The 144,179-nt window shown below is 37.8% G+C and overlaps 1 protein-coding gene across 2 annotated transcripts; it reads right to left on the reverse strand.

Moving 5' to 3' along the window:
- Positions 1-422: 422 nt before the first annotated feature.
- On the reverse strand, positions 423-91,505 carry MME (membrane metalloendopeptidase). 2 transcript variants are annotated; one of them, XM_027092809.1, is made up of 23 exons: positions 91,289-91,505; positions 86,165-86,334; positions 85,397-85,432; positions 58,863-59,024; positions 57,833-57,913; positions 57,651-57,746; positions 57,413-57,531; positions 55,368-55,433; positions 47,302-47,436; positions 45,211-45,312; positions 43,405-43,541; positions 43,202-43,295; positions 41,924-42,052; positions 41,056-41,154; positions 38,378-38,458; positions 36,937-37,040; positions 23,961-24,019; positions 18,518-18,637; positions 16,680-16,813; positions 16,272-16,337; positions 13,213-13,308; positions 12,793-12,869; positions 888-2,090 (listed from the first exon to the last, which is right to left on the reverse strand). In XM_027092809.1, the coding sequence occupies exons 2-23, from the start codon at positions 86,322-86,324 to the stop codon at positions 1,991-1,993; spliced, it is 2,253 nt and encodes a 750-aa protein (XP_026948610.1). In that variant the 5' UTR covers positions 86,325-86,334; positions 91,289-91,505; the 3' UTR covers positions 888-1,990. The 2 variants fall into 2 exon arrangements, with proteins under 2 accessions (XP_026948611.1, XP_026948610.1); XM_027092810.1 differs by lacking the exon at positions 12,793-12,869 and having other exon boundaries at positions 423-2,090.
- Between the last annotated feature and the right edge of the window lie 52,674 nt (positions 91,506-144,179).

Raw genomic sequence — 144,179 nt, forward strand, 5'->3', positions numbered from 1 at the left:
TTTTCAATATTTATAATACTTTTAGGAAGGATTTGTGGAAATTAGTCCATTAAAATCTCAAGTACATAAAGATGATAATACACAAGGATGTTCATAATTGCACTACTTGTAACAGCCCCAAACTGGAAACTCCTCAAGTGGATCAACAATGGAAGGGATGAATTGTAGTATAGTCACACACAACAGAACAGTGTTCAGCAATGAGAACAAAGAATCCACAATCACATGCAACAATACAGATGAATCTCACAAACGGAAAGCTGAGTGAAAGAAGCCAGACGCGAAAGAATACATGCTGAACGATTCTCTTTACATAAAAGACAAAAACAGGCAAAACTAATGGATGATATTAGAAGTCAGGACAGTAGTTGTCCTTGGAAGAGTGAAGTGATAGTTGGGAGAAGGGGCTTCTATGGCGCTAGTAATGTTCTGTTTCTCAGAAGTCCTGGTTACAGGGACATGTTCAGTGGGAGAAAGTTCATTGAGCTGTACACTTATGTTTTTAAATTTTGGTATATATGTTATATTTTAATACCATTTTAAAAAAACATGTAAATGGACATTTTTCAAGAGGCAGGAAAACCAACACTCATATTTTGGATGTTCCTTCATTTTCATGCTTTGTTAGGAAAAATAAGGATTTTGGACTCCTTTTGTAAAATATTAATCAAGTAATGAAATGAACTAAACTTGCAAACAGGACAGGAAAACAGAACATAAAAGCCTTGAGAGCTGAGTTGCTATCAGGGACTAGACCTCCCCCTCCCAGAACTCTAGGTGAGTTAGAATTTTAGAAGCAAGTCCATTGGATGTGTAGAAGCCTCTCATTTCTATCCAGAAATGCGCTTTCCAAAGCTAGATGGCTGGCACAATAAGCTTAGTGAGTAATGGGTTCACAGTTTCAATTTATTATCAAAATATTTCCATCAGATGACAAACCTGAAAAGATAAGGAGATGCAGAGCTACATAGATGCAGTTTTGCCCTTTTATCATGGCCACCTTCAGGGACAGATTAATTTTGAAAATCCTGCTTGTAAACCACAACTCTTATGTATCTTTAGACCACTGTCCAATGGCAATTTTTAACCCAAAGTTTGTGCTTAAAGCTTTTCATCAATATGATTTATAAGTTTAAAAAGTCTCAAATCTTCATCTGTACATCACTTTACAGATCTTGGTTCATAACTATTTATCTTGGTCTGAAGCTTCAATATTCAATGATTACCTATAATAACAATTCCTTAGTCATAAGTGTAGTTAATAATTAAATATAAAAATTATTATTTACACATTACTACAAATCTCTTAAAAAGACCAAGTTTTGAGAGAGAGAGAACAAGAAATTGCTTAGAAAATTGCAGGGAGCCTCAAGAATCTCATTATCAGTCAAAGCAGGTACAACAAAAAACAGTTTTAGACACTCATTTTTGCCCTAAGAGTGCTTAAAATACAATGCTCTCAGAATGAGTAACTGATGATTGGCAAAATTAGATTAAAACTACTTTAAGGCCCAAGGCCCCAATATGTATAAGAATTCTTTGGAAGAGTTTTGAAGGAGCATAAATTTTGCAAATAAAATTAAAAATAAGTACATTGGCAACATGTTTTTAACTCTCACGTCACTGCTGTGCTTTTGGTGCCAACGGAATTCTTCCACCTCTTCTTTCTCCCTTTGATTAGAAATGCCGGTCTACATCAAGAGAAAACATCAAACTGGCAGATCATATGAGAAACAGCAATGAATGGCAATATTCTCTTTAGAGATTAAGCATTATTTATACAGTGAGAAGTGATTGATTTGATAGACATTAGACCTCTCCTCCCTCCACATTTTTCCAGAGTAACCTAGCTTCATTTTTATTGCTCTCATCCCTGTGAACTACCTCCACGTAATCAGTGACCTCTCTGGTCCTTTTTCTCTCAGATAGAGTTCCCCATTTCTGTGATGTGGGCAAGTCTAGGCAAGGACTGCACCGCTTCTTCTGAAGATTACCAAACCCTGCATTTCTTTTCTGGATTCATGTACGAGTTCTTGTGGCAATGAAAGGCTTCTGAAAACTCAGGAGAGTTCTGCAAAGTCCCAATAATCCTGTGAAACAAACAAAAGTCACCATCAGCATTTGATACTCACGTCCATACCATGCAGGAGCTCTACAGAATTTTTTTTATGTAGGCCAGCTGTGTAGGTTTGGAACTTTCAGTTTAAAAGGAAATTTAAAAAGAAAACAAACAAAAAAACAACTGGTAGAATGAGCCCTTTCCTTTTCATTAACAGAATGTTTAAATGGAGAGGTAGCAAACTACAGGAGTTAAAAGCAGATTTTGAAGACAGATGGCATGGTTTGAATCCTCGTTATGAGTCGTATTTATTTAGCTTCTCTGTGCCTCAGTTTCCTTTTCAGTAAAATGCATATAATAATATTACCTGCATCTTAGGCTTGGGATGGGGAGTCAATTTATAAACACTCTGTATGTGTTTGTAAGAAAAGTGAATAATTCATATTTGGAATTGCAGTTATTTTAAGAAGAATTTGGTTAAAGAATAAAATTATGATTTCTTACTGTATCTTGAAAGGCCTCACACAATAACTTTCAATATAATAGACTTTAAATAGATATTTGATTTAATAGGGAAGATAACAATTATTTTCTTTTTTCCCAAAAGAACCCCATAGATATCAGAAACTGGATTCAGCCTGAAAGGGTTGGCAACATGTCAATTTCCTCTTAACTCTAACCCCAATAGGCAAAAACAACACTGTCCAGCCCATTACTGGCACCAAGCAGCATTTGAGGGACAGACAGGTCAGTACAGTGATGCAGAGGTGATGTTTTCCCATCAACCCTGAACCAGCTCCTTCCCTTCTCTTCCCACTGGGACCATCCCATCTCAGCCACCTTGGGCTTACTGAGCTCTCCCTACATGGTAGATGTGTGGACATGTATACATCCTAGCGTTTCTCTCCCCTCTGACCCCTTCTCCACACAGCAGTCAGAGTGAGCTTTAAAATTTGAATCAAGTTCAGTCATTCTCTTACTTAAAACCCTCCAGGGGCTTGAAGGATATTCAAACTCCTCTCCACGTCTCCAGCGTCCTTATGGCTCCAGCCTACCTCCCAGGCCTCCTCATGGTCTGTCTCTCCTCCGGTTCCTCATGAAGCTCACTACACAGATTCACTTTTCATTACGCAAACTCGCCAAGCTCTTGCCCTCTTCTGGACCTGCTGTTCCTGCCAACCACACTGCCTGCAAAGTTACTCCCTAGTGCCTACACGGCTAACTCCTTCTCAGCCTTCATGCCGCTGCTTCAACACACCTCCTCAGAGGTCTTCTTGGAATACAGTCCACGTGAGTCTCTCCCACCTGTGCTAGCCTGTCACAGCACTTATCACGATGTGCAATGATTTTTCTCTCCTTCTTTACTTCCCGACATACTCTCTACACTATAATCTCTATGAGGACAAAATACTGTGTATACCTTGTTCCCGGCTGCACCGCCAAAGACCAGCACAGTGCTTTGCTTATTGCAGGACTCCGGAAATAATGAATGAGCCCGTCACCTGGCCATGGTGATTATATGCAGAGAGTAACAGGGCATTACGAAGAAAAATACTGCTCAGTGTTTTTGGTTTATTTGCTACTGTGGACCAACCAGAGAGAGGAAGAAAGCATTTCCTTTCCCTATCTCCATTCCATGTCGAATTTCTAAAAGTTCTCCTTCCTACTGTGTCACCCATCACCACATCAGCTATTTCTCAAACCCCACTATCCTTCAGGGAGGAAAACCTTTTTGGTTGTATGTTTTTGAGGACTCCTAGAGGAGTCTTAAAGATGGAAAGGAATCTCTCTGGTATGAAGGGTTGGGGGTTGAAGTTGGGGAGGGTAGAGCAGAAGAATTTACATCTATTCGTCCACTGGCTGGAGAGGGAGAAGACTGGCCTCCCCAAGACTGAAGAGGGGCCCAGTAAAGGCAGGTTATATGAATGACAAGGACGTGCCTGTCACTGTGAGCAGGGCCCCGAGAGGACTTCTGATAGGATGGTACGTGGCTGTCGAGGAGGCTGAACGTCCAGAGGGGCAGTTCTTGCCTCCCTTGACCGTGACCAATGGAAGGAAATGGAGCCACCCGACTTCAGATAGGGCGATCAGACTGCAAGGATGTCAGCACCCATCGCAGGCTGGGAAAGGAGGTTATTCCCTAATTTCTAGGCTCATGAGATGCCTTTGGATTCCAGTATAACCCTAGAAAGGAGTACACTGAAAATGACTGAAATTAAATTTCTCACCTCTTGGCTTCGGGTGGGAGCCTAGAGTTTGAATTAATTTGATTAATAATAATAATAATATGTCATTTCTTACACCTGAAAGTTCGAACAAGTTCACTTGATACACGGTCAAAGTGATCATATATGTAAGAATATAAAGATTTTAGACGTCGGGGATTTATATTAGTACCTTTAAGGTTCTAGGCTCACAGACTCGGAGTTACAGAGGTGCTTTGATTCATTTAATCTGATCCTCTTCCTACATTAGGAAGCCCTATACACTGGCTGAGGGACAGTATTCTGGTGGTCTGACTGTTCCTCTAGCTGGGGAGCAAGCTCCCTGATGGACAGGGTAAGCATTTGAGGGTCGTTGGCTGAAAGAGCTGCTTTTTCTTTTGTTTTTTACTTTATTAACATTTTTTCAAGGGATTGTTGTCTTAGATATCACCGCATGGAGATAAGTACTTCAGTAAAAATGTCCAAACCCAAGACTTAATTCTACATTTCTCTTAAAAATATTAAAGAAATAAAAAAAACCCACAAACCTTAAAACAAGAAAGTCTTCACAAGACTCCATTGGGATTTAGCCATGCAGCAACACCCAAACTAATGCACACTCAGCCCTCTGTCTCCATTCCAGCTCCTCTCTTTCCATCCAAAAACTTCCATTTAGATAATATGATTCTGAATAATTAGGTCAACAATGTACCAAGGCTTCACTTATTTTCCTAGGACTCTAATTAGTGTTTGGTTGTTTATAACATCAAATCTTTGGATGGATGACATAATCTATTTCAAAATGTGGATACATTATTAAAGTGAATCCCTTCACTAAGAGTGGGATCATAATTCATTTTTAAATGAATTTCATGCTATATGAAAACTACGTAGTTTTTGTGTTGTGTTTATAATAACAGAATATAATAAAAGTTTTTATTGATTATTTCCTAGAGTAAGTTACTTGAAATTTTTACTTTAATATATAAAATATATACTGCTGCTGTTTTATCATACTACTGCTATTTATTCCCATGGCAAATAATCACTTGTATTGAAAATACCTAAGATATGTGGAGCTGAACATCATGTAACCAACAATGAACTTTATATCTGACTACTCCTGCTTGAATTTAACTGTTTTTTTTCTTTTTCATTACTGAATGAGCATTTTACAATTAATGAGTTCTCTGACAATCTTTTGCTACGTCTCTTAAATAAACAACTAGGCTACAAGGTTAACCAGCTTCATTCATGAGTAAACTGTCCAATTTTTATCATTAACTGATGTTCAGGATTCTTTTAAAGTAAGGTCACATTGGTCTACACATGTTCCTCTATAAATTCATGAAGAAATAAATGCCTGAATAGATTCCCAGGTATGGGCTAAAGATTAATAAGTGCTAATAGAAATTCTTCAAGGCCCACCAAAATCCACACCATTTATAAAATGTCAGAAACCAATGCTAATATTTAAGGTAAATGGAGGAAACATCAGTATTTCAAAGAGGGTTTAGCTTAGGCATACTAAATCATAGAATAATAAGGAACAAAATAGCCATATTACTTTAAAATGTCTAAATAAAAGACTAGAAAGAATATTTTTTAAAAGTATTAGATATTAAGCTGTGGAAAACATTTCTAGCATTATTAGTGGCATAGGTTCTATAAAGTGTCCTTTATTCTGACTGGAAGATGATCTCAAGCAATATAGGTATCTAAATTAGCACCATACTATTTAGGTAGCAGACATTGATATCACTTTGTCTATTTGGACTTACTTTAAAAAATTATCAGTGACTTCCCTGGTGGTGCAGTGGATAAGAATCTGCCTGCCAAGGCAGGAGACATGGGTTCGAACCCTAGTCCGGGAAGATCCCACATGCGGCAGAGCAACTAAGCCCGTGCGCCACAACTACTGAGCCTACACTCTAGAGCCCATGAGCCACAGCTACTGAGCCCTCATGACACAACTATGGAAGACCACGTGTGTACAGCTCGTGCTCCGCAACAAGAGAAGCCAGCATGATGAGAAGCCTGCACACCGCAATGAAGAACAGCCCGCGCACCGCAACGAAGAGCAGCCCCCACTCGCCACAACTAGAGAAAGCCTGCACAACTAGAGAAAGCCTGCACGTAGCAACAAAGACCCAACACAGCCAAAAATAAAAATAAATAAATAAATTTATTTATTAAAAAAAATGATCAGACCCTTATATCTTATACAGAAATATTATATCTATACACCATGATCAAGTGGGGTTTATCCCAGGAATGCAAGGATTCTTCAATATATGCAAATCAGTCAGGGATACACCATATTAACAAACTGACGGAGAAAAACCATATGATCATCTCAATAGATGCAGAAAAATCTTTCGACAAAATTCAACACCCATTTATGATAAGAACCCTCCAGAAAGTAGGCATAGAGGGAAATTACCTCAACATAATAAAGGCCGTATATGACAAACCCACAGCCAACATCATTCTCAATGGTGAAAAGCTGAAACCATTTCCACTAAGATCAGGAACAAGACAAGGTTGTCCACTCTCACCACTATTATTCAACATACTTTTGGAAGTTTTAGCCACAGCAATCAGAGAAGAAAAAGAAATAAAAGCAATACAAATCAGTAAAGAAGAAGTTAAGCTGTCACTGCTTGCAGATGACATGATATTATACATAGAGAATCCTAAAGATGCTACCAGAAAACTCCTAGAACTAATCAATGAATTTGGTGAAGTAGCAGGATACAAAATTAATGCACAGAAATCTCTGGCATTCCTATACACTAATGATGAAAAATCTGAAAGAGAAATTAAGGAAACACTCCCATTTACCACTGCAACAAAAAGAATAAAATACCTAGGAATAAGCCTACATAAGGAGACAAAAGACCTGTATGCAGAAAACTATAAGATCCTGATGAAGGAAACTAAAGATGATACAAACAGATGGAGAGATGTGCCATGTTCTTGGATTGGAAGAATCAACACTGTGAAAATGACTATACAATCCAAAGCAATCTACAGATTCAATGCAATCCCTATCAAACTACCAATGGCATTTTTCAGAGAACTAGAACAAAAAATTTCACAACTTGTATGGAAACACAAAGGACCCCAGACAGCCAAAGCAATCTTGAGGAAGAAAAACGGAGCTGGAGGAATCAGGATCCCGGACTTCAGACTATACTACAAAGCTACAGTACTCAAGACAGTATGGTACTGGCACAGAAACAGAAAGATAGATGAAGGAAACAGCATAGAAAGCCCAGAGATAAACCCACGCACTTATGGTCACCTTATTCTTGATAAAGGAGGCAAGACTATACAATGGAGAAAAGACAGTCTCTTCAATAAGTGGTGCTGGGAAAACTGGACAGCTACATGTAAAAGAATGAAATTAGAACACTCCCTAACACCATACACAAAAATAAACTCAAAATGGATTAAAGACCTAAATGTAAGGCCAGACACTATCAAACTCTTAGAGGAAAACATAGGCAGAACACTCTATGACATAAATCACAGCAAGATCCTTTTTGACCCACCTCCTAGAGAAACAGAAATAAAAACAAAAATAAACAAATGGGACCTAATGAAACTTAAAAGCTTTTGCACAGCAAAGGAAACCATAAACAAAATGAAAAGACGACCTACAGAATGGGAGAAAATATTTGCAAATGAAGCAACTGACAGAGATCTAATCTCCAAAACTTACAAGCAGCTCATGCAGCTCAATATCAAAAAAACAAACAACCCAATCCAAAAATGGGTAGAAGACCTAAACAGATATTTCTCCAAAGAAGATATACAGATCGCCAACAAACCCATGAAAGAATGCTCAACATCACTAATCATTAGAGAAATGCAAATCAAAACTACAATGAGGTATCACCTCACACCAGTCAGAATGGCCATCATCAAAAAATCTAGAAACAATAAATGCTAGAGAGGGTGTGGAGAAAAGGGAACCCTCTTGCACTGTTGGTGGGAATGTACATTGATACAGCCACTATGGAGAACAGTATGGAGGTTCCTTAGTAAACTACAAATAGAACTACCATACCACCCAGCAATCCCACTACTGGTCATATGCCCTGAGAAAACCATAATTCAAAAAGAGTCATGTGGGCTGCCCTGGTGATGCAGTGGTTGAGAATCTGCCTGCCAATGCAGGGGACACGGGTTCGAGCCCTGGTCTGGGAAGATCCCACATGCCGCGGAGCAACTGGGCCCGTGAGCCACAACTACTGAGCCTGTGCCTCTGGAGCCTGTGCTCCGCAACAAGAGAGGCCGCGATAGTGAGAGGCCCGCACACTGCGATGAAGAGTGGCCCCTACTTGCCGCAACTAGAGAAAGCCCTCGCACAGAAACGAAGACCCAACACAGCCAAAAATAAATAAATAATTAATTAATTAAGACCACATATTAAAAAAAAAAAGAGTCATGTGCCACAATGTTCATTGCAGCTCTATTTACAATAACCAGGACATGGAAGCAACCTAAGTGTCCATCAACAGATGAATGGTAAAGAAGATGTGGCACATATATACAATGGAATATTACTCAGCCATAAAAAGAAATGAAATTGAGTTATTTGTAGTGAGGTGGATGGACCTAGAGTTTGTCCTACAGAGTGAAGTAAGTCAGAAAGAGAAAAACAAATACTGTATGCTAACACATATATATGGAATTTAAAAAAATGGTTATGAGGAACCTGGGGCCGTAAAGGAATAAAGACACAGATGTAGAGAATGGACTTGAGGACGTGGGGAGGGGGAAGGGAAAGGGTAAGCTGGGATGAAGTGAGAGAGTGGCATGGACATATATACACTACCAAATGTAAAATAGCTAGCTAGTGGGAAGCAGCCGCATAGCACAGGGAGATCAGCTCGGTGCTTTGTGACCACCTAGAGGGGTGGGATAGGGAGGGTGGGAGGGAGACACAAGAGGGAGGAGATATGGGGATATATGTATATGTACAGCTGATTCACTTGTTATAAAGCAGAAACTAACACACCATTGTAAAGCAATTATACTCCAATAAAGATGTTAAAAAAAGAAATATTATATCTGAATAACTTTAGAAACACATTTATAGATCATATAGTAAATATTATCATAACAACCATTCCCTGAAGTGACTGTAGACAGCTAACAGAAGCTGGATTTCCAAAATGAAGTCATTTAAATTTCTAGAATATCATAAGGAAACGGCTTTGCTTTAAATACTAAAGTTTTAGAAGTTTATTTTAAAGTACAAAAAACTTTAGTTAGGAAGAATAAAATAATTATAGCTTAGACCTAACATGGTTTTATAGATTCAGCTTTATATAGTTTTATAGATTCTTTACAGTTATACTTTGCCTTTTGCTTTTGATACTGTGGTTATTTAAGCATAAGGTTACAAAATCGCCCTTTGTTTCAGAAATGTTTCTACAGAAACTACCATGCACAATTTTTCAATAGCAACTCAATGTCTATTAGTTTTTAAGGTTCTTTAAAAAAATGTGTTTTACTTTGTACAGCCAGGAAGCAGCCTGTTTCCAAAACTAAGTGTGACCTCAACCTTTTGCCAAGGAAATCCCTTTACATCCAGAGAAAATAATAATTTCCTTGACAAAAGGTTGGCATTCCATTTACCCTTTTAAAAAATCAACACATACTTCTCTTATTATGAATGAAAAATGGTCAAAGAGGCATCTTTTGGACCAGAACAAAGAAAATAAAAGTTACAAATAATTCTACATGTTTCTAATAAAATACTTTTTTCAATTTAAAATTGGGGGTATAAAACAATTACATATTTACCTACATGATCACTTAACCAGTGATCAGTTACTGACATTTTGAGCTATGCAGACATAAGAAATGAGGGGAAAAAAAAAAAAGCCCTTAACTGTCAGCTAACATGGAATGTTGCAAAATCCATATACTTTATTCATAGGAACTCTTATCCTGTTCGTCTCTCTCTCATGTAAAAGTAATTCAAGTACTAATTTTCAAACACATATATGTAATAGGCACTTCATATATATTAACATTAATCCTCCTAGCAGCTCTCATGATAATTTAATCCTCACTTTATATATCAAGAAATTGAGACCCAGAGGTTAAGGAATAGCTCATAAATGTCAGAGCCATTGATGGAACTCAAGGGTTTCTTACTTCAAAGCTTGCATTCATTTTTTACTATAAAGTATAATGATATGTTTTCTGAGCTAATTGGAATGGAGGAATGGCACAGTTGAATGCAGGCAATACCTTAACAAGAAAGAGAACTAGGGAAGAGACAAACAAATAGAAAAACTCTAATAAAAAAAATAAACTGAAAAGTCAAGAAAATCACCATTAATGGCTCTGTAGGGTAGGAATAAATAACTCCACATGTTATAGCTTCTGAGGCTTTCACTAACTCAATAAACAGTGAAACTATAAGTAATAGTCATAACAGAAGTCTGTGTCATCAAAAAAAGAAAACTTAGGTTTTCTTCAGGATACTGTGTTAATAAGGCAGGAAGTTAGAAAAGTTATTTTAAACAGAGAAATTTTAATCCACGGGTTAAGATAAAAATGTTAATACTCAAGAGACAAATGTTAGCTGTCAAAAATTAATGTGCCACCTCTTGTTCTCTGAGGATGCCAGATGTAGAAGGTACTATATTAATATTATTTAAATCCACCTAGGCTTTTTATGGATATATGTTTTTGTTCATGAGGATATGTAGTGCAGAGCTTTGACAAATTAGATTGTTATGGTCATTTGTGTGAGCTTATCTGTTATCCTCAGATTGTTAGATCTTAACCTCTGAAACTTTAGTAAGGAAAAAGACAACTTTAAAAAATTAAAGCTATTGAATCATTGTTGTACATCAGGAATTAACATGGTGTTGTAAGTCAATTATGCTCAAAAACAAACAAATACACTCAGAGAAAACGCTATCAGATTTGTGGTTACCAGAGGTGGGAGGTGGGGAGGAGGGGAATTGGATAAAGGTAGTCAAAAGGTACAAACTTAAGGTACAAACTTCCAGTTATAAGATAAATAAGTACCAGGGATGTAATATACATGATACATATAATTAACACTGCTGTATGTTATATATGACAGTTAAGAGAGTAAAACCTATGAGTTCTCATTACAAAGAAAAAATGTTTTTTTCATCTAATTTTGTATCTATATGAGATGATGGATGTTCAATAAAGTTATTATGGTAATCACTTCATGATGTATGCAAGTCAAACCCTTATGCTGTACCTCTTAAACTTATACAGTGCTGTATGTTAATTATCTCAATAAAACTGGAAGAAAAATTTTAAAAAGAAAAGAAAAGAAAAATTAAAACTAAAAGTTACAAAACCATAATGACAATTGATCCAGGGACTTTCGTTGCTCATTACCGAAAAAGAAGCTAATTTGTATATCCTAGCAAGACTAAATTTAGCTTGCACTATACATATAATAGGCGTACAATAATCAATTGTTGAGTGAATGAATTTTGAAAAAACTGCTAAGGCAAACACCAAATGATGATGATGATGATACTAGAACAAGCTGAGAAAATTCTTTAATTTTAAATGTGCTATTTTATTGTTTCACAATTGCATGAGTTTTTTCCCCAGGAGTGAATAGTCTGGGCAGTATGTTCATATCTATTTTAGGAAGATCTTTTAAAATTGGCCCATTAGTTTTCTTTTGTTCTCAAACTCTGTTTTCCAACAAACCTACAAAATTTTTAACTGGTTTTTCACACACTCATGCCTGAGAGGTGCTGCTGTTGATCAATGAATCAGTGATGAAGATTTTAGTGCCTGCGGAAGAGGTAGGAATTAGGAATTCAGTCCTAAAATAGATACATGGGGGTCTAGAATTTGACATTCAAATGCTGGTTGCTTGATTCTCTTTCAATCCAGTATTCTCTTAGGTTTTCTGATTTGGGATGGATTTTGGATATCTTAGAACTCAACTCTCCACTCTGCCCAGAATTTTTCTCCAGCATCCCTAGCAGATTGTTCTCTGACTTCTCCTTCATGGTACTCTCTCCTGGAGCTTTGGGGATAACTTTGCTCCGAAGTTATTAGAGGTTGAGACCTCTAATTACTGGAAAGTTTCTCTCTGTGTTGAATGGAAATCTTTCTTTGGAACAGCTACTCATTGGTTCTAGGCCTAAGCCTTTTGCAACCTCTTAGAAATGTCTCTCTAGCTTTAAATAGAGTCACTCTTCTGAGGTGACATCTTTGTTGGAATTCATCAAGCACTGGACCTAGGTCACATATATTCTGAGGATAACAGCAGTCACGGCTATGCTTGTGTAAACATGACATTTATCTTCAAGTGTTCTGTTACTCCTTTCTGAGACCCTCAAAAAGAAAAAAGAAAAAAGAAAAAAAAAAAAGAAGGAAAAAGAAAAGTACTGGATTTCCAAATTTTACAGAATCATCGAGTTAGAAAAAACCCTCCAAATTTGAAATAATGGAGCCAATATTGGAGCACCTCAACAGATATTCATAACCACGCACCTAAAATTGCCTGGACTGTGCACATCTGTTTTAATGGAGTTGACTGCATACTCTGGCCTATAGGTCCCACACCACACCTAGGGACAGAAATAGAAAAAAGAAAGCAGCATACTTAGGTTCCATCAAGGATTATTTGTTTGGGCAATCTGGAGGAAAAGCAAACTTCCTATCGCAAAAGTTAAACTGGAATTCTGCATTCCTCAACCAATTACTCTTCAAATAATGTTCAATAATAGGCAGCCAGGAACATAATTATCATTAATACGGTCTGACGGTCTGTTACACACAATGAAAGTTAGTCAATCAAATGATCTGCCACAATGGATTAAAACGAGAAAACTCAGTATGCAATATCTAACTTACTATGAAATTATAACTCAAGATGATTTTCATATCTATCAATCAAGAAAGATACAATACCTGGGCAAAATTCAAGAAGAACAGTTGTTTGTGATTTAGGTCAAGTCCAGGAAGTAATTTTTCTTCACCATGCTTTTTAACATAATTTTGATAGGCCTAGGCAGTTAATGAAAGAGAAACATGATGTTTATAATTTCTAAATTTATATATAAATCTATGCAAAGATCATGTAACCAAGTAATTAAACTTTTATATCAGAATCACCATAATAATATATTTAGTTATGGCAACCTACAAGTATTTAATGGATTAGAAAGAAAACTAGTATTTACTTACAAATGCTCTGAAAAGAACAAGATTAATGACTAACAGATGATAAAAGCCTAGCATATGTCAGATGATCAGCAAATGTTAGCTGAATGAATGGATGACTTAAATAGTGATGAAAAACTTATCTAAATGTTGTTATATAGATGGGTGAGTCTAGCCAGTTGGAAGAAAAGATTGCCAATGGAGTCTGTAATTGCTGTACTTGGCCTGGGTACTACTCTCAGCAAAAGAGACTCACACCAGACTTCATATGAGTGATTCCTGACAAAAGTCAAGGGAGTCTAGTCTCTTAACAGCCCTTAGAGGCCTAGCACCCTATGATTCTAAGAATAAGGATGTGCAATTATTACGGCCCCCTGAAGACAGGGCAAAATAGATTGAACCTCAGTCACATTAAGAAAAAGGAATTTAGATTACTTGAACATCAGGAAATTTTCTTAATTCTTAAGGATCTATAGACACTATTGAAAAATGTAGTTTTCCTCTACTAAATACACTTAAGAAAAGGATTGACAACAAACTTTCTGAGATGTGTTAGTTTCAGTTTAATACAAAGAAAGGTGATATTAGATACACAGAAGATATATTTCTTTTCTTCTTACTTGCCATCAACATAGATTTATTGAGTCTGTAATGTGCAAAGATGCTGGGGATATGGGAAAGACTTGAGCCTACTCCTCTTAGGGAGCTCATAATCTAGCAGGGAGCATTACAAGTCAAGATTTCATGTATAATAACATATTTGTACAATTGTAATTTGCTTCATGATTATAAATCTGTACTTGTTCTACATGAGGATCTCCATGCAACTACCCTTAACCCAGACTTAGGCTGAAGTTTTACAGCAGTGATTCTCAATCTGGTTGCGTATTAGAATCACCATGGAGGAAGCCCAATGCCTTCCACTTCCAGGCAAGATGGAGTGACAGGGACTGAATTTACCCTCCCACTGAAATGACCAAATGATAGACAAAATATATTAAACAATGGTTTGCATGACACTAGACATCAGGCAAAAAGGAAAGTCATCTCTGGGAGATGGTAAACAAATGGAGGAGCCTTACGATTGCCCCAGCTTTTTGACTTGAGCATTTCCAGGCCACAAAATAGAGCAGGAAACCCCAGTGGGAGCCTGGCAGACTCCTTGAGAGGGTGAGGAGAAGGTGCTGAGAATTCAGGGACACCAAGGAAAGGGTAATGAAGAGGAGAAAGCTGCAGAGAAACAGACTCTCAGAGATCAATGGCCCCTCAGGTATTCAGCTGAGTACCTGAGTATGCATGTGAGCAAACTACCCAAGGCTAGGGAAGAAACTACCGAAAAGGATTAGAGATAAAAACGTCTGGTATCACACAAGACAAGAACGAAAGATTCACACTGTAGGTCCTTGCCTCAGCAGTGAAGAATAATTATCCCTAGACTGAGCACTACCCCAGACATGCCTAACAAATTGTAAAAGCAAGATCTAAAAGGACCAAGCCATTTCTGAGGAATTTAATGGCATCCTAGAATAAAGCTCAAGAATATTTAGAGGAAAACAAAAATATCCACCACCCAAAAAAGGTAAAATGCACAACGTCTGGCATCCAGTAAAAAAATTTCCAAGTATTCAAAGAAGCAGTAATCTACCATCTCCCAGGACTTGGCTGGAACTCATTCTTTTGGAAACTTTGCAGCCAGATTAATTTCCCAAGCCTCACACTTTGATCATCCAGGGTCACTGCCAAGTCACAGGCCCCACCAGTCAACTCTCCTGCATTACTCTGATAATTCCCTCCTCCCCTCCAACCCAAACATCTCGATGGAGAACAAATAACCTTATATCCTCCCCCACTCCAATGAATATTCCATCCATCTTTATGTCAGTAGCCTGACTCTATCCTGTGGACACCTTGTCCCCTGTATCCTCTCAAGTGGACTCTGTTTTTTCTCCCACATGTGGGCCACCTCAGCATTGGGAAAACAACTCAAAATCATGCTCACTCCTTGCTGCTTCCAAGACCATTATTCCTCCACTGTTTTGTGAAAACCCCTACTTTTTCTTGTGCACATAGTATCCATTAGACCATGTTTAATCCTTGTTCAAATCATCAAATCATGGCATATTTTATGGAGGGTGCGAAGCTGGATCTCCAGTACCAAGGGCCAAACACATAGTAAAGCCCTCAGAAAGTATCGTCGAATGTTAAGAATGAAGGGAAGTCCAAATGAGATTCTAAGGGATGCTCCAAGAATACACTCCTCTGAGTCTAACGGTTTACACCATTACAAGGCCCCATGCTGGGACCATATCACTTCAGTCCCTCACTGTCATTGTAATGGACTGTAGTTTAATATTATGCCTGTGGTTTATGTTGATTATTGTTCCCAAATACTGCTTCATCTGCCATGAAACTGAGGGTCATGCTCAGTACATCAATCAATGACTCTGAAATAAACCTTTCTATATACTATCTTTTCTAAAATAACTATTTCAGAGGTTATTTCTTAGAAAAATATCGCCTCCTCTGTGGAACTTGCTTACCTCAATTCTATCATTAAAATATTCTGTGTTTCCTTTTCTCCTTGGCTTCTTCAAAGCTTAGAGACTGGTATTCAGCTCAATCATATCAACTGTATTGTCCCTTCTGGTTAGCATATTTACAATCCCCTTTCTCCTTGTGAATTTTCCATTTTCTTGTCATCCATTTATTGCTTACATTATATGTCTTTTGCAAAAGGCTTTAAATGAGTGATTAAATATGATCAATATACACTCCAATCACTAAAAGGGGAAGAAAGTATTACTCACTCTGTATGCTTGGCCAATACCACCATTATCAGCAATGTTTTCTCCTAGTGTGTTAATTCCATTGAGCTGTTAAAAAAAAAAGACACTTAAAGACCCTTAACTATGTTTGGATTGTTAAGAAAGCATCAATAGGGCTTCCCTGGTGGCGCAGTGGTTGAGAGTCCGCCTGCCAATGCAGAGGACACGGGTTCGTGCCCCGGTCCAGGAAGATCCCACATGCCGCGGAGCAACTAAGCCCGTGAGCCATGGCCGCTGGGCCTGCGTGTCCAGAGCTTGTGCTCCGCAACGGGAGAGGCCGCAACAGTGAGAGGCCCGCGTACCGCAAAAAAAAAAAAAAAAAAAAAAAGAAAGCATCAATAATTCATTTAAGATTGAATATAACTTTTCAAGAGAATGCTGATGACATACATGCTGTCCACCTGCTAGGTCCCAGGAGAAGTTTCCATACTGGTACACCATGCATTGGGATTGGTCTTTAAAATTATTTGCAGACTGTTGAGTCCACCAGTCAACGAGGTCTCCATCCTTGTTAAAGTTTCTGCCTGGAATATATATTTATTTAACTAAAATGGGAACTTATTACAATTGCAATAAGATATCTTTAATTCAAGGTGCAAGGACTGAAATACCAGTATGTGAGAGAACATTAAACTGGACAGATGATGAGATAAACTGTTCTGCTTTCTCAACCAGAATTGATGAAACCCCGGCTGCTGGGACTCTCTTTGCTGATATGCCTCAGTATTAATCCAGGTATGTCACCCACTTGGCTGTTGATGTCTCAGCCAAGGCCATCAGACAAACACTCCTGAAATCATGACTTGCTTCTGTTGGATGGTCTGTTTAATTTGATGTTTTGAGATTGTAAAGATGTCAATATTTCACTCTGGCATTCATTTCATATCTCAAACCCTTCATTAGACATTGCAGACTCATAGTTTTGCTATACTTCAAGGACAAAGAAAAAGTCACCTTTTCTCCTGGAGCTTTTTTGCTAATTTTTTTTTTTTTTTACTTTTTATTTTATATTGGAGTATAGTTGATTAACAGTGTTGTGATAGTTTCAGATGTACAGCAAAGTGATCCAGTTATACATCTATTCTTTTTCAAATTCGTTTCCTATTTAGGTTGTTACATGATATTGAGCAGAATTCCCTGTGCTATACAGTAGGTCCTTGTTGGTTACCCATTTTAATATAGCAGTGTGTACATGTCAATCCCAAACTCCCTAACTATCCCTTCCGCCCAACCCTTCCCTTTGCTAATCTTAACTACATTGATCTTTCCCCTTTTGAGCTTTAGCAGCATTTATATACGTCATATGTTTGATACTTGATTTTATTATCTTTTAAACAGTTATCTATGATGTAGTGAATAAGAAAAGGGATATAAAGACAAGCTACCTGAACCCACATCCTGGTTCCACCAATTTCCAGTTTTGTAATTTTGAGCAAGTCTTATGTGCATCTATATTTTTCTGTTTGAAAAATGGAAATAGTATTAATACCTACCTGTGAAGTTTGTTGTGTAGTTTGAGTTAACAGAAGCTTAGTTAAGTCCTTCCTGTCTCCTTTTCTTCCTCTGTCTCTCTAAAGTTGGATTAAGGCTTCATTATTTTCCCTCTACTGTTCTCTTGTTATTTTCTTTCCACTTGTGAATCGATCTTTGTTATAACTTCAACTATTACCTCTTTACATATTTTACATCCTTACTTCTATTCCTCTCAAATTTCATTTCTAAAACTATTTTGCATTTTGGGCAGCATGTAAACATTTAATTGCCTACTGTTTTCAAGGCCCTGAACTAGGTAGTAGGTGCAAGATGCAGCAAAAAATATGTCTCTGACCACAAGCAGTTAAAAGTCCTGTGGGCACCTTACTTTCTGAGTTTACATCTGATTTTTAAGACGTGGACTCTGCCCTCTAAAAGTCTAGAGAGATAAGACATAAACAATCATGAAATAAGACCAAACATTATCATTGGTGTTGACAAATATCACAGTGTTTTCTCCATGTGAATATTTCTTTTATTCTGTCAGAGTAAAAAGCACACATTGCTAACCTCACTATTAGAAAATTCTGATCTTCTTAAGCAACAATTTAAAAGGAACACTAAAAGTGTGGTGATTATTAGACCAATGATATGCTGATGAATAAATGTGTTTTTGTACTGATAAATTATAATAACTCTTAATGAGGTTTACTAGGGTATATCTCAGCCAAAGAAAAGCATCAATTGCACTTTACCATTGTCATCGAAGCCATGGGTGATTTCGTGTCCTATGACCATGCCGATGCCCCCATAGTTCAATGAGTTAGACTGCTGGGCGCTGAAGAACGGGGGCTGCAGAATGCCAGCTGGGAAGACTATGAAGAAGGAAGACAGTTAAGACTACTTGTGGTTTTATTCTGTGATGACAGGCCTGGGGTTGGCTTCTTGCCTGCTAAGCTGTTTTCCAGTATGTCAGTTTCACTTAATTGTGTACAAAAATCTTCTGTGATAGAAACAAATGCAGGTCTTTTATTGTTGATGACAGTAAAGAGTTCATCCCAGAGTGGCACCACATCTGTGATTTATAATCATAATTGACTTTGTAACATCTATTAAGATTGTTTCCCCACTGTAAGGAGTTTAGAGCGAAGGAAAATTATCATCTTCATGCAGAAGGTCTTTTCCCCAACTGCAAATATTTGGGAGAAATAGTTACTTAATAATGGAAGTATTACTTCTAATGTGTCTAACATTTTATCCATCTACAATAGCTTAGTAAATAAACAGAGCCACTCAATCGAAAGTATCCCCCAATTACACCACCCTTATTTATTTTCATCAAGGCATGTATGACTATTTATGGTTGTTTGGTCCTTCTTTTTCTTGTCTGTCCCCATGGCACCTCAAATAGCTCATTGAGAGCGCAGATTTGTTAGTACATACATGTGTTTGTTTGTTTTTGAGTCCATTTGAATTCTCAGTTCATTATCTCCAGCACCTAAAACTGGATGGTGCCTGGAACATAACAGGTGCTCAGGAAATGTGTTGAATAAATGAATAATCAATGATGATGAATGAATGAATGAATTTCCTACGGTATCCTAAAGACTTTGCAAATAAATAAACTGTAATTTTTATGTCTACCCTGACATCTGTCTTACCTTGCTAACTTTCTACACTTAGGTGTCTCACACTATTTAAATTTCATGTGTCAGACATCAAACTCATCATTTTCCCTTCGAAGCCATCACTCTGACTTTATTATTTCTGCTAATAGCATGTGAAGGGTCTCAGTCACCCAAACTGAACATTTTTCTGTCTATCTTCGATGTCTCCTTTCTTTTATGAAGTCTCATATGATCTATTTAGGAAAAGATCAGGTCATGTACCTTCTTTCCAGTAGCATCTCTTCTGTTTATCTCCTCCTATCAGTCCTACTGCCACCTTCCTAGTTCACACTCTCATTCCTTGCCTCAAGAACTTAATTTCCTAATCGGTCTTCTTACTTCCAGTCTCACCCTACTATAATCTATCCTAAATCCAACCTATCTTGTCTGCCAATAAAAGTGCCACTGTAGTCATTATTTCTCCTCTGCTAGAACACCTCTGATGGCTTATCATTGCCATGATAGACAATCTGATAATCTAATTAGATACAGCCTCTTCTTACTGGCCTTTGTCTCTATGGTCTTCTATTTCTCTGCCTCCCCCATACTCTCCCCTTCCCTCATAACGTCCATGGTTTTGTAATTGTATCTTTCATGTTCTACAATTCTAGTATCCACTGAAGCATTATGTTCTGTAATCGAAAAAAAATCATTAGTTTCAACACCTACTATGCATGCAAATCCCCGGGCCATTGCTACATGGGATATCAAGAATACAAGAGAAAGGCCCTGACCTTAAGAAATTTAAGACCTAGTTAATACAGAGTAGCAAATGTTGTTTCTTTGTCATTCAGGTGGAGTGAGTATGACATAACCTTGCAAGGTTTCAGGGATAAATATTAGATATTTACAGAGGAGACTTTAAAATACACTGGGCAATTTAAGTGCTCTCCAGATCTTTAAAAAAAATCTTGAAAGTTGCCATAACATTCAAAATTACAAAAAAAAAAATAGTTTTGTCCTTGGAGAATTTTGATGAACGTTATACCTCACGTGTAGCTGCCTGAGCTATCAACAGTGCCAAGAAATTATTTTTAGCTTGAAGTATAAAAATTATGTGCAGTACTTTATTAACTTAAAGTGAACACTATCTCCCACACTATGTACTTTGATTAAAATCCATCCATTATATAAAATGCTCTTATGAAATGTGCTATCAAGACTAAACATTAACTGTAAAGATCCTGCTGCTTTAATTATACCCTGATATGCCATTCTTCAGGCAAGTGATAAGATTTTTATGGCTCATGTTAAATACTAGTCTTCAGGTTCAACTTTGCAAATTATGATTTCTCCTTTTACTCTGTCAGCTAACTATCTATGATGAGGATTTTCCCCATTAGCCTTATCACTGTTACTAGTAGGCATCACAACTCTTGATAATAACCAACTGCTTAGTTGTGCATTTTTTATGTTCATGATTGTCTACAAGTTAGTTAATTAAATAAGTCATTGGTCCATGAAACAAAAGGCTGTTTCTACCCACCCCCAGCCCCTCACTGCCCTGGTTTATTTTTTTAAGGCTGCAAGCAATTCGACTTTAGAATCTTTGATATAAAGCTCAAGAGTGCATTCAGATAAACTCAATTTTGGTGGAAAAAATTAAACATTGTTTTTTATATCAAATGAAATAGCAATATGTTCAGAAACATTTACTCTTAATTCTCAAGTCTGAAAATAAGACTCCTAAGAATGACTAAGACAAGTTTAGAAAATTTAATTATGTCAAGGTAGTCATAGATCACCCAGACTGAGTACACTAAATAATCCATAAATTTCCTAAAATTTAAAAAAAATTTCTTGTTAATGAAAAAGGAGAATGCAGCAGTAGTAAGACTTCCCAAATGACTTGAGCATTTCCTTGGAAATGACCTGAAAGTTTAATAGGATGATTGAGTGGTGTCTGAAACTTACAGAGAAACATTTGACAAAACTTTCAAGCACAGCTTTCCTAACGGCATGAAAGATTCCTAAAGCTCCATGGAGTAACTATGAGTTATGACAAAAGTGGTGGGAATTGAATTAAACAGTAGAAATTACTAATATGAATAACTCCCTATACAATAATAAAACAAGTTATTTATCACCATAACACAAAAAGACCAATCCCATTAGAAATTGTATGTGATCTAGCTTAGGGTATTTGTGTGAAGGTGGGAGGATCATTTATGAGACATGTTATTCTATACCAATTCTAATTATGTAATGCACATCATATCAAGTTCATTAAGACAGTGCTGCAAAAGTTATATCTCTAGGTATAGATAGACACACAAATACACTTTTATCAAGAAGAAAGATACAGATCTGGATCTTCAATTGTTTTTAGTTAAGACAATCCCCACTCTGGAGATTTAAATGAATTGTTAAGGAGAAAACGTATACATGTCAAATATTTCTCCTCTTGCATGACACTTTCCCTTTCTCTGAACTGCTTTTATTAGCAGATAAGCATATGAAAAGCATATGAAAAGACGTTAGCAATTTTTCAGATTTCTTATTTCCATCATATGAATTTACCTTGAGTATCTTTAAAAGGTCTTTCTTATATATTAAGAATGTTTATCACAGCCATTTCTTGACTATTCAGAGGATATTTGTCTACTTTGTGAAATGTTAGCACACTTTTACCTTCTTTTTCCTTTTGCTGTACGCTTGTTTGGTTTGAATGTATTAAATTCAAAATGAGAACATTGCCAGGTCTTCTCAGATCAGGGAATCTCTGAGGCAGACCAATTTTGAGCCAGCCTCAGGGCTATGGGGTAATTCAAAGCCAAACTAGGCCCATCTTGACCTAAACTGGGTGGACCTGCTCTAGAGAAGAAATGAAAGGATGAACATGCCAGAATGGTCCCACAGGTCTGTATGGCTCTTCTTATGGGGATGAATCAGTGTCAGGTCTGATAGGATCCTGAGCTGGATTAAAATAAAGCAATATCTCTTAGTCTGCCCTAATGCAGAATTCAAGTCAAGGCCACCTCAATTTGCCCTGGGATTCCATTAAAAGTCAATTATCCTGTTCTGTCCAAGTCTACAGTGAACTAGATCTTACACTGACAGACCTCAAGAGGTCTTCAAAGTGAAGACTCTCCCAAGATAATGGAGCTTCTAAGAAAAGGTCTGAATGGTGTCTAGGAATACATAACAAAGATAGACTGCATGGGTTCTGAGTTGATCATTAAACAGGCTCTGATCTAGGTTTAGGTAATCATTTCACTAGCTGGGAGATATATTACCCTAGACTTCGAACTAACTGACTTTAACCCAGTACACATGCCTTAATTATTACCTATTTTTTATATAAAGACAAACTTTTCTGATCATAATTCATTTTCATCTCATGTACCAAAATAAGCTCCAGATAGACTAAAGATTTGCTCCAAAAATAAAAATCTATAAAAATACTAGAAGAAAATGTGGATGATTTCTTAATTTAACACTTCCTAGGTTTAAAAGCAATGGGGGTGGGGGGGAATTCCCTGGTGGTCCAGTGGTCAGGACTCAACAACTTTCATTGCCAAGGGCCTGGATTCAATCCCTTGTCGGGGAACTTAGATTCCACAAGCTGCGTGGCGTGGCCAAAAAAATAAATAAATAAAATAAAAATAAAATAAAGGCAACGGGGGAAAGTGTCATCAAATTTTATCTTCCCTCTTGATTCTTGACTACACTGAGAAATGAAGGGCTGGACTGAGTACACCTGGAGAAGCTGGCTGTACTGTTTGTTTAGAATACTCCCACTGAAGTACTGAATCAGTTGGTTGCCTTTCTACATACTAAAAACCCTTGGGAGAAAATGGGTCTATCTGTGAGATACTTAAGAGGGAGTTTCAAGATGTCGCAGTATTCCCAGGAAGAGAAAAAAATATATCTTTGTTATATTAAGCCATTTCATTATTCATTATATTATTCACTCATGTATTAATTTCTATGCATATTTCTGTGATACTACTACTAGGGAACATATAAAATTTTTTTGATCAGAAGTGGTTAATAAATAAAATTTCATATGGTTCAACCTAGCATAATTGACTTTTCAACTTTCTGAGCCTCTTGGAATCTTCTAGAAAAAAAGATGATAAAGAACAGGACCATCTCTACCAGTGCCAGTGTACAAAATCGACAAAAAAATTGGATTTCTGAAAATTTGGTTCTTGGAATGTTAAACCACCTAAGATGCTGACACTTAGAAAGTCCTAAAGTTAATATAACTTTATGGCGATATAAGGGACTTTAAAAAAGTATTTAAAAATAAAATAAAAGTAGTGAGAAATAAGACAAACCATTCAACTATAAATGAGAATATTGTAAAAGAAACAAAACTACTTAGTGTGATTTACACTGATTTAAATTTTGCTATTATAGTGAAAAGAGGTACATGGATGCATTTACTTTCAAGGAGGATATTCAATAAATCCGTAACTCAGCCTCGCTGTGCTTTTATGGGGAGTATAATAAATTGGTCACGCAAAGCACTACCGCTTGGGAACAACAGAGAAATATTAAATAATTATTTAGGAGTAGACCTTACCTATCTGGTTTCTGCCTGAAGAATAAAATGCATTGACTACAGCTGCTCCGCTTATCCACCTATAGAAAACATAAGAACTTGTTACAAACGATACTGCATTACCTGATTTAATCTGCTCACCACAATAAAAGCATTATCACTGTTCCTAGATGAATCTTAACTTTCTGTTTGAAATATGATCAACAAATTAAAATTAGCTCACTAGGTGAGAGAGTTCATTGAAAGTATTTCCACTTCTTGAAATACAGGAATATATCCAGGTCTGCAATCTGTTTTTTAATTTGCATAAATTTTTAATGGAGGCAATTGACAGTACAAAACCCATTCTAATGTATCTCTTTGGAAACTGCAATGGATTAAAATTATATTGAAATGTGTTTAGCTCCGTGTTCCTGATACTAGGTAAACTATGCCAACAATTCTGGAGCAGTTGACAGAATATCGAAATGCAGGTTGCTAAAATTTCAGACTCTTTGTAAACTATGAATTAAATTTTTTTAAATTCATAGTTTACGAGGAGCCTTTTTGGGGACTAAGAGATCCCTTTGGCAGGTATTTAGTTTTGGGTAATGTGCCTCCTCTGATTATTGCCATTTAAAATTATTTCTTTAAAATATGGCATACCAGCTATGAGAGCAAAGGGATATTTTTGTATAATGACTGTAAAATGAAATTCAGGTGGTTCTTAAGTAGATTTGCCCGTGTATGCCATGAATTAGGCTCTATATTGAATCTAAAGATTTTATAAAATACAATTCCTGACTTTAGAAAACTCTAGTTGAGGAGATGATAAAGAGGCATAAATAACTATAATACAAGACAGAATGAGAAAAAAAACAACAACCCAGCCAGCGTTAAGCTAAAGGATGGTGCCAGTGTTCCAATGTCTTTCTGCTCAGATGTTATGAAGACCGCACATCAATAATCACTGTTAAACACTTTTGTGCAACAGGAGTAATATTACCATCTTAATAGACTATTACACATATCCTCATATACTCATTGAAAAATAGGTACTGCTTGACTTCAGCTACCTCCTTAAATGTCAGCACACATGCATACACTTAAGACAATCATATATTATTATCTAATGGCTGCATTGTAGTTATTCCACTTTTAGGGCAACAATTAGAATGGCAATTATTATCCTACTCATGGAAGGAGTTTATAGTAATTAGTGCAATGAGGTTAAATCAGAACTGTTTCCAGACCCTGCTTTGCAAGATAAGCAATACAAGGTCAGCACCCCTAAATCAGCATTTTAGCTACAATTTCAATAACTACTGTCAGATTTCAGATGTGAGTCCTATTTTGATCTCTTAAAAATAACTCAGGGAGGGCGACATATAATAACTATCTGATAAATTCTAATTAAGCATGAATTCTGTCTCCAATAACATGACTAAGACATTCATATAAAGGATTTGGGACTTGAAAAGAAAATCCAGATAGAATCTCTGTGAATTTTTCTTTAGGAAGAAAATAACTTTGAAGATGGAGGGTGTGGGTGGGGGAATAGTTGATCAATGTGTTTCTTCTTTGGTTTGATATTGTTGTTGTAAACAGAAAACATTTTCATACAGGATGGTGTGACAGATAGCTTAGTCCTCCCTAATTTCATCACAGCTGAGTCATCAATATTTTAATTTCTTGCAGGTTGTTGATTATAAGCATATAATTTTATTTATTTTAATTAAACTCCACCTTTTCCCACATGCTTTGTGGTGACTCACAACAAAAACATATACTTGTAATCCCAGGGGTGTTAGACTAAAATCTAGAGATCAGAAACTACATAGGACAGGTAGATTTTGTTTGTGTGACCCAAAAGATTATGAAACAAAACATTTGTATAAATAAAACACAGGATCAGGGAAAATGATGTATTAGGACTCTGTTTATATATATTCACACAGTTATTATGACTCAAGTATGGTTCAAGGTTGTCTGGCAGGAGGGGCAAAATAGGAAATGTGCTCATACTACTCCTGAGGAGAAACGCTGTTCCTTGCAGTGACTTTAGAAAGATATTTCTGATGTGTCCTCAACATTCTGATAGTGTAGGAGAGCAAAACTTGCCACCCGCAAATGTCTATTTGGTATGAGGATTATTTTGACTTGGAAACAAATCAAGGCCCAAAAGACTCAGGAAGAGGCTTTGACCTGCCTCCTAACTGCCTAAAAAATTTTTAGATAGAGGTCCTGTTCCTGGAATAGAGCCATCGCCAGAGGTAAGTTCAAAGAATATGGGCCAGGTGTGGTGGGAGAAACTTGACAGAGCCCAGAGGTCAGAGTCCACTCTGTATTCCATTGTCTCAGCATGACCCAGAGAACAAGTGTTTACCAAACACTTGCTTTTCCATCTCCTTGTGAATTGCCCTCCTCCCCGTTGAAGTCTCCAGCCACTACCCCAATCTCCTTTTGTATTTAGCTGAAGATGGTACCTAAGGTGAGGGATTCAGCCATCCTGGCAAGTTACTCAGTTTTCCTGGGTCTCTCCCATATATACATGTTATTAAACTTTGTTTGACTTTTCTCCTGTTAATCTGTCTCATGTCAATTTAATTCTTAGACCAGCCAGAAGATCCTGGAAGGGTAGAGGAAAATTTCTTCCTCCCTGGTAATAGCAAATATGGCAGTAGATTTTATGCATAAACAGCTTATAATTATTAAAGTTATTAAATTTCAATTGTTATAAAAATGAATTTAACATATTTTCAGGTCTCATTTGTTCAATTATGAACTTCTGATTTAGTGATGGTATACTCTGCATGGACTTTAATGGGTAATAACAAATAATATGCAAATTGCTGGTTCTGGACTCAGGCACAATGCTAATAATGAAATACAAAAGGTCCCAATTCAAAATGTTTTTGTTTTTTTTTAAATTATTATATTACAGAGGGAAGGAACTAGATACAGGAAACTAATGTTTCAGATAGCAACAGATCTCAGAAGTAGGACACAGATGAATGAAGTTTATATTACCCATCTCATGTTTATTGCTTTTGTAAAATAAATGTCACACCTTTTGTTTTAGTGATTTTTCTGCTCTTCTGTTACATTACTTTGAGGGGGGTTAAGATTGCACTTTGATTAATGTTTGTAACTTTCCAGCAGGGAGGGTTTTACATATTAAAATGTCCACTGTGAATTACACCTTCACGAAAATACGTAGCTATTTATGACCACAGGACACTCAAATAAAATTAGAATTATGGTGGTTAGGTTCACAGAGCACTCATGTGCAGTGTTTGCCTTTTCTTCCTTGAGATCTTTCACAGTGCGTCCTCAGACTACCCCTGGGTAATTACCCAGATTCAAAAGTACAGGGCACTTTGTCCCTGGGAATGATCAGAACTTGAGGTACTGTGACTGGATCATTACATCTTAGTGTGATGATAACAGCTACAGACTCAATGTCTAATATTTGTGGTCAATCATGAAATATTTCACTATGTCACTATAAAAGCTAAATTAATTGGACAAAAAATATTTTTCAAAGTAAATGGTGATGTAACAAAATATGTAAGTTCTTTTGATTTGGATGCAGCCTCGAAGTTTCAGGAGAAGCTTTCATTTATGGAAAACAGACAAATCTGACCGTGAATAGCAGCATAGAAAAGAGAAATTGCACAACTAAAGAGAAAACCAAGTATCCACTAACATAATGGATAGTGCAGGTTATCTGAAGATACCTTTAAAGTATGGAGGCCAGACACGAGCATCTCCTAGAGCAGGTATTGAACCTGAGAGATGGAGTAGATACCACCCTGTTCTTTGAATTCTCTTCCTGCCTCCGGTATGTGTGTAGGAGTATGGATGGGTGTGTGTGGTATAAAGTGAAGAGTGGGGAAGCAAGAAGTAAGCAAACTTTATCTTAAATTTCTGAGACATAATTTTGTCAGGTAATCTTATTCTTGTTTTGGGGCATTTACAGTAGGACAAAGAGCCACTATAAGCAGCATGGCCCTCGAAGCTGAACTACAATGTAGCTGGGAAATATGAATGATATACCCTTGAGAGGGGGACCAGGTGTGTTTCCCTTCTATCTCTTATTACCCTGAAGAACCTAAGTGGTGATGACATGAAAGAACAGAGACATCATTTTTACTGCAGGGAAGAAAAGCAGAAGTCTACAGACTGATCCTATAGCCTTATGGATATAATAAACCCATTGGATTGCAAAGGCACCTGGAATAAAACTTCTTTTGCTCACTCATGTGCAACTTAAAAAATTTAAGCAACAAAATCATTAATGCCCCTTTCCCTGAAAGCATTCAATTTCTTAGCATCTTGTGGCCTTGAAGCAACTCCTTTGACATCAGCAGTACAATACATTGGTTTTCTCTGTCTTCCTCAAGTACTTCTGGAAAGGAGAATTCTCATTTTGTAATTGCAGTTGCCACTGTAATGCTTTACATTTATTAATATTCCCTCATCAAAACTGCAAGCTTTTCTATATATTTTCATTCACCTTTCAAACCATACGAATAAGATAGATGACACCTCCAATTTTCAGGTGTAGAAACTAAGGCACATCATAGCTCAAACTCTTTTTCCTACTTACAGATTTAGCAATACAACAGGGAAAAGGATATATAAACTAGGGAGAAAGAGGACACTCTCATCTTCCAATCAAATCCCCTACTTCTAACATGTTGATCTGCATCACACATAAAATTTCATCACAAAAATGAATGCCATTTCCTTGCCATCCTCTTCTAAAATGAAAGTGCTCATTTTTAGACTGCTTCACATTTAGGGCTGCCCCTTTCCCTAAGAAGCTTTAGGATGCTGGCCTCTATGCCACCCTGAAGTCTCATCATGACCAGATCTTAACAACAATAGCTACTGTTTAATGAACACCTAAGTTACGTGGCAAGCACATTACACAACACAATGACCCGCAAGGCAAAAATAAATGCTATTATCCTCAGTTTATAAAGGAATCATTGAGGCTTAGAGGTATTATGTAGGTTGTCTAAGTTCACACAGCGAATAAGTGGCAGAGGAAGAATCTTACCTCAGGACTGCGCACTCCCTCTAGCCCCCACCTCCCATCACTGCCCCGACTCCAGAGCACAAGCTCTTTCCACTGCTGCCTAAGGTACAATATTTTACCCAAAGGCAAAAGCACAGTAGGACCAAAGAGCCTATTCCACTGTTCATTGTTGTTGCATAAGAGTTGTTTACATGACTGAAGTACTCTGAGTGACTCACCTGATCCTCTGAGAGGTGAAAGCCAGGACTCCTATGCTGACATGACATTGGGAGAATCCACTTCTCTTTCAACAGAAAGCAACACAAATCACTACTCTAATTTTCTTCCTAGAAGTCATCAGTTGGTTGTGTGTGGTTCTAAGTTTGGCAGCAAGACTCCATCTTTTTAGTCTTCAATAACTCTATATGTGTGTACATGCACGCACGTGTGCCCTCATGTGGGTCACGGGCCAAATTCAGAGAAATGCCCAATTTGGAACATATATGGGCGGGTGGATTTTTTTCTGTCAGAATTTTCTCTTGGTACTTGTTCTCCTGGTTAAGAAAAACCTTGCGATCTTTCAGGAAAGAATTGAAAGCTCTTACATCCTGTGTAACTCTTAGCAATGATATAACGTGATGTTATAAGTCCATTGTTGTCTAGCTCATTAGACAGTGACTCCATGAAGGCAGGGGTGTTCCATGTTTTGTTCTTTTTTAAAATTTTGGTAAGAACACTCACCATGAGGTCTATCCTCTTGACACGTTTTAAGTGTACAATACATTATTGTTGACTTTAGGTACGATGCTATACCTTATTAATCTTGCTTAACTGAATTTTTATGCCTGTTGATGAACAACTCCTCATTTCCTCCTCCCCTCAGCTCCCGGTAATCATGATTCTCTCCTTTGATTTTATGAATTAGGCTATTCTAGATACCTCATATAAGTGGAATCGTGCAGTATTTATTTTTCTGTGTCTGGCTTATTTCACTTAGCATAATGTTCTTAAGTTCATCCATGTTGTTGCATACTGCAGAATCTCCTTCTTAAAGGCTGAGTAGTATTCCATTTCATATACAGACCACATTTTCTTTCACCTTTCATCTGTCGATGGAAACAAGTTGTTGCCACATCCTAGCTAACATGAATGGTGCTGCAATGAACATGGGAGTGCTAATATCTCTCTTTCAATTCTTTTGGCTATATGCCCAGAGGTGGGATTACTGGGTCATGTGGTTCTATACCTAATTTTTTGAAGAACTTCCATATTGTTCTCCATAGCTACTGCACCCTTTTGTATTCCAACCATTTGTGCAAGGGTTCAAATTTCTCCATATCATCACCAACACTTTTTGTCTTTTTTTTTTAAAAAAAAACAATATGCAATCCTAACGGTAGTGATGTGATAACTCATTGGGGTTTTGATTTGCATTTTCTTGATGATTAGTGATGTTGAACATCTTTTCATATACCTGGTGGCCGTTTGTATGTCTTCTTTGGAGAAACGTCTATTCAAATTCTTAGCTCATTTTTTAATTGGGTTATTAGTTTTTTTGCTATTGAATTGTAGGAGTGACATATATTTTGGAGATTGACCCCTTACCAGATATGTGATGTGCAAATATTTTCTACCATTCCTTAGGTTGCCTTTTCATTTCTTCTGCTATGCAGAAGCTTTTAATCTCAATGTAGTCCCAACTGTGTATTTCATGTTTTGTTCTTCATAGTATCTCTAGGGCTTAGCACAGTGTTGGGAACATGATAGGCACTCAACACATATTTGGGTCTTGGCATATCAGTGGGTCCTTCCAAGCCCCAAGAGTACTGACCCTTCTCATCCTTGGGACCCTGGGAGGGTGGAGGGCACTAAGCCTAGGTGTTATGCAGGCCGTAGAGAGCCATGGAAACTGGAAGTCATGTACTATCTGGACATTGCCCTCTCAAGAGGGTTCACTGGTATAAAGTTCTAGACTTCTTTTGCAAAGTTCTCCCTGTTTAAATTAAACCTTTTAACTTTTATCTTCCCTCCCTACCTCTTCTTCCCCCTCTGAAAACAAAACCCTGCTTGGGTGCTAATTAAAATGCAGAAATGTTTTTAGTGGTAAAATGTATTTTGCTTATAACCCAAAAACATGTTGAAAAATTGCATAGTCTGTTGGCCTAATGGGAATCTAAAAGATGGAACTCTAACATTTTAATCTATTATAATATGTGTAGAACATGGACAGACCAGGGCAGATACTGCCATAGGGAATTAGAGTGACTTGTCCAAGTTTAGTTTATCTGTTATTCTGTCTTTCTGGCTGAGTAGTACTTGATGAGCCGAATAATCTGTTTTGTGTATCTTCCCCATACATCTACATCATGGAGAGTCACTTGTGTCCCAAGTCTCCAGCAGTCTGCGTGCCCACCCTGGACAGGTCCTATCAACTCTCCACCTGTGTGCCCTCTCATTTACCCACATAAGTCCTCTATAACTATTCTTCCTTAAGTTCAATGATACAGAGTTAGTTACAAGATTGAGTCTAGAAACATTAGTGAAGGGTAAATATCAGAAGAGATATTTTAGAAAGAAGTGAGGTACTTCCCTAACTCCCAAGAATATGTTCTTTTTCTCTTGGGTCACTTGATGTGGAGAAGCCAGGGAGTAAAACATCCTGGCTCTTGTCAAAACTTCACAGTAAGGGCCATAAAGTTTTAGGGCTGGAAAGAACCTTAGAGATGTTACGAAGTCTAAATAAACCTGCTCATGTTATAAATAAGGAAACTTCATGGCTTTTAAAAGGCCACAGATAGTAACTGGCAGAACTGAGACATGAAAAAGTGATAGTAACTCACGGCAGTGGCAAAACTATGCTGGTACCAGCCACCCTGCTATTTTTGGTGGTGTTGGCCTTTCAGGAAGAACCACACAAAGCCACAGCTGTTGGGCTGCCAACCTCAGTACCAACACTCATTTCAGGGGCTTGCAATTCAATTAGCCCAGATTAGAAAAGACAGCAGACTTGAAGCAATGAAGAAGACAGAAGTGAACCAACCATTTTGTCTGGTTTTGTTTTAAGTGAATCCTCTGTTCACCTCAATATTAATTTAAATGCTGACATGTTGTTTCCAGAGAAACAACAATTAGTAAAACAACAATTAGTTGTTTTACTAATAAGTAAAGGTTTAATTGTGGCTTAAAAAAGTGCTATCTTAGCACTTTGTTGTCTTGTAATAGCACCAACCAACTCTGCTTTCTATCAGCTTTCATTGCTGCTCACCTGCCTCTTCTACTAGATTACAGGCTATGAGTCTTACTCATTACCTTATCCTCTTTATCCTTACTCATTACTTTACTGTGCTATATCCTTAGCACAGTGCTTTGCACACTGTAGCTGCTGGATAAAATGTTTATTGAGCTGGCTGCTGTTAATGTCAGCTTGTTTTTATTTTGATGTACAACAGCAGGAAAGAAGCAGCAATGGAATAAGTCCTCGTAGTTTACAAAATGCAACTCCACATGCTCAGTGGTCATAATTTACAAACACTGGCACTATCTGTCCCAATTATATTACAGAAAATTCTGTCCTGAGAAACTAACAAGATAATATCAAGTCTAAAAATAAGAAAAGGAATTCATTTTATTTTGTTCCCGTACACTGTTTCTTTTCAGAGGTTTACGTTTGTTCCATGGAGTCTAAGTGAATAATCATGTTACTGGCAGTAAATCATTTTAGATATATCACTAAGTAATTTTGCCAATGGATATTACAGTCTCAATTTAACATTATTACTATTTGATAACATGATGTGTTTGAAACTCTTTACAAACTGTCATTAAGTCCCCAGAGAACATGATGTTTGAGATAATTTTGGAAACACAAGCTAGGCACTCAGAAACCACATGAGCCAAGAGCCTTTTAAATTTAAACCTTTGTCCTTTGCAGTTGCCAGGGGCTCAAATGGGCAGAAGTCCTTTTAGCCAGATGATTAACTCAGGCATATCACATGCAGACTTCCGGACCTCCTTAATGTTTTGAATTTTTAAGCAGAGAGAACAGCAGAGATCATGCTGGACATCTTCACCAACAATGATGGTGAAATGCTTGGATGTGTCAATATTTACTTTAGTGGCTGAGTTCACTTTGTAAGCATTATTACAAACTGGCAATTTTATCAATCATTCACTCCATCATCATTGAGGAGAGGTCGACGTTCTGCTCATCAATGTTCAATCTCTGGTGACACAAATACACTGTTTCTGCTTTCAACAAGGCCTAGTCCAGCTAAATGTAATCAGATGTACTGGTGCTGTGACTAAAATGTGTGTAAGGGATAGCACAGGGACAAGATGAAGAGGATCATGTAAGGGGGTGCTATGAGTAAGGAGATAACGCTCAAGTTGAATCACACCATGTGCTGGTTTCTGTTAAATGAACAGGGCAGAAAGGGTGGCCCTGGTAAGGGATAAGGAGGAGGAAGAGATGCAGCGATGACTTTACAGTAATTCCTACGGGTGGAGATTTGGGGCAATGCTGTGGGGTAGGGTGACTCTAGAGGAATTCTGGAGTGCTGTTACAGGGAGGTACGCAGAGCTCGGTACACGCTTCACGAGACGGGCAAAACAAACGTATGGAAAGGTTTTCATCAGAAAATGACATGACTCAATTTGTGTCTTTAAAAGCTCTCTAAGGCAGTAGCATGGAGAGTTAGCTGAAGGATTGTGAGATGATTGATGATAAGATTAGGAAAATATTATCATCACTCTGGTGAACAATGAGAAATGTCTGAATTAGGGCATGACAATGGAGATGGTTAAGATGGAGATCCACACCCCCTCATGCCTATAAAATATTTAATTAGCAGCTGGTGGATGTAAACTTTTTTTCTTTTTTGAATGGGATTTGAAGTAGGTATCACTGTAGATATCAGAGATGACAGAAAGGGATTGGTCTAGGATGATGAACCCCTGGTTTCTGTCTTGGTAGCAATAAGATAGAAGTTGGAAACTAGGGGGATCAAGGGAGAAAGATGATAAGTTTTTTCTCGAAAAGGCAAATGCTGTGTTTGTAGGGTCAATGGAACACCTGCATGGAGATGTTTCATTGACAGCTAGACATTTGGATCTGGAGCGCAGCAAACAGACCTGGGCCAGATACATGTATTCAGGGGTCATAACGATAGTAGAAGATGCAAATAAGTATACAAGTTTGCCCAGTGAGAGCATGTGGAGTGAGAAAAGAAAAAGTCCTGAAGCTTACTATTTGGTTAATTGACTGAATTTATTTAAATTAATTGCTGCCTTGAAAATTTAATGCATCATCATTTCTCTATAATACCCTACAATATAACCCTACTATAATCAATAGCTTTTCTCATCTCTGTCTCCTCTAGTGTGGATATGGACACCTGTTTGTCCTGCAAGACCCTAGGAGTGAGGACTTGAGCATCTGAAAATGTAATTCTCTGAGTTAACTGCAGGTTACATGAATAAAGTAGAAGCAATAGATGTTATCTGCCTGAACATACACAGTGAGGACTTGAACTTGATGCTATATAAAAAAGGAAAGAAAACATAGTGACTTTATTGCTATTAAGCAGGTACAAATTAAGTCAAAAACTTTCACTATAAGAAAACTCAATAAAATAGGAAGAACTTTTATTATGCTGTAATCTACAGGGTACAGTCCTAATGATTTAATGCAATCACTGTCAAAAGTACTTCCAATATTTTGGAAGACAAACACTAAATTTTAAAGCTAAATTGCCAAATTAAAGATATCACCTTGTAAAAAAATTTCACAAAATTGAATATGAGCAAGTATGAGTCAACACAAAAAGGAACAAACACTAACGCAGGGGTTCTGACTTGAGAAGGGGGCGTGGGACTTAAAAAGAATACCAATACCTGGGTCCCCGCCTACAGGTATGTACATCACAATCTAGGGTGGTGTAGAGTTGGGGAATCAGTACTATTTCTTTTTTTTTTTAACTTTATTTTGTTTATTTTTTATACAGCAGTTTCTTATTAGTTATCTATTTTATACATATTAGTGTATACCTGTCAATCCTAATCTCCCAATTCATCTCACCACACCCCCACCCAGCCACTTTCCCCCCTTGCTGTCCATACGTTTGTTCTCTACATCTGTGTCTCTGTTTCTGCCCCAGGTGACTCTAAAGTGCAGCCTGAGTTTTGAACCCTTGTACTCAGCATACAGGTAGAAGATAGGGAAGGAAGAAAAACTAGCCTGGTATGGCAGAGAAGACCTTATACATCATATTGCACTTGTGATTAACAGTCAGAAGCTCACAGAAAGGATCCAAAAAGTACTACTGAGCTATGCATGCTACTGAGCAAATATTCATTTAAATATTATATACAATTGTCACTTTCGATTATCTATAGTAAAGAAAAAAAAACTCAGAGAAAGTCAACACATACGATAAAAAGGAATGAAAACTGCACACCATTTTACGAAATGACTATGGAGCTGGGACTATATTAACTTCTAAAGAAAACATCAAGCAATAATTCAACAACTATTTTTTAAATTATGAAGAAATCTTCTGGGGTCAGGTGGGTGCAGGTTATATTAGCTATTTTCAGAAAGAATATTCGATGATATTTCTATGTAGATATTTTACTCAGTGCTAACAACCATTAAGTGTAACTATATGTAGTTTTAAAGAAATAAAAATATTCAGACTTATAAGGATTCTCAGATTATAAATTTTCCCACAGGATATTATTTTTGATGACTTTTTGTTTGTTTCTAGAGATAGGACTGACAACTGATTATAACACAAACCATATGTGCCCATTCTCCATCTTTCTTTCCCACCTGGGACACTAAACATTCTGTGACATTTGCTGTCTCATTTTTAGCACCAGACAATATAACATTTGCTCCAGTGTAAACATAGAGGTCAGCAAAAAAATCAATCTCTTTTTCAGGGTACCTTAAGGGCTCAAAATGTCGTACAGGGATTGAAATAAACTGGCATTTCCATATTAGGAATTTTGTCCAACCTGGACTTGGTTTACTAATAGAAGAGTCCTGTTATCAAATAGTCCTTCTGCACTTTGTACCTTTCTTGGCACATTTTCCTCCTGGTGATACAGTTTATCATAACACGTCTTTCATACCCTCTGCTGCTGTAATGTAATGTAATACAATCAAAGTTCACCTTTGATTCTCCCAGTTCCCAATGACACCTGGACTTGGTATGGCATTGTGTCAGTTACCACAAAAATCAAACTAGTATATTTACTTTTCACTTGCTCACTCATTCATTAATTTAGTTTTAACTGAAAACCTCCTATGTGTTCAGCACTGTGCTGAATGGTCCCTTGCTCTCTAGGAGCTAAAAGCACAAGCAGTTCTAGGGATTTAAGTGCATAAACACTTATGTTGATAAATATGTTAGACACATCCATTTAACTGAAAAATGAACATTAAACTAATAGTTACTACAATGTACTAATGCCACTAGTAAGCAGAGATTAAGAGCATTTGAAAACTACAAATGAGAGTGAGTCCTGATATCTCATATTTGGCTACCACAGGGTTGACAGAAGTGTTACCTGGAGCAATCTAGGGAGGGCATGGAGCTGCAGGACGATGGACCGATAGAAAACAGGTGGGGCTGAGGGCAGATGATAATGCCGTGTACAGTAATACAGCCTCAGAGAAGGCTTGCAGGAGCTATGGATTACTTAGGCTAAGGTGTTCTTGAGAGCCCTGTCCACAAACAAAGTAGAGGGGACAGACAATCATATGAGGAGAAACGGAAGGTAATCTAAGGACACCTTAATGAAAAAAGTTTAAATTTTGATTAAATCCCTGACTCATCTTTGGTATAGTCTTAGATGCTCTTAGAAGTACTCGATAGAAAGAGAACATGACACCTTTTAACATTATTCTAAACCAGGTTCTTTCTCTTAATCCAACAAGGTCCCTCTTCTGAATGAACATATTTTTAGAAAAAACTGGAATATACATACTCATCCTTGTCCACCTTTTCTCGAAGCTTCTTTAGCTGTTTATTTTGGCTGAACTTCAAGTTTTGGATTATGTTCTCAAAGTATTCGTCTTCCCTGTAGCTCAACTATAGTAATTTAAAAGATTTGGGGAAAAATATTAAAACTGGTATCTTCAAAGTTTTTGCTAAATAACATTAAGAGATATTTTCTTACATTCTATCACTTAATAAAGTTAACAGAGAACACCAAAACTTGCCAAAGAAAAGTTAAGTTCCAACGAGCTTAGTTCTATATTACAGATCGCTGCTGCGCTGGCTGAATCACTACCTCAGTCTATTCTTTTGTAATTAAACGAAACTAAATGTCAAACAAGCTTTTCTATATTGATATTAATCCTTACAGGACAGACAAGATAAAAGCATTCATATTTAGTACCTACTAAGTTATAAGAACTTCATATATCACATTTTTGAATCCCCATAATAATCTTGTGAAGATGGGCTGTTACCACCATTTTGAAGCTGAGGAGACTGAAATGCAATTAAGTCACTTGCCCAAGTTAATGAGTGATGGAGCTGAGATCTGAACCCTAGGAGTCTGACTTTGAGCTTATGCTCTTAGCCAGCTAGTGAGAGGTGTAGCTGAGATCTGAACCCAAGCAATTCAGCGGTGAGACTATGTGCTCAGCCATTAGACTCCTGCCACAGGGGCCCCGGGGACTCACATGCTACAGCCAGCTCATTTTATAAAAAGTCAAGCTTTTCTGCAAATGGAAAAAGGAAAGAGGACACTATGCCTTGCAAACTCCCGTGTTATGCTAGTAATCAACAGATTAGGAATCGTTGTCATCCCCAGATCTAGGCAAGGGTCACCTTGTCACCGGGGTTTCAAGTAGTTGTGGTGACTGCAAGGTTAATGACAGGACCTTTAGCTGAGTCTGAAATCAATACTGTAGTGACTTCAATCAACTCTGTTTTCTTTTCATTGTTACATTACCAAAGGAGAATAAAATAGTTCCCCATTCTCAAATAGTAGATTTTTTTTCAAATAGAGAAGGCATGACCTGGTTTACCCAGTGGAGGAATAATTAGAAAGTGGAAGGAAAGCTGAAGATTTGACTTTCAGGCGTGTATAAAATGAGATAAGAAGCCTGAGTACTGCCTGTTCATCATTTAAATGTCTACGTCTTAATGCTCTTTAAAAAACACCAGATTTTTATCACTACTCTTAAAATGGAATATATGGAAAGCAAAATAACAAAACCAAATACAGACCAGCCCATGAAACAATAGGTTAAAACTAAAACAAACATAGTTCTGGCTTCAGTGTTAAAGGCTTAATATCAATATAATAAGGCCTCTGGGTGTAGGCTATTTCACATAATTTCTGGCCCCCCTCATAGCTAGAAATGACATTGCCACCAGCCCCAGGCATCATCAGTGCAGTCTTTATAAAGACTTACCTCAAGGTACTCATTATTCAGTTTGTTGTCATTTGAAATAATGTCATCAGGATAGCCGATCCTTTCTTTAATTGCTAAGGCCTATGAAAATTAGAATACTGAATGTGAGCATGATTAAGAACTTCCAAATGCAAACATTATAATCTGCCCTCGACAGCAGTTGAATAACCTGAGCCATACTGTTTACAAGACGACTATCTGACAACGTTTAAACAGAGATCTTTGCATTGGCTTTTTCCTGGAGTTCAAAATAAACAAAAAATAGTTCTGAAATTTAGCTTCTAATACCCTATTCTCATAGGCTACAGCTTTCCCAAGAAAACCAAAATGAAAACTGACAAGTCACTGTTCCACATGTATTGTACTTTTATGAACTTTTTCTCTGAAAGGCTTTTTTCTTCAATTTTACAGGAGGGGTAATATTTAGAACTTCCATTCTAGCAGCTTATAATTATCTTTCCACTTCACTGATTTGGCTGAGAAAACAGATGTGGGCTTACAGGTTTAATGCTAATATTCTTCCTAAATATTGGTTCCTGGAGTTTTTATGTTCTCCTTTGGTCTCCAGAGCTAGTGTACCTAACTTCCCGCAGTTAAATGAATGACATTAGTTAAACAAGTAGAAAACAGCGTTTTCCTTGTTATACCATCTCATATTTACCACTACCTTACTACTATTTCTATTTTTATTATTTTAAAATTGCTTACTTATTGTAATTATTTCATCAGTACCACTTGTTTACTATTTGCTATTCCTATTTCTATTTTTTATTTCTCGCATTTTTCTCAAAGATAGCTGACTTTTGATTTTATCATATCACATTGCTCTTAAATAATTTAACTAATTTAATATTTTCATGGGATATTAAGCTTGCATCTCTGAATTATTTGTTTTACCATCAAATGGATGTGGTTTTGTTACAAATCTGTTTCATAAGCCTAGGATTTCCCCAGTGGATCAGACAGATGTGTCACTAAAGCAGTTTGGCCAAGCCCATTTCCTTTCCATACCATCAGCCCATAACGAATCATCTCCCTCTCAATGGCACTTTATTTACTAGAAGGTATTTCCCCAAAAGGTGTCCTAAGGGATACAAAATCTACAGAAATAAGAGGTACTACATGAAAAGGATATATTGTCAAATATTTGGGGTAGATACTGTGACAAAAACGTTAAGCAGGCTTCTTCATTGAAAGACTACTTAGAGTTTAAAATTAAGTAATTGTAAGTGCCCAATGGGATGAATTAATTTGTCTATTTATTCATTCAATTTGTCTTCAAGGGTATACAACAAGCCAGGTACTTTGTAAGAGGCTGAGGATACAATGCTAGGCAAAAATTTCTACCCCTGGAGAGTTTACTATAAAGGTCAATGGTAGGCAATAAAATGAATCTTAACTCTCAAGTGTGATGTATGGTGCCATAAGATCACACCCTACAGGTATAAAACCTAGTCGAGGGTGGGATCAGGGAAGCCTTCCTGCAGGAAATGTTTCCTAAACTCTTTTTTGACCATGGGAATCTTTCACAGAGCTACTTGGCAGGTCCAGAGTTTCATGACACCACCTTGGGAAATGATTACCTAGAACAATTTGATTGGCTACCATCAAATAGTACCATGTTTGATAGCTAGAACATGAAAGGAGCAAATCCAGCCTGAACTTCTGAGGACCTACAGAATTATGGAAAGATAGCTATACTGGGGTGCCAAATTCTAGACCTGACCCACTCAGGGCTCTGTGATAGCTGAAAAAGATAATCCTTTCATGTGATCTAATCCTGAAAGAGAACTAGACTACAGCTTGATTCTCTTATTATAATAGATTTATGGACTCTTTCTGTGTTAGTTCAAAGAACGGTCTGTTCTTCCTGTTACCCTAACTACAGAGGAATAATCAGGCTGCATGTGAATACTGCTCATAAACACATACAGTTTTCACTGGACATGTTCCTTTTAGGTTTATATAGTTATCAACACAATGGCATAGTAAATTTAAACCTGAGATTTCCTTAGACATCTCACTTTTATTTATTCTAATGCAAGATACTAAGAGTCCCAATAAAAGGTGCACAATGGGGGTAAATAAGAATAGTTATAAAAAGCTCCTTCAACATCCCTCTAACTGTAGGTCACCTTATAGTACTCAATGCACTACCTTACATTTGCTTGAATAGAAATTTAGTATTTTTCTCCCTAGGTCATTTAAAAAAAAAACTAAATAGTGCATGCTTAAAAAAAATTTAGCTAGAAATTTACATTAAAGATTAGGGGATATTTTTAGATATTGGTGAGGTCTTTTAAACATTTTTCATAAAAGGAGGAAAAACATGAACCACTGATAATATCTTCTAATGCTTTCTTGTTCACACAAGATTTTCCTCTTGTTTTGTGAAGACTTCCTTTAAAAAAAAAAAAAAAGAGGAAAATTGGAGATCTTTCAAAGTTTTGAGCCAAACATGGAAAGTAGGAGCTAGTTACAAAGAGATAATAAAAGATGAAAGTCATAGAAAAAAAATTCTTCATCCCTGAAAAGTGTTCCTGGACACACTGCAGCTTGAAGGAGCTTGCTTTTATTTTACGCAACCTTTGAATACTATGTGTTCCCCAAATTTCTTAAAAGTTAATCTTTTCTTATAGATTTTTCTTTGATAATTCGCCCTGCCTTTTGCTCTTTACCTTTTCTTCAGCTCTCTTTTTCGTTTCAGCATCCATCCAAGTAAGGTCATCTAAAGTCTGAATAAAAACTTCCCGGATCTGTGCAATTAAATCCTCAACCTTAAACCAAAAGAACAGAAGGCAAATTTAGGCCATGAATTAATTTTTTCTAACACAAATTTAAAAAAAAATAGAGCTATAAGCTGTCTTTATATGATTCAATGATATGTTAATAAATGTAAACTAATAAACAAACTGGTGATCTAAACAAATGGATATATGTGGGTAATTATATTTTTAAAGCAACACTGCTACTATCAACACTAATGATTAAATAGGTCTTAATGCATACATTAATAAAAATCATCTTCAGAATGTATGGTTTCCATTATCACGAAAGACGAACTAACATAAAATACTGTCATTACTATTAGTAGTTTAGTTAAGCATGAGGTAGCATTTCAATAGATTCTTTCACCATGTCTTTAAGTTCCCTTGTCTTCATTTCAGTAACAATAAAAAATAAAGTACATGTCTTACACTTCAAATAAACCCTGGTTTACTTTCTGGTTTTTAAGAAAATACTAATTCTTAGTCAATTTTGATAACAGAAGAGATTACAAATGACTATATCATTAGAACACGTGACTGGGTATTGTGAATACATTGCTTCTGGAAAACAGACAATTGGTTTTGGGTTAAACAATATTAGGATCAGAAACATAACCAGACCCATGGGGGAAGGAGAATAAGATTTATTGGGAAATAATGGCAAGTTGTGATTCAGAAGTTCTCTGCCAATTAATAAAATTTTAACCAAATGATGGACTATTGTAATTGCCCATCATTGCAAACACACGCTGATAGAGTATTGTGCAGAAAACATTACCACATGTTTACTCTCTCCAGGAAATGCCGCTTCCACATAGAGCCTTCCCACAGCATTTTCCATATTCCCATTGACATAGTTTGCACAACGTCTCCAAGTCGCTGTTTCTGATGTTGTGCCATAAAGAGCCTATGGGAGAGAAAAAGGAAATGGCATTTGACCAGGAGTACATGGCCGAAGCGTGGTAAGAGCACAAATTTCACAGGACTCTGTTCTTTATGTCTCCTAAATTCTTGCAATATTCATTGCTTCTCCTCACATGTCAGGATGTCCTTGCATAGGATAAAATGTAATCCAATTGAATTATTACTTACTATGATCTGGAAATAAGGTATATTTTCAGTAGCACGTCCTAGAAAAACTGTTGGCTATTGCAAGTTAATATCTTTCTAGACAGGGTTAGAAACAACAACCCTCTCCACCAAACAGACAAAATAACACTGTTGCCACTGTATAAACATAAATGTGAAGTAATATTTAATAAATGTAACAGGGGAGAGATCTGGTATACAAGAAAACAAATTCCTGTTTTCTAAAGTTTTTGCTGAAGTTCCAGTACTTAGAAGAACTGCATGTGTACAAATTTAAGAACCAATAAAGGGATTAACTTACGGAAGGGAAATTTAGCAAAACACCATTTTTACATTCTCTAATTTAAAAAATATGTCTACATTTTCTTTTAAAGGGTAAAAACTAAAAATTTCAATCAATCAGGGAGTTATTTCCTTTCCGTGACACCAACCAATACATTTGTGAGAATTTCTCCTTCCTCAATCCCTCCTGCCCTCTCCCCTCACAATAGGACAAAAATGATGATTCTTTACATAATGCAGGTACAGTCTAGTAACAGGTCTTAAGGCTATCTCCAGGTAGGTATATTCTCAGGGGATTGTCCACATCAATGTAGTCCAACTGTCTGAATGTCTAGTATGTTATAAGCACCAGAAAAATCAAATTAATTGAGATAGATACCCCTGAAATTACTTTGAACACAACAAAAAACCAAGCTAGTATTCTTCCACGAACTGCTCAAATAACCAATACATGCCCTTCCCGGGCAATTCAATCACGGTGCCAGAGAAGACGATCATAGGACCACAGAGCACCTGAAAACTGGCTTTCCTAGGCAACATGGCTTAAGTACAGGCAACGTACCCAGCATTTGGCATTTTGTCTCTTGGCAAAGTTTACCACTTCTAGTAATGTACATGGCAAGCCTTCATAACCATGGATCGCTTTATGCTTTAAGTCTTAAAAAAAGAGAGATTTTTTCTTCACCTTGCGGAAAGCATTTCTGGACTCCTTGTAGGTTCGGCTGAGGCTGCTTACAAGATCCATCATGAACCGCCAGGACATTAAATTTTGAAGATCTCTGCATAAAAAAACCCACCACCCAGCAACAGAAAAGATGAGGCTGCAAAGCTTCTAAAGCGTGATATTAAATGTAAACTTTGGGAACATGGGCACTCTGACATACCTACCTGGCAGAATATTTGGTAAGAATGAGCTTAAGTTTGGTTAAATATTCTGGAGCATAAACAACCACATCTTCCTCATTTGGAATATTAATATTCACAGTTGACATGATTTCATTTGTGAAATTTGACCAGCTGAATGGCTGGAAAAAAGCAGGCACAAGACATTGAGTAATTATGGATTTCTCTTCTTGGGTCCAAGACTCAGTTATGGTTACAGGGTCAGACATGGTTACAGTGTCAGTTGCATCACTACATAATTATCACAATAGTCAGTTTGATATCTGTTTGGGATTTTTCTCTAATTGCTTCAATCAATTTTTGAATAAAAATTAGTTCTGTAGCATAATTATTTAAATAAAAGAATTAAACCAACCATTTAAGAGCAAAAGCAAAGCTTCTAAGTGTAGTGAACATATGCTAGAAATTAGGCTCAGTGTCAAATTCTTGGTCTAACCAATATGAAAGGAAAAGAAAAAGAAATTTAGCTGTAAACATAAAGTTTCCTAGGTTTATACAAAAATTTAAATGGGTATAAAATGTTTATCTCTTAAAGGTGGATATTAATAAATAATCAATTTAAACACAGTAATACATCTCAGTGGAGCTGGTGTTGTAAATGAAAGCACACTGTTGTCCTAGCAGAGGTATAGTAAATGTATAGATACAACACAGATGGTCCAATGAAGATGAACAAAATGTACTTTAAGCCATCAATATCAGGTCTACAGGCATGCAGTTCTCACACGTCAGAAGCTGGATTTGGAGTTGCCAGAAGATGGAGTCTTATCTATTATTCTTTAAATGGGAACTGTGGTTATCCAACCACCAATGGATATAAGAAAAAACAGCAGAAGTGGAGATTATGCAGATCTTGCTGAAATGCCACATTCCAATGTTTGAGAATGTTTAAGATTACCAATATCTTATGCTCTGTAATTTTATATATATATGCCTAGAAGTATATAAATACACTGATCACTTACTAAGTGTGAGATGCTATGTACTTTTCTTGATTTCCTTTGGCAGTTTGGCCCATTATTTCAAAACATATTTATTAAACACTTATTATATTAAAAAGCTCTATGTAAGAAATTCCTAACTCAGTAGGTTATGCCTTTAAAAAGTCCTTGTTTTCAGCAATTAGTGACAAAGAGAATTCCATCACTGAATGTGGTGGTTTGTAGATTTTTCCATGAATGTTGCTTCATTACCTGATTGTGTGCATCAACTAATACATAGAATACATTCATAGCCTTAAAAGAGATTATTAAATACTAGCTAAGGAATTACAACTAAGCAAAAAGATGTCAATTGATGTTTATAAATGGAACCTATAGATTTTTCTGTTTCTTATGTTCTATTTCTCCATTATTGCTCTGAACACCTCCATAGATGGCCTTGATGAGAACATGGCAAGTTCTATGAATAAATTATCCTTTTTCAGAGTTAAAAAGAAATCTGGTACTTATATTATTTGACCGTCCAAGTCCAATGGCTATATAATGGTCCTTCAGAAGGATTTTTGCTTTTAATGTTTCCAAACCCTTTTCTATGATAATTTCTAATATTATTACATAGCTGCCTTGAAAGGACTTTTACCTTTGAAATTCACACTAATTAAATATAATTATGTCAAATAGTTTTTTTTCAAGTCTTTTCATGAGTCAAATGGCTGATGTCGTCTAAATTCATTTTGATGTTCAATTTATTTCAATAAATTAAAAAATCATTAAATTTTAACAAACTGCATTTTAATATTATAATTTTAGAAAATGGCACAATAAGAGAGTACATAAAACTGCTACTTACCTTCCCACTGATCTCTAGTGAAAAGTTATTTTGGATCTGGGCTAATGTCATTTTGTTATAAAGAAGCATTGGATCATTTCGATCTTCAGATTTAGTTGTAGCCTATGGATTTAATTTCTTATCATTATTTTAGGTCAAGAACTCTTTAGAAAAATATAACTATATACAAGGGAAAAAGAAATATGGCATAGGTACAACATAATTATATTTAAGTTCTATTCTGTATTTGTGTTATAATTTATTTTGTCTTATCAAGAAGAAGAGAGAAATATAAGAGATTTTAAGTATATTCAGTAACAATTATCAAGATTTGGCTGCAGTGTCAAGTATAAAATTTTTCAAAAATCTTTTTGTATTTTCATAACTGCCAAACCACATCAGCAATATTTACAGGCCTCTTTCCTTCTATGGCCAAATGGGCAGCTCAGCTGTGTCTGTGGCTATTTCATATGATAATGACTTTCTTGAATATAGTCATTTCCAGTTTCTCTCTCAAATACTCTTTCTCTCACCTACCACCATTCAGTGTCCCAGTTAAAATTCAGATGGGAAAAAGAATAGAAAAAAGCACAATGATTTCTACAAGAATTTAAAGCAAGTAAGACTGAGAAAATTCCTAGTACATAACACAGGTAGGTGGCAAATTATCTGGAGAGTTCTAGCATCTACTTTTGTGACTGTCCGCTCATCTGGCCTAACGAGTTCAGTGTTATCAACAGCATCCAGTATTATTTTTTTCATTGAATCAAAAAAGAAAATTTCAATAACAACTGCCCAACTAGTGGTTGAAAGGAGTAAAAGCAATTTTAAGCGAAAAGAAACAAAATGTAAAAATGGGAATTATTTCGCAAGTGACAATGGCTCCATTTCCCCTTTAGGTCACTTATTTATTCATTTAAAAATTATGTTTGTAACATCTGCACGCAATAATGTGCTGGACACTCTTAGAGACACATAGGTGATTCAGGGAGGACTGAGACCCCACTACAATCTCAGAGTGTCAGAGGGGAGAGAAAATGTAGACACAAAGAATTCTGAGGAAAGATACAACTACTACAGAAGCTGAGGCTGATCAAAGGAGAACACGGTCTTGGAAGGTGCCAGAGGTAAAAACCCAGGGTAATAAACTGTTCTCCTCTAAAAATTCTGTTTCCAACACAGAACCACATGCAACCCATCAAACTGCCATTCATCCAGCTGCAGCTCCAAGAAAAGTCTGGTTCTGATTCTACACTTTTGGTTTCATGTAGCCCCAGGAAAGCCAAAATTTCCCTGAAAGATCTTCAGTCTTCAAGGTTCTGATGATAAAGTGACAAGCAGACGGGGATTTAGGAGTGCAGGTTGCTGTTTGCAATGTCAGAGAGCTCTGTGGATCCTAGACTGAAACTGACCGTGAGTTCAATCAATAACCCGGATGCTGTTTACAGAGCTCACTCGCTTGAGACTGCAGACCCCGTCAGAGGAACTTCAGACAAGAATGTGCCAACTCAGACTCTAAGGATTGACCTGGAACTAGGGGAAACTCAGGAACACACCCCTTGGGCTTTGCTGATAAACTCCTCCTCTTGGATCTCCCCTGAGCTAATAAGCAGCCTGACAGTTTGAACTCAGTGATATCGTACTGTAGTGTGGCCACGTTCAGAGGCTAAATACTTCTTAGCAAAGGGATAGAGACAATTTCTGTGGTCACCTTAAACTTTAAAATAAAATAAAGTAAAACTGTACATATCAAAACTAAAACAGCTTTGCTGAATAGCTAGCAATCAAGTGTGTCCTGAATCTCAAGGGCATCTCAACAACAGTTTGACTGTAAATGGTTAGGATATTGATGTAATCCACTTATAATAGGTCATTAAGTAGATCTAGTTTAATATTTGTCAAATTAAGTATGTCTCCTGGATGTCTGGAACCTGGTTTACTGTAAAATTCCAGTTTTAAAGGTCCTCTTGAAGTCAATGATCCATTCCCGAGCTATGCATTTTTATCACTTGGTTAAGGAGATGTACATTTTACCCTTAAAATACGATAGAGAAGAGAAAGAAATAAAAAGTGGTTGACATTGTTCAGTGTATCAGAGAAAATGTGTTTTACATTGGCAATTTCTTTTTCCAATTCCATAACTTTATTCATTTCCAAAGAAATCTCTTTTTCATCGACAGGCAGTCTCCTTTCCTGACGAATCAATTTGGCCACAGAAATCATAAAATCCACATATGCTGTACAAGCCTGCAAGAAATAAATGACAGTACATTGCTGAAGAATCTTCTAAATATTCATCATGGTGCTTTAACTTAAAACTTATTTTCCATTCAGTATTAATTTTTGGTGACAGATAAAGCACAACAAAATAGAAATCCATTCCTGAATCCTAAAAGAAATGACCTGTACAGATTCTCAGGAAGTCAATGTGTCTTTGAATTATAGCAGAACAATAAAGGATCACTCTGAAAGTATTAAGTAACTTATAACCATTTGGTTACGGAGATTTTATAACTTTCAACTTTTAATCAAACAAATTGCTTTAATAAGAATGCAGATGTAAAACATTTGGTAAGCAATAACCTAGTATTTTTTTCTTAAATAATAAATTCTTTTGCCAAATTTCCTTTTAACAGGTTTTCTCTGCACACACACATATATATATATTTTTCAACTATCCATGAAGAGATGGCCACAAACATATTACATTATCAGGACATCTTTTATTTGTCTTCTCTGGCCAAGCAGTATTTTTTTTTTTTTTTAATGAGAATGCATTCTCATGAGCTCCTCCAACACAAATCTGTGGGTTTTAGTTAATTCCAAAGCTGGCTGTCATTACTGTGAAATTTCTAAGATACCATAGATTTGAATATCAGCTTTCTTCTGAGAACTCAAATTCTTTCCATTTTATCTTCACACACATTTTAACTTTATGAAGATAAGCTATAAACTAGTTTTATTATTGACCTTTTATAGAATATATAAATACCTTATTCAAGTTCAGAGTGGCACTGAACCCAGGAAATTTAATACCACTTTCATAACATTGCTATTTAGCTATTATTTTCTATGAGCAGTTAAAATAAATTATGATCCCACCACATTCAAGTCCCAGCACCAGTTTGGTGACACGCAGATGACCGAATTAGGAAAGCCATACCACACAAGTTTGGGATCGACGGGTAGTCCTATGCTTTGAAGACTTGTCCACACAGGGTAAATATGAAGGAAAGCTGTAGCGTGCTTAACAATTCCACACTTTCAAGGGGCTTTTACAACCCTACTAGTTGATTATCAGTGAAAGGGGCACCCTTCTAGTCACTGTGAGCGCAAAGGCACATCTAAATTCACAGTGACTCATTAAGAGAATCAAACATAAAACTTATAGGGAAAATGAAAATATTTTATCAAGCAAGAACCTAAGTAAAATGTACAAAGTCATTATTAATTTGAAATTCAAGAGGACACCTTTAGATACTGGCATCCCATGACCTTTACTAAATGCTAAGTAAACAATTTCCCAGGGAGAGGGCTCTCTCTTTCAAGGATACCCAGCGATTGTGAGCCTGTCTCGCTGGCATCTCTATCCATGGATCTGCTACTCAATAGAACAAACTATTTTTCAGCCATGTGTCTGTATTAAAAACCAAATCACTAAGGTAACAGGGATAAAAGGATGTTTTTATGTATATTCTTGCCAACTCCATTCTTTTCCTATTAAAAAGTAATCAGAATTCTTGTTTCACTTTGAAGAAAACAAATATGTCTGAGTTCATACCTCATGGGACCAACTATTCCAAAGTACAAGCATGCAGTGCTTTGAATTAACTGCATTTCAAATCATATAAATTCATCTGCATTCAGCAGGGAATTACTACTGACTATGAAGGAAATGGTAATTAAAATTTTCCAGTATCAATCTACTGAGTTTTTTTTTTTACTCTATGGGATGCTTTTTCATTAATGAGGTGAGAAAACAATAATAAGAGTGTTCTCCTCCATTTCGTTGACTCTGCAAACTGGTTTTAACTCCAGTATCTTTATCCTTACAGATCTATTTAAAGACCATAGAATTTGGCAAGCAGAAGAACTTTGGAAAATGCTTCTAGTCTTCTGAGCTGGTAAAGTTTCCCAGAAAACTGGAAGCATATTATACCATGAACTTCTGAGATGCTTGAATATTTAATACACTTACATGGAATACACTACTTCCTTTAATGAGCTCCACTACCTGGCAACCTATTACAATGTGACTGATTAAAACATGTCTTAGTATCTTGATTATCTTTCCTGGCTTCCAAATTTATCTAGTAGCTGTCAGAACCCAGGCTTACTGCTGCTGTTAAACCCTTTCTACAAGATATGATTCTACCTTAAGGTATTGATTTTCTTCCTTGAGATACTTCTAGATTTTTAAAATGCCAAATAATAGCAATTGTCATAATTTGGCGAAAAAGTAATCAACACATATTTTAACATTTAAAAAGTACATTGGCCAGGATATTTTTTAAATCAGATGTCAATTTTTCTTTTCTGTCACTAAGAGAGCAACTAGTTATTACGATAAGGGTCAGAGGCAGCTACCGTTTTCGACAGTCGTAAGGTAGCCTAGTTGAAGCTTTGATACAGTGAATCCTTTATGTGACAAAACAAAAACAAAAACAAATGAAAAAACCCCCCAAACCTAAATGTCTATGTAGTCCTTCCTTTAAAAATAAAACACTGCAAATCCTAATGCTTATAATAGCAGGTTCAAAGACGCTAATTGGTTTTAAATGGTTGGGTAAAATCCCTAATTGCAGTTTTGTGAACTTTTAAATTACACACTATTGGTGAGATGATATTTACCGGTACCCAACACCATGAACTGTTACTCTAATTAGGACTATCTTCATATTGCAGGACCAGGCAATAATATTTATATATTGGCTCTGTTCAGAAGTTGGACTTCTCCTGCTTAGAAGAAAGCTGATATTTGTTAGAGTTGCCAAAGAGCAAGAGAGTGATGCCATTCCACTATTGTCCTTCATACTTGGTATCTTTGTTAATAAGTAACAGCAAGTGCCAGGGAGGAACAGAGAGCTCTCTGGGCAGGTTGGCCAATATTTCTGTACCTTGGTGTGCCAACAGCTATGGACCAGGGGTTTCACTTTGAAAGTTTCTGTTCCGGGACACCTAGCTCTTACCAATTTTCTGCCCTTCCCTTTCCAAGACATAATGTGGAGCATGCAGTGACCGAAAAGTCACAGAACTGTCTTATTCCTAGCCACTGATGCCGGTGGTGTTATTTAATAGTGTTACACAGAAAAGTTTCCTGAGGGAACACACAGGGGCCCCCAGCAGGAGAGAGATATTTCCTCTCAGAAGGCTTGGGATTTTTTCCCACTTGAAGCAGCATGTCAGGGATCATGCAGCTGCCAGAACACAGAGGCTTACTCCCCAAAGAAGGGCACAGACACAGAGAATCCCGCAGCCATTCCTGGGGACAGGAAGTGAGAAACAGCCCCCAATCCTAGCAGGGCTCTGGAGTAGGAGAAACACAGGTTACAAGAGGATCCACTACGGACCAGCATGGGGACTGGTGGGGGCTTTCATCAAGTTATTAATGAGAGAGCCTGCAGATTCATATGAGAGAACTTATTGTGTAACTTCTAAGGTTTGTTGCATATGTTTGGGAAGGTGCATGTAGTTCTTTGTACAAACTGAGTTCAGTTGATCTAAAAAATTTGTTTTGTCATATCCAGGAAGTCTCAAGTTCAAAAGCTCCTTTAGGTTTTGTGGACTGGGTGAAACCTCCTGACTATTAGTCACCTGGTGCCCAGAAAGTACAAAATGAGGTCAGCCGCTTCCTTTGCAGGATCCGTTTTACCAAGTCAACCAAGCAGCAGTCACAGCAATCTTTTTAAAAACCAAATCAAATCACATCTAAATTATCCACCGACCCCTACCCCCAGTCATTCATCTTGTATCATATCATCCAGTTTTATTTCTTTTATAACACTATCTCCATTTATCTTGTTTCTTTAATTTATTTACTTGTTTCTTTATCATCTATCTCCTCCGATTAGAACATGAGTTCCATGTGAATAAGGACCATTTCTGCCTTGTTTCCTTGGTATCCTTACTGCCTAGAAAAGCATCTGTCACATAGTAGAAGCTCAATAAAAATAAAGTTAAATTGTAAGTATATTAAGTAAGTTTCCCTCACCTCCTATGTCATCAGATTTCTAATCGCAGTCCAAGTCCGGAGCAGTTTCTCTGAGCTTGTATTTTGGGTAAGTGGGCAAACAAAATCCTCTCTAGGTTTACCCTCAGTTCCAATACCTGCTCATCTAAAGGACTGCAAAACTCAGCTTGTGCTCTTTCCAGAGCAGGTACAGCTTAGAGAATTTCCCTGGACTGTGTTTGAAAGAGGCCCCGGATCACCTCTTTTTTGGCTTCTAACCATTCTGGCCATATTCCAAGTCCTCTATCTTCATCCCTGAAATGTTTCCCTTTTTTTTTTTAATGAACATCAAATTTTTCTAAGCACTGTAAATTTCTTCATGACTCTGGCCTCCTCCACCCCTGCCAGGCCCCATAGCATTATACTATATAGCTTCTAATCTCCAACTCCTTTGTTACCTCCTAGGGCTCTCACTTGCTAGATCAGTGGTTTTCTCACTTTTCTTTTAGCCCTGAGATGCTCTGTTCAAATAATGTTTTGTTAATGTATAAATAAGTAAAATGAATCTTGAAGAACGTAAACATGAAGGTGTGGCTACACAGAGCACTGTCATTGGCACACACAAAGTGGTCCTTAGGTTCAGAAACCACTACCCTGGCTAATTCTACCTTTTCAGACAGACACAGAACATAAACATATCTGTGATCCAATTATGCTCAAATATTTTGGGTACCTAACCTGCAGATTCCTTATGAAGGAGGACAAGGCAGCAATCAGCCTTGAAAAGCTAAAGAGGTAGAGAAAGGGAAACTTTAAGACCAATTCCAATTCATCCCCATAGAGTTCAGAGACTCTTCTGGAGGTGGTGATTTTTCAAGAAAATTAAGGTTGTCATTCCTTTCAGTGAATCAATAAGCGAGAGCTTTCTCACATGAAGTAATTGGTTGGTTCCATTTTAAAATTCCATGAATGGGATGATTATTTTTTATGGGCAATATGTATCTTTCATATTGTTTTCCTAGCGTGGAAATGTATACTCTTGTATGGGATAGGATTGTTTCAAATCTCACTACTTCTGTCCTTTGAGGTAGCAATGTGTCATTAAGTGATCTCTTCAGATAATCAGAATACCTCAGAAATAAGGTTCTATCTCTTTAACAAGAGACATCCAGCATGAGTGGCTCCTTGATGAACCCATTTTGAGAACAGTTTCGTCTGCCACGACATTTAGGAAGTTCTATTTATTTCCTGGGAAAGGACACTTTATACAACAAGGTGCCACACAGATAAATCCCAATTTTTAAAATAAATGTATGGATTTGTTCAGTATTTATATAGATGGCTATGTGGCCTTCTGCCTAATATTTGGCCTATAGAACACTGTGTTATTTCTTTTTTGTAACGTCTTTATTGGAGTATAGTTGCTTTACAATGGTGTGTTAGTTTCTGCTATATAACAAAGTGAATCAGCTATGCATATACATATATCCCCGTATCTCCTCCCTCTTGCGTCTCCCTCCCACCCTCCCTATCCCACCCCCCTAGGCGGTCACACAGCACCGAGCTGATCTCCCTGTGCTATGCAGCTGCTTCCCACTAGCTATCTATTTTACATTTGGTAGGAACACTGTGTTATTAAATTTACATTATAAACTCCTGGAAAAAGAGTGTTTATGTAGTCTTGTTTGGCACCTTGTGTCATCCACATGAGCCGGCTTAATTCATAATTTTAAATGAGATTTGCTCTCCACGTTTTTCTATAGAAATAGCACCATCTAGAAGGAAAAATAGATTGGGAACCAGGAGACAGGATCATGATGAGGAGGGCTATAGTAGATATTTCTCCTCATCTGCTCATAACAGAACCCTCTATTCTCTTTCCTCTTGGTGGAACTATTGATCAAGGGGTCTCCCTTCCTGAGCTGTAGAGATGGGTTGGCAGTACCAACTACCCAATCAGAGAGCCCAGTTCCCTGGACACAGTGATTGGTCAAGAGAAGGGCAGGTAGCTCAAGCAGGAACAATCAGAGCCCTTTCCTCAGAAACTGATAGGAATAAGAGAGATAGAATTTCTTTTTTCTGGATTGTAAGGCTGCCAGGGATCATCTCTGATGCTACAATGGAGAAAGCCTGCTAGAGAAGGACTCCAACACAGAAGAAAGTAGCACCTTGAGAACAGGAAAAGAGATAAGATGGTTCAGTTGAACCCCTGGAACCAACCATGCCTGATTCATCCCTAGAACTTTACATTTAGGTGTGACAAACAGAAAACATTTTTTTTTTACAGAATTTAAGTTAGAGTAGGTTTCCATTGCTTACAATTAATGTTCCTGACACATAGATCTTCTAATCCATGACTTAAGCAAATCATTTTACTTATTTGGGTCTCTGTTTTCTCATTTGTAAAATGAGGGGTTGAACTAAATTCTCTAATGTCCCACTTAGCTCTTAAAGTCTGTGCATGAGTAACCTTAAGTAGTAAGAAAACATACCATTCTGCCATGTAAAAACTACAAGAATAAATACCTTTGAGTTTCTATTGCCTTAAGGCCTGTTCTCTCTTTAGGAAGGAAAGTACAGAAAACAAAAAGGAACTGAGGTATTTAAGTTTAAAATAACCAGAGGAATACAATATGCATTTCTCAAAATATAATCTAATCTAAAATTAAAAAAAAAAAAACAGCCACAGGTTAAACAAAATGCTTCCATATGACCCAAGCCTATGAAAGACAGCTCTAGATTATGACCTTTTCTCGATTATGAGATAGCGTTGAACATAAAATGCACAAATACACCATCATCTTAACAACAGGATCCTTTCCAAAAGAAAAAAAACAAAAAAGAAACTTTACCACATTAAATGTATACACTAACTGGTGGGTATACTTTGATATCAGGAATGTTAAAATACAAAAAAAAAAAATACATCTTTTTAGGATTGGACAAATTTGCATGTTTTTAGGACAAAATCCTAAATTTGAAAAACATCCTAGTTGATGACAATGAAAATGTAGTATAATGAGCCAAAATTCTTCACTCACCCTCAACTCTGCAATAGGAAGCAGCTAGACAGCTCATAAAGCCAATAGCTGCAAGCCACACAATACCTATAATGAACTCAAATGTCCCATACCCATTTGACTGTCTGTGTTATTAACTGTGGACTTTTACAATACATCTTTTTCTTCATTTCAATGCTGTGTAGCTACTCAAAAAGATACTTTACAATGAATTTATTCCATGCTATTTTGAATTTAATAATGAGGCAAAATGCACACTCAGTATAAACATATAAAGCTAATAATTTTAATTAAGAAGTAATTTCAGCCACACCACCATCGTGACCCATCAGAATAATCAAAGGTAAACTTAACTTACTTCTGAGCTACAAAATAATGAGGAAAACATTTATGGAACCAACACCTTCCCCAAATACCTAATAATATATTACACTGCTAAGTTTATCATCTATGGTTCCTTTATATCAAGAAGCAAAAGCACATCAACACCAGCTTGAGGGAGGCAAGGCTGTGAGGCAAAGCGAAGCAGTTCTGTGCGGTATGATGAATGTTAGAATCAGAAGGTGACTGCAAAGGTTTGTCTGAACCCAGTGCCCCTATCTGGGTAGTCCCCTGAAAGTCAAATCAGAAGGTTCTAGAAAAGTGCTGCAGAGTATGATGTGTCTGATACTGGACCATTCCCTGGTCCTCACTGGCACTGACCTAGACCATGATTAACCTGTTCATTTTTTAAATGATCAAATTTATAGAGAAAATAAAACATTTAAAATTGACTTTTCAAAATGGGTCACGTGACTTAAGTACTAAGGTCAAGACACGAACAAGGAATTTCAAGTTTCTTTGTTTCTTAGTTTAGAATATTCATTCAGTCAAAGGAAGCTCACTATTATGTGTGATTTTCAGTATCTGCCTGAGTGAAGGACATAGAGCGTTAAGTTTAAATTCTGTAGTTTCATTTTATTTTGTTGGATTTCTGTTTTTGTTTTTACCTCTTTATATATTCCAGTGCATTCATAGTAGTCTCTGGAAGGCAGGCCAAGTCGAGGCTGGTCAATCTATACAAAAATATGCGAAGAAGAAAATATTCAGTTGATATAGAACAGTTGGACAAATTACAAGCACGCCTATCTATGTATGAGCAAGATCCTAGTGTTCTAGCAAATGTAGAATAGATAGCTAGTGGGAAGCAGCCGCATAACACAGGGAGATCAGCTCGGTGCTTTGTGACTGCCTGGAGGGGTGGGATAGGGAGGGTAGGAGGGAGGGAGACGCAAGAGGGAGGGGATATGGGGATATTTGTATATGTATAGCTGATTCACTTTGTTATAAAGCAGAAACTAACACACCACTGTAAAGCAATTATACTCCAATAAAGATGTTAAAAAAACAAAAAAGATCCTAGCATTCTTGTTCTTTATAAGGGTAACAAGCAGACACTGAGTGAATACATAGGAAATGGTTTCCACGCTACTGCTTCCAAGTGTTAAACTGATGGGTAGCTAGATAATCTGGAAGTCTGTGCTGCAGATATTTGAGAAAAACCAAAGAAATCTTGAACAAAAAAAAACACACACGGGGAAGGATTTTTAATGCATAACAAAGGGGGAGGTGAACAAATACATGTTAGAATCTAGGACTAGGGAGCATTACACTTTTACAGGACATTTTGGCTTCCTGAGATTCTAATATGCTCCCTGAGGGACATTCTCTTCTACCCCCACCCTTAATTGGGACAGAAAAAAAAAAAAAAAAGGTGGAAAACCTCTATGGTAAGTCAAGAAATTCTAAGCTAGCAGAAATCTTGATTATTTTGAGATCCTCTACCCTAAGGGGATAGAGGAGATTCCTCCTCAGTTCTCTCCAAAGCTGTCCTGCTCAGGACGCCAGCAGACCCAGCTGCCAGCTGAGTGTGTGAAAGAGGTAACTCATCTCGGTTCTAGTGTGTCCAGTCCACCTTGGATACCTAGCAGAAACTTCTGGACACCTTGGATACCTAGCAAAAACTTGTGGACATACTCGCGGCTTTGTGAGAGTCCCTCTTACGCGCCGCACGGTAAGATGGATGAGGTAAACTAGAGCATTTATGGGTGAGAGTGAGAATCCTAGCAGCTGTAAAGGGCCAGGCCAATACAAAAGAAACAGAACCCAGAGGACTGGTAAGGAAAGAGCCAAAAGGCATCCCCACGGGAAGAGCCCTGCCCCTTCTTCAACCTCCTGACCCTCCTTAGGAAACCCCCTCATGGCGATCATGCAGGATACTGGCACTTGATAGCCAAAGGAGAGAACGTAGGAGGAGAGAAAGGAGTCCACTGTAGGCAAGAGTTGGGTTCAGTCTCTTTCATGATTTTAATAAAAATGACTATAAAGATTTATGCAACAGTGACATAATTATGCTTCTGTGACCTGCAACTTTTGGTTAGTTTCTTTTACAGGAGACTAAACAAAAGTCCCTAGATGTTTCACTCTATTCCGAACATACTCAGTTAAGTAAATCTTGTCCTAGGTAAACCTAAATGAGTGGCTTACACTTTAAAAAAATCAAATAAAGCCACTTAAAAAGAATGGGATTCTGTTTACCTTAATTGAGAAAAAAGTACAGACATTCTTTAGCAAGAACCAAAATTGTGTTAAAAATCCCATTTCTATGATCTTTTTGGAATCAATTAGGAATTTCTAATTTCTGACCTGTATTACTTATGTAAACCAGACCATGCTCCTTTCATGAACATACAGAGAAAGCAGGTGCTTTTTCTAAACAGGAGAAACCTGGAGTCTTTCCTTTCTTATCATTTGTTTTTATAAAGGGAGAGGTATCTAAAACAAAGGTAGCAGGAAGGAGAGTTGAATGTCTAAACCACAGCATCAAGAAAACACTTTCAAAATTGGGAATCCAGGCATCTGTCCTTGAACTTATTACCACCTTGCTCATGCAATTCAAATGAGAATATGCCTTATTTCTAAATATCAATAACAACGTGTGTGGAAGTTTTACTGCAATTTAAAGTAACTTTGGCTGTTGGCCACACAAACTTACATGAATTACATGGTTCATAGAGTTTTTATCATCAGTGCCAACAAAAAAATTAATAATGACTTTTTTCCCATATTTAGAATTCAGCTGTGCAATAGATTTCTCAGCTGTCCAAGAAGAACCTAAAGCAATGAAAGGTGAAGTGTATCATTAGATGCTTTAGTGCATTAATATGATACTGTAATAATAACAGATTTTATATGGAAATAATTTTTTTTTAAAAGAAGGAAAATTGCCTTACCATATGTTTGGTTCCAGTTTTCTGTCACCACTGGCCAATCATATATATCTGGTAACAGTCTGAGTAGAGGAACTCCACCTCTGCTATCAATAGCAGCTTTTGAAAATAATGAATATAAATATATTATGAAGACTATGCATATTTTGGCATACTCCTAATAAAATAAAATACAGAGCACTTACATTCATTTATACAAGATCTATACAATGTTTTTGCTTTCTGCACTGCTACTATGTCTTCAGTTTTGGGTTCCTGAAGGACATCTGAAATAGGGTATTGATAAAACACATCAGTACAATTGCTTATTTGCAGCTGCAATTAACATTTTCAATGCAGGTTTGGTAAAAAAAACTTTTGTACATATGTTCACACATCTCCTATTCCAAAACCCTATAGGAAAAACCAAACCCCTTACACCAGATCATTATTCCTGGTGCAGAACTGAGAGTCAGTTTCATCACCCAGCTTAGCTTTGTGTGTGTATGTGTGTGTGAACAGTGATGTGTAGTGCTCTACCATAGAGAAGTTACTTTTTTTTGAAATTGACATTAAAAAGAAAACAAATACTACAGAGGAATTTGGAATTTAATGTGATAGTCTTCTTGATGGTTTGAAAATAACTATCTTTGTGTGATAGTACTGTCCATGCTCCAGATGAAATGAATGTACTGTTCTTCTTGTTTGGATATTAGAAAATAGCGAATTTTTTTTTTTTTTTTTTTTTTTTACAAAGTAACTTCTAAAAGAGGAGAACAGAGAATGGAGGATAGCAAAGGACTAGACACTGCTTTCTCAACTTCCCAGGGAGAGTGTCTTAACTGGGTTAGAACAGATATACCTACTCTGGGAAGGCAAATCTCAGTAACATCTCACAGTGACCACAACACAGGGCCAGGGTAGAAAGAACATGCAGGTGGTGTTTACTGGCAATAATTTAGTTTCTTCTGTAAAATGGCATAAAGATCCCATCTCCAGGGATAATAGAGCTTTATCGTGTGTACCTACAAATGAAGGCAGGAATGCTAAGAGATGCCAACATATCCATTTCAGCGTCTACCACCCTCAGAGTGACTCAGCGGTGGTCCACAAAACTTGGAGGGATTATCGACTTTAGTCTTTTGCGATACTCCCTGTAATCGCTAAGAGCTGTATCTTAAGAAATGGATACATTAATAGAGAAATCTTTGATGCATAGACACAAACTCCACTAACCTTTCAAAATGACTTCTAATTCATCCCTTAGAATGTCAAAGTTACTGTAACGGGAGCTGGTCTCAGGAATGACGTTGCGTTTCAACCAGCCTCCGCAGGCGTATTTGAAAAAGTCTGTACAAGGCTCAGCAGTGGCATCCATGTTCTGGATCAGTCGAGCGGCTGAAAGACCAGAGAAAGGATAAGATAAAATGAAGGGTGTATTTTTGTAAGTTTGGAAGGGGAAAAAAGAGACAAGTTGCTTCTTTATGATCTAGTCAACCAGACTGATGCTCCTCTTTTTACTTGTGTAACTGTGGATTCAGGTAGAATGACGAATATTATCTGTGTATAGTCCTCCTTCCTTTACTGTAGTTGGTTGGTTTTATTCTCGAGAGGTCTGGGTCCTCCTATCCTATGTCTCACCCCCTCCTTTAAATAACTGAGGTTCTTGCTAGTTCCTATGTCAGATGAAAAAATGAATGCAGGGCTTCCCTGGTGGCGCAGTGGTTGAGAGTCCGCCTGCCGATGCAGGGGACACGGGTTCGTGCCCCAGTCCGGGAAGATCCCACATGCCGCGGAGCGGCTGGGCCCGTGAGCCATGGCCGCTGAGCCTGCGCGTCTGGAGCCTGTGCTCCGCAACAGGAGAGGCCACAGCGGTGAGAGGCCCGCGTACCACACACACACAAAAAAATGAATGAAGGTCTGCCTTAGCCATCCTGGGCCTGGAGTCACTCTTCACTCTGATAACTTGGGCTGTTGGCTCCGCTCTTCAAGGTGCTGTGACCTTTGAATGTCTAGGAGGCTGGCTCCAAGGCATGTGGGATTGTTAATGGATTTTATCGTTTTAGTAAAGATCTGAAGCTACAGTGATTGCTTCTTGTACTTCGCTTACAAAATTTTCGCAATTCAAATTTGATATCCGCTCTGCATTTGTCTATGTAGGGTCTGTCATTATAAGATTAGCTGTAAGCTTGTTAGTTTTTCTTATGTCCACTATTTTATCTTTGAGATTTATGATGAAAGTGCAGATCAACCAACACTGGGTATTTACAGTGTGCAAAACACTGACTGTGGTGGGTGTGGCAATTGACAGAAAGATGTATAAAATCTTCATAAAGTATTACCACTGAAGAGAAGAATATTACGTACAGGAGGCTCAATGCCCACAACTTCTACACCTGGAATACTGAGGAAACCCTTCCACTGCCCTCCCCTCGTTCTTTCTCATACAAGTGGAACTGTTTCGCAAGGAAAACAAAAGAGCAATTGAGAATTCATCTGCATCAAGAGAGTATAAATTCTCAAGTGAGCTTCTGAAAATACTTCACTTTCTGAATAAATAAGTTAATTAAACACTTTTAAGGATTGCTGAGCTCTGTGGAATTTTCCAACTAGGAATGGTAAATCTGTCTTTCAGCTAAGCCTCAAGCCCCTGCTTCTAACTGCTTCTGGACACGTTTGCCTGGCTGTCATCTCAGGTTCCATCTCTTTAAGACTTAACTCTCTGGGCTGCCTCCAAACCAGTCCTCTCTGGACGTTCATACTTTGGTCTACAGCACAATCGTTATCACAGCCTTCGGTGTTTGAAATCTCGAGTAAAATTCTGTATTTCTTGCTCTCCCTTGGGCTTATCAGTAACTCTTTTGCCTCTTCTCTATACTCTTTAGATGATCAGTTTTACATCTTCATCCCTTTTGACCAGAACTCATCTAACTACTCCTCTTGCTAGTATTGCCTCCCTACTTTTATACATATGTCGAGCATCGTTCACAGATTAAACTTCACCAAATACCCTTTTGCTCTGGCCACTCCCTTGCTCAAAAATGTCAGTGGCTTGACGTTGCCCAGGTTAAATTACAAACTCTTTAACTTGGCTAATCAAAAGTCTCTACCTTCTCTTTTTTTTTCCTCTCTGAGTTTTCATACAAACTCTGCTCCAGCCAGATGGGCTAACTCCACGTGCCACAAACACTCCTGTGCTTCTCTACCTCATGCCTTTGTTTCTCTCCCCCTCACCCCACCCTTTTAACTCCTCCTCCCATTCTTTCCAAATTCTACCCACTATTCAAGGTTCATCTTATGTCCCATCTCTTCCTGAAGCTCCCATGACTCCAAATTTTAGGGAAAATTTCTTTCTCTGAACTCCTGAGAGCTCACTGCCTCACTCAGTCTTAAAGAGGCTTTAGATGAGGCTACTTTGAATTTCTCAGGTGAATACCTACTGTGTCTTCCTAACCATTCTGTTGATGAACTTAACCTCTTTGTAATCCCATCACCTAGCACTTCAGTAAAAGTCATGCAGTTAAGTTTATGTGTGATGACATTACTGAATCATCAGTGAGCCCCCTTCTTCCTTCCTCCTACACTCCCCCCTCCCCAGCTCCTGCAGGTCAGACCAGCTCTCATTTCACAGCCTCCGGAGTCCATCCATCCTTCCAGGTCCCAGTTTCTATTCTTTCTTGGGCCCTCCTCTCTCAGGCTCTATTCATGCCCTTTCAACCAAACTACGGCCCCAGGTCTCTCCCCACCCCATTCATCCTGTGTGTCAGTCAGATTCACATTGTCCTGTCATTTCAGTACGCCATTTTCCACTTCCAAGTTTTCAGTATAATCTTCTTGCATTCATAATAAAATCCAGAGTCACAGCACATTCTAACTATGAACTATAGTTCTGAACTATTCTACTTCACTATACCTAGTGAAGCTTCTTTCACTACTTTCTAACATGAGCCATCTGCCCCAATTTAATGAATGTATTCATTTTCTGCTATGAAACACCTTACAGTTCTCTGCTTCTGTAACTTTGACCATAATTCAGGTATATTCAAGGCCCAGTTCAAATTCTCCTTCTTCATGAAGGATTGTCCTTACAAAGCCCATATCGGCTGACATCACATTCATTTTTTTGTTGGAAAATCCATTGTCTCTTCACCGGGACTGTGGTTCCAGTAAAGGAGGAGATACCTTTTCCAGTTTTCTCTCAGGGCCTAACGTTGTGCTCAGTAAAGACTTGTCAGTAAAATTTCTAACTTGAAACCTCAAGTAAAGATTAAGAAATTGACCTTAAAAAGGTAGAGAGAAAATGCAAATCCCTTGCACTTTGAAGGAAATGAAGATTAGATAACAGGGGAAGTAAAAATAAAGACCCTAAAGAACGGAAGATTATCGTGTAGAGTGAAAAACCAGAAAATTGGAGCCTGAAAGAACTGCTACCTAAAGACATTCTAAGCACACATTTTTAGCAATTTTATATAATTCTTGTCTTTTAACATACTTTTAAAAATGTAAGCTGAATGTTGTAAAGGCAACTGCCATTTTGGGAGCACTTCTTTTTTCCTCTCTTCTCTGAGGAAATGGATGGTTTATGTCCTAACACCACAAAGAGCCAAAAACTCCTATTTGGGAGAGCAGCAAACAAGTAACGAGCAAGTAGAACGAACAGGGAGAGGAATGAACAAGTCTCACTGCCTCTCTGGAAGTACCAGCTGCCTTGCCTGAAAAGGTCGAGCAGTGGCTGCAGTTCCATGCTCATGAGCGCAAATCCACTGCCACGTTCTTGCAGCCCTACTTCCCACATCTCCCATAATGGAAAAAGTTGATCCTTTCCCTCTTGGGTTGAATTGCTCACTTGATACCCAGTTACACTACTTACATCTGGACAACAAACCAAAGAAGCAGCATTCAAGCAATTTGTGAGGGATGTGAAGACAAGAGAGGGAGAGGCAACTCTGCCAACCCCTTCTATGCCACTTTTAAAACTGCCCTTTGACCAGAGAGCTCATCTGAGCACAGGCGCTTCCAATCACTTCAAAGAGAGCTCTGCTCTGATGAATATTTTGGGGCCATGGGCCAAGGCAAGTCATGGGCTAGCACTTTTATGCTGGGGCCTTGATCAACCTTCCTTTAATCTCTTATCATGGGTTTGATTCTCGTTTTGCACCTTATCCTCTGGATCCCCTCTGTGCTGACTTTTCTTTGAAGTCGGCGGTAGACTCATGGGTAGACGGGCCATAGAAAACAGACGCACCACTGTCAAGCTGGTTAAAATTGTTTTTATATTTTGCACGTTGAATTACTCAACCTCTCCACATAGACACACCTGGGCTCTTCAGATGTTTCCTTATCTGTGGGTTTCTGACATCTGAGTAAACAAATGTGGTTTAAAAACAAATAAAATTATTTCACCTTAGTGAGCAGACATAAAAAATGATGTAGTAAAGGCCAATGTATTGGCGTGGAATGCTGTTGACCAGATGTTTATAAAGTGAAAGAAAGTGTATATTACGATTTTTGAAAATCTGTATAAAAACAAAGAAAGTCTAAAAGGCCTTTACAGCAGTTATATCTGGGTGGAGGGATTATGAGTGTGTTTAATTTTGTTTTATTTGCTTATCATTATTTTCCAATTTGTATTAGGTGAACAGGTGTTGCTTTTGCAGTAAGAAAAAAGTTTATTTTTAATTCAAGAAAATAGTCACATAAAGACAAGAAAAGTAATCTATTAGTAATGAGCTTACTTCTTATGAATGACAATTCTGAATGTTCTACGCTGATAATAAGTGGCACACCATTTTTTTCCCAACTAATCTTCTTGTAACATTTCCCCAACTTCTTTGATCATAGGAATTTAAAAACAAGCTCAACTACCATCTGGGATGTTATTAATTACTGTATTCATTACCAGGGTCTATTGTGAGGGTATAGATTAGGACATGCTGTATAAACTGAGAAAATGTCTGGAGTCCTTAAATCAGGCAGACTTGTTTTGAATCCCTGAGCTTCCCCACTTCTTTGTTGTACAAGAATAAGTAGTTTCCCCAAGATCAAGCAGCTAGTAAATGATGGAAGCCCAGGACTTGCACTTAGGTGTGCGTGGCTCCAAGCTCACCCTCTCCCCTCCACACTTTGGCTACATTAGGTGGGAGTGTGTGAGAAGCAGTGAGCATGCTCCATTGCTTTCTCCTCCTCCACTCTTTCCCAATTAGCCTTTATTCTCCCCTTGCCACGCCCCCTTCTTTACTTTGTCTGCTCCCTGCCTTTCTGTCGCCACAGCGTCCCTCCCTCCTCAGTGTCAGCCTTATCACCAGCAGCTAGTGCTGAGTCCACGGAAGAAGAAAGCATCAGAATTTGGAGTCTGTAGTGGCCGGGAAGAAAGGGTAAAAACAGATGAATTCTTCACAGTGGGGCAAACAGACAGGAAAGTGGCATGGAGGCCTTTCGTACTCAAAGGCAGACCCCGAAGTGCATCTTCTTGAGGTGGACACGTAGCAGGGTTCTTGCCTAACCTTCCTCTGGACAGAATAGGATGGATGATGGAGGGTGAAAATTCTCAGTGATATGTTGTACAGCAGTATTTTTCAACCCTGGCTAACCATGTGAATCACCTTAGAAGCCTTTAAACATACAGATGCCAAGGATAGATCCCTGATCACTTAAATCAGAATCTTTGAGGTGGTCTAGGCATTTTTTAAGGCTTCCTCAGTGATTCTAATGTCCATCCAGGGGAGAACTATCAGATTAGACAATAGAGAAACACGGAAAATGAAAACAGGGGAATCTAATATCAGGAAGTAAAGACGGTCCCATACTTAGATGAATCAGGCCTATTTCTTCTTGCCTTTCCAGTCTGTAAGTACAAATGGGCCCATGTCATGACAACCCATATTTCTAAGTACAATTGTCCCTTCTGAGTCCCTGGCACAGGATGGCAGGGAGCCACACGTGTGTCTCCTGTACAAGTCCACTCTCCTCAGGTCTCCACTCTCTATACTGGCTTTACCTCTACGACCTCCTGCCCCAGACCCCATCCATAACCTCTGGGGTTGGAGCCCTGTGATACAGGGAGAATGCCTCTTTTCCATCATCATTGTCCTAGAGGAGTTCCCAGGAGGGCTCATGGTGCCTCCAGGTGAAGAGCTCTCTTAGATTTTATCTCCATACCTCCCTCTCCCAAGAACCACAAGGACCAATGGGCCTGGTTTGGGGGAAGACTGCAACAGCAAAAGCTGAACTATATTCAGAATCACTTCTCTGATGGGAAAGGCTTTATTCAAGGGACATTTTTGTTGAGCTTGACTTTTTATTCCTCTGAGATGAGCTCTCTCTATCTTAGGAGGCTCCTGGCCCTCTCAGGCAACAGACCAGAGACACAACCACTCTACTCATTGCCAGACATGATTAGACATGGCAGAATTCCAGATACACTGGAAACCTGCTACATGTCTACCTCAAGAAGGGGCAATCCTTGGCCTGTCTTTGAATGCCAATGGCTTCTAATGTCACATGATCCCCCTTTCTTATCTATATGCCATGCTTTCCAACAGCATCAATAGCTTGCTAACTGAAAATAGAATTTTAGGCACTATACACAAGAAATATTTCTATGTTGATACATGTACATTCCACAGAGGCTACTTTTCTGGTGCTGTGTGTGTGAATGTTCATGTGTGTTTTAAAGAGATTTCTGCATGTGTCAAGTAATCCTGGGGAAACTCTCAGTAAAATAATAAAAATCTCAAATAAATATGATTGCCACAAGCAGCAAATGAATAAAGTGGATAGCATGAACCTCTCTGCTCGCACTTAATTGTGGGTTTAAGTTTATTTAACGTGGATCCCTACTTAGTAGATCACTGATGCTTTCCCATGCGAATGGATTAACAGGAATTATGAATAGGGCTGCTTCTCGTTATTTGATGGGTTTTGTTCTAAAGTCAACACTAACATTGAATTAACAAATACTGAATCATTGACCTTTGGAAAATAGTGTTAGGTTCCTATGAGCCTCTGATCACACAGTATTTTCATCAACTGATCAATACATAATCTTGTTTTATGTCTGTTTCTGTTTAATTTCTGATTTAATATATATCATTGATTCATTAACATTGAAGTCACAGCCAATAGCACTACAACTCATACCTGAATGAAGCTTATTCAACACATGTCTTTTCTCTGTAAGGCACATCACAGCCTTCTTGCACTGAGGAACACTAGACAGCACTTCAGCTCTAGGCTTGGGGGCCATTTTAAACAGTTAAATCACTAACAAAAAGCACAGAATATGTGAAAAACGTGGCACTAAATAGACTGAGAGAAGGACCCTTGTTTACAGTCTCCTTGTTGGACCTCAGCTGGGTACATGTGTGCAGAGTGATGGAAATCTTTCATCAATCTGTGTATGTCTGTAAATGACCTCGAAAGCACCGTGAATATTGATTTGGGGGTAACAAATAAATTTTAGCCAGTAGGCGAATTAGCAAATAGGAAATCTGTAAATGATTAGGATTGACTACACTTTTGTCCATTTTTTCTTTGAGGCTTTAAAAAAATATCCAGGAAAATGTGCACAAGAAGCAACAATATTAAGTGGGAATGGTTTCAAATCACTTCTTTCTCAATTACTACTGTATTTTTCAAAAAGTCCTGGCCACTATGTATTTTGGTGTTGAACATTTTAAATAGGCCAGGCATCTATTTATAACATATATGCCACATATCTGGCTTGGTGGCAAAATTTCTTCACTGATGGTTCTTGCCCTGCATAAGTAAGGTTTAAGGAAGCCTTTATGAGCAAAACTGTTTTCAGCTCTGTTCTCTCCCAATCGGACTACGCCCTTGGTTTTTTGCTCCCAAAACATTTTCACACAACATTTTCATTTTGGTATCTTAAAAATCACTGTAATCATCAGCCTGGCTTATGACTGCTATGGAAGTGTCCAGAAGAGGTCAGAGAAATGCTGGGGCACCCAGGAGCAAATGCTCCTGTGAAGGCCTTAGGACATTCATTTCTGACCCAAACTCCTATCCTAAATGTTTGCTTTATTAATAGATACCAAGCTTGATATTACTTACTAGGCAATTTTTGACAATTTAAAAATCTCCTTTGACAACATTCTGAAAGTATTGCTGACCTCATTCCCCTGCTGCCACCCTCCTCCCACCATCCCCTGACCAAAATTAAGGCAGAGTCAGAACGCTTTGAAAGAACACAAGGAAAATGCAATGTAATCACAATGGGTCACAAAGGACTCCATTCAGAAGGCAACAATGTGGAAACTAGAATCTGGGGGACCATTCCTAAATAGAAAATGACTGAATATTAGCAAGCACACCAACTAATACTAATAAAACCAAACAGTTTTCATTACAAACATTCTGGATTCTTGCAAAATCCAATCCTCCCTTTTAAATGAAATTCCTGTTTCAAATTGCTTTTGTGATATCTTGGTTGAAGAAAGGTTGGGGGGAAGAATGGGAGGGAACACCCGATGCTGGATGTAATCAGGACTGCTAGTTAATCATTTAGTCAAACACCCCCTGTCAGCCACTGGGTAAGTTCCAGTTAAGCCAAGGTCAAGTCTTGCACTAGTCCAATTGGTCAGCACCAAGAATAGTCATCTCTATATAACTGTGCAGAAATTATCTGTGTATTTACACAGGTAGATTTGAGGGAAGTTCCAAGATAGTGAATGTTTTCTGTAGAGCTGCAATTCTCAGGAAAGGAGACCTATTTTTTGTGTTTTAGCTTGAGGAGTAGTTTATAATTGTGTTTCACGTACACATGTGACCAATTTACCTTGAACGCATAGGCACAAACGCACACTCACACCCACATACACACAGGCACAAGCTATACATAGTTAACCTGGAATCCAGTTGCTATCAGATTTACAGATAAACTCACTGTCAGATTTATAGGCAAAATGTAAACTATAGGATTTTCATTAGGGTTCAGCCAAAGATGCTTATGTAATAATAATAATAACAAGTCAATGTTTGACCTGTGTCAGGCACCAAGTGCTTACTTCACGCGAGTCAATTTTCTAAATTCCTTGACTTTGTTTATCATTTAAACTGTATATGGTAACAATATTTTTGTCCCCACTTTCTAGCTATAGAAATTGGTGGTAAGGAATCTGTATCCACAGTCACACAGTTGGTAAGTAGCAAAACTGAAGTTTATCCTCAAGCAGTCTGGTGGCCAAAGCCTAGGCTCTTAACTATGATGTTAAACTGCTTCTCTGGTTTTGATTATATTTCTTCCTTATGATATCTTCCCATTGCTCTATAAATAGGACATGTTACCTCTGTTTTAAGGAAACCTAGGCATAGAGTGGTTACATGCCCAAAGCCACCAATATGACTTTAGATAGAGCCTAGGTCTAATTTTAAACTGATGTTTTTCTACAGTATCATCCTTCTGTAACTCCAAATAGCATTAAAAAAATTTTGGAAGCTCCACAGAGAGAGAATCCAAATTAAATTATGTAGCAATCACTGTCTTTCTGATGCCCAATTAAGATTTTATTGCTCCATAACATGAGCATAGCTACATAAACTTTTTCACCTCATCTGACCCTAGATTTTTAGAACTTGTTGAGATAATTACAGAAATCTCAAGTCTAATGGACCTACAGTAATCATCTTTAGTTGGCTCTCCCCAAATTAGTGAAATTCTTCAGCCTTATCTCATAGCCCATTTAAATGAATGGCTCACAGCCAAGAGAGGACATTCAATAATTTTCCAGTAGGGATTCCTCCAAAATTGACAACCAAAAACATTCTGTGAACAAATGGAAGCCCTGAAACTGTGTTACAGTTAAGTTAAAGTGTCGTAAGTCTAAAAATAAATTTTCTTTTTCAAGTCCAATTTGCATTTTAAATCCAAAAAGAGTCTTTGCTGGCAAAAAGCTATTAGAGATTATACTGCAATTTAAATACAATATATCACTTAAAATAAGTTATCAAGGCTGTGTGTTGATTATAATGTTAATGAATAATAATGTTCCTTTTTTAAGGAAAGATATAGAAGGTTATGAAAAGGCTACACTGTTCCCTAAGTAACTCTCATCAGTTAGATCCCAAGCTTCCTGGACACTGTTGGATGTTTCTGAAGAGGAAGCAATGAAATTACATACCCATGTTTCTCCCATTTAAACATTTTGCAATTTTGGATCACACTGTTGAACAGAAATGATCAGTCCAACTTCAGTAATATGTAATTACTGAGAGTAACTCAAAACATTCTGCCTTTGCATCAATTTTGGTTAGGGCGTGGTACAAAAAGGTCATAGCAAAAGGATTAGCTGGGTCACTGGTGCTGTAGAATGCTACCTCAAACGAAGTCAAAATTGTAAAAACAAAAAAAAACTCTTCTCCAGTGGGCACTATGAAATTTAGTATGTATTAACAAACTAGGCATTTAGTTGACACAAGGTGGTATTAGGCTCCACATGTTTATATTTTTTTAATGAATATGTATCTCTGTTCTATTATAGAAGACCCAGAGGGTTATGCTAAATCATTTGTCTTCTCCAAAAAGATTTTTTTCCCTGTGGACCATGAAAAGACTCTGAAACTTTTCATTTCATTTCAACAACTATTTTTGAGTACCCCTACATGTCTGACACTATTGGGATCTGAATATATGTCATGGCGAATAAACAGATATAATCCCTGCCCTCACAGAATTTGCAGGTCTTCCTCTGACACAAGACTGTTTCTTTTATGATGCATATGAACTCCTATAGTGTAACTATATCTAGCAATGAAGGGTTGTTATGCTCTGTTCTCATTTCCAATTCCTGAACTTATGTAGTATTCAGTTGACAAGTAAAGCTCCTATTTTATGTAACTTAGAGGTAAGGAGTCACTTGCAGTGTGCATCTATAAATAAGCTTATTATGCGTGTATGTGTGAGCTGACCAGGAGTCTGAATGAGCGTACTATGAGTGAAGCAACCTGGGATAGAGGAACCTTCGAGGATGATGGTCAAAAACCAGCAGCACTTAGCCAAACAGAGACACTCAAGGGAAGGCGAGCACAGGGCCTCATTAAAGGAGAGCAGAGATGAGTTACTGAGAAGGAAGAAGCTCTGAGAGAACTGGAATTGGAAAAGAAAGCCCAGACTAATGGAGATTTTGGTCGCAAGGAGCTGGAAATGCTTACCTGAGTAGGAGATTAGTTGAAAAATCTCCCTGAAACAGGAAAATAGTGGGAAAGAGAAATGCATACAGAAACTGTTTCCTTGTTGACCCAGTTCTAGCTTAGGAGGGTAGAATTAACTAGGTAAATTAAACAACCAAGGAAGAGAGTAATTGACTTTACTGCTAGCAAAGGAGATAGATCAGACAGAAAAGAGTTTGAGAGGGAGATACAGAACTGAGAAACCTAATTTACGTATGTGAGACAAAGCCCGAATGAGACCACTTCTTTGCTGCTATATTTGTGTATCAGGTGCCCTAACAAACACCTTGCCTAGACAACATTGGTTTTGTGACCAAGATAAGGAACCTGACAGAATAAATATAAAAAATAAATTAAATATTCATTTATGCAACCAATATTTATTGACAACTTACTATGTGCCATGCACCTTGCTAGCTGCTGGAAACAGAGTGATAAGTAAGATAGAAATAGTTATTACAGGGGCAAAACTAGACATTGCACAACTAACTACAAGTGAGACGTGAGTCATGGGTAAGCATACAGGATGTGCTGGGAGCGAAAGAGTTAGCTAGGCAAAGATGGAAGAGGGAAGCCATTTCATTCCTTCATTCATTCAACAGATATGTGAGTCAGGAACAGAGTTGTGGTCCAGGCAGAGAAGGTGAGTGACAGCCTTGATAAAAGAGGCAACCGAAAGAGGACTGGAGTGTAGAGCGGCTCTCTGTGAGTGTGGAAAGATAGGCCATTCTCAGAAGGAAGGACACAGGATAGATAAAGAATGAAGAGCTAGATCCCCAGGGCCTCAGAATCCCAGGAGGAACCCTACCTGTCTTTGATTGGTGGAAAGAGACCTGTGGGAACTAATAGTCAGGGGCTTGGCCTTTGTCACCCTGTCCAGTTTAGGAAAGAGATCTGATCATGGGAAGAAAGATTTACTCTTGCTGAGCTTGCAGGAAACAGCCAGCCTTGTCCTAGAAGTCCTTATCTTGGGCATCTAATAGAAGCGGGTCCTTTCATCCTCAATCTATCTGTATGGCTGGTCAAAAAGTTCCAAATCATCTCTTCAACACATGCCCTTGCCAAGTCACCTTAGGCTTTCAGGAGCCCTAGTTTGGACAAGGTGTCCCCATGAATCTAGACAGAGTTCTCATGGATTGCAGATGTTAAGCTGCGGGACGACCTCTTCTGTAAGCTTCATACATCATGGCATCATTCGTATGACTGTATGGCTAGGTGAGAGATGGAGCCTTAGACCATCAACCATGAAATAAGTTATCAGTATGAGATGTGCAGTTTCTAAGAAATAACTCAAAGTATATTACCAGGTAATCCGCAGAATATAAAAACAATGATAATTATAGGTACACCCTCTACCCACAGCAACGATTCTAATTCCAACACCTTGCACAATGACTAGTTCATAACAGACACTCCAAAAGAATCCTTCATTCTCAGTTAAGTCTTCTGTTAGGAAATTATCACCACCTGTTATTTAAAAGCCATACTTTTACTTTATCAGATCTTAAAATATTTTGATACTGGTTTCTTATGCCTGTTACTACACTCGAATAAAAATGGCTTTTATTGTTCATTTAAAGTCGGATAGGCAGTATCTGAAAAATTTTGAACTTTCAACACTTAATTAGATTTTCTTATATTTAAATAAAACAAGACAAAGAACTGATTCCTCCCTCCTTAAGTTTTTAAAATTAATAGGTGTGGTTGGCTGATGGTTGAGGGAAAAGCCGGATCCTTGGTTTTCTGTGTTGGCATATAACATTAGTGAGCTGTTTCTTCCTCAGCAAATGAAGAAACATTTTTCTTCCATATAAAATGTGTGTCATGTACATAAACTGGGCTCAGGTAGAAGCAGTCTGAGCCAATCCAGTGAGACTGAATCTTATTTTAGATAGACCACAAGGAATCAGCAACAGAGGAAGTTCCTGGCTAAGAGCAATGGAGAGAAGCTACACAGGGACAAGGAACTGCAGGCAGCTGTGACGAGGGGGCTGTACCCAGCAGACAGTGTGGTGATCCAAGAAAGTTCTTCAGGCAAAAGGCAATGAGGTTAAGAATCAAGCTGGGTTTCAGTCCCAGAAGACGGGGAAGAAAAAGCAGAAACTCAATTTCCATAGCTAGGGAATGAGCCAGAAGTGAGGTCCCAGGGGACAAGGTAGGAACCCACTCACTACAGCTGGGGTCAGAGGCAGCTCACCAGACGTGAGACTGACTGGAGATGGAACCAGAGTCGCTGACCTTGTTCTTAGTAAGGGCCTGGGCCTGCAAAGGGGCTGATCCTGCAACAAGGGCCTTCATGGAACTCAACCAGTTCGTCAGCTTTGCAAATTCTCCCACTTCTTTTCTTTGTTTTAATTTTATTACATAGTTGTTGAAATACATCATGTAAAGTTGCATAGTATCTATAGCTGCTAACTTATATTCTCTTTTAAAGATTCATATTTGCATGGATACGAGTTTAAGGGGACTTTCAAGGTTTCACTTGTGCCATTTCTTCTCAACACATTTTCATTTCCTTGCTACAGAATATTATATACACCGGGCTTTGAGAAATATTCTGTTCAGTTAATGACTTTTCATATATTGCTTTTTTATTTGATTCACTTAAATATAATTAAATTATTTCTCTGAACAAATACAATTGTTAATACTTTGTTTCTTGGCTTCTAAGTTAGTGAAATCATTGATTGCTATATACATGTGTTCAGGGATAATGAATTCATTTTGGCTTCAGACTGGCAGAGGTATCAGAAACATCCTAATTTCACTCAATTAATTTCATTATACCAGAAGATTAAGCCCCTAGATTTTACAAAAACTTTCTTTTCTGGAAGTATTTTTAAATAACTACTAGATCCTCAAGCACATCTTATTATAAGTCTTTAATGATTTGGGAGTTCTTTCAACAAGAATTTCTTTGAAGTTCAAGAAAGCCTTGATTAACAAAGGGAACTACTTAAAAGATATGGCCTAAGCCATCTTCACCATTTTATAGTTGGCTTGCTTGTTTTTGCTTTAAGCATCAAGCACAAAGGAACAGATGCACTGCTGGCTACTGGTTACCTGCTAATTGATTTCAGTTTGACTTCCTAATCCTTTAGTCTGTGCTGTGGACCAAACCTCTCTTTATTAGTTTCAAGCTAAGGTACCTACTGTCAGACTTCTCTGGATTGAAAAGTATCTGAAATGTGATAGTTCCGTTTGGACTTTTTTGTTTCTTTTAATTTTGAAGGGAGATGGTGCCTCTGAAAAATGTTTAAACAAACATTTTGTTTTGAGATAAGAACTCACTGATTCACTTTGAGTTTTTATCTAAGCTGGTGAAAAAACAAATAAAAATGAATTCATGAGTAATTCGAATTCCATCAAACGGAGTTCCCGCACAACATGCCAGACAGGCAGCCCTCCAGTGTCTCCTTTTACCGGCTGCTGTTGATCCACTGGAGTGACATTATCACATATGACAACAAAGAAGTCAAAAACCCTACCCCGTGTGGACTAATTTCTAGATCGGGTGGCATATCCTATGATTCTAGAATCTGACTCTTGTCAGCAAACACTTCCCTCCATTCAGAAGGGTACCTCCTACAATCCTACCTCTAGAGAATGAAAGAAAGGGCTTTGGGTTGTATGAGGAAACAGGATTAGAAGAGCATTTCTAGAGTCATCTTGGGCAAGAAGGCATGATTTATTAAGCCCTGAGCCTACTCACGGATACTCCCTTCAGCTCTCTGATTTAAGGGAAACCCTCTCCCCTGAAGCTCTCTCTCCCTCAGCACTCTGCACACTGAAAAACAAAACCAGTCTTCTTCTATCACTCTACGCAGCCTCCAAATCATTCCTCTCCACTGTGTTTATTTAGGATTCTGCCAGCTGACCATCCCCACCCACCTCATCTACTTTATCTCTGTCATCCACTAACTTCCTAGACATTCATCTTTGTTTATTAAAGACTCAACACCTCGCTCAGTCTTCCCTTCCACAAATATTCTACCATCTTCCCAAGTAACATCAGGGACTATGTGGACAATCTCTGCTACTCTCTGGCTTAAGAATTTCTTAACCTTAGAAACTCTCATGACCTTCACCTCCATTCCACACCTGTACCTGCATTTTCAAGGTCCTAATGTTGTTAACACCAAGAAATATTCAACTTGAGTAACTTACACTTTGGCCTTCCCATGCTTAGAGGTTTTTTCATTTCTTTATTCCCTCTGCACCTGCTCTTCTCCTTTCCTGAGAATTCTCACTTCATGCTCACTCTGTTCTTCCTTTGCCTTTCTTTCACCTTCTATCCAGCCTACATCCTGTGTTGTCATCATTTAAACCATCAACTCAGCAAAGTATTTCATTCCCCCGCCCCTGCACATGAGCCTACTCTGAATCTTCCCAGCTGCCTACCTTTTCCCTTCCAACTCTAGGCTAAGATATTTAAGAATGTTTTTTACAGATTTATTGATTGACTTCTTTACGGCAAGCTCCTTATGAGCAGGGACTTTGTGTTGTTCACTTCTGCGTCTGCAGCAACTAGAACAGTACTCCATAAATATCTGTGGAAGATATTACCTGTGATGCTGGGAAAACCCCATAACTTCCTGGTTTAATGCCATTTCAAATTATGGCCTTCAGCTTCAACAGGGCCATCAATTCTGTGCACAGCCTTTCTACGTGGTCCTGCTTAGCCTTCCCTTCCACTCCATACACTGGCCCTTTCCAGCCTTCAATACCCTTACTTCCTCTTACACAGAGAAAACTGAAGTAACTGGATGAGCCACATGGCTTCCCATCCTTCTCAGCCTCTAACCGTACTTGCATGCACACTATCATCGCTGCTTTCCCCCTGGTAAGAGAGGAAGAGGGGGTCCTCCTCTGTTTAAGAGGGGTCCTGCCATCTTTTCTCTGGATATATCCTCTCTTACATCCCCAGGAACAAGATCCATCAACTTTCCCATCTTCAATGGAATCTTCAACCTCTTCCTTTCTGTCTTCATTTCTTGTCCTACTCAACCTCTCAGCTGCATTTAACTGCAGTGATCAGACTCTGATTTTGAACATACTCTCTAACTTTTGCTTCAGTGATTTTACACTTTACTGATTTTCCTTGTACCTCCCTGGCTCTTCCTCTTCAGTTTCTTTGAAAAAATCTCCATTCCTTCCTGGGAAATCTCAACCACCTCTCCCCTATGCTGATGACTCCTGAATCCTTATCTCCAACCTAGACTTCCCTGAACTTCGCCACACAGAAGACTCACCAGTATCCCAAATCTACACTGTCTCAAAGGGAACTTTTCGTTGCATGGGCCCCAGCCTATTATCCAACCAGCTCTTCCTCTGTGTTCCCTGGCTCAGTGACTGGCAACACTTACCACCTAGTTTCTCACGCCAGAAACTTGAGTTACATTTCACTCCTTTTTCACAACCTCACATATTTACATAAACACTATGCCTTATAAATTCTACCTCCTAAATATTTCTCAAATCCATCTATTCTCTCCACCCTGTTACCATCAAATCCACGCAACCCTTATCTCTCATCCAGATTAAGTGCGCAGTAGCCCAGTTCCTTGCCCAGAGTCATTCTTTAGGTACAGTCAGTGACCCTTCTCAACAATTCGGATCAAGTCATGTTTCACTGAAAACCCTTCCTTCTGTAACTTCCCATTGCTATTAGGAAGGCTCAAACACTTTACCACAGACTACAAGATTCAGTTTCTGCCTATCTCTTGTGCCAGCACTCAAACACCCTTCTCACCCCCACTCTCACATCCACATTCATGCCCACTGTGACTCAGCCCTATAGCCATTCTTCCAGTTCTTTAACCTTGCTAAGCTCTCCCTCATACCCGGGACCTGGAAATAGTATTCCCTTGTGTGGGTAAATCTTTGTCTCCGCTTCACCAAGTCTGTGCTAGCCAGCAGGCAAGCTTGAATATGTTCCACTTCTGCTTAAAATCCTTTAGATGCTCCCCATAACATATTTATTCATTTTCTATAGACTTGAAGAGGAATTATAACCCAGTGCATTTCACATTACACGCCAGCCATCATGAACCACTTGCAGATCCTACACTCACCCAGCCTTTGCATGCATCTTGCATCCAGCCTGTGCACATGCTGCCCTCTGCTCCACTGGCCTGGCAACCTCTGAGTGGCCTTCTGAACTAGCAGATGACATTTCCTCTTGCGAATGCTTTCCTGGCCCTGTTAGTTACAATCACTCTAGCTGCCAGTCTCTAATGACTGATGTGGTTTAGGCGCCCTGTTCTCAGAATGACTGTAGCACTGCTTCTCTCTGCCTTAGCACTTACCCAAACCGTATGGTAATTTTGTTTATTGGTCTGTCATGCTGACCAGACTGTCACTTTCCTGACGACAGGGTTTATCTTAGTTCATACTCCCAGTGTCTAGAAAAGTGCTCAACATTTAGAAGGTGCACAATTAATGATTTTGAGAAATATAAAAAAATGACTGAATGAATAGATGAATGGATGAGGAAAGACATTGTTCTGAAGTCTCTATGAAAACATCTGTGCCCGCATTCTACTGGGGAAATTCAGGGGGACAGTCCAGGTTCAGCTTCTCCATTATTAGTAGAAAAACAGGCCTAGTGACCCTCTGCTCTGACTTAGTTTTTACTGAGCGGCACAGTCTGAAATCGCACCCGTTAAAGCAACCAGTTGGTTAACATATACCTTTTAAAAATGCAAATGTCCAGGGAATTCCTACATATCTTAAAGCAACCAGTTGGTTAACATATACCTTCTTTTACAAATGCAAATGTCCAGGGAATTCCTACATTTCTTAATGTCAATTTATTTACTTAAATTCCTTTCCCCCAACACTTATCAGAGACCACTCCGCTGAAGGAATTGGAACTCTGTGTGTCAGAGAGGAGGGAGGTCTGGCATGGGTATATTCGAAAAGTTTCCCCAATTATCCTAATAAGCAGCCACAGTTGAGAATCACTAGTCTTCAGCGCTTTTCAAACTTTACTGTGCACTCTCCTCTCCTGGGGACTTTACTAAAAATGCAGCTGCAGATTCAATAGGTCTGAGGTGGGGCCTGAGAATTTGCATTTTTGCAAGTTCCCAGCTGATGCTGATGGTACCGTGGACCACGCTTTGAATAACAAGAATCTAGTTATTCTCCTCTTACCACAGGCCTCTGGCTTATTTACTTTGAGGGGTTAATCACTGGGGAGGGAAGGGCTAACAGTGAATGTCTGCAAGGGTGAGCACAGAATAGCTACGTGTTCAAATCAAGTTGTGCTTGACTGGCTTTACAGAAAACAAACAAAAAAAAGCGTTTTGCTTTACAGGAAACATGGATCCAAGTGCCCATTTCTGATTGTGTTCATTTCACAGTTCATTCACAGGCTGAACTGTCACTCCCTGTGCTAACATAGAGCACAGTAGTCAAGGAAAATGTTAATAAGAGATGACATTTTTACCCGAGACTATCTAAAATGTACTTTCTCTCTCTCTCTCTCTCTCTCTCTCCCTCCCTCCACCCCCTACCCTCTCTCTATTTTTGGCTACACCTTCCACTTAAAAAATATATTGACTGCTTTCTTTTGATTCTCACTAAATAGCTTTTTTTTCCTCAATAAATAGCTTTAAGTAGCGCATCTGTTACTTTCATGAAAGAACACATTAAATGGGATATATCTGTGCATTATACCTGTGGTGCATCTCCTTGAAGGATGCATAACATGAAATAGGCTGTCATTAATCTTTGCTGTTTCTCTGTAAAATAAGACACTTTTAATTTCAATTTTGTAGGTAAGGAAAATGAAACGCGGAGGGCTAAACTGACTTAATTAAGATCGCATACTAACAACACAGGATGTGGCCTGAACTTACATCTTAGTTCTACCATGTTGTTGGCTTAGTGGAAAAAGAAGCCGTAATCTTTCAAAAGATTGTGCCTTAATTATTCATAACACTTGCATCTCTTTGAAATAAAGTTTACTATTTAACAGCCTTGCTCCTGCACATATCTATTGTTGGAATTTATCTATATTCTAGTCATCTAATTATTAACCTACATTGTTCATAAAAGAATTCAAAGTGGCCTTACAGGGATACAGGAAATAAAATCAAATACATTAGCTGAGAAAGAAGGAGGAGGGCATGAATAATGCTAATGAATCAAATGTATACAAAGATTATAATTATAGGTTAAAAACAAATCTCTTGACACACTAGTAGTCAAGGTGAAAAGGGAAACACTTCATAGAACCCTTATGAAAAACCAACACAATTTCCCAGAAGTATGAGTGTCACCAGCATCCACTTTGTGGTAGACCCAGTATTCCGCCTTTGATTGACAGATGACAGGTCCACCTGGCCCTACCATACCACATATATCTCTCACTTGCTCTGAAAGTGAAACTCCAGCACATGGAAACAATGCTTCCAATGTCTAATTCCGAAATAACTTCAACTTCCTAGTTGATTTACAATTTCCACAGACTTTTCATCAACATAACACTAATACGATGAAATAATAGGTACTCACTCAAACTGAGAAGCTTAAGTTATTTAGTGATTTGGTAGGCACTGAAAACTACACATAATCACTTTGAATTGTGGAAATAGGAATCAACGGACTCAATACTTAATTACAATAACAAGCATAAGATCAAAACAGAAGATAATTACTTACAAATGGACACTGGAGAGATGGGAAAAAAGGGATAAGGGTGATTTTGTTGCTTTTTATCCGCATACCACAAGATTCACCCAATGACTTTTAATACATTTATACAGCTGTGCAGTGATCACCACAATCCAATTTAGAAAAATTCCATCACCCCAAAAGGTTTCCTTTTGCCCATTTGCAGGAATCCCTGCTCCACTCCCAGGCCCTAGGCAATAGCTATTCTACTTTCTGCCTCTACAGTTTTGCCTTTTCTGTAAATTCATATAAATGAAATTATATAATATGCAGGTTTTATTATTGTCTGACTTATTTTACTTAGTATAACATTCTTGAGGTTCCTTATTGTTGCATGTATCACAGTTTGCTCCTTTTTGCTGTTGTGTAGTATTCCCGTTTATACCCATACCATATTTTGTTTATTCACCTATTGAGGGGTATTTGGGTTGTTTCCATGTTTTGGCTACTATGAATAATGCTGTAATTTAAAAATCACATGAAATCCTTTTGAGGACATGTATTTTCATTTTTCTTAGGTAAATACCTAGGAGTGAAATTGCTGGGTTTATGGAAAGTGTATGTTTAATTTTCCACATAAACTGCCAAATGTTTTCCAAAATGGTTTTTATATATCGCACTGGGATGGACTGAAATATTTTACATTCCCACCAGCTATGTATGATAGTTCTAATCTCCACATCCTCACCAACACGTGGTGTTGTCTATCTTTTTTATTATAGCCCTTCTAGTGGGTATGGGGTGAGGGTGTTTTGAACAAAGAGAATTTATTCCAGTTTTCAATCAGTCAGAAATCGGCTCAAAACAACCACCCCCCACCCCAGAATTTCCTTTTCTGAATGATCTCAGAGAACAAAATTTTTCAAGATTCAAGGGCTTGTGTAACTTTCCCCTTACAGTCTTTTTAACTCTTTATTTTTCAATTTCCCTTTAAAAATCTATCAATATTATTAACTGGAGCTTCATATTATATCAAAGGCTTATTGGGAAGCACCTTGCTACACCATGGATTTTGGTGAGCAGGACAAAGCAAGACCCTTCAACTGCAGTGGGGCCCTCCCATATTTCTCATTCTACAATGTTGAACATAAAGCTGGGGTCCTCACCCCACCCCCTGCAAGCTAGCGTTTATATCCACTCCTTTACTCACAGGTAATGTTCGCAGTTGTAAAATAAACCTTAAGATTCCAAATAAGCTTATCAGGCATTGCTAATTTTCTTTCCTTTTAACCACTTAGTCCAACTATACTATGTTTTCAATACCTTGACCTTGCACTAAAAAAAGATGGTGCACTACTGCTTAAAATCTACCCAGAAGGTTAAAAAAAAAAAAAAAAGTTACATATGTGTGTATTTATCACATCACATCACTGACTCCCTTTCTTGGAAAGGATGTGATTGACAGATGCTAATTTTGACTGGAGAATTTTTGAAGCAAGTATTGCTACACAATTGTCAGGAGAATGGTGTCAGGGAAGCCGCCCAAAGCAAATTGCCACATGCCACATTTAAATTAACAAAGGTGTGCTTCAGCAGCCTTTCCACTAGGATGCCGGCTGCGTTATTGCCTGAAGGATTTTTTCAAGCTGAATTACATAATGAAATAGCCTCATCTCCCACTCTGAAAGGCTGTTACATGCCTAGCAGCCCTCAAGTGTCTGTCTGCGGTCTTTCCTGTACTCATCTAGTTGTGTCGTTTTTCTTCGTGGAGGCTTCTGGGGTGTTAACAGGCAAGAAAGGAGGGACCATGGCCCACAGCAATGCAGAGATTCCTTGTTGCTGCCATGAAAAGGCCAGCTGGTAACAAGATACTTCACTTAGGGCACTACCAGGATCTGGTCCTTGAAGAAATGTTCAGATATTTGGAAGGTTCATTTACTTCAAGGGTTACAGCTCAAGCCACACAAAAGTGATTATAAATCAGAATATGAATACATAATCTCACCAAGCTTAACATATCTTTCAAGTGAACAGAATGCCTCCTTTCCCTGTATTAATATTTAAATACTCATCCAAAGTTTGCTTGATGAGTAAAGAATTAAAGTAAAGGAAATGGATAGTTATGAGGGGTTTCATCCAGGTCCTGATGCTCCACAAACCTGTCCCTCAGGGCTGCCACAATTGTGCAGTGTACAACCTGCACAACTGTACAGATGGTCTTGCTCTCTCTTGAGAACTGTATGGCTCGTGTATCTTAACTTGGTTTCTCTATCCCCTGAAGAGTTTAGGACTACACTGCTAATGTTTGCTTCTTTAAACCCCTTAATTCCATGTTGTGTTTGATGTACTAAAATCACTGATGAAGCTGATCCGCTGTTCTCAGTAAAGTAGCTTGTTTCTTGGTCAAAGAAATATTCATTCTCCTCCTTCTTAGTCTGTATTTAATTATTTCAACTCTCTGAGAGTCATCTTATGTCCTTTAGTTCCAAGTTCTAGCATGAGCGGAGGCAATCTGTTCTCAAATACTGTACGTACAGGCATAGAGTATTAAAAGTTTGATAGACTCCTGGTCTCCTTTGAGGCAACAGGGAAAAGTGGTCATGAATACAGGTTCTGGAGTCAGGCTGCCTGGAGTGCAATCCTAGCTCAAGTTTGTTCATCTGTAAAAGGAATGTATAATGGTACCTACCTCACAAGGTCATTATGAGGATCCAATGTAAACTGCTTACAATAGTGTCAGACACATAAACATTCAGTAAGTGTTAGCTATTATTATTCTATTTTATCTTCTATTTTTACTTTATTATATTACATACCTCAATTTAGTAATAAAACACTAGTTTAGCAAGAAACACTGTGTGTGTGTTTTAACTCTTCAAAGACAGCCCCCAAATAAAAGAACTATGGAAGGGTGTATTATTAGTTCCCTATTGCTGCTACAACACATTGCCACAAATGCAGTGACTTAGAACAACACAAATTTATTATCTTATGGCTCTAGGGGTCAACAGGGCTGCATTCCTTCTGGATGCTCTAGGGAAGAACCATCCCTTTCCCTTTCCAGCTTCTAGAGACTGCACACATTCCCTGGCTCATGGCTATATTACTCCAAACTTGGCTTCCTCTGCTTCTGTTGTTACATTTTTCTCTCTGATTCTGACCCTCCTGTTCCCTTCCCCTTATAAGAACCTTGTGATCACATAAGACCATCCCGATAATTCAGGATAATTTCCCCAATATCCTTAACTTAATAATCACCTTTGCAAAGTACCTTTGGCCTTATAAGGTAACATATTCATAAGATCCAGGGATAGGAAGTGGACATGTTTAGGGAGGCATTATTCTGTCTACCACAAAGGGAAAAGCATTAGATGATCTCTTGAGATTATTTAAGCCAGTGGTACCCAAGTGGAGATGATACTGCTGCCCCAAGGAGACATGTGGCAATGTCTGGAGATACTTTTTGGTTATCACAGCTGGGAGAAGGTGCTGATAGTCACCTAGTGGGTAGAGGCCAAGGGTGCTGTAAAACACCCTACCATGCACAGAACAGCCCCCTTCTCCATAACAAAGAATTATCCAGCCCAAAATGTTAACAGTGATGAAGCTGAGAAATCCTGATTTAAAGTATATGATTCCTTGAAATCTTAGTAAGGTTGCAATGCAATGGAAGCCAGTTTCAGGATTTAGATTTACACAGAGACGTTTGAGAAATCACATCCAAGCTCTATAATTCCATGTTTTTAACAATCTTATATAGTAAATAAGAGATGAATAGTATTACTCATACTTTAATAGTAGGGTTTTGAACACTGCCTTAACTTGTAATTTGTTAAGAAGTGTTTGTTTCATTTTAGGTCTGGTGTAATCTTTCAGAGGGATGCATTTCTTATACAGGCAAGTTAATTTAAAGTACGTCTTGTAAACAGCATTTTATGTATATTACAAATATTTAAATTTATAGAGGCTCAGATTTAAAGGACCCAACACCAAACAAATGTCAAGATGATCCAAAGCTTTCTGCAGTATTTTATTTTTGCCTTGGTGTGGCTTGACCTCCATGCCTTGACTTCAAAGGATCAAAGAGAGAAGTGCATTTGCCATGACTTTCCCTTCCAGGAGGAGAAAGATTTCAGCTAAAACCAACTTTCACTTGAAATAAGCGCCTTGGGTATCAATACCTAACTTTTCTAATTCTCAACAATTTCTGTGCTCAGGTTTGAATTCTCCCAATCTTTTAAAGTAATCTATAGAATTGCTGGTAGGAGACTTTATATTTTTTTCAACATCTTTTATTCTGTCTTTCTTTTCTTTCCATCCACTCCACTCTTTCACTCTCTCCCTTTTTTTTCTGTCCTAGATTTCCCCTAGAGTTTTCTTAATCTGAAGCAACTTCTAAAAGCAATAGTTATGTTTTCTGTGGCAGAAAATATTTTCTAACCAGTAGAGGACTCTCTCTCTCTCTCTCTGTGTGTGTGTGTGTGTGTGTGTGTAGGGCGTAAAAACTTTATCCATAAGAGTGAGTTTCATCATTTTCCCCCCAGGGAGGAAGAGTAACTATGAATATGAAAGTATTCTAGCAGCTTGTGAACCAAAAGAGCAGAATGAAGAAAAACACACAGCTATTCAGCAACCTTGTTTACCACTGAAGCTACTTCTATTGTATACATTTCTCTGCCAAGGTATAGTTCTGTGCGGTGCTTTTTACATTTGGTATGATTTCTAAACTACAATTAAAGGATACAGTTTAAATACATTTTAATGAGTTAAGCCTTGCCAACCAGTATAAAAAAAAGCCAAAGCCATACCTCTAAACATTAAGTCACATGTAAGATTCCAGATTCCAAATGTCATATTGCTCCTTAGGTGGGTACCACTAAAGGAACCTGCTCAGATCTCTGGGGTACAATCACCTGTAGGATTTTACAAAGATATGCCTACCTAGTCAAAGGATCTAGTTTCTTCAAAAATAAAATCCAAGAAAAAAGAGTGAGAGGGAGAAAAATCTGAGAGAACCTACAGATTAAGAGACTTAATAGATGCATCAAGTATACTGAGGACTGAGACACTTAGAGATAATTAGAGGGCAACACATAAGTGGGAGTTACTCAAAACAGAATAGCATGAGCATATAATAGGGCAGCTGGTAGAGAGAAAGGAGAGATAGGATTTAGGGAGAAGCAAATGGTAACTTTGACAACTTGGGCACATACCAACTCTGGCACAGAGACCCTGGACATCTCCCAGCCAAGGCACCTGTGCAGCCATTTCCCTGAGGAATAAAGAAACTTCTTTTGTTTCTGGGAAGGCCCTTGGATGGGAAAGTGCATGTTATTACACTGAGGAGCAAATGGCTGGTATCCCAATCAGGTCTCCCTCAAGCTACCCACATCATGTCCCAGAGTGTACATGTGGTCAGTGTACTTGAGATGCAGTGCGGGGGGGAAAAAAGGCAAAAAGCAATACAGAAAAACAAAGAGCACATACATACTAAGGACATTAGACTATAACCTAGAATCCCACAATATTTTCCCATTACTATTTTGCAAAGGTCAGTGAATAACAAAAACCCAGATAAGACAATCCAACAGAAAATGGTTAAAAATCATTTGGGACAGATTATTTCTTGGAAGAAATGTAGACATCAGAAAGGAAGTTTAGAATCTCTTGTCAAAGGGCATAAACACTGTGATCATATCCAAGGTGCTATGCCAGCTACCACCTTTCTTCTCCTTGTCAAAATGTTCTTTTTTTCACCACATTCTAATTGATGTGACTTCTATAGCTCCATACACTTCTCTGTTCCCTTCTCTGACTTTTCTTTTCCTTCTACTCTAATTCTTGATGTCCTCTTAAGTTCAGCTCTTACACTTCTTCTACTTCTAGGAACTCAAATATTCCCAAGGCTTCAGCTATCACCCCTTGGCTGACAGATCCTAAATTCACTTGATCTCTACTTTCTTGCTGTCTATCACCACTTGGATGTTACCCCTGACTTAGACGCAATAGGTCTAAATCCACATTAATCACAACCTCCCTAAAACAAACTTACCTCGTAACTTTGCTATTTCAGTATGAGCTGCCACGGTCTCCTGAGTCCCTTGAGGTTTCAAAGTTGGTGTCATTTTCAAAGTATTCATATCCTTCATTTAGCAAGTCAGTGCTATTAAGCCATCCAATTGTTCCTCACATTGTCTCAGAGCTCTTTCATCCCACTGCAAGCAGCCCTCCTAAGCTCACACCTGGATTACAGAAGCAGACCCTACCTGCCCTCCCTCCCTAGCTTTTCACTCAATCCACCCAGCCTAGCGTTCTCAGAATCATCTTCCAACTTTTACCTTAACAAGTGATCTGTTCAGGAAAATATCCTTTTCTCTTTTACTACAAAATCAAGGCTAAATATGAATTTTCAAACTCTCCATAACGTGTCCCTATCTATCATGCCTACATTTTCACTGCTTCTCTACACGATTTACTCCTGTTCTTTCTTCTAGTTTGGAATTCCCTCTTCTGTACCTCCACTTCCAAATCCTAGCCCTGCTTCAAGACCCCTCCCAAATTAACTTTTCCACCTTGCTTTACAGAACTATATGTCACTCCCTTTTTCATTCTTACCCCTCTAATGATCTGCATTGAGAAATTTAGCACTTAATGGTATGATGCGTGCCATTTCAAGTGCTGATTTTTTTTCTCCAATTACATGGCAAGCTCCATAAAGCTACAGATATAGTTCTCCATCTCTACCCTACCATATACTCTGGGGTTGAAAAGAGTGAATTCTTTTTTGGAATGAATAAATTAACAAATCTATTACTTAAGTATATTTTGATGTTCTTTGACTATTAATTAATGACCTATAACAAATAAAAATATACACAAAGCAAATATAGAGATCTATTAGCATTTGATTTTTAAATGTTATACATCAATTGTAAAACTATTAAATTTAAAAACTATCTTCTTACCTGATTTTATGCAGTCTGATGACTTGCAAATACCATCTAGAAAAAGGAGGATATATGCATAAATATTTGCAATACACATATTCTTTCTCCCTACCTTTTGTTCTTTTATAAACGGCCAATTAAATAATCAATTCCTTAAAGCAAGAACTAAAACCTAAGTATTATATATCATTGACAGTAGTTAGAAGAAAATATAGAGGAATAAAATAAGCAAATCCTAAATTTAAAATTTTTTAAATGAAGGAAAAAAATGTATTTCTTATATCATCCCTGACCACTAAGCCCTAGGTCTATTAAGTTGAAACATCAGTTGTTTTAGTCTGGTAATCATTTTTTTTTCCATTAATGAACCAACCTTTTCTAATCCTTATTGTGAAAAACTTCTAAGGCTCAAATTAGACCTCTTAAATTCTTGTAAAGCCGTTTCAAATTTCAATGACACAACAGAAGTTGACTAATTGAAGTTGGCTATAAAATTGTGAATACTTTCATCAAGTAAAATTATACATTAGAATCTTCATTAAAATACATACGAGTGCACGAAACATACTTGGCAATTAATAACTTACCTCAAGCATAAAACACATTGTACTTTAGTCAAAGTTAGGTGTTTTGGCATACTGATGTTACATTTTATAAATGAATCTTTATATCACCATCTTTAAGTGTCTCTTTCCTTAACACATTGTTTAATAGATGGGAAAAACCTAAGATGAAGGTTTCACTGTCTTCTGCATGTTTGTGGGCACAGGTGTGTGAGTAACTCACCATCATAGGTTGCATAGAGAGCTATCATTGTCACTGCAATGACGGCAAGCAGCAGGACAAGGACGGAGAGACTGATCTCCAGTGGGGTCCATCGCTGTTTCTTCTTTGGCTTTGGAGTGCTGATATCAGTTATATCCATCTGACTTTCTGATCTGCCCATTACCTAAAGTCTGGAAAAAAAAAAAAAACCACATTAAAAAGTTTTTTTCAAATTAATCATAATAAATTAATCAATAGATAAAAAGAAGAGATCTATATACAATTTTCTAAATGCTTAATGTGGCTGAATAAAGTAAAAGCTTAACTCATTTTAAATTAGAAATAAAAGTTTTTTGCTGAAAGTCAAAATTTTGATTCTGAAAGCAAAGAGTCTATAGTCACATAAGTTAGACAGATCCTGGTCACAATCTTTTGGATTTTTTTGACATATCACTGAAGATCCAAGCAAAATCAGACAAGGAGACTCAGTTAAATACTCACGGACGATTCCTTCAGCAGTTCATAAGCAAATAACTTCTGTACCATCATTAAGGAAAGTTTTAAACTCACCCTTCTGAACTTTGTACAACATCAAAGGTGAATTTTATAGCTTGCTCCACTGGCTTCCTTTATAAGCTTAGAAATCAATGACTAATACTTCGAGGTTTTGACTAAGCAATAATTTTAAATATGAATACAGATAAAAACAAAAAGGAACAAACACTTGTAGTATTTTTTTTCATCTTAAAAACATCTTTAATTTTACAGTTCAAAATTACAACAACTGCTAATATGGGTATCTATTAACTGTTTAGACAACATTTTGAAAATGGTCACTCACTGGACCAAAAGTCATGGTTTACAATCTGGGATGAAAGATACTAACCGTAAGTACTGTTTCTTTGTGCAACTGAAGAAGAAGAAAATATGATTAAAAAAATTCAACCTTGCAGGTCAGGATAACAATTAAGATACTTAACTTGTTCTTAAATTAATAATATTAATACTTCTGCTAATTATAGCTGATATTTATTGAGTACTTCCCATGTGCCACTCACAGTTCTTGGTGCTTTGCATGTACTACTTCACTGAATCTTTGTAAGGCGGATTTGAATATTCCAGTTCTATACCTTAGGATAGTGGGGCACAGAAAAGCCAGGTAACTTGCCCAAAGCTACACAAGTAAGAACACATTTACAATGAACACATTTCAAAGAATACAATTACAAAGAACACATTTTGAAAGAAAATTGCATCATCATACAATGATAGCTACTTTAAACCTTATTGCAGAAGTCTAGGGGGTAAAATTAAGGGGATATTAGCCTAAATATTAGATTTCATTATATTTCTTTTAGAGGCCTAGTGACTCTTTATCAGCTATTCACCAAAGCTTAGAACACACAAGTTCAATTTTTCTGCCTGACTGTAGAAAAGAGCATTGTAAACTAACAGATTAGCTGTGTATAGCCTGATGCAAATTAAGCATATAATTTAGTTCCTAGATGAAGTGACTGCTCAGAGATGCTCTCATAGTTAGAAATCTTTGTTGAATACACATAATTTTCTGAGAGTGTGTTTTGCGGAAACTGAGGCACAGGATAAAGTAGAAACGGATTCTACGTTTGAAGTATGGCCTGGGTGATCAGGCCATCAGTTATCAGCAGATAACTAGGAATTTAATTTCCCCAGTGAGTTATTAATAAGTGAGTCACAGTTGGACTTTAAAGTTCTGGATACAAAGTCTTAAGCATGCTGTCCCTGGGATTACATGAGGCTATAACCAAGGACAGACTATCAAATAAAAATATTTTATTAGACCATGAAAACCATGTCTGCTCAATAAAAGTGGAATGTAGTGTACCTGAATGTTAAAATGTCTTAATGGTTATATGACTCATGTTGGCTTAGTCTCACAGCCTCTTTCTTGGGTTATGATATGGAATTGCATTGATAGTAGCCCTTGGATTTTTAATAGGGGAGGTGGGTGGGGAAAGAAAAGATGGAAACATACTTAACGCTTGGACACCATACAGAGAGGTAAACAATAAAGAATAATTTTCCCGCTTCTCCCAGATGAATTCAAGACTGACTTCAAGAGCATCTGAATATTAATCACATTTGCTTGAGTATTTCCATTTCCTGAGTATTTCTCCCCCTGCTCTGATAATATTTCAGAAAACAATCTAGAGAAACGTTCTCCTGATATATTATAATATGACCCACTTCTCTTTTTAGTTCTTTCTTAGAAAAAACAATTAGTTTCTCTAGTAAAATCTAGGGCCAGGAACCAGGGCAGCCATGGGTTAAATTGAAGCTGCTCATTTGCGCCACCAGGTTTTCATCATGCAGGAAAACTAGTAGGCAGTTATGTCTTTCTCCCTTCTGGGTTACTTTTCCCGGGTGTCTACTTCTTACCCTTGAGACTGGGGTACTGAGGCAGCTGGGCTCTTAATGGTTCCGCACCTTAGCAGAAATTGTTACAGGGGAAAATAAAGGCAGTGACTGAAGCTGTTTAGTCCTTATACCTGAATCAAAATAATATCATCTTTGAATCACTTGCAAACTCTCCATCTGCCCCTCCTATAAACGTCCTGCAAATTTTCAGTCTTTTGCTCCTAAGAAGCACTTTTCAACAGCACTGACCAAAGCAGAAATGAGGCAAGTTTAACTTCCTAATTAACTTTGTCATTCATTTCCAGTAATTCCAATTGATTCACTATTTTCTTTTAAGAAAATAGGGGTCAGAATCTTGAACCTCAGGAAAAAACATATCACCATCCCTCAGATACCTGGATGTCCAATGCAACCACACCCAACCCCATTTTAGAGAGGGGGAAAAGGAGGCAATTATACAAAAGAATACAAAAATTATAAAGTCGATACTTGTAGTCCCATATAAAGCAGGATATCCCCAAACATACCTACATCCTTAAAGTATTCCACCTCAATTGGAGATATGTTGGAAAGTTCAAGCCAAAAAGTAGACACTTCCGCAAGAGAGGATAGAGGATTAGGACATCTACCCTAACGAGAATACTGCAAACTTCAGCTTGACAACATCTCCAAAAGAATAAAAGATTATTTTGCCTAAATAGAAACTGAGTTTCAAAGCAATATACAGCAGCAATTTTTATACCAGTTGAGTGTACACATTACTTTATCACATCATCAAATCAAAGAACCCAGAGGATAACTGGCTTGTTGAAAAGTATAAACCAAAGCAATGTTCATCTTCACAACACATTAGTACATTAACATTTCTGCAAGTCTCTGAGGTTACACTATGCAATTACAGTTTGTATTACGGAAACTGAAGCACAGGAAGCAAGAGAAACAGGTTCCACCTATAATGGAGTATAATCTACAAAAATACTGAATCAGTATGCTATACACCTTAAACTAACACAATATTGTAAATCAACTGTACTTCAATTCAAAAAATTCAGAGAGAAACAGGTTCCATATTTAGACGATAGCTGCAGATTTGAGGAGGCACATATGGTAGAGGAATCACCTCCTTGTTTCCCCGGACAAGGGAAACTTGTAGGTGTTTCCTGGATCTGATATACGGAGTTCTGAACGCAAAGCCCCAAACATATTACTCCCATGTGCAGTGTTGCTATATACAACAAAAGACACAGCATGGAGTCCAAGATTAAGTGCTGGAACCCAGCAATAATGCCAGCTAGATGCCTTCATAGTCGGTGTGCAGACTAGTAGCTTCCAAATGCTGACACTGCATATCGAGGTACTTCTTTTCAGTTTAATAAAATTACCATTTGCATCGTATATGGAGGAGGAGTAAACTTGACCAAGAGGCTAAAGAGAACAATTTGGGACTTCCCTGGTGGTGCAGTGGTTAAAAATCCACCTGCCAATGCAGGGGACAGGGTTTCAAGCCCTGGTCTGGGAAGATTCCACATGCCGCGAAGCAACTAAGCCAGTCCTGTACAACTACTGAGCCTGCGCTCTAGAGCCCGCAAGCCACAACTACTGAGCCCGCGAGCCTGTGCTCCACAACAAGAGAAAGCCTGCGCGCAGCAAAGAAGACCCAACTCAGACAAAAATTAATAAATTTATTGGAAAATAAATAAATAAAGAGAACACTTCAGTTGCAATTACTCTTTTGTTCAAATACTACAAATAGGTTAAGACAGATTAAGGAAACTTTCATCTGCAAAAGAACTCCCACCACCACTCCCACCAACCAACCCTCGAGATTTAAGCACTCTATCAGCATAAATTATGTAAGAGGAAACTAAGGTTTAAAGCAAGATGAAGAAGCAGGATAATGAAAAGATCTTCAGGGTAGGGAAAGTAAAAATAGGCAAGTGAGTTACAAATGAGAAGAAAATCTGACAGAAACCAAAATGAAAACAAACCTTACTTTAAAATACAAACAAAAAACAAAAACAAACAGTGTCTTTACAGCGGAATGGCAAATTCCCAGCCCCCAAATCAGCCAGCCTGCAATTTCGTAGCGCTGATCTCAGTAACCGGACGTAACTCTCCCAGGCAGAGGCTGCAGGAAGCTATGGAAATGAACCTGAAGAGTCGACCTGACATCACTTGCAGAGCCCTCGTCCAGGTCACCCTCTCTAACCCCAGTCCCTCACTCTTCAAGTCTCAGTTGCAGCTTCTTCCCAGGGCACGCCTCCCTCGCCCACAGCCGCGGGGTCCCGGGCGCTCTGATCTCGCCGGACCTGAGCCACGGACCCTGCTCCGTGCGCCTTCCACGCAGCCGCTCCGCGCGGCCGCCGCTCCCCTCCGGCTCCCGTCCCAACGGCTCCCACCGCCCCCGAGGGAAATCTCGCGCCCTTTGGACCCATCTCCCCCCAGCTCCCAGGTGCCAGCTCGCTTTCTCGGGACTCACCCATGGGATTCGGGAGAAGTTGGAGGCTGCTGAGCAGACACATCCCGACCAATGAGCGCACTGGGTCTGCGGGCGGCGGGGAGCGCCGCAGAGCGCTGGTCGGTCGGTGCGTCCGCCCAGGCGCGTCCCGAGCAGCGCGGGCTCCTGGCGGCGGGCGGCGGCGCCGAGCCCAGGCCGGACTCCAGGGAGGTTCCGGGCCCGCCTCGGCCCGGGCCCGGGGGCGACGGGGAACCCGGACATCTCTCGGACCCGCACCCGGAGAGACTCACCTTGGTCTCTCAGCAGATCCCGCGCCGGGAGTCGGGCGGCTTCTCCCGCCTGCGCTGGGTCCAGCTTCGCCACTTGCACATCTCCGCGCCCCGCGCGTCTCGGCGCTCTCACCCCCCCACCCCCACCCCGCCTCGCCACTGCAGGACCAGCGAGAGGAGCAGTTCCCTGGGTGACCTGAAGGTTTCCTCTAGGTCTCCCAAATCCTGTCACATCCTGTGAGGGGGCCAGGGGTGGGGGTGTGAGAAAGCCCCCACCCCCACGCCCGCCCCCCCCCTCACCCTTCCCCAAAGGGCTTTGCCAAACATTCTTGGAATTGCTTAGCTTCGGGGCTTTCAAGAAAATACACTGCCTCTTCGAGATTCTGTAGTGCTGATAAGGGTTCTATTTCTCTCTCTAATGGACCTGAGACAAAAACATTTCTCACACTCTTCCTTCTCCACTTCCTCGCTCCTTTTCCTCCCTTCAGCGAAGCTTCTTCCTTTCTCAGTTTTTCTTTATTTTTTTTCTCTCCTTGCTTTCTGTTTTTTTTCTTTCATTCTTTTCTTGCGCTCCCTCCCTCCTTTTTTCCTTCTCTCCTTCCTTTCCTTTTCCCCCTCCCTTTTGCTTACCCTCTCTTCTCTTTCTTCCCTTCCTTTTTCTTGGTGATGTCCAGAGCTACATTCTGTACTGAAACTCTCCACTCCCATCTTCTGACTCTAGGGAATCGTGTAATGTGCGTACCCGAGGGGCTGGAATGGGGAGTGAGAAAGTCAGAGAAAAATAAGCTCAAGTGTGTCTGCTCTACCTACTAAAATTTAGCTATAATGTGTCTGCTGGACCCTTGTCATTTTGATGCAGTCAAGCACCACACCATTTTCATGTATGATATGTGATTCCTTTTCAAGGGCGTAAAAAACAAGAAAATACTTTTTGCACAAAGGCGATTCCTTTATAAAAGCTGTTTTTAGCAGCTATAAACTCAGAAGAACTAAAGCTCTTCTAATTTTTTCTTTTTTTGCTTCCATGATTTTTGGTTCAATGAATCAATGCCAAGTATATAAGTAGCTTTAACATTGATCCCCTTTTCCTTATATATTTGCAAACACACACACACACACACACACACACACACACCCTGGGGAATTAATAGGGAAATACAGGTGGGTTTTCCTGAACATGCAGTTGCTATTTTTAACATCAAAATGATGCAGTGCTTGAGAGATGTCCCTTTGCACTGACAAATTTTGCATCCTTTTTATAGTAGAGAAAGTTGAAAAGCAAGGAGAAAAAGTGGTACTTGCTAATGAAAGGGTAAAGGGAATACAGTGGAGAGACATTAAGAAAAAGTTAAAACAATCATTAAATAATTAGATTAATATAGCAAAATCAAAAATGAAACAGGAGGGAAGGGGGTAGGGCACAACCTTTAAAAGAATGACATAGCCACAGTACATGACAACTAGTGAGAACCAACTGGATCCAAGATGGCAGAAGATTTGACTTTCAGTAGACCTTGAGCCTCATCATATGTTCATTGTAATACGTTAGCATAAGCTAAATGACACACCCACCAGTGCCATGACAGTTTTGAGGTCAACCATAGCCCAATTCCTGGAAATCCCCGCCCCTTCCCCAAAATAGTTGGAATAATCCTCTCATTAGCCTATGAAATTATCCAGCCCATTAAAAACTAACCACCCCATATTTCAAGGCCTCTTGCTTCTTGCCTTCCTAGATGGCCCACACTCTGTCTGTGGAGTGTGTTTCCCCCAAGGCTTCTCGCCTTCTGAGATGGCCCACGTTCTGTCTGTGGTGTCTCTAAATAAATCCACTTTTTACCTATCACTTTGTCTCTGAATTCTTTCGCGAGGAGGAAAGGACCTTAAATTCACCGGCAGCAAAAGTACTCTCCTCATATCTTTATTCTTTACTCTTTCTTGGTGCATGGTGCAGACACTACTTAATCCTTACAGTATGGATGTAACCACCCCACAAAGAAGCATAAAGAGCTCTTCTAAGTTAAAACTGCCAGGAATTTGAATCCAGTTCATTTTGACTCAAATGCTGAGTTACTGTTATCCTCACTTTATAGAAAATACTGAAGCATAGAAAGGTGATTTACTCAAATTCAATCTGTGAGAAATCTAGCTTTTCTAACACTCCAGTACTTAATTTTTATTACTTTTCAGCTAAATCACCAAAATGTTATTTCAAACTTACATAATTAACAATAAATTAAAATGAGCTAGAAAAGTCTTTTCTTTTTTTCATGTAGCCAGTCGTTAGTTTCTTCATAAGGAGCCATGTTCATTAAAAATTTAATACATTTCTTCTGATTAACATAATGATGAAAGTTTGTGGTAGAGGGGGAATGCCTTGGCCAGAATCACCAAATTTGCGTATCAACAGGAAATGCAAGTAAAACTTATAGGCTTGGTCTTAACATTTCTGTTTAAACTTTTCAAGCTAGGTTCTGTTTTCAAATTTGCACAAAATTTTAAAACAGAAAAAGTTCCTTTGGAAGGTAATATTTATCTTTGCAGTTCAGGAATATCTTATTTCCAGTAGAAACTAAGATAGTCTGATTTGTTTATAGTGCCTCTAAACTTAGAGCTGAAAGATGAAAACAAATTCATTTAAATTTTCTTATAAATGAAAGATTAGCTAATAAAAACTTTTCAGACTATTCAGTTATGATCATATATCATATATTTAGGTCTATCTTATTGTAAAATTAAAAAAAAGCCCTGCAGGAATCCAATTCAAAGATTCACTCTTGATAAGGGTATTTCATAGGGGAAAAGAATGGGGATAGAGTATACAGTTAACGAAAATCGAAGTGTAAAGTTATTTTTAGACTGAGACTTTTACCTGTTAGCAAGTGTGTGTTTCCTACAAGAAGTCTTAATTTTATTAAAGGTCCCCAGAAATTTAAGGGTTTTATCGAAAATGCTAAATCTCTTCCCTGAAGGAGGTTAGGTAAACTGAAAAAATTTCTCTTTTAACGGATCTAATAAGGAGGCACCAGATAAGGAAACTCAGAAGACTGAGGTTTGCGGAGGTTGTCCAAAGGCATGCAGTTTGGTGAGTTACAGGGATGGAGGAGAAAATGTTAGGGAACTGCTGACTGAAACTGCCCGCCTTGGCCAGTCATGGTAATAACCACTTGCGTAAGTTGTTTTACAACAGGAGGTCACGATAAGGAACACAGTGCTGCCGCTGAAAACTAACTTGGAGAATTCGGGAGAGGCCAAAAGGAGGGAGGAGATGTCAGCCCATAATATGTCCCACCAACCTCCCAGAAATCCTTGTGCTGGAAACCATCCTGTCTGAGAAATTCTTGCGCACTGTCAGGGAGGGCCTTGAATCAGGCTAAATATGGGCACGGAGAAGATGATTGGCCAGAGACAACCCGGAAAGTAACCCCGTTACCATAAAACGTGAGACTGCAAGCCACGTGGCAGAGCAGTTCTCCTGGGTTCCCTTACCCTGCTACTCTCCACCTGGGTGCCCTTTCCCAATAAAGTCTTTTGCTTTGTCAGCACGTATTTCTCCTCAGACAATTCATTTCCAAGTGTTAGACAAGAGCCCACTCTCGGGCCCTGGAAGGGGTCCCCCTTTTGGTAACAACAGTAGTCCTCCTGGCTGCCATGCATAAGTTATTAAGAGTGGAATGCATTGGTTCTAGAAAGATGCAGAATAGATCCTTAAAAGCTGTACTTGTATGCAACACTTACAAATGCTTGATAAAGTATTTTTTTAAAGCCCCTTTAAATGCACCATTGAGCCAGCAAGAAAGGGAAGGAAAACATGAGAAGCCAAAAAATGGAGAGCTAGGAATCCAGAAGGGTATTTGAGTGATGAAGATGGTGCTGCCCTAGGGACATTTACCTATCTTAGGAGGCCCTGTCAAACCTAGGTGACCTAGAGCTTCAATTTTAACACAGCTTGTGACTTCTTACAAAACCTAGTGCAGAACAAGGTGAAAATCAGGTCAGAGATTCCTACATAAAGCAGAGACTACTGAAAAGAAACATCTGCAGTGAAGAGGTGAACTAGAAAAAAGAAAAAACTCAAATCCCATTTCCACTCTTTCCCAGTCCCCAAACATAAATATATTTGCTTTTTTAACCTCTACTTCAGGCAGGTAAATTTATACCAAAAAGCTTCTGGTGAAAATTCGTGATCAGATCAGACTTCAGATGGATGTAGGGCTGAGATTTATATTAATTGTGCGACCTGAAAATTCCCAAGTTAAAAATTATAGTAAAGTCGTCCCATCTAGACTGTGCCAAACAAAAATTGAGAGAATTATCGCCACCTGTCTCTCACTAAAGGAACTTGTTGAGAATGAATTTGTGAAACAAAATAAGACTAGATAGAAGATCAGATATGCAAAAAGGAATGGTAAGCAAACAGTAACAATATAGGTAAATCTAAGAAAACATTGACTAAAAAAATGTATGGGGGAGAAAAGGTCAACTAAAATACTGGACAATGGTGATTGTAACTTGGGAAAGTGTTAATTAAGTTAAAGCACTCTAAAGTGCTTACTTATGTTGTTGCAAAGGAGGATAATGATACTGATTAATTTTAGACTTTATTAAATTAATTATACATGTAAAAATTACTAGTGTAACCACCAAAAAAATAGGAATAGAGTGTATAAGGTCAAATTTCGCATAAGGAAAAAAACTAGAATTAAATAAAAAGCAATCTAAATGAAGATAAGGAAAGAGAAAAAATGAAATATTAGAAATAAGATGGTAGAAATAAATCCAAATATATTAATCACAATAAATATAATTGGATCCAATTCTCCAGTTAGAGGACAAAGATTGTAATACAACAAATAAACAAAATCCAGCTATCTTCTGTTTAAGAGACACCCCTATAACATAATAATATAGAATGGTTGAAGCAAAACGATGGAAAAAAGATATGTCAAACAAATTTGAACCAAAAGAGAGTTGGTGTAGTGTAGCTATATTGTAATCAGACAAAATAAACTTAAAATTTACCAAAGAAGACAGTAATCAGTTCAGAAGGGCGATACAATTCTAAACTTGGTTACATCCAATAGCATAAAGTTGAACTGTGTACTATAAAAAATAACAGAAGAACTGCAAGAGGAAACTGATAATTCACCATGATAATGGGTGATTTTAATACACTGTTCACAATATTTGATAAAGCATGTGCACAAATCAGTAATGATACAGAAGATCTGAATAACAATACTAAAAGCTTGTCTAATGGAAATGTATTGAATATTTTACCCAAGAATTGGAGAACACACGTTTTTAAAGCATCCATCGAATATTTATAAACATTGATTATACACCAAACCATTAAACAAGGTCCAATGAATTTCAAAGACTTTTCATTATAAATAACACATTCTTGGAACTTAGCACAACTAAGGAAAGCTAAATCAAAACCACATGTACATTTAGAAATTGTTAAATGATGCACACAGACACTTTTAAATATGTTAAAGACAAGATAACAGGCCCCAAATGGAGTTTAGCTTATGTTAAGCCCCACAACACCAAAGTGAGACTGAACTTAATTACAGGTTTGGCTACTCCAAAAATGGAATTTTAAACTAGCCAATCAGGATTGCCTGATCAGCACTAGTTAGGTAATCTGCCTGGTGGACCACTACCATCCTCCAAAGGAATATCTAATCTGCTTTTCTTCCCCTAGTACAACTGCCATATTCCTGCTCCCTTATGTCTATAAAATTTCTTGCCCTGTATAGCTCTTCAGAGCTCCAATCTACCTGCTAGGTTGAATGCCACCTCTTTCCTGAATCGTTGGATAAATACCATTAGATCTTTATATTTTACTCAATTGAACTGTGTTTTAAAATAAATAACACATGAATGAAAGATGAAATCATAGCGAAAGTTAAAAAAACATAACTGGATGACAATGAAAATACTGCATATCAATAACAATTGACTTATCTAGAAGGAGATTTACAGCCTTAAAAGTTTTTATTTTAGAAGAAAAAAGCTGAAAGTTCATGAGGTGAGCATCCAACTTAAGGAGTTAGAAGAAGAACAACAAAATAAATCCTAAGAAAATGGAAGGAAATAAATAATTACCTTAGAATAATAAATTCATGAAATATATATAATAGGGAAGAGTAACAAATCCAAAGTTGGATCTTTGAAAAGACAAATATGAAAAGACAAATAAAACTGGCAAGGCTAAATAAGATGGATGAGTCGGGAGGTTGTAATTGAACATTATATGGCATGAATAAAAGGAAAAACAAAAAATAAAGCAGAAATTAAAAAAGAATGAAAATGTTATATTCTGCTATATCCAATATATTTAAGAAATTGGATAAAATGAACGGTTGCGTAGGAAAATACAAATTACAAAAACTGTTTCAAGAAGAAATAGAGAACCTAAATAATCTTATAATCATTAAATAAAATTAACTAACAGTTAAGAATCTTCCCATAAAGAAAGAAAAAAGAAACAGGCCTAGACTTTTTTTTTTAGGCAAATTCTACCTTATTAATGGACAATTCCATTCTCATACAAACTTTCCTGAAGAATACTTCCTAATTCATTTTATGGGTTAATATAACCTTGACACCAATAACAGGAGAGTATCTGAAGGGAAAATTAAGATCAGACTCACTCATGAGTTTCAAAGCAAAAACAAAATAATAGCAAACTGAATGCAGGCAATGTATAAGAATGACCCAAAAACTAGGAATACAAGTTTGGTTCAACATTAAGTACAGTATTTAGAGGACTGAGACGATACAGTTAGAAAGTAATCAAAGAAAGAAAGAGAGGAGGCAGGGAAAGGAAGGCAGGAGGAAGGAGAAAAGAATAAAGAAGGAAAGAACTAAGCAAATGGTGGCAAAACTTTCATTGTTTGAAAATAGTATGATCGTCAATACTGGAAAATGAAAGCAATCAATAAAAAAAATTAGTATTTGTAAAAGAGTAATATGATCAATGAATATAAGGTCAGTATTAAAAAGTTAATTGCATTTTTCTACAACAGAAATAAAAATTTAGAAAATGTAACCTTAAAAAGACCTGTCTACAGTAACAAATACATATATTTGTATAGATAGATAGATATAAATATAATTATAAATACAGAAAGATATTTCCTAGAAATGAATCTCATAAAAGACATGCAAGTTATAAATCTTCACTGAAAGTTACTGAAGAAAACCAGGTAAACTAAGGGACAAATCAAGAACTCAGAGTTGAATATTCAATATCATAGAAATATCAGTTATTCTTAATTTATAGATTAAATTAGATGTCAATCAATGCCCAAAACATTTTTTGAAAGATGATAAGCTGATTATAAAATGTTCACGAAAGAACAAAGAGAAAATTATAGCCAAGACAATCCTGAAAAAGAAGAACCACTAGAAAGGATTTGACCTTCTAGATGACAAGACTTACAAAGTACTTTTAATAATAATTTACTAATTAGCAGTAGTTTATTGGTTCAAAGAAAATATATCAGTGGAATAAAATAGGGATAGAAAAAGTAGACTCATGTATTTAAGAAAACTTGATATATGCAGAGTTGATATTACAAATAGAGAAAGAATTTAAAATTCTTTAAATTGTGATGAGACCTCAGCTGGAAAAATACTGCATTTCTACACAGTATAAAAACTTAGTTATACATGAATTAGAAATTTAAATGTGGTAAGCAAAATTTTTTAAAGTGTTAAAAGTGTTAGAAATATATATGAGAATATCTTTATGACCTTGTGATATGGAGTGATTTCAAAGCCCAAAAAGTTCAAAACATAAAGAGACTGATAAGTTTAATTACAAATTAAATTCTATTTGATTGCCAAAGAAACTTTGCAAAGAAAATACAAAGACAAGCGATGCACTAGGGAAAGATATCTCCAACACATAAAAGTGGAAAATTATTAGAGTATATAAAGAACTGCAAATGGAGGCCAAATAATCACCCCAAATGAATAAGAGACATAATCAGGCATTAAAATGAATATTAAATAGAAATGACCATAGCATATGAGAAGATACACAATCTCACTAATTAATAGGCAAATGCCAATTAAAATTCCAACATAAAACCAAATTTTACTCATCTGACTTCTTACACACCACTGGTAAGAATATTAATTTGTACAATCTGCCTGGAGGAAAAAAAATTGTCCTTATAAAGGACAAAAGAGATCCCACAAGGACTCAGAGGCAAAAAATACACAAATCAATTTTCACTGCAAAGTAAAGGAGCTGTTACAGTGGAGGATTACTGGACTGCATGTCAATATTATGACATAGTATGAGTGTGTTTCACGTTTGGTAATTGCAATCATTGTTGCTTTTGTTGTGGTCATCCATTAACAATGCTTGGTGTCAGCTGATTTATCTCTTGTAAAAATAAAATACAGTGTGTGTGTGTTAAAAAAATAAAATTAAAAAAAATGGGGAAACTGAGAAAAATAAATAAATAAATAAATAAATTACCAAAAAAAGAGAGATTATTTTTAATGGAATTTGGGGAATTGGCTAGCACAAAGGTAGGAAAACTTACTCTGTAAAGGGCCACATAGTTATTGTTTTAGGCTTTGTCCACATATGTTTGTTCCTTTTTTTTTTTTTACAACTCTTTAAAAATGTAAAAAAAAAATCTTAGTATGTTGGGCCTAAAAAGCAGGCTACTACTGGATTTGGCCAGCCAGCTATAGTTTGCAGATCCCTGGCTAGCAGATCCTCCAGGATTAACTGATTCTATTGGTCTATACAGCAGTTGACTCTCTATGGGCCATGCTATTTTACAACTCTGAAATCAAAAGTAATGTAAATGTATTCAAAGATTTAGTAATTTGTAGGAAACTGACAGCAATAGAAATGATTGTTTTTAAAACAATGCAAATAAACTTTTTCTGACAGAGATTCTACTGATTTCCATTGAAAAGATAACCCCAAACATAACATTTAACTGGCATTGGCCAATAAAATTTTGACTGGCCAATATAGTTTTGAAAAAAAACAAAACTACACTTTAGCAAATTGCTTTGGAAAATACTTGCATTATCTAGAAAAATTGAAGTACATGATTCACAATCCAGCAAGTCTACCTTCAAATACATACTTGTGCACATGTGCATCTGGAGATGTGTGCAAGGCTTCATAGCAGCATTGTCTATAATAATAAGAAGAAAAAAACTAGAAAGAACACAAAAGTCCATTGATGGAAGAATGGATAAAATACTGTAATACATTCATAAAATGGAATACTAGAATACTACCCAGAATGCCAAATAACCAACTGCAGCTAAACGAATCAATATGGATGACTCAGAAAGATAATGTTGAGTGAAAAAGCAAGCAAATCCTTTGCAAGACTGAGTAGATACAAAGAAAACAAAAGATAAGATGATTAGGTAATCAAGGAAGCCATAGTTTAGTGGGTAAGAGAAATGCAAACAAGCATTTACAATAGAACATGGTTATTTTTATAACTGAGTAATATATACAAAGTTCATTTGAAATATGTGAGAGGGCAACTTTTTACCATTGGGTACATTAGAACACTCCATCACTTAACACATTTCTTACTTGATTGGAGGTATTTGGCAGAAAAAGGAGAGGATAAGAACGTTCAAGACAGAGAGAACATAGAGAACCTTCTCTATGTCTTTTTTTTTTTTTATTTTTTTTTATTTTTTTTATTTTTTTAACATCTTTATTGGAGTATAATTGCTTTACAATGTATGTTAGTTTCAGCTTCACAACAAAATGAATCAGTTATATATATACATATATTCCCATATCTCTTCCCGCCTCTATGTCTTGAATATTGTATGAGGTACATTGCAAACTTTTGCTGACTTTGAGCAGTTTGGTACTGCTGAAGTATAAAAGGCATGGGGAGGGAGGAGAGGGGGGAGCAGTTTCTCAAGAGAAGACTGAAGAGGTAGGAACCAGATAATGAAGGAATTTGTATGCTCTGTAAATTGCTTACATTTGGATGTATGCAATACAAAGCATGGTAAAATTTGTGCAAGGGAGCAATAAGGTCGGAGTTGTACATGAGAATACCTATGCCGCACTGATGGTAATGAGAAGCATGGCCAGAGGAGGCAAAAATGAAGGCAGAGAGATGTTAGAAAGCGAGCGCAGTAATTCTTATGAGAGGTGTCTTAAAAACACATGATCAAAGGCAATCAAAGGAGAGATTTTTGAGGTGGAAACCATAGGCCTTAGGATTTTTTAATATTGAAGGTACAGAAGAAGGAATCTAGAAGGACTCCTGTAGTTTGGGGCAAATAGTTGGATCTATTACTTCACTGAGACAGGGAATACTTGGTGCTGGTGGTGGTGAGTTGTAGATAGAATGTTGAACAAATTGTTGAAATTGTAGCATTTCTGTCATATGACAGAACATAACAATGGAATGTTTGTTGTTTCTGACAATCTGGCAAAACATCTAAATATTTGTTATGTGCCAAAGGCAATACTTAATTGTGATGATGGACAAATAAGGCTCAGAAACATTGTAACTTCAAGCTTCACCCATCAAGCAGTTTTTTGACTGACTATAACTGAATGAAAATTACATTTTAAAACGTGGAATTGAGCCTATTCTCTGGCTAAACTGTTCCATGTGCTCTGATATTGCGGGGCAGGAAAGTCCCTCTGGGGACAGCCTGCACTCCCCCCTCACATGAGGACGTGACTAAGCTCAATTGCAAAGATGTGCTCATCCCTCCACATCCCAAAATGATTACACGTTTCATCACAGCAACTCTCCAAAGTTCCGTAACTGATCATGTACAGAAAAGGGGAAGGAGAGGTGGTTTTACAGCAAACTTGTGTGGATGCTTGGCATTCACAAGCCTGGAACCTAAATTCACAAATTCTGGCCTGGAGGGAGTACTGCCTGTGACAGGCACTTTGAGGATGCCTATCACCACATACCAAGAAACATATGCATCTGATTCACTCCCGTCAGACGTCTCTGATGCATTTCCTGTGGACATCTGTGGCCCTGACTCGGGGTAGGAGCAGGGAGTTGAGTACTACACAGCAGCAGCCACAGGAAGAACCCAGATTGGGGACAGCTGTTTAGCCTTGGCACAGTTTACATTTAAATCTCTGGTACTTTCTGACTCTGACTGCGGAGCGGGGAGAGGGCTGTTTACAAATAGTCAAAACTAGGACAAGTAAGATAAAGGAAAGAAATGTGGCTTCTAAGCAACCCGCGAAGGGGGAAGTTTGCATCTTACCTTGATATACTCATATTTTAAATATAATTGATTCCCAACTTCTCCTGAATCCCTAATGTTTCCAGGAAAAGTGCCAAGTGAAATAGAAATATCTTGATTTTAGACTCATGTTTTCTGCTTTATGCTACACCAATTCATTTGCAAAGATAAAGCTTATTTTAACCCCATCGCTTTATCCTTTCCACCAGACATTCTTACCGACTCAGATTATTGCATTTACCTACATTCTTTAATTCAACTGTAAAGAAAACTTGTTAAAATTCAATCTGATCTGTACATGCAGATGTATGTACGTAGTGGCTTTTAGTGCGTGTATTATTTAAGAATGCTTAAAATATTTGACTGCCAGTTCCTAAGTAAAACTAACAGCTCATTGCTGCAAGATTTTTTTTTTTTTTTTTTTTTTTTTTTTGCCGTACGCGGGCCTCTCACTGCCGCGGCCTCTCCCGTTTCGGAGCACAGGCTCCGGACGCGCAGGCTCAGCAGCCATGGCTCACGGGCCCAGCCGCTCTGCGGCATGTGAGATCTTCCCAGATCGGGTCACGAACCTGCGTCCCCTGCATCGGCAGGCGGACTCTCAACCACGGCGCCACCAGGGAAGCCCCAAGATGCTTTTTAAAGTAAAAAAACTTTTCAAGTATGGTGATTTGGGAATGCTATTTCACAATAGTTTGTTCAATACACATTAATACGTTGTAACTTTCAAAACTACGCCAGGAAAATTAAAGAAATTTGAATAGGACAAAACTGATGTACTTGAAAGATTCAAAACTATTAAACAATGTGGTTTGTCATGTTTTCTGTCCTATCAAACAAATTGTATTTTTATAGAAGAGTTATTGTCTGTTCCCCTAGTCCACCTGTGATACCTGTTGGCTTTGGGTAGAGGTGGCAGTTACATTCCCAAGGGAAAATAATCTCTTCCTGATCTCTCTGGTTATGCCCACTTCTGGCTGCTTCTGGAGCTGGGTAGGAAGGCAGATCTCAGTAAGGTGTTTTTGCTAGGATTGCCTGACGTCACAAGATAAGGGATAAGTTCAGTCACATTCTTGCTAAATTGAGCCAGTATCTGGGTATTAAAATAGCTGAAGGTAATGGAGCCTCTTCCCAGTCCATTAGGCTGATGGTACTGCTTTTTACTCATTTGAAACTTAGTGAGTTTCTTTCTGCTAAGGAATCCAGGGCCAGATTAATTTCTCCAGTAACTCTTTGAAGTAGGTGTTAATATAAAAATAAAAAAGATTTCTCCATAAAGTACAATTTTTCTCCTCCTCCAATATCTTCAATAAATTGCTAGGGCACCATTTCACATTCTAGCAAGAAATGATTAATATTCTCCTAAAGTGCCTCAAAAAAAAAGTGTCAGGTTAGTGCTCTTCTGTTATAGGGATGCTCACGTTCCCTCCAACCTTATCCCGGGCCTGGACAAACCTCTCTTAACTCTGAGCTGTCCACTCTCACCCTGCTTACTGAAAACCTGCTTTAATTTTCTCCATTATTTCTAGTCCGGAAATCTTTAACACATATATTTCTTGAACTTTCAGTTCTCAGCTTCTGCAACACTATGCTATCATTGTGCCTACACTAGCCTCCCCTGTCCTCTTTTCCCTCTCTGTGTCCAGTAAATTAAGCATCTTTTCTTCTCTTTTCATCTCTCTACCATTTCTTTTTTCTTATTTTTTCCTTTTGTTTTGTTGAATTTTATCTACTTTTTTATACAGCAGGTTATTAATTATCTATTTGATACATATTAGTGTATACATGTCAATCCCAATCTCCCAATTCATCCCCCCACCCCCGCAACCCCACTTTCTCCCCTTGGTGTCCATACGTCTGTTCTCTACAACTGTGTCTCTATTTCTGCCTTGTAAACGGGTTCATCTGTACCATTTTTCTAGATTCCATATATATGCGTTAATATACAATATTTGTTTTTCTCTTTCTGACTTAGTTCACTCTGTATGACAGTCTCTAGGTCCATCCACGTCTCTACAAATGACCCAATTTCATTCCTTTTTATGGCTGAGTAATATTCCATGTATATATGTGCCACATCTTCTTTATCCATTCATCTGTCGATGGGCATTTAGGTTGCTTCCATGACCTGGCTACAGTAAATAATGCTGCAATGAACATTGGGGTGCATGTGTCTTTATGAATTATGGTTTTCTCTGGGTATATGCCCAGTGGTGGGATTGCTGGGTCATATGGTAATTCTATTCTTACTTTTTTAAGGAACCTCTATACTGTTCTCCATAGTGGCTGCATCAATTTACATTCCCACCAACAGTGCAAGAGGGTTCCCTTTTATCCACACCCTCTCCAGTATTTGTTGTTTGTAGATTTTCTGATGATGCCCATTCTAATTGGTGTGAGGTGGTGATACCTCATTTTAGTTTTGATTTGCATTTCTCTAATAATTAGTGATGTTGAGCAGCTTTTCATGTACTTCTTGGCCATCTGTATGTCTTCTTTGGAGAAATGTCTATTTAGGTCTTCTGCTCATTTCTGATTGGGTTGTTTGTTTTTTAAATATTGAACTGCATGAGCTGTTTATATATTTTGGAGATTAATCCTTTGCTGATTCATTTGCAAATATTTTCTCCCATTCTGAGGGCTGTCTTTTCATCTTGTTTATAGTTTCCTTTGCTGTGCAAAAGCTTTTGTTTCATTAGGTCCCATTTGTTTATCTTTGTTTTTATTTCCATTACTCTAGGAGGTGGGTCAAAAAAGATCTTGCTGTGATTTATGTCAAAGAGTGTTCTTCCTATGTTTCCCTCTAAGAGTTTTATGGTGTCCCATCTTACATTTAGGTCATTAATCCATTTTGAGTTTATTTTTGTGTATGGTGTTAGGGAGTGCTCTAATTTCATTCTTTTACATGTAGCTGTCCAGTTTTCCCAGCACCACTTATTGAAGAGACTGTCTTTTCTCCAGTGTATATCCTTGCCTCCTTTGTCATGGATTAGTTGACCATAGGTGTGTGGCTTTATCTCTGGGCTTTCTATCCTGTTCCATTGATCTATATTTCTGTTCTTGTACCAGTATCATATTGTCTTGATTACTGTAGCTTTGTATTATCGTCTGAAGTCAGGGAGCCTCATTCCTCCAGCTCCGTTTTTCTTTCTCAACATTGCTTTGGCCATTCGGGGTCTTTTGTGTCTCCATACAAACTTTAAGATTTTTTTGTTCTAGTTCTTTAAAAAATGCCATTGGCAATTTGATGGGGACTGCACTGAATCTGTAGATTGCTTTGGGTAGTAGAGTCATTTTGACATATTGATTCTTCCAATCCAAGAACATGGTATATCTCTCCATCTGTTTGTATCACCTTTAGTTTCCTTCATCAGTGTCTTATAGTTTTCTGCATATAGGTCTTTTGTCTCCCTAAGTAGGTTTATTCCTAGGTATTTTATTCTTTTTGTTGCAATGGTAAATGGGAGTGTTTCCTTAATTTCTCTTTCAGATTTTTCATCATTAGTGTACAGAAATGCAAGAGATTTCTGTGCATTAATTTTGTATCCTGAAACTTTACCAGATTCATTGATTACCTGTAGTAGTTTTCTGGTGGCATATTTAGGATTCTCTATGGGTAGTAGCATGTCATCTGGAAACAGTGACTGTTTTACTTCTTCTTTTCCAATTTGTATTCCTTTTATTTCTTTTTCCTCTCTGAATGCCGTGGCTGGGATTTCCAAAACTATGTTGAATAATATTAGCAAGAGTGGACATCCTTGCCTTGTTCCTGATCTTAGAGGAAATGCTTTCAGTTTTTCACCATTGAGAAGGATGTTCGCTGTGGATTTGTCATATATGGCCTTTATTATGTTGAGGTAGCTTCCCTCTATGCCCACTTTCTGGAGAGTTTTTATCATAAATGGGTGTTGAATTTTGTCATAGGTTTTTTTCTGCATATATTGAGATGATCACATGGTTTTTATTCTTCAGTTTGTTAATATGGTGTACCACATTGATTAATTTGCATATATTGAAGAATCCTTGCATCCCTGGGATAAATCCCACTTGATCATGGTGTATGATCCTTTTAATGTGTTGTTGGATTCTGTTTGCTAGTATTTTGTTGAGGATTTTTGCATCTATATTCATCAGTGATATTGGTCTGTAATTTTCTTTTTTTCTAGTATCTTTGGTTTTGGTATCAGGGTGATGGCGGCCTCATAGAATGAGTTTGGGAGTTTTCCTTCCTCTGCAATTTTTTGGAAGAGTTTGAAAAAGATGGGTGTTAGCTCTTCTCTAAATGTTTGACAGAATTGACCTGTGAAGCCTTCTGGTCCTGGACTTTTGTTTGTTGTAAGATTTTTCATCACAGTTTCAATTTCAGTACTTGTGATTGGTTGGTTCATATTTTCTATTTCTTCCTGACTCAGTCTTGGAAGGTTATACCTTTCCAAGAATTTGTCCATTTCTTCCAGGTTGTCTATATTATTGGCATAGAGTTGCTTTTAGTAGTCTCTTATGATGCTTTGTATTTCTGTGGTGTCTGTTGTAACTTCTCCATTTTTAGTTCTAATTTTATTGATTTGAGTCCTCTCCCTCTTTTTCTGATGAGTCTGGCTAATGGTTTATCAATTTTGTTTATCTTCTCAAAGAACTAGCTTTTAGTTTATTGATCTTTGCTATTGTTTTCTTTGTTTCTATTTCATTTATTTCTGCTCTGATCTTTATGATTTCTTTCCTTCTACTATCTTTGGGTTTTGTTGGTTCTTCTTTCTCTAGTTCCTTTAGGTGTAAGGTTAGATTGTTTACTCGAGATTTTTCTTGTTTCTTGAGATAGGCTTGTATTGCTATAAATTTCCCTCTTATACAACTGCTTTTGTTGCATCCCATAGATGCAGCAAAAGCAGTTCTAAGATCATCGTGTTTTCATTGTCATTTGTCTCTAGGTATTTTTTGATTTCCTCTTTGATTTCTTCAGTGATCTCTTGGTTATCTAGTAACATATTGTTTAGCCTCCATGTGTTTGTGTTTTTTACATTTTTTTCCTGTAACTGACTTCTAATCTCGTAGTGTTGTGGTCAGAAAAGATACTTGATATGAATTCAATTTTCTTAAATTTACCAAGGCTTGAGTTTTGACCCAAGATGTGATCTATCCTGGAGAATGTTCCATGAGCACTTGAGAATAAAGTGTAATCTGCTGTTTTTGGATGGAATGTCCTATAAATATCAATTAAAACTATCTGGTCTATTGTGTCATTTAAAGCAGTGTTTCCTTATTAATTTTCTGTTTGGATGATCTGTCCATTGGTGTTAAGTGAGGTGTTAAAGTCCCCCACTATTAATAATAATAGTCCCCCACTATTACTGTGTTACTGTCGATTTCCTCTTTTATAGCTATTAGCAGTTGTCTTATGTATTGAGGTGCTCCTATGTTGCATGCATATATATTTATAAATGTTATATCATCTTCTTGGATTGATACCTTGATCATTATGCAGTGTCCTTCCTTGTCTCTTGTAATATTCCTTATTTTAAATTCTATTTTATCTGATGTGAGTATTGCTACTAAAACTTTCTTTTGATTTCCATTTGCATGGAATATCTTTTTCCATCCCCTCACTTTCAGTCTGTATGTGTCCCTAGGTCTGAAGTGGGTCTCTTGTAGAAAGCATATATATGGATCTTGCTTTTGTATCTATTCAGCAAGCCTGTGTCTTTTGGTTGGAGCATTTAATCCATTCATGTTTAAGGTAATTATTGATATGTATGTTCCTATTAACATTTCCTTAATTGTTATGGGTTTGTTTTTGTAGGTCCTTTTCTTCTCTTGTGTCTCCCACTTAGAGAAGTTCCTTTAGCATTTGTTGTAGAGCTGATTTTGTGGTGCTGAATTCTCTTAGCTTTTGCTTTTCTGTAAAGCTTTTGATTTGTCTTTCGAATCTGAATGAGATCCTTGCTGGGTAGAGTCATCTTAGTTGTAGGTTCTTCCCTTTCATCACTTTAAATATATCATGCCACTCCCTTCTGGGTTGTAGAGTTTCTGCTGAGAAATCTGCTGTTAACCTTATGGGAGTTCCCTTGTATGTTTTGTTTTTTCTTTTTCCCTTGTTGCTTTCAATAATTTTTCTTTGTCTTTAATTTTTGTCAGTTTGATTACTATGTGTCTCGGCATGTTTCTCCTTGGGTTTATTCTGCCTGGGACTCTCTGCACTTCATGGACTTGGGTGGCTATTTCCTTTCCCATGTTAGGGAAGTTTTTGACTATAATCTCTTCAAATATTTTCTCGGGTCTTTTCTCTCCCTCTTCTCCTTCTGGGACCCCTATAATGTGAATGTTGTTGCCTTTAATGTTATCCCAGAAGTCTTAGGCTGTCTTCATTTATTTTCATTCTTTTTTCTTTATTCTGTTCCGTGGCAGTGAATTCCACCATTCTGTCTTCCAGGTCACTTATCCATTCTTCTGCCTCAGTTATTCTGCTATTGATTTCTTCTAGTGTAACTTTCATTTCAGTTATTGTATTGTTCATCTCTGTTTGTTTGTTCTTTAATTCTTCTAGGTCTTTGTTAAACATTTCTTGCATCTTCTCGATCTTTGCCTCCATTCTTTTTCCAAGGTCCTGGATCATCTTCGCTATCATTACTCTGAATTCTTTTTCTGGAAGGTTGCCTATCTCCATTTCATTTAGTTGTTTTTCTAGGGTTTTATCTTGTTCCTTCAACTGATACATAGCCCTCTGCCTTTTCATCTTGTCTATCTTTCTGTGAATGTGGTTTTTGTTCCATAGGATGCAGGATTGTAGTTCTTCTTGCTTCTGCTGTCTGCCCTCTGATGGATGATGCTATCTAATAGGCTTGTGCAAGTTTCCTGATGGGAGGGAGTGGCAGTGGGTAGAGCTGGGTGTTGCTCTGGCAGGCAGAGGTGAGTAAAACTTTAATCCACTTGTCTGCTGATGCGTGGGGCTGGGTTCCCTCCCTGTTGGTTATTTGGCCTGAGGCGACCCAACACTGGAGCCTATCTGGGCTCTTTGGTGGGGCTAATGGCAGACTCTGGGAGGGCTCATGCTGAGGAGTACTTCCCAGAACCTCTGCTGCCAGTGTCCTGGTCCTCACAGTGAGACACAGCCATCCCCCACTCTGCAGGAGACCCTCCAACACTAGCAGGTACGTCTGGTTCAGTCTCCCCTGGGGTCACTGCTCCTTCCCCTGGGTCCTGATGCGCACACTACTTTGTGTGTGCCCTCCAAGAGTGGAGTCTCTGTTTCCCCCAGTCCTGTCAAAGTCCTGCAATTAAATCCCGCTAGCCTTCAAAGTCTGATTCTCCTGGAACTCCTCCTCCCATTGCCAGACCCCCAGGTTGGGAAGCCTGACGTGGGGCTCAGAACCTTCACTCCAGTGGGTGGAGTTCTGTGGTATAAATGTTCTCCAGTTTGTGAGTCACCCACCCAGCAGTTATGGGACTTGATTTTATTGTGACTGCGCCCCCTTACCGTCTCATTGTGGCTTCTCCTTAGTCTTTGGATGTGGGGTATCTTTTTTGGTGAGTTCCAGTGTGTTCCTATCGATGATTGTTCAGAGTTAGTTGTGATTCCAGTGCTCTTGCAAGAGGGAGTGAGCGCACATCCTTCTACTCCACCATCTTCTTCCCAGAACTTCTGCTGCCAGTGTCCTTGTCCCCGTGGTGAGCCACAGCCATCCCCTATCTCTGCAGGAGACCCTCCAACACTAGCAGGTAGGTCTGGTTCAGTCTCCCCTGGGGTCACTGCTCCTTCCCCCTGGGTCCTGATGCTCATACTACTTTGTGTGTGCCCTCCAAGAGTGGAGTCTCTGTTTCCCCCAGTCCTGTCAAAGTCCTGCAATCAAATCCTGCTAGGCTTCCAAGTCTGATTCTCTGGGAATTCCTCCTCTCATTGCCGGACCCCCAGGTTGGGAAGCCTGATGTGGGGCTCAGAACCTTCACTCCAGTTAGTGGACTTCTGTGGTATAATTGTTCTCCAGTTGTGAGTCACCCACCCAGTGGTTATAGGATTTGATTTTATTGTGATTGCGCCCCTCGTACCATCTCATTGCAGCTTCTCCTTTGTCTTTGGATGTGGCGTATCTTTTCTGGTAGTTCCAGTGTCTTCCTTTGATGATTGTTCAGCAGTTAACTGTGATTCCAATGCTCTCACATGTGGGAGTGAGCGCACGTCCTTCTACTCCACCATCTTGAACCAATCTCTCTCTACCACTTCTTCCTTGATTATTTTTATCCATTCTCATTATCTCAGCTATGATCTCATGACAGACAACTACCAAGTCTACATCAGTTTGTCCAGTGTATTTCCTGAGTGGTAGACCCACCTATCCTTCCATTTGCAGGACACTTCACATACCCATGCTTTGTGAACCCATACATTTTATAGAATCAACATTGTCCAAGTTCATCTAGGCTTGACACATCCAAGTGATCTTTAATGACTTCTATATTACTACCCATACAGGAAGTTTCCAAGTACTAACATTTTTATCTCCACAGGATCTCTTGAATTCTTCCCCTACGTGCCATTCCCAAAGCCAACATTAACCAGCATGAATGCTCTTATTTTTTTCTGAATTATTATACTAACATTTTAATCATTATCCTTACAAATGCACAATTTCATCTTTTATTAATCCCAATTTATTGTTCACTTTACTCCCTGGTTGATTATTTTAAACAGAAGCTCAGATTATTTCACTCCTCAGCTGTTCAAAAACTTTCAATTACTCCCTACTGCTGTAAAATTCTGTGGTCTCAAATGTCACTCACGCTAAGCCAAATTTAGTAAAACTTGTTCTGTTAAGTGAGTGGTAGTCCAGCTAGAATGGAATGGAAAAGGTGGTTATAAGTACAGAGACTTCAAAAGAAGTAGCTGATTAATAACACCAATGATACTGTATCAGACAGGCTTACAGTATCCAAGTTTTGGGGGGAATTATTTTGGCTTCAACACCGTGATAAATGTTTAATTGACATATAATTCATTGCACATACTTAAGTGTACAATTTGATAAGTTTTGACATATGTACATATCCATGAAAGAATCACCACAATCAAGATAATAAATTTATCCATCCTTCTCCAAAAGTTCCTCCTGCCCCTTGATAATCTTTCTCTCCTGCCCTCCCCTAACTTTCTCTCATGGTCAGGCAACAATTTTTGGCTCTCTGTCACTATATGATAGTTTTCACTTTCTAGAATTTTATGTAAATGTAATCATTACATATATATATATACACATATATATGTAGTTAGATTTATAAAAGTATACTCTTTTTTGTATGGCTTTTTCACTTAATATAGTTATTCTTATATTCAACCATGTAATAGCAAAAGTTCATTCTTTTTATTGTTGAGTAGTGTTCCATTGTATGGATACACCACAGTTTGTTAATCCATTAGCATTTGTGTTGTTTCCTACTTAGGCTATTACAAATAAAGCTGCTATGAAAACTAATGTACAAGCCTTTATATGAACATATGCTTTCATTTCTCTTGGATAAATACCTAGGAGTGCAATGGCTGGATATGATAGTCATACTTGACTTTTTAACAAACTGCTAAACTGTTTTCCAAAGTGGTTTGAGCTTTCTTTATTCTCACCAGTAATGTATGAGAGTTCCGTTTGGTTCACATCCTTGCCAGCACTGGTATGGTCAATCTTTTAATTTTAGCCATTGGAACAGGTGTGTAGTGTGTCTCATTGTGGTTTCAATTTACATTTCTTTAAGGACTAGTGACTTTGAATAACTTCTCATGTGCCTGTTTGGTATCCTTATATCTTGTTGCTAAAGTGTCTGTTCAAAAATAATTTTTAAAAACTTTCAGTAAGGTAAGTAATATTCAGCTGGTACTCAGATATTTCAAACTCACTAACATGATATACAAATGACTGAAACTTTGGAAAAACTGCTTTAATGTTTATCCTAATTACTTTAAAACTCTGCTCCACAGAAAACTAAGTTTTACATGGAGGTGCCTTCACTATTGGCAATGGGTGAGCAAGGAGAGATGAACAAACAACTTTAGGGAGCCCAGCCTTGGGATCAACCACAGCAGCTCACGTTATTTATTTATAGGAAATAGGAAACATCAGAAAATGTAAAGAAGACAATAATCATCTGTATTTGTATATGCTTTTACTATACATCTTCCACTCTTTTTCTATGTTCATATACATTATTTTATAAATGAGGTTATGTCACAATTTTATATACTTCTTTAAGAGATAAATACTGGGAAATATTTATTTTCTATCTTAAATAGTCTTTAAAAGTAGACTTTTGAAACTCAGAATATTTATTTAAGCTGTGAACCTCAGTTTCACTTCTACAAAATGCAAGTTGGACTATATGATATCTAACATACTTTCCTGGTCTAACAGTCCTTGATTCTGTTAAGTGAACCAGCTAGAAGCTCCCAAATGGCTTAAAAAAATCAATCCCTCTTTATTCATCCTGGAAGACACTATACATACGTACGAAGCTGCCTGTGTGAAAGCAGCTCCATATACAGCAACAACAGTAATCTGGAACATCAGCCCATATCAGTACAGTTTGGTTCAAATTTGAAAACACTGTTCTTTTATGACCACAGTGTCTTATTATGTATGGAATGCTTCTTCTAATTAGTCACTGCCCTCACTTTACCTCAGCTTTGGCTGCTCTGGACGATGACTGCCTGTCTATTTAAAGCACCTCCCAGGGCTCTACAAAGTAGATTTTGTTTATGTCATATAGCTCATGTTTTAAATTAGACAATGTCCCTTCAAATTTTGTGAGACTCTGTTATGCTATTTTTTGTTATGTAGTAACAGATAAAGAGACAAAATTTCACTTTATTGACATAGATTTTATACAGAATTAAGGATAATTATAGCCTGTGCTTTGTTGAAAGTTGTGTATTACTATATTCCATTCTACTTTACCTTAGCTGAGATTTAAAGGAGAACAGTTCCACCTGTCTTTATATCTGGAGGGTCTTCAGGATCTAGGTGAAGCGTAATTCATTCATTTCATTTCACAAACATTTATCAAGGACATACATGTGCTAGTGTATATAGTAGGTGCTTAAGATATAAAAATAAACAGAATGTGTTCTCTCTCCTTAAGAGTCTCAGTCTGGTAGGGGAGAGAGTGATAATGAGAAACAGTTGCTACAGCTACCTGAGTGTGCTGATGAAAGAAGGCCCAAAGTCGTCAATTTAAAAAAACAAAAAAGAATTCACAGGGATTATCTTCGAGGAAACTGCCGAACGCTACTCTACTGTGCTTAATAGTGTTCCTCCCAAATTCATGTCTTTCTTGAAACCTCAGAATGTGAATTTATTTGGAAATAGGTTCGTTGCAGATATAATTAGTTAAGATGTGATCATATTAGAGTGAGCCTTAATCTAATATGCCTGGTATCCTTATAAAAAGAGAAGAGACCCAGAGCAGAGTCACACAGGGAGAAGGCAACCATGCAACAAATCAAGGAAGAGAATGGAGTGGTGCATCTACAAGCCCAGGAATGCCAAGGGTTGCGAACAAATACCAGAAGTTAGAAGAGGCAAGAGTGAATTCTCCCTTACAAGTTTTAGAGGGAGGCTGGCCCTACCTACACCTTGCTTTTGGACTTCTGCCCTCCAGAGTTGTGAGACAATAAATTTCTGATTGTTTTAAGCTGGCAGTGGTGGTACTTTGCTAAAGATGCCCTAGGAAACGAATCCAGATACCTAGAAGCTCACTAAGTAGATTGAGGAGAAAGTCTTCCAGGTAAAGGTAACAGTATGTTCAAAGGCAAAGGAATCGAAGAGTATTCAGAGTCCCATCAATACAACTGAGTTACTTAAATTCGACATATGTGTGGTTAAATGAATAATGAATAAACAACCAGTGTGTGATGATCCTCATCACGCCATGCAATTGAGTATATCTGTCTCAGAATGAACAAGAGAAATGAAACACAAACTTTAGCCTGATTTTTTTCTTTTCTTTAGCCTGTCGCTTATGCCTCCCATCATTGAGTGTTTTGCTAATTGGAGGGTTAATACAGTTGTTAAACATAATACAGTAGTTAAAAAAAAAATGTGCCTCCCAAAAAAAAAAAAATGTGCCTCCAAACACTTCATCTGGTACTCAATTAAAGAAACAGATATCTATTCCAATATGAACTAAACGTTGGATATATTTTAATTACTAAGAGGTCATTAAAAGGTCTCCAATTTAGCACCTTTCTAATAGGTTTTCAAGGGTAATTTTGGCTCTACCTAATTTTTGTCTACCCACTGAATTGACCTAACTTCTCAGTAAGATTCTACTTCACTGTAAAAGACATGTGATGCCCAGTTTTCTGTTTCTATAAGTCTCAAAACTGGAGGTATGCAGTTATTATTTTCTTCTTTACCAAGCTAATGAAATATTGAGAAGTTTACAAAGCTATTTTTCACAGTTTGCTCATGTATGATCCTTTTAAGGATAAAAAGAACTGCCATGTATATTAAATAGCTACATATATTTGCACACATTTATATAACATATGAACATATATATGCATATGTGTGTATACAGAAACAGTGGGGAAGCTCAGATGGGAGAAATTAAGGAATTTTCTGAAGTTCATAGATTAATAATGGGAAAATCTAGGATAGTAATTCAGATATTCTAACTTCAAATTTAGCATTTTTCCCACTTAAATAGGATGACTAATTGTATATACATGATTTTCTAGCACAGAGGTTCTTAAACAGGAAATTTTGGTTTTCCAGGCAACATTTGACAATGTCTGGAGACATCTTTGGTTGTCCCACTGAGGGGATATTGCTGGCATCTGGTGAATAGAGGTCAAGATACCTCTGAAAATTTTACTATATATAGAATATCTGCACAGAAAAAGAGTTATCCAGCCCAAAATGTCAATAGAGCCAAGGTTGGAAAATTGTGATCTAGCATAATGGCTAATAATAAATATCTTTATTAAATATTTACCATATGCCAAGCATTATGCTAAATAATTCATTTCTAAATAGTGGTTTCTTTAACCTCAAGATATTCCTGATTTGGTACATAGCATTATGAATCCCATTTTACAAATAAGAAAATTAGGATTGGAGAAATTAATTTACCCCAGCAAATGATGGGCCTAGAACTCAAACACAGGTGTTTTTGTTGCCAAAGGCTATACATTTAACTGCTACATTCTAAATATCTCACTGACAGAAAGGTCATCATATGATACAATGTGATTCTAAATAACTTTCTGTTAAATATTATTTTGTAGTATGGTTGCCTTTGCCTGACAACAATTATTATATCCCTTGTAAGAGGATGATATGGTGTAAAATTTGCTGAGATCAGTTGGCATAACAAAATCAATCGCATAATCAACACAGGGTCATGTTTTCCTGCCTGAAAAATAAATGTTTCTATCTGAATTATACTTTGGAGAACAAGAAATATAATTTTAAAATCCTTTTACCTCTTTTAATATAAAATGTATAAGGTACTTCTGTGATCACTCAGTCAGTAACTTTTATCCAGCTATATTATGGTTAAGAAAAATTTATCAATAAATTTATCAATAATAGCAGACTGCATAATTCAGAACAAAATTCCCACTGTGAACAACAGAAAAACAAAGGAAGATAGTGAAAAGTCACAGGGTCAAGATCTAGGAGAAAAAGGTAACCTAGGAAGTGAGTCCTCAATTTGGAGCACTTTTCCTCTAGGGTCATATGTCAATTCTTGAAAAGATGTCTGAGAGCCTGAGACTGAGCAGTACTTTTAAAAGTTTTGTACAGCTAGACAGAAAAAAATTGAGGCTAGCACCTGCCAAAAGAAAACAAACAAAATAGTAAATGTCTCTGTGCTTTCGGTTGAGACCCAAAGGGCCACACGTTAAGAATCAGGGTGTACGAAAATAATCTGTTTTTATTCCAGGAACTGAAGTCCAGTGTCAAACACATCTATCCCTTAAATTGGATTAAGGTAAACCAAGACTGTTATTCCCTCACCAGTAAATAAGCAAATCTAAATCCTCTGTGGAGAAAAATAATATTATACTATGCTTGGAATTATTTCACAATTTTTTATACACAATTTTCAGCACTCAATCAAAAATAACCAAGCACACGAGCAAAAAAGGGAACAGAAACAAAACTTTCCATAAACAATAGACCTCTAATAGAAGTGATCGAGAAGAAATAGATACTGGAATTATCAGAAATAGATTTTAAAATCATTATGCTTATTATGATACAAGACATAAAAGAGAAGCATGAGCATTTTGACACACAACTGGAAACTTCAAAAAAGAAGGAACTAAGTTGAAGATAATTCCAAGCCTATATTACCTTTCTCCACAAAGATTTATGCTTGCTTCTTACAGGTAACTAGGGACTAACTCTCTTGACCAGTTAGGCTGAAAGCTAAATTTTCAACATGAAGAATGGAAGCCCAAAGGCAATGGAAAGATAGTCTTCAAAGTTTTGAAAGAATAGGTTCTTCAAAAAGGAAGAAAAACTAAAGGAATTTGTTACCAACAGATCCATACCAAAAGAAATGTTAAAGTATGGAAAAGTATGCAGGTGAAAGCTCAGAAAGGCAGGAAGGAATGATGAGCAAGACAAAGGTAAATAGGTAAATCTAAATAAATGCTAATTGTATAAAAATTAACTGTACAAAAGAATTACAGTATATGACAAGGATGCCATCTACCACCATTTCAATTTAACATGAAACAAAAAAATCCTAACTAGTGCAATAAGGCAGAATGAAGAAATAAAAATGTTATAAGTTTTAGAAAGCAACGAATATAACTGTTGTTATTCTCAAATGTAATGATATGTACCTAGAAAATCTGAAAGAACCTACAGATAAATTGTTAGAATTAATAAATGTGTTTAGTAAGGATAAGACACATAAAAAGTAAATATTAAAAAATCAACTTCGGGCTTCCCTGGTGGCGCAGTAATTGGGAATCTGCCTGCCGATGCAGGGGACATGGGTTCGTGCCCCGGTCCGGGAAGATCCCACATGCCGCAGAGCAGCTGGGCCCGTGAGCCATGGCCGCTGAGCCTGCGCGTCCGGAGCCTGTGCTCCGCAACGGGAGAGGCCACGGCAGTGAGAGGCCCGCATACCGCAAAAAAAAAAAAAAAAAAATTAACTTCATTTCTATATACCTGTAACAAATACAAGTTTGTAGTTGTGATATTCTGGTTTTTTAGTAAGAAATACGTATTTGATCTTTGTTTCTATCTGGCACAGAACTACTGAAACCCTCGGAATTTCCAAAGTGAGGAGCATAATAAAGGTGTCTTTGTTAATGAGGTGACTTTTGGAAAGGCCCTAGTCACCGAAGGATGGAGCTTGTTGCCCGAGAAACCAACCCTGGAGTTGGAACTTTCAGTCCCACTTCCACCCCTGACCTCTGGGGAAGCGGGTGACGCTGGAGACTGAGTTTAATAACCAATGGCCAAAGATTTCATTGATCATGCCTAGGTGATGAGGTCTCCATATAAATCCCAAACAACAGGGTTTGGAGAGCTTCTGGGTTGGTGAACACATGGAGATTTGGGGAGAGTAGTGCTCAGAGAAGGCATCGAAGCTCCTCATACTTTCCTCATACCTTGCCCTGTGGACCTCTCCCATCTGGCTCTTCCTGAATTATATCCTTTTATAATAAACTAGTAATCTAGTGAGTAAACTGGTTCCCTGAGTTCTGTGAGTCACTGTAGCAAATTAGTTGAACACAAGGAGCGGGGTCATGGGAAACTCTGATTTATAGCCAGTTCATTAGAAGCACAGGTAATAATTTGGACTTGCTATTGGCACCTAAAATGGAGGACAGTCTTGTGGGACTGAACTCTTAACTATGGAATCTGATGCTATCTCTAGGTACATAATGTCAGAATTGAGTTAAATTTACAGACACCTAGCTGGTGCCAGCGAATTGCTTGGTGTGGGGGAAAAAACCCACACTAGAAATTAGTAACAGGATCTTAGAAATAAATGGTTGTTATAGTATTTAATAGAGTCACTTCCATGACTTCATATCTCAGAACAAAGCTGAATTAAGAATGCTTGATACTTTTTACTTGTATGGCTGACACATCTAATTTTTTATATGTTACATAAAAAATTATCCTTTTATGAGGCATACCTTAGACAAAGTTCTGAAACACTTGGATTTGTCTTTAGCCCTCCTTGCATCAAGTCCCCTCCCCATCCCACCCTTGTTTTGTTCTCTCTTAATATCATTAGGACCTCAGGACTTTCCTTCCATTACAGCCATCAGTACCTGCCCTCTGGGAAGGATCTGAGGGCTTTAGAATCATGGAATGTTAGGGCTGGAAAAAACCTTAGATTATCTTGTTCAACCCCTCTCATTTTACAAATGAACAAACTGAAGACCAAAGAGGCCAACATACTTGCTCTAAATTACCTGCACTAGGGTAGAAATGCCTTAGTAAACCATCATGACCATAGGCATTTCACTTAACACGTTAAGAATGCTTCTAGCTAAAAAGAACGATCTTTATAACGTGGTTTCAGCTTTTAGCTAGCCCAAAGGGACATTTGCAGATCAAAGAGGCTGTTTTACGTACACAAAATTACATACTTTTGCTGCAATCTCTCAGAACATTATTTTTGCCCCAGCTTCCCAAAGGGCAAGTATGAATGAAGGTCTATTCCTAAAGTCAGTAACCTCTGACTGAGTGCCCAAAGTAATTTTAGGTGGCATATATTGTATTTATGGCCACGTTCTATCCTATCCTTATCATTCAAGAAAGTGATCAACTGATTAACAACTCCTGCTTTGAGACTCTGGGTCTAGTTGCCCCCAGTCAAATCTATTCAACAACCTCTTTACTGAATTTTCATATTATTAAAAATTTTTTTCATTTTGTTTTCTTGTGTTCCCTATATTTTCTTTTAATAATGATAATTTTCGCTTTCACATATGTGTGTGAAAGAACAAAAATAATTTTTGCTTCTTTCATATATGATTTATTTTGTTCTCTTATCTGATTGAATGACTACATACAATTTTAATTTACCTAGAATTTAAGAATTATATAAATTGTTTTTATGCTCTTGATCTTCTTTGATTTTCTTATATAAATCCTACCTTGGTCATGATATATGTTTGTTTTCTTCTTTTACCATTTAATATACTTTTGAATTAAACTTGCTAGTAATTTATCTCAGATGGTGGCATCTTCATTCATAAATGAGGTAGGGCTGTAGTTTCTGTTTTCTATGGAAGGCAGGAAGTGTAATGGTTAATAGCTTGTTTTCTAGAACTAAGTTACCTAGCTTGCATTCCAGTTCCACCATTTACTAATTGTGAGATCTTAGAGAAGTTACTTAACATCTCTGTGTCTAAGTTTTCTTATTTGCAAAGGGTGATAATATGCATCTATCTCGTAAGCATTTTGTGAGAATTAAATGGATTGATCTTCCTAGAACAGTTAAATAGTGCTTGTTATACTAAAAGGTCATTTTAAGTATTAGCTATTTTAATATCATTCCCTAGCCAGGTTTTGGTATCAATATGTTAACCTCGTAAAATATACTTGGAAGTGATCCTTCTTTTTCTAGATCTGGAAACACTTAGAAAGCAGAAGAATTATTTATTCCTTGAGGATTTGAAATAACTCAGTTATGAAATCATCTGGAAGCTGTATCTTTTGGAGAGGGTAGTGCTTTGACAAATTCATATTTTCTTCCCCTTTTTGGAGTAATTTTGGAAATGGGTGTTTTACTGGAAAATTACACTTACTATTTACAAAATATTGAGATGTTTCAAATATATCAATATAGAGTTTTGCTTTCAATCTTTTTCCTGTTGAGGTTTAAACAATAGTTCATTTTGTGGCATTTTCAAAGAGTCAGGTTATGGTTTTGATTACCAACTTATTCTTTATGTGTTTATTTTCCATTCATTCCCGGTGTCATCCTTTAAAATTATTTTCTATTCTTGGGTTTCAATTTTCTAACTTATTAAGTGAAATGTTTAGTTTGATTTTTGGTACCATTCTGGCAAAGTGCTTTAAAAGTGTGAAGAGGGCTTCCCTGCTGGTGCAGTGGTTAGGGGTCCACCTGCCGATGCAGGGGACGTGGGTTCGTGCCCCGGTCCGGGAGGATCCCGCATGCCGTGGAGCGGCTGGGCCCGTGAGCCATGGCCGCTGAGCCTGCGCGTCCAGAGCCTGTGCTACGCAACGGGAGAGACCGCAGCAGTGAGAGGCCCACGTACCGCCAAAAAAAAAAAAAAAAAAAAAAAAAAAGTGTGAAGAAATGGCTAAGAGATGTTTCTCCTTTCTATTTTTATAGTTTCAGCATGCTATATTTATATTTTATTGGTTATGATTACGTTCCCATTCATTAGTTTATTTATCCACTCACAAATATTTATTTAGAACTGGACACTGTCCAGGGTGCTGGCAGTGGGGGTAGGACAGTGAACAGTAAATAGGACACTGTCATCGTCAAGAAAAAAATAATTCAGTGGTTAAATGTCCTTTGAGGAGAAGGAGATGTTCTTCCTCTTTCTTGGGGTCTGAACTGATAGAATTCTACTATGTAACATTTTGGGTCAATCATGATCAGGAGTCTTTATTAAAAGTTTTGACAATTTTAACTTAGCATAAATGTATTATTGTTGTCATTTATAGGGGTGTATACAAGTTTTTTGTTTTTAAATCAACTACCTACTAATGCATCTTAGAAGATATGGTAACTAAGTAAATTAACTGGTAGTTAGGAAAACTTGACTTGGACTTTCTGGGGGTAAGATAATGAAAAAATTTGTATTTGTGGACCTTTCCTTGTCCAAAAATAAAAAAAACTATTAAAAATTAAAAATAAGTTTAAAACAGTGAAAACTACAGACATGGCTGAAAGAAAATTTTATTATGGCAGCAGGATTTAAACAAATAGCTATATAACCAAGCCAGGGAAAGAGAACCAGAATATGATAGGCATCCTCCATCCATACCATAAGCATCTGGGGGAAAGAAGATGAATTGTATCCTAAAGGATCACTGATCTCCACCCCTTCATGCCTCCCCTCCCCTCCTACAGACAATCACCACAGTTTGAAGAAAAATGGAGAAATGAAGATGTCAGCTTGGGCAAAACATACCAAATCCTTTGAGAGTATGAAATACAAACCACTTTCTATCAGTGAGGTAGGCAAGTCCATCAGGGCTCACCCTCTGGGAGGCAGGCTAGGTAAGAAGTCTAAAAAATTATAATAATTCCTAAATTAATTGATCTTTTAAAAGTTGTTTAGGGATCTAATATAGAGGATGCCAGAAAAGAAAATAAGATAAAATCATCTGAGAGAAGAGGCACTTGGACAACTACAGGTGAAATCCAATTAATTTTCTTTTCTGTGAACTAATGTTTTGTAGTTAAAAAAGAATGTCTGAATGGGAGGGAACTGTGAATTACAGCTGTTGAAAGACAGTGAGGGAGTTGAAGATCTGGGATTCTCTATTTAAATTTGCTGAATGGGGGGAATGAGCTATTTGCTAAGAGTAGCTCCATGTAAAATAAATAAATAAATAAGACCCCCAGAAAACTATGTCCTGGCTAGGAGCAGTGAACTAAAGCACTGAAGTTTTTTAAAAGACAATTTTTGTAATTTTTTTGGTATAATGTACATTTAGAAAAATGCATAAATCATAAGTGTACGTCTCAATGAATTTTCACAAAGTTAAGACATCCATGCAATCACATCAAGAAACAGAACATTGCTAGTGCCTCAGACATCTCCCTGGGCTCCCTTCTAGTCATTTTCTACTTCTCCCAAGAGTGACCATTATTTTAACTTCTAATTCCATAGATTAATTCTGCCTGTGTTTGAACTTACATAAATGGAGGATTACTATAATAGATTCTGTATTAGTGTGCTTGGGATGCCATTAAAAAACAAAAAGAACAAAAAAAACACATAGTCTGGGTGGCTTAAACAACAGAAATTTAATTTCTCACAGTTCTTCATGCTGCATGCTCACATGGCAAAGAGAGAAAGCAAGTGAGCTCCCTAGTGTCTCTTCTTATAAGAACACTAATCCTATCTAATCGTGGCCCCATTCTTTGAGCTTATTTAACCTTAATTATCTCCTAAAGGCCCTATCTCCAAATACAGTCATAATGGGGGTTAGGGCTTCAACACATGAATTCTGGATGAACGCATTCAATCCATAACAGATTTCTCTCTCTATTTTTTTCTCAACATTATCTTTGTGAGATTCATCCATATTATAGTGTGGAGTTTTAGTTTGTTCATTCTTATTACTGTATAGTATTCCATTGCATGAGCATATCACATTTTATAGTTGAAGCATTCTTGAGTAGCTCCCAGTTTAGAAATGCTATGAACCCATTTTATATGTCTTTTGGTGAACATGTGAAACACTTCTGTTGGGTATATATCTAGAAGTTGAATTTCTGGGTCAGTGAGTATACGTATTGTCAGATTCTGTGGATAGGTGCTACCCAACAATTTTCCGAGATGGCTGTGTGGATTTTTTTTTTTTTTTGGCCACACAGCATGTGGGATCTTAGTTCCCTGACCAGGGATTGAACCCATGCCCCCTGCAGTGGAAGCACGGAGTCTTAACCATTGGACGACCAGGAAAGTCCCTGGATCTCCTCTTTTGTGAGGTACTCATTGAAGTCTTTTGTCCATTTTCTTATATGGTGAATTTCTAACAAAATGATATGAGAGAGCACATAGGCAAGGTCATCTACCTGTGGTTGTCCAAAGCTGAACTTAATTCTTCCAATTCATGCATAATTAGAAAAATGAGGGTATTCATACCAAAGCTCTGAGGAAGAAACAACTGGGTCTCAGCACCATGGGAGGTGCTTTTAAAATCTTGGAAAAGTATTTGTAAGAGATATTATTTACAAATGGTGATTTTTCTAAACTTACAAATGGTTTACACACATTGCCACATAAAACAAAATATAGTAGAGAAACATGCAAAGGTGATAAGTACTTAATGGAAAGAGAAATATAAATGGCCAAAAAACATGAAAAAATATTCACTTTCATTCATAATTAGCAGAAGCAAAAATGATGATCTTTTTCACCTTTTAGATTAAAATATTTTTTTAAGTTTGCTAACATTCAGTGTTGGAAAGGGTATGAAGAAACAGACACATTCATACATTTCTGGTGGGAAAATAAAATATACCATCTCTTTGAAAGGTAATTTGGCAACAGTTATTCAAATTGAACAATATAAAGATTCAAACACTCTTTGGTGTATAATGCAATTTGTGTAAAACATTAAACATGTGTATACCTTTGTGTGTGTGTGTGTGTGCGTACGTGTGTGTACGTGTGTGTGTATATCTTTCCCCTATTCCCTGAAGGGTCCATAAGAAACTATTCTTATTAGTTACGTTTGGGGAGAAAGATTGGGCATGAAATGGGAAGAGAGATTTACTTTGCATTGTATACGTTTCTGTCTACTGACTTTAAAAAAAATTAATTACCATAGTCTATATCACCTAAAATAAAAAGTAATTAGCCAGACTCCCACCCTTTGCAAAACAAACAAGCAAACAAAAAAGCTGGCTGACAGAAGGAATTCCATTATAAAAATTCTCTGCAACTACTTTGCATCAATTGTTCTGAACTTTTCTGACAGGAGAATTTGAAAGAGGAGATGGGAGCACTCTCATTCCTGACTGTTTATAAGTGTATAACTTTATCTCAGGGAAGATGAAAGCCAGAATGGTCATTATGACAGCCAACTCCATTTGATTAATTTCTCTAAACTCCTGAATTGAAATACTCTTTTGTTAAGATAATCTTGCAGAGCTAAGTAGTGTTCTTGTAAAATGACAAAGTCCAATTTCAAGTAGATTAAAAGAAGTGGTTCAATGAAAGTCTAGAAACATGTAGAGTTTTCATCTCTTTCTTCTTCCAGATTGAAACAGTACAGTGCTGCTGACAATCTCCATTTCTCTCTGACTCTAAGTGACCGTACCCTTCAGTAGCTTAAATTGACACACAGGCTTTGGGTCTTTACCATTTACAGTGAGGTACTTGAGAATTTAAATGTTTTTCATATTCTTTTCCTATTTCCGCATCTCTAGCTCTTTGTCTTCTATTAAAATTGAAGACAATTTCTTCTTTCCATTAATTTCTCTAATAGCTACTGCACTGTGCGCTTCTGTTTAAATAGAAGCCCTGGAGTTTGAAGACAATTTCCAAAAGGGCTTTGGGTAGGTTAATATGCCTTTAATACCCTGCAAGATGATCTGAAACACAATCTCAAACATAAAAGTGACAGTTGCCTATCTTGCTTGCTTTATCTTATGGCAAAATCCTTCCTTTCTCTGAAAACTAAATGTATAGATTTTTTAAAGATATAAACGATTTTGTATCATAATAAATGCAACATAGCCTTCTGCTACCCTTCTATGAAATCCCTTTTTAAAATGTGCTGCAATAGAAATAGTTAAGAAAGCAAAGAACTTGTGACCTTTAAAGCCTTGTGGCTTTTGTATGGTCTTTACTCTGGAATCAAGTTTAAGATCTTCACTTCCAATATATTTAATACTGTCTGCCCAGGCACTCTGTGTCACATGGCCTACTTTTTATATTTTTTATAGTACTTATCACTCCCTAAAAATATTTTTGGTGTAATTGTTTATTATCTGTCTTGTTCACAGAATTAGGGGCAAGTTTCCCATAAAGCTAGTGAAGTTTAAGCTTCAGAGTCCCTGTCTTGCCTGGGGGCCCTATAAGTGCTGGGAGTTTCTGGAAGCTGTGCAGTGTTCAGGGTGAAGAGGGGAAGCAAGCTGTATCAGGAAGGCTTGATCTCCAAGGCCAAGAAAGTGGTTGAAATTTCTTCTGTTATTCTAAATAAGTGCTAACTTTTGTACCTAATTTTGTACTCGTAATTTGTAGGTTCCTTTTTCTCAGTGAGGGGCTGTCAAATTTATGTTAACTTCAGGCTCTAAGCATCCTGAGTATGTCACTGACAAGAACGTAAGCCCTGTGAAAAGGCCATGTCTGCACTCTCATTATTGTAACCTCAAATCCTAGAACACTGCCCGGCACATGACAAGTGCTTCGTCAATCTTTGCTGCATGAATGATGAGATGTGCGAGGTGAGAGAGAAGAGCATTCCAGCCAAGACAGCGGATATGGGAACAGACGTGACTTGTTCCAGGAGTCATGGAAAATTTGGTGTGGTTGGAGTATGAGGAATGATGGGAGGAGAGGAGAGATGCTTGGACGCCTATGCAGGGCCCAGAAAACTCCAAATGCATTGGAATATTTTACGTATCTAAACACGACTGACTTTATTTTTTGCTGTTGTTGATGAAGGGAGTCCTCTTTTAATTTGCTCTTTGAAAATTTAGAAATAAATTTCAAAACTAAAATATTTCTCCTCATCAGTTAATCATTTAAAAACCTTTTCTTTACATATACATGTATCTATTCTTTTTCAAATTCTTTTTCCATTTACGTTGTTACATAATATTGAGCAGAGTTCCCTGTGCTATACAGTAGGTCCTTGTTGGTTATCCATTTAAAATATAGCAGTGTGTACATGTCAATCCCAAACTCCCTAACAGTCATAAACATGACTGACTTTAAACAGACCTTGGTTAGAATGTAGAAAATGAATTGGAGGGGGAGGCAATAGTGAAAACAGGTTTGCAGGGCAGTGATGGTGGTGACATGGACTAGAATGATGATCAAAGAGATCACAGAGACGGAGTGAGGTGAGGAATTCAGGATGGATATGGGAGATCAAATCAACAGCATATTCTGATGCACTAGATGTGCAGACGGAGTGAGAGGAATCAACTATGGTTCTTGGAATTTTGTGTTGAGTAAGTTGTTCTTTGCTATGCTGCACAGTCCTGGGGAAAATGCAAATACAGAGAGGGTCTATGCAACAAGCAGTATAACCATGTTCCTTCTTCATAATAGACATTTATATCTCAATGGAAGAGTACTCCTAATGCTTTGAGACACAGACTAAAAATAAACTAGCACCAATCCTGCCTTGACTTTTTTCTCAAATATAACTTCTGAATAGTTACTTAAAATTTCTGAATCATGGCATTGTAAGGTTATAGGAAGAATCAGATTTTAGTAATTTTTCAAATGTGTTTCATCTCAAAGATACGCTTAAAAATCTTTAGCCAGTCTTTTTGTGGGTTTTTGTTTTTTGGACATAATTTTGAACTTACAGATAAGTTGCAAGAATAGTGTAAACAAATCCTGGATTCTTTTTATCCATATTCTGCCAAATATTAATACTTGCTACATTTGCTCTATTTTCACGTTCTCTCTCTCTCTCTCTGTCTCCCTCTTGCTCTCCCTGCCTTTCTGTCAGTGTCTCTCTATATACACACATACATATATATACACATAATATACATATATACATGTATATATGTATATGTACATTTATATATACACATTATTCTTTTTTTTAACATCTCTATTGGAGTATAATTGCTTTACATTGTTGTGCTAGTTGCTGCTGTATAACAAAGTGAATCAGCTATACGTATACATATATCCCCATATCCCCTCCCTCTTGCGTCTCCCTCCCACCCTCCCTATCCCACCCCTCTAGGTGGTCACAAAGCACCGAGCTGATCTCCCTGTGCTATGCAGCTGCTTCCCACTAGCTATCTATTTTACATTTGGTAGTGCATATATGTACATGCCCCTCTCTCACTTCGTCCCAGCTTACCTTCCCCCTCCCTGTGTCCTCAAGTCCATTCTCTACGTCTGCATCTTTATTCCTGTCCTGCCCCTAGGTTCTTCAGAACCATTTTTTTTTTGAGTCCATATATGTGTGTTAGCATACGGTATTTGTTTTTCTCTTTCTGACTTACTTCACTCTGCATGACAGACTCTAGGTCCATCCACCTCACTACTCAATTTTGTTTCTTTTTATGGCTGAATAATATTCCATTTACATACCCATTATTCTTTTTCTGAACCATTTAAGAGTAAGTTGCAGAGATAATGTCCCTTTCCCCTCAAATATCATCGTGTATTTTCTAAAAAAAAGCAATTCTCTTACAGAACCACAGTAAAATGATCAAAATCAGGAAGTTATCTTCATATAATAGTATAATTTAATTGGAAAATTATAGGGAGATTCCTTTGGCCAGGTTTTAAAAATTCAAAGATTTGGCTTTTTAAATTTTCCCAACATTGTTACTGGAGTGAAAGTGGCCATTTAAAAACTGAGAGCTACTTATTCAGTATCAACTGACTGAACCTCAGTTTGAATGTTTGATAATTACCTTCAAGCAAGTCCCTGGTGCTACCACCTGGCAATTCTACTATATTTCCCTGATCTATTTAATTCCCACTCTCATAATTGATACCTTTTCCATTTTTGTTAAGTTGCTGTAACTTTCTTGCCTCTCTTCATTCTCAGCTAATGGTCCAACTTCTTATTTCACTGAAAAGATACAAGCTCCCAGAAGAGTACTTCCACACATTCCTACCACAAAACCTGTCAAACCACCTTGTACCCACATCCTCTGCCTTATTCTCCTGCTACTAGAAAGGGGTTATTTTTCCTCCTACCTACAGCTGACTCTCCCTCTTGGCATTGGGTCTAACTCCCATCTTCATTTGCCCCCTCCAGGATTTGGGTTCTGCAGTTTTCTCTCCTCACTTTTGCATCATAGATATTTTCTTCTTCATTAGATCATCCACATCATCGTACAAACGTGACTTCATCTACCCCTACTACTATCACTCCAAGCTACCACCCATACCCCCCAAAACCAATGAAGCTAAAGAATTGTGTATACCATCTCCATTTTCTCTTCTCCCATCTCCCCTTGAGCCCACTCTAATCAGGCTAATTCTCCCCTACAGTTTCACCACAGCTGTTCTTATCAAGATCATCAACAACCTATGTTGCCAAATCCAACGAGCATTTCCCGATTCTCACTTCATTTGATCTACCAGCAGCATTTGATGTAGTCGATCACTCCCTCCTTCCTGAAACACTTTCTCCCCCTGCTTTCTAGGACACTCCTTTCTGTGGTTTTCCTCTCTCATGCATTACTTCTTTTCAGTCTCCTTTGTTGGTTCTTCCTCATCTTTCTGAGCTCTAAATATTGGAGTTCTCCTGGCTCAGTCCTCTGACCTCATCTCTTCCTATTTCCATTCAGCATATATTCACTCAGCTTCAAGGTTTGAATATCATCTGTATAATGATGTCTGCCAGCAGCAGAGAAGTGTGTTAAAGGCACAACCTCAGGAGCTGGACTACCTGGCTTTGAAACTTGCCTTTCACCACTTACTAGCTCTTTAAGTATAGGCAAAATAGTTAACTTCTCTGTGCCTCAATTTCCTCATCTGTAAAGTGGGGATAATTATAGGACTTACCCACCAATTTTGTGAGAATTTATATTAGTCAAATTAAACCTGGAAAACCTAAACCACTTGAAGTATTTACAGCAAAGGGAATTTAATGTATTTGTTAGTAACACAGTTAATTAGAAGAGCTGAGAAGCCAACCAAGGGCTGATGAGAAAATCCAGATACTGGTAACGACAATAAGCTACTACCACTACCTGGAAGGACAAAGCAAAACTTACTATAAAACTAATACTCAAGGGGCTTCCCTGGTGGCACAGTTGTTGAGAGTCCGCCTGCCGATACAGGGGACGCGGGTTCGTGCCCGGGTCCGGGAGGATCCCACATGCCACGGAGTGGCTGAGCCATGGCCGCTGAGCCTGCACATCTGGAGCCTGTGCTCCGCAACGGGAGAGGCCACAGCAGTGAGGGGCCCGTGTACCGCAAAAAAAACACAACAACTAATACTCAAGACAGTGTGAAACTGCCATGAGAGTAAATAATCAGATCAATTCACCAGAATAGAGAATCCAAAAGTAGTCCCTCACATTTATGGTCAATTGAATTTTGAAAAAGGTGCCCACATAATTCAGTGGGGAGAGTAAATTATTTTCAACAAATGGTGCTAGAAAAACTGTATATCCATTTGAAAAAAATAAACTGTACATCATATATAAAAACTAACTTGAGGGCTTCCCTGGTGGTGCAGTGGTTGAGAGTCCACCTGCCGATGCAGGGGACATGGGTTCGTGCCCTGGAACGGGAAGATCCCACATGCTGCAGAGCAGCTGGGCCCATGAGTCTGCGCGTCCGGAGCCTGTGCTCCGCAGCAGGAGAGGCCACAACAGTGAGAGGCCTGTGTACCGAAAAAAAAAAAAAAACTAACTTGAAAGCTAAAGCTATAAAACTTCTAGAAGAAAACATAGAAGAAAGTTTTGCAACCTTGGAGTAAGCAAGCATTTTTTTGGCAAAAAACACAAACCACAGAAGAAATCTGATGAATCAGACTTCAACAAAATTAAAAGTTCTGCTCATCAATGTGCACTGTTCTTCAAAAAAAGAGCAAACCACAGACTAGAGAAAATATTGCTATGCATGTATCTGACAAAGGAGTAATATTCAGAATATAGTAAGAACTCTTATAACTCAGTAATAAAAAGGCAAACAATACCCAGCAATAAAAGGAAATGAACTACTGATACACACAACATGGATGAAATCACAGAAATATTGCTCTGGACTGAAAGGAGTCAGTCCAAAAATTATATACTATATGACCACATGCATATGAAACTCTAGAATAGACAAATCTAAACTATATGGATAGAAAGCAGATCAGTGGTTGCCTGGGGCCTATGGTCGCTGGGGAAAGGACTAGGACAAGTTCTGGAAGTGACAGAAAACATTATATATCTTGACTGCAATGGTAGTTATACAAGTGTATACATTTGCCCAAACTCATCAAACGGAACCCTTTATTTATTTATTTTAAAATTAATTAATTAATTTATGTATTTTGGGCTACATTAGGTCTTCGTTGCCATGTGCGGGCTTTCTCTAGTCGTGGCGAGCAGGGGCTACTCTTCGTTGTAGTGTGTGGGCTTCTCATTGCCGTGGCTTCTCTTGTTGCAGAGCACGGGCTCTAGGCACGCGGGCTTCAGTAGTTGTGGCTCGTGGGCTCTAGAGCAAAGGCTCAGTAGTTGTGGCACACGGGCTCAGTTGCTCCACAGCATGTGGGATCTTCCCAGACCAGGGCTCCAATCTGTGTCCCTTGCATTGGCAGGTGGATTCTCAATCACTGAGCCACCAGGGAAGCCCCAAACTGAACACTTTAAATTGGTGCATTTTATTGTGGATTATACCACAATGAAGTTGATTTTAAAAGCTAAAAAGAATTTAACATGTCCAAACATTTTTCCTGAAAAACTGCTGTTTTCACAATCTTCCCCATCTCAATACATGACAAATCTATTTCTCCAGCTGCTCAGGCCATAAATATTGGAGTCTTTCTTGATATTTTTTTCTCACATCTCACTTCCAATCCATTAACAAATTCCATCACCTTTACCTTCAAAATACATCCTTTTGAATGTAAATTGTGGGAATGTAAATCGGTGCAACCACTGTGGAAAAAAGTATAAGGGTTCCAAACAAAAACTATTTGAAAAATATATATATATCACCATGTTCCATGTAGCATATTTACAACAGCCTAGATATGGAGACAACCCAAGTGTTCAACAATGGAGGAATGAATAGAAAAGTTGTAAAGAATTCCCAGTCTCCTTGACCTGTGCCTTAACAAAACCTCAACTTAATGGAGTCATATATACAATGGAATATTATTCAGCCCTAAAAAGGAATGAAATCTTGCCATTTGTGACAACATAGATGGATCTCAAGGACACTATGCTAAATAAAATAAGTAAGACAGAGAAAGGCAGATACCATAAAATCTCCCTTATATGTGGAATCTAAACAAATAAACAAATAAACCCAAACTCATAGATACAGAGAACAGATTGGTGGCTGCAAGAGGCGGGGGTGGGGAGCAGGAGAAATGGGCAAGCTGAGTTTATTTTTCCAGTTTAAATAAACTGAATAAAATTTTAAAAATGTAAATATTATATGGATATGGAAATATGTGTGTGTGTGTATATATATATATATATATATATATATATATATATATATATATATATATAGTGATATAATCACTTCTCCTCACCTTTGCCACAACTAAACTGGTTCAAGCTACCATCATTTTTGTCTGGATTATCGTAGCAGCCTCCTAAGTGGTCTATTCTTTTCTATTTTTCTCCCCTTCCCTTCTCTACACAGCCAGGTCGATCATGGTACTGTTCCACTCAGAACTCTCTATTGGTAACTTGCTTCACTCCGAATAAGAGACAACTTTCTCACCATGGCCGACTAGGCTTGGCCCTCATCATCTGCCCCTGTTCTCACCTCATCCCCTCCACTCTCAGTGGTCCCGACTCCAGCCCCACTGAAATCCTTGCTGGTCCTCAAACAGCAAGGACACCCTGGCATCAGGGTCTTTGCACTTGCTCCTCCCTGAAGGAGGAGTGCCCTCCCTGTACATCTGCACAGCTCTGCCCCTGACTTCTTTTGGGTCCTCCACAGGACCCAAAAGGCTGCCTTCTCAGATAAGCCTTCACCAACCATTTCATATGAAACAGCACTCCCAATAATCTTTGTTCCCTTTCCTTGCTTTATTTTTATTCTCAGCCTTTATAACTCACAGGCATGTATTTATTTGTTTAACTGCTTTTTTTTGGTTTGTTTTTTTCCTCACAAGGAATATAGCAGAGTTGGAAATTTGTTTTGTTTCCTATTACCTCTCTAGCACCTGGAAAATACACTCAGTAAATATTTATTGTTTCATTATTCATATATAATGCATACTTTACATTATTTTTACATTTATATATTTAATATATTAGTATCTTAAATAAAAATATATTTATATTATATGTAATATATTTTATAATATTATTATTAAATCAGCATGCAATAAACTTTTTAAATGAATGAATAAATGACTTTACTCCGGAATCACTATACACATATGTACTTTTTATGTTTTCTCCCTTCTTGGTATGGAAGTTTTATTTTTCCTCCATCATGATCCCTGAAACAATCATCTGTCTTCACTGTTTCTTTGAATATCTCCGTCAGAGTCAGTGAACACATGGCATAGGCCCTGTCACAGTTCCTCCCTGAGTCCATGGTAAACAAAAATAACCCATCCCGGTTTCCTTCCCACTGAGTCAATCTACTTTACCATTCTGCTCAACACAGAATTCCAGGCAGCCACCTCTAATTGATGAGATCTGGCAGGAAATATGAAACCTGTTTGTTAACCTGGATGTAAATTTAAAGTTTCTTTGGTTGCTGTTTTAGGCTTGATTTCCAAACTGACCAAGAGACATGGACCCATGGGGTAAAATGGAAATCACATGCTCTTTAAAGTTCTTCCAGTTTTGTTAGGAAGGACCAAAGAGTACGTTAAGTAATGACTACTTCGTATTTTATTAAGACCCTAGGGGGGTGGTTTAAAAATAAAACTCTCAGTTCTCCTTCATCTGTGCCTTAACAAAATCTGAACTTAATTGAGTCATATTCCTCCTTAGCCTGCCTAAGCCTAATCAAGCACAGATCTCCAAGGCATGTACAGAAAACCTTACAAATTGTTTGTTTCTTTGTTTATAAGGAGACACCTTTATGGACAAAGCTCTGTCCCTCTTCTGAAGTGAGGCAGACTGTATAAAGTCAGGGAAACATCACTTCTAATCTCTTGCTCCTAAAATCAAATTGATAACTATGGTCCTTATTTCTAATGAGGTTTCTGGATGTAAAGTAGGATATTTATTATTACCAGGAGATCACTGGGACAGGAAAAGCATACCTGGAGTGAAAAATAAATCTCAGCAAACAGCCCTTGCCCATTCTGCCATGTGTCTAAGACTCAGGAATTTACACTAGTAAATTTCTCTGATGGTTAAGGAACACACTGGCCCAAATCCTTTTTACTTCCTTTTTATGATTTATGGTCATGACACCCTGGTAGTTGCCAGATAGATAAAGTTTTCCTATACTAGTTCCTCTCCAAGACAGTTTCTCAAAACTTGAATCTTACTGCTGAGAGGAGACATGTTTCTTAGACAAGACTTTGAAGGTCAACTTTTTCCTTGTGTACATTCTAGAAATTGGCAGCCTGATTCTTTAAGGCAGCTGGCCAAGTTTTCTATATCCATTAATTTAGATACTACTCTAATTTTGAATCTGTTGGTACCTTTGGTTTAAGAAATATCTCCCAGTGTTAGTATAATTAATTTCCATATCACCTCAAGTTTATTCTGGCCCAAGGGAATAAAGTTACATGGGATTTTAACATTTTAATCAGCCTTTTCATGATCACTGACCACTGATAGATTAATTTTTAAAAACAGAACAGAGGTATATCTGTTCATTGTATTCACTATAAACTGAATGCTCTTTTTGAAGTGCCCACAATTGTTTCATGGTTACATTTTCTTATTAGTTTAATGTGCTATGTCAGCCCTGAAGAATTGGTAGAATGTTTTAATATCAATAGGAAACAAGGCTTAACAGAAAAATGTTGTGTTTTAACACTGAATTGCCTCTTATTTTACCCTTAAACTTTAAAAGCACAGTCTCTTCAATAAATGGTGTTGGAAAAACTGGACAGCCATATGCAAAAGAATGAAACTGGACCACTTTCTATACCATACACAAAAATCAACTCAAAATGGATTAAACACTTAAATGGAAGACCTGAAATCGTAAAACTCCTAGGAAAAAAACATAGGCAGTAGCTCTCTGACATTAGTTGTAGCATTATTTTTTTGGATCTGTCTCCTCAGGCAAGGGAAACAAAAGCAAAAATAAGCAAATGGGACTACATCATACTAAAAAGCCTTTGCATAACAAAGGGAACCATCAGTAAAACAAAAGGCCATCTACTGAATGGTAGATAATATTTGCAAACAATAAGAGGTTAATATCCAAAATTTATTTTGAAAACTCATAAAACTCAGTAACAAAAAATGAAGAAGACAAAGGAGAAGGAGAAGAGGAAGAAGAGGAAGAAGAAGGAGAAGAGGAGGAGGAAGAACAAGAAGAAGAAGAACAAGAAAGAAAGAAACCAATTCAATTAAAAAATGTACAGGGGCTTCCCTGGCAGTCTGGTGGTTAAGACTCTGTGCTTCCAATGCAGGCGGAGTGGGTTCAATCCCTGGTCAGGGAACTAAGATCCCAGTGCTGTGGGACCAAAAAAACAATGTACAGAGGCCCGTGAATAGAAGGTTTTCCACTGAGGATGTACAGATGGTCACAGATACATGACAAGATGCTCAACATAGCTAATCATCAGGGAAATGCAAATCAGAACCACTACAAGTTATGACCTCCTATGTGTCAGGATGGCTATCATCAAAAGAGTCAAAAACAAAAAGCGTTGAAGAGGATATGGAGAAAAGGGAACCTCTGTGCACTGCTGGTGGATATGTAAATTGGTGTAGCTTCTATGGAAAATGGTACGTATGGAGGTTCCACACAAAATAAAAAATAGAACTACTGTACGATTCAGCATTCCACTTCTGGGTATTTATCCATAGAGAAAGAAAACACTGATTCAAAAAGATATATGCCACCTCAATGTTCATTGCAGCATTATTTACCTATGTTCATGGACAGAAGATGTAGTACACACACACACACAGAGGAATTATTTTTTTTTGGTTGTGTCGCGTGGCGTGTGGAATCTTAGTTCCCCCACCAAGGATCCAACCTGTGCCCCCTAGAGTGGAAGCACAGAGTCTTAACCACTGGACCTCCAGGGAAGTTGCACACTGGAATATTGATCAGCCAAAAAAAGAAAAAAAGGAATAAAATTTTGCCATTTGTGACAACATTGATGGACCTAGATGATATGACATTATATTAAACAAAGTCAGAGAAAGACAAATACTATATGATTTCACTTATACGTGGAATCCAAAAAACAAAACAAGTGAAGAAATATAACAAAACAGAAACAGACTCATATACCCAGAGAACAAACTGGTGGTTGCCAGAACAGAGAGTGAGGGGATGGGCAAAATAGGTGAAGGGGATTAAGAGGAACAAACTTTCAGTTATAAAATACGTCATGGGGAAGTAATATACAGCATAGAGAATATAGTCACTAATATTGTAATAACTTTGTATGGTAACAGATAGTAACCAGATTTGGGTGATCATTTTGTAATGTATAAAAATATTGAATCACTATGTAATATATCTGAAATCAATATAATAAGTGAATTATACTTCAGTAGAAAAAAACTTTCAAATAGTCTATATTCTCATCAAACCATGAGTTTTCATTTTATTGGTGTTTATACAAATTGGCATCTTAATTTGACCTATTAGAATTCCATTAAAATGAAATTTGTTGTTACATACCTTCTACCATAGTTCTAAATGGATAAAAATTATTTTTGAAATATATAACTTGCAAACAAGGAAAAGCTTAAAGTTAAAAGTACATTTACCCTTGAAGGTGGGCAATATCATCTCTTCTAATATCAGCAATATATTAAGGGATTTCAGTGTATTTGCTTCTTTTCACACAGTAGTTTATCAAAAGACTGTAATGATGCAATGATATCTAAAATCATTTTACTTAAGCCTGACTTTGATCCTGAACTTTTGAGACAGTCACAATTTGTTTAGAATAATTGTTCCTTCCATTTCCAACATATGGGACTTTGAGAAAGTTATTTCACTGCTCTGACTCTCAGTTTCCTCTTCTATAAAATGTGGACAGCCTTCTTCCAAGGATGTGATTAGATGTAAAGGTAGAAATATGGAAAGCAGGTAGTAAGTATCTGGCACTATATGGTCTTCCTCGCGGATGATGTGCCAACCACACTTATTGCCTTTCTTTTCCCAGTTCCCATCTTTAGACTGCCCTGGCTGTCCTCTCCACTCCCAGATCTTACATGACTGGCTCCTTTTCAACATTTAGATCTCACCTCATCAGAGAGGAACCATCCACTCTAACCCCCATCCCTAATTAGTTACAATATACCATATCACCCAATTTTATGGTCCTTTTAGTCCTTATCACTAGACACCATTACCTTGTTTTCCTGGTTTCTTGATTATTTTCTGTCCTTATCGCTAGACACTATTACCTTGTTTTTCTAGTTACTTGATTATTTTCTGTCTCTTCTTTATAGAATTAAAGATCTTGGAAAGTAAGGGCATTGTCTGTGTTTCTTTTCATTGAATCACCTGAGCCTAGAACAGGGCCTGACACATAATAAGCAATGAATAAATAAATGGTGGTCATCACCCCTTTCCTGTAGCTGAGTCCACTGACATTCCAAAAGAAAAGCAGAACCATCTCTCTAGTGTGGCATTTACCCATGCATAAGTAGATTGCTAGAAATTAGTAAATAGATAACTTAAAGCAAAACAATCAAACTTTTATTTGATTGTGCTGACGAAAAGTGAAAATATACTGGAGGTGGGAGATTTCATTAATTAATTAATTCATTCAATAAACCTACTTGATTAACTATTGTGTGCTAAGGATTGAGCTAGTTACTGAGGTTAAGATGTAGAAGAAGAAAGAATTCATATATTTAAAAAGCACCTAATCTAATCAACACAGTAAGCCACTTATGCATTTAATCTGTTGCCTTTAAGCCAGCTATGTCTTCAATGCTGTCAAAATGCTATATGAAAGCAATGCCAAGGGATTCTGTGCAAGGAAGCCGAAGGCAAAGAAACCTCTACAGCAGTGATGTTTGAGCTGGATCTTAAAGACTGAGGAGAGCTTTTCAGGGTAGAGAAAGGAGAAAGGGCATTAAGGAAAATAACTGGCATGAGCAAAGGCCCAGAAGGGTCCTGGGTAATCTGTGTTTGTCTGGGACAGGGGAGGTAGTGGGGAAGAATCAGCCAATAGTCTTCAAGTCTGAATAGCACAGGAAGACATGGCAGGACTGGAAGGGTAAACTGGAACCATGAAGAACCATAAATACCTCACCCAGAGCTTTAGACTCTAAAATGTAGGCAATGAGGAGTATATAAACTTGATCAAATCTGCATTTTAGAGAGGTCTAGATGACCGTGTAGAAGAGGGAAGTGTTATGCAGAAGAAAGGAGAGAGACAGGAGACAATAAAAGGTTAGAGCTGGAATCCTTTTTAGTAGTCCAAGCAATATATCAAGAAGCCCTGAATCTGGGTAGGTCCATAGTAACATTTAAAGAGAAAAATGGATTTGAGGGAATTTAAAGAGAAAAATGGATTTGAGGGAAATTCGGTAAGGTAGCATTGTTAAGCCAAAGATGATTCTGGAAAGGGCTAAGTATACTGTCAAATATTAGAAATGCAAAGAGAAGAACTAGACTTCAATGTTTGGAATGTTGGGAGGTATCTGCAAGATACCTAGACTTATAGATCTACTGAGGAATTTAATATTTGAATGAATGTTTATTAAAGTTAGAATTACTGAGTGGACAGATGGACAGGATAAAGTAGTGAGTCTGTGGTAAACTCTTGTTTAGAGATATAAAGGAAGAAAGAGGTAGGAAACATCAACATGCCCCTGGGCATATGTATTTCTACATCTTTGTCAAGAATCATACCCAAATACTTAGATAACTAGATTAGGCTTATTTTTCTTACAGGGAAGCAGGAGTCTGATTCTGTCTTTGACTTAAGCACAGCGATGATAAAAACAATTTGATACTCAAATAATAATCATTTATTAATTGCTTGCTATGTCCAGGCACTGAGATAAGCTCTTTCCGTGAATTAACTCCTTTAATCCTCATTTCGTGATGTAGTTACTATTATTGTTCTCTCCATTTTACAAAAGAGGAAGTAAAGGCACAGAGAAGATAAGGAATTTGCCTAAGTCACACAGCCAATCACTTGTGGAAGTGGGATTTAACCCTGGCACCCTGGACAACATTTTGCCTCTCAGACACATCCTATAGCAGCAGTCCCCAATCCCCAGGCCGTGGACAGGTGAGGAACCCGGCCGCACAGCAGGAGGTGAGCAGTGGGCTAGCTAGTGAAGCTTCATCTGCCGCTCCCCAGCGCTCGCCATCAGTCGCATTACTGCCTGAACCTTCCCCCCGCCCACCCCACACCCTCCCCATCCATGGAAAAATTGTCTTCCATGAAACCAGTCCCCCTGGTGCCAAAAAGGTTGGGGACCACTGTCCTATAGCATGTTTTGCATGTCAATTAGTCCCTGTGGCATCAGGCATGCTACCATGCCCCTGCGTGTAGTATACTTTGGGGTAACATTTTTTCTTTAACATCTTTATTGGAGTATAATTGCGTTACAATGGTGTGTTAGTTTCTGCTGTATAACAAAGTGAATCAGCTATACGTATACATATATCCCCATATCTCCTCCCTCCCACCCTCCCTACCCCACCCCTCTAGGTGGTCACAAAGCACTGAGCTGGTCTCCCTGTGCTATGGGGCTGCTTCCCACTAGCTATCTATTTTACATTTGGTAGTGTGTATAGGGTAACATGTTCTTAACCCCTTCAGTTCTTTTAACTACTCAAGTCGTCTGACACGTGGGCTGCAAGGACCTTCAGGAACAGATACTAAGCTTTTAAGGACAAAATCAAATATACACTCCCAAACTCTAAGCATTCAAATCCTTGTGGCAGCAGTTTTCCCAGAGACCAGCATGGGGCAAGCATACAGTAGACCAAATCAATGTAGGTGCTGCTGGGATGTCCATGGCTGCACTGGCCAGATGGGAAGAATCTGTACTTGGTCTTCACAGAGGTTTTTCTTTGGAATTGCCACTGTCTCTAAGGTTTGCAAAAACCTGATACCTGATTTCTGCTAATCTCTACAAAAATCTGACATCACCTGTTATCTACCTTGTCTTTACTTTGGCTTATGCATCTCCCCCTTTACACCTGGGGCCAGATTTCAGGAGAACAAGTCAGGAGCCGGTCACAGTTTATCTCTGGCCATGATGCAGGCACAGTCAGCAGAGCAGACACTTTGTCAATATGTTCCCATTTTATTTGTCTTCTCCATTGGCGGGCATGTGGCCACCGTGGCTGGGTTGCACACCCGGGTGCTATATTTTCTCTCAGAGCCAGAAGCAGAGATGTGAATGTCACAGACATTCTGCTCCATTTTTTCAGGAAACTGCATCTCTCATCATCTGCCCCTCAGGCCATACCTAACAAGCCCAATCTTTTATTCTTCCAGAAGCCTCCAACTATTTGGAGACAGCTTTTATATTCAGTGGGTCTAGTTTCCCTAAGTTAAGAAATCCTAGTTTTTCAGCTGCTTCTCATGTGGCATGGTTTTCAGTGGCTTCATAGCTCTCTCTGTGTTTCCAAAGATATTTGCTACAATTCCCCTCTACTTCTATATAGGTAGGACCACTTTTATTTATCATTAAATAAAACTTTCTATTATGGTTTCTGTACATATCAATATGCATCTTTATAGGAAATTTATCCTCCCTGTTTCTATGTTACACTCAGATTCCTATATTCCTTAACCCAAATCACCAAATCAGGGCAATATCAGGGCACAAAGTATCAACAAAATAGTCACATGTTAATAATATCAATTCCAACAGAAAAAAGTAAAATAGTATTAATATGTAAGACTGAGACTGAATGGCATTAATATTGCCCTTTCTTTACAACTTTATTTGTTCTTTCCTCAGACTACCAGACTTACTATTTTTGTGCAAACAACATGAATCATCACATATACCAAATTAAGCATGGGCAGGGAATATTTAGAACAGCATAGAGTGAAATGCTAAGAGCATAGGATATACCAGGGTAGAGAAGATTTCAAAGCTCCAAGTAAATTTCAACAGTTAATAATAATTTTTAAAAATGGAACTGAACTACTCAAAGCCAAGAGCCTGGGTAGTATAAACTCCTCCAAATGCACTATACATCCTTGCATACATACTTGTCACAAATCCCTCAGTGCAGGCACAAATTCCTGTTGGATAAGGAATCCCACTCCTCAGCTTCCAGCAAGGACAATCAACAACCCTTATTCAGCGAGACCGCCACACCATTGTTCTCAACACTAAAAACCCCACTGCTTTTTTATTCCCACCACATTCCACAGAGCTCTAACTCATGTTTTCTGAGTAGTTTCCAAGAATGTCTTTGTGTTCTTATCTTGGTGTCCTCTGAGGGTGTAAATGCCCTGCGCAGCACCCTTACTCCCTCAGATAAACTGCCGAACTGTTGGAGCAGTTTTCCTTTCTTGGCCCTCTCTGTTCTTGCTGCACCGGACCACCTCAACTCCAGGTTCAGTTGTGCATTTCCCTGAAGACCCACGTGTTCCTTCTTTTTTGCCTTAGAGCCGTTCTCTTTCCTGAGCTTCAGAACTTGAAGGCTGGCTGCTGAGAGAGGGATTCTCTACAGACCACTCTCTGTGATTCTGACCTTTTCTACCAGCAGGCTTCAGTGAACATCTTTTAGAAGTTGCCCAGCATAACGCACTTTGTGACAGTAGTTTCATTCTCCTGTTATCATTTTTAATCTGAAGTACTTTTTTTTCAAAACAAAATCTTATTGAGAAACTCAAAATATTGAAGATATAAAATTAAGGGGCAGATTTGGATGTTGGGGCCTCAAGTCCTAGCTGCCTCCTCTCCTGACCAATGATGCTCCATGGAAGGGAGCTTGGAAACACTCTTTGAAGAGGAACGTCTTAGACAGCACCCTGTTAAGCCAACATAAAGTCACTTTCCTTTCCTTTCTTCTTTCCTCCCTCCTCTCCTCCCTCTTTTCTTTCTTTCTTTTGTCCGTAAAGCTCCACTTTTCCTTTATAGTCCTAAAACTTCCTCTCCAGGTTATTCTGAAAATATTTTCTCGTCTTTCTCTTCTTTGTTAACAGATCCTTTAACTTTGCTTTTGACATTCCACAAAAACACTGATTTTACTGAATTCAGAATATTTCCCTGTACTATTTTTATTTTTTCAGTAAGTGTTTACTGAATACTTATTATGTTCCTGGTACTAGAAAAACAAACAAACAAAAATCCCTGCACTCATGGTACTCACATTCCAGTTGGGATAAAATAGATGATAGGCACAATAAACAAGTAAATTATTTATTATTCATAAATAGTAGAGATAAGTAAATTAGGGAGGTGAATATGGAACTGGGGGGAGAATTGTTTCAGTTTTTAATTATGCACTGCAAAGGATGCGAGCAGCAGCAAAATCTAGGGTAGCAGCGTTCCAGGTGGGGAGGTGCTCCCCCAGATGGCAACATATTTGGCAAGCTGGAGGAACAGCAAAGAAGGCAGAGTGGATGGAGGGGTGCGAGCAAAGCTGAAAGTAGGAGATGAGTTCAAAGAGACAGAGAGGCCGATCTTGCAGAGCTTTATAAACTGTTACAAGGACCTTGGCTTTTGTTCAGAGTAAGAATGGGAGTCACTGAAGAGTTCTGATTACATGCTCCGGTTTATACTTTTCAAGGATCACTTGGCTGCTGGATGTGAAGAGACTGCAGTAGGGCAACAGGGGAAGCAGGGAGGCTATTACTTTAGAAAATCCTTGACTCTTTAATTTATTTCAGCTAACACATTTTTGGCCTCTTACTATTTTCCAGGCACTGGGTCATTGCTAAGGAGAGGATGGTTAGCACGGGCCAGGAATAGTTTTGGATTAGTCTCTTTCCCCCACCAAGTTTCCACTAGTTTACAGACCTGTATACATGTAGCAACTCTAATTTTTTTTATCTTGTGTCCACTTCTAGGGAAGAATGGACACCAAATTTTCTATTCTGCTTTAATTAAGAAATCTTTGAATATAATCAACTGCTGTAAAAAGTCTGCCCAATTATGCTAAGTGAAATAAGTCAGACCAAGAAAAACAAATACTATATGATATCACTTATATGTGGAATCTAAAAAATACAACAAACTAGTATATAAAATAAAAAAGAAGCAGACTCACAGGTACAGAAAACAAAGTAGCGTTTACCTGTGGGGAGAGGGCAGAGAGGAAGAGCAATAACAGAGGTGGGGGGAGAAAGGGTTATTACGGGATTATATGAAATCATGTGTATAAAACTTCTGAAAATTGTAAATCATTATTAGAATTTAAAGAATCTTTCATCCAATTAAAAAAAATAAAAAAAATTTTAAACGAATTATTTTTTTTTAGAAGTCTGCCCATATCTCTTAGATAACCTAATTTCCTGAGATCTGAGTCTGGCGGCTGAATGAGATTGCTCAAGATTATCTGCTCTAGCAGTTTAGATAACGTCATTCCAGCAAAAAGAAAGAAATCTATGTGCCTAACACATGGTTACGACATTGATAACCTTACGTAGTTAGCAAAACTTACCAAGTTCCTACTTTGGCACCCATGTAAGGAGATGGAACTACTGCAGGATAGAAGTCATTAAACTGGAGTCTGCGGCATCATCACTTATTCATTTTATGACTTTGAATTTACCAGGCAAAATCCTTAGTCTGTTTCACCTTTAGCTTCATCCTCTATCAAATGGACATGGGAATTGCTTAGGTTTTCTCTTCTTGCTAATGATGAGGTTAAATAGGTCCCTGCAGAGGTTGGCCAGCTTGTTCTGGCTAACATCCCAAGCTCTCTAAAAGGCCAGGAAAACCCTGGAGAGAGACTCTAAAACTGTTAACAGATTCTGTAGAGATCCTAAAAACTGCCTTCACAGTCCCAACCTCATAATCACAGTTTACTCTAATGGGGACAAGGTGTAGGTGATTAGGGCTGTATCAGGAGAGTGAAGTTGCTAACTGTGCATCGACCAACAGGAAGAACATGAACCAGAGAGCATAATCTTTGTCATCCATTACCATCGATTTTAACAGTTGTTACTGTGTGTCATATAGCAAATAGCAGTTTGATTCCTAGATACTTATCCCTGTTTTTATTGGCCTTTAGATTCCTACAAGTAAAAACAAAACCAAAAATACCCCAAACCTAACTAAATTAATCTAACAAGTGTTTACTGGGCACCCTTCGGGAACATATGATCATGTAGTACCAGAGGTGACACTAGGATTTCTGTAATGCTGGTTTATGAGTGATTAGCTATTAACAAATTTCCTTGTCAGGTATAAGAATGAAGGAAAAAGAAACTAGGAAATTATTGTACTGTACCATTTCATGAAAAAATGAATATGTTCGCTGGAAAGACTCATAAAGTCCTATAAGCACTGATTCATGTAATTAAAATTACAATGCCTACTAAAAGTCTGTTTAGAGGAAGTTGTATGGTGATTATTAGGTTGAAAATATGTTAGTTTTACAATAATACTAAACAATATATCAATACAAGGAAGACTTAGAATATAATATCCGATGGGCTTAATTGTGCCCCTCCCCAAATTCATATAACCCCAGCACTTGTTCCTGTATCTGGAGATAGAGCCTTTAGAGAGATAATTAAGTTAAGCTAAAATGAGTCTGTTAGGGTGGGCCCTAATCCATTCTGACTGGTATTGAAACTGAGCAGGACCCTGTGGGGGTCCTGGGCACAAAAACGTTTCTGCGTTCCCTTCCCTGAGTTCCAAAGGGCAGGTTCAAACAGTTGTTAATCAGGGAAGAGAGCGGATACAGAGACAAGGGAGGAGCAGTCAAGAAACAATAGTGCAGCCTTGGGGCAGGTCCTGGTTCCTCCTCAAGGGATACACATAACAATATCTTTGAGCTCTTCTGCAGAACTAAACCCCCTACCTTATGGAAGATGTTCCG

This window comes from Aethalodelphis obliquidens, unplaced genomic scaffold, assembly GCF_003676395.1.
Source record: "Aethalodelphis obliquidens isolate GAN/ISIS:26980383/991018 unplaced genomic scaffold, ASM367639v1 scaffold81, whole genome shotgun sequence".
Taxonomy (NCBI): domain Eukaryota; kingdom Metazoa; phylum Chordata; class Mammalia; order Artiodactyla; family Delphinidae; genus Aethalodelphis; species Aethalodelphis obliquidens.

What these genes read in the sequence shown, in the direction of transcription:
- MME (XM_027092809.1), bottom strand. Translation starts at nt 86,324, where the DNA reads ATGGGCAGATCAGAAAGTCAGATGGATATAACTGATATCAGCACTCCA. An exon ending in CCAGAAATGCTTTCCGCAAG is followed by an intron (nt 42,053 to 43,201) that starts GTGAAGAAAAAA and finishes TCTCTCCCATAG; the next exon opens with GCTCTTTATGGCACAACATC. An exon ending in ACCTAGCAGGTGGACAGCAT is followed by an intron (nt 16,338 to 16,679) that starts GTATGTCATCAG and finishes TTTTTTTAACAG; the next exon opens with CTCAATGGAATTAACACACT.